Source organism: Thunnus maccoyii, chromosome 10, assembly GCF_910596095.1.
Source record: "Thunnus maccoyii chromosome 10, fThuMac1.1, whole genome shotgun sequence".
NCBI classification, from domain to species: domain Eukaryota; kingdom Metazoa; phylum Chordata; class Actinopteri; order Scombriformes; family Scombridae; genus Thunnus; species Thunnus maccoyii.
In genome coordinates, this window is record NC_056542.1 from 1,963,563 (window position 1) to 2,097,681 (window position 134,119).

Sequence of the window (134,119 nt, forward strand, 5' to 3'; positions counted from 1 at the left end):
AAAAACCGTAACAACGATTGTCGTGTGGTTTACTGTTGCCATGACGATGAAGGTTGCGTAACTGAGAGGAAGTAGAAACCACATTTTAAGTGATCATTTTAACCCCAAACCCTGATCCTTCCCTAAACCTAACCAAGTGGTTTTTGTGCCTCAACCTAACCAGACCTTAACCACAGCGTTGCCACGTCATAAAACGTCATACATTTTTTTTTAAAAACTGTGATGTGCAACAGTTATGGATGGCGGCGTAATGACGCTCCTGTGGGTCGTTCTGGATTCGACCTATGTGGTCGTTTAATTACGAGGATGTGTTGCTCTCTCTCACCTGGTTTTGAGGTCTCTTTTCCACTCCCGACAGCCACATGTGATTGAAATCCTCAGTTCATGACTTCAACCATCCAGAAACCAGTTCGACGTGCATTCCTGTCCTCGGTCGTTGATCCAGATGTTCTGCTGGTTTCTGTGGTCTGACTGAACTTTCTCTGTGCGTGAACTTTGTACATTTGACGCTGTAAATTAAGTGAAAGTTTGTCTCTGGTCTTAACGACATTCATATGCGCTTTGTTATATAAATTGTGCTTTCTGTATCTGCTGTGTGTCGGGGCCAAAAGTGACTGGTCGCGGGTCTTTTTTCTCTGGTTGCTGATTGGCTGTAAGAGTGTGTCGGTCATTTTACTGCTGAGAGGTTTGGAAAGTGTCTCACAAAGCAGCTCTTACCTACAGAATTTAGACTTTTGTTACCCACATCGAGTCTAAAGTAGTTAATGAATCCATTCTTTGATTGACAGAAAATAAATTGGTATCTGTTTTTTTTATTGATTGTTTGTAAATTTTCAAGCAAAAATGCCAAAAAATATTCTGGTTCCAGCTTCTCACTTTTGAAGATTTGCTACTTTTCTTTGTTTTATGTCATTGAAATACTGAATTTTTTTTTGTTTTGGAGTGCTGGTCGGACAAAACAAGACATTTTAAGACATTAGGAAAGTGAAATAAACAGTATTAAATATTTTCTGGCATTTTATAGACCAAGTGAATAACATTAATCAAGATCATAATTGGCAGATTGATCGATAATGAAAATAATCATTAGCAACCCTATTCTTAAAGCAGCTATAAAAATGTCAGTGTGTAATGTGTTGGTTGTGGCTCGTAGTGATGAACCTACAGAGAATCATCAGAGACTCTGCAGCTCCTCTCGGTTTTACGGAGCTTTATAGTGAGTTTCAGCTCGTTGTTTATCTGTCCGGCTGCAACTTTACTGTCTTGGTTCACTCTCAGCGTCTCATAGCGTCGTTTTTTTGCCGCAGCAGGCAGCTGTTTTCAGAGAAAAAGCTCCCAAAAAAAGCTGCTGTACACTACCTGCTCAGCACCAAACGGCAAACAGACACAGTTAGCTGTAGACTAGCTGGTGAACATAGTGGAGCATTTAGCAGCTAAAGAGCCAGATATTTCCCTCAGGAGTTGGTAGAGAGCAGAAACAGAAGCTAAAAGAGAGTGAATATTGGACTTACATTCACCAGCTGGACAGAAACAAGACTCCACATGAATGATAATGTTGCTCCATAACTGCTGGATTTGCTTTGTTGTTTTCCTTGAACAACCAAAAACTTCAAAGGTTCACCGGTAACACATAAGAGACAATAAACATTTTTAAGAAACAATGTTCCCTTTTTTATAATAATAATAATGTAATCATTTTAGCTTCTCTGTTCTAACACGTGACATTGCAGAGCTTTGTGAAATACTGTTTGTTAAGCAGAGAAGTTCCTCTCTCCACCACAGCGGCTGTTTTTACTCTCAGCAGTAGTTTGTCAGTTTGACGTCTGAAAAATAAAAATCACACGTTTTTTAACGATGCTGCTGCTGCTCAGTGTGACGCTGTAAAGACCGAACACCAGTCACACTACTGACTCACTATCTCTTTATTTCCTGTTTTATTTATGATGTGCGTGTATGTGAGTGTGTGTGGGTGAGAATAAAATGTATATTAAAAATTTTATAAACCTTTTAAAGAAGTTCACTTTGTTTTTATTCATCTTTTTTACTGTGCATGGATACATACTTACAGAGGCAGCTTGAGTGGCTGAGTGTTTATTCACACGTGAAACATTAAAAATAACATTTTCCAACACAAAACAGACATTAAATAATTCCTTATCAGTATCCCTTCATATCTTATTAATTACAGTTAAAAACATAAATATTGAAAATCTTACAAATTTCCTCCTTGCTGTAATATTTATATCTTCACAATTAACTTATCAATGCAATTTATCCCTGATCAGTGGAAAAGTGAACAAAAAATCATTTAAAAAGCTCAATCTCAACCTTAAAATAATTTTTTTGAGCTTTGAACCATATCTAACCACATTTAATTTTACAAACATTTCAATGTTTTTTTTTTTTTTTTAAATATTTTCTAAAAGTACAAAAGTGCTCAGTAGCTTTAAACATCAACAGACAGCGGAGAGAAAATAAAATGATTCGTCATCAGATCAAAACCAGCAGAGGACCAGAATTAAATCAAACTCTTTTACGACTTCATCAAAACATCTAAAATCTTGACGTACACTCTAACGTTTGAATTTGGACAAAAAGGGTTTCACTGTTTCTCTCAACAACTGTACTCAAATCCTTTCCTTACAATAAAAATATCAATACATCAGTGTAAAAATACTCTGTAACAAGTACAAGTTCTGCAATTAACTTAAGTAAAAATATAAAAGTATCATCGGTAAAATGCACTGCATGTATTACGAGTAAAAAATAATCGTTTTGCAGAAAAATAGCCCTTGTTAGCATCATACTGTTACTGGATTAGCAGGTTTTCATCGTTAAAGTTGTTTGAGGTGAAGCTCATTTTACTTTATATACTGTTTGGTAGTTAATCTTTAAGAAATCCATCTTATTTTATAAACTTATCATTTGCAGTTTTTTATGTTAAATCTTCATCTACAAAGTAACTACAGCTGTCGATGAATCTGGTGCAATAAAAAGTGCAATAGTTTTGTCTGGATTGTAGCAGAGTAGAAGTATAAAGTAGCAGAAAACGGATCTGAAAACCATACTTCAGTACAGTACCGCAGTTAATGTACTTAGTTTCATTCCAAAACCGGAAACCAGCAGAAACAGGGCTTTTAAAATGGAGTATGTTCACCTACATGATGTACTTCTTTCAGAATTTATAGATTTTTTCCTGTATGCTTCTAAACTGGGAGTGAAGTGAGGTGCACATGCAATGGAACTGGATTTTGAGCACTTTAGTTGGACTTGGTGGACGTTGGTTCGCATCAGAGGATGTCCCAGCCTCGGCACTCCGTTTTGCGGGCCAATTCTGGGTTTTTGCAGCTGTTGTTTCGCTCCTTAGCTTTGTGACGAGTCCTCCACGACACCTTATCAACGAACTGTAGATCCTGCGCTGCTCTGACCGCGCTGATTACTTCATTCTCAGTTTCCTCGTCGTCGTACATGATGAACAGCTGCTGCAGGTTGGTGGTCAGGTCGTCCAGAGGCAGCCGCTGCCGTGGAGACGTTGGTTTCTTCTGGGTCTGTGAGGTTACTGGCACCGCTACCTGAGCCTTAAACTGGTGGATGACGGACAGCATGGTTTGGTACAGCTTTGCACTGGAGCGATCATTCTTCAGAAAGTTCCTCAGTTTTCTTCCTGACCTCATGGTGTGGACCAGCTGGTGGACCAGCGTCCCCTCATACAACCTGGAGAACATCAGAAAGATAAGATGGAGATTTAGCATCATCGGCCAGGTTGGAATCAGGGACATCACCAGGATATGTCAAGGAGACTCTCATGTGAGTCCATGTTTTATTTTCTTATTATGAAGCAGAAATTTACTTGAGCACAACGAAAATAGTTGGAAACAGAGGCACTGTGCCTATTCAAATAATTTATTTGAGAATGGTTGTCTTTACAAATTGTTAAATTCTATTTTCATGAATTTTCAGCCACCATGCCACCAATTCAGGCTTGATCAGAGAGAATTTTTACCAATTTTGCAGCTCTGCAAAGCTTTTTCGCTCTGTCATCTTTCTGCACTAATGCTTTGGCTGCCTTCAGTGTTCACATTTATTCTGTACAGCAAGTTACAAACTACAAGACTCACCGTGCCATGCATGGTTCAGGTAACGGCCAGCCCAGCAGCTGGTTCAGGTGGATGCTGTCTTTCAGGCAGGACTGCCATTGGTTGAAGGCATGAGCCACATTGACATGCGGCTTGAGGTTAGAGTGATAATTCTGCACAGCTGCAACACACACACAGATTACACACACTTCAGTCACATTCATGTTCAGAACAGAAAATAAGTAATGTCCAAAATGTTTGGGAAATGTGAATGAAGAGACAGACACTCTGGAAGAGCTAGAGAGTGGACATTTCGGTTGAGAAAATTTTGTTTTGTTTTTTATTTTTAATTGTTGCTTTAGCCAAAAATATGTAATGTCAGGAAAATTGTGAAGGTCCAGACTGTATTTTATTCTGATTTTGCTCACATGCTGTTGGTTTTGTAGGTAAAGTGTTTTTTTTTCTGGATGTCCATTCTATGAGTAGTTGGCATGCCTGAAAACTGCAAATTTGGGTGACTCTGCTGGTAATTTGATAAACCAGATGTCAGAGATCTGACATCCAAACTGACAGACACTTGTTCAGATCATAAACTCAAGCATAACGTGTTTGTGTTTTTAATACCTGTCCTTTTTTTCAGTGCATCTCCGATGCTCAGCACCAGCGCCTTCAGCAGTCCCAGGTCTGGAGTGGGTTGAGCTCTCTGAAACCAGTAGCAGGTGACGGCCACTGGGAGGTGCAGGTGAGCCGGCAGGCAGCTCAGAGAGGCCTGAGACACCCCCAAAGCCCCCAGTAACACCTGCAGACGCTGAGAGGGCTCCGCCTGGTGTCGCCATAAAGGAGGAGTAAAGGTAAATATGGAATATAGTCATGAAACAGTAACTTTATTATTTTCACTCAGGGACATTTAAAGGTGAAAACATAAACATTAACCGAGGGAAAACAGTAGGGCTGCAACTAACAATTATTGATGAATTTGTTGATGATTTTTCTCGATAAATCAATTAATTGTTTGGGCCATAAGATATAAAAAAAAATGGAGAAACATGTCAATCACTGTTTCCCAAAGCCCAAGTTGACATCCTCAAATGTCTTGTTTTGTCCACAACCCAAAGTTATTCAGTTTACTGTCATAGTCGGCTCTGAAAAAGGCATGATACACAATGTTATGTCTATGTCATGATAGTATCAAGTATTAACATTTGAGACTAAACAGATTTTTTAACATTTTTAAATCAAAATCTTTGGCTAAAGAGAGAATCTACCAATATTCAATTATACTAAGTATGTAAAATTAATAAATATAATTGTTGAGCTGTATTTCATGGATTTAATTAGTTGATAAATTTCAGGGAAGACATTTTGACTTGTCAAATACAAAATTGTGTGACATATTTATGGCGTATGGGGACATTCGATGTAATGGAGCCATCATTAATGTTATTATTTACACCAGTGCTTTCCCTGCTTTCTCAAGTCAAAATGTCTGCTGTGAAAAGGGTCTATTGGTTGCTCAAAGGTCATGTGTTGGTAAGAAACTTTGATTGTTTTAGCTATTAGCTACATTTTGCCTTATTTTTTACGTTTGGCTGTAATATTTAAATCAGACTGCATTAGCTAGTTTGCTAACATTACGTTTGGTTGTAATTGGTTGTTTGGTTGACTGCTTTAGTGTTTGACTGTATGATCTATCTGTATTAGCTACATTTTGTAGTATTAGCTAACATTCAGTTTAACTGTATTATCAAACTTTTGCTGTATTACATTTGGCTGCATTAGACAGGTTTGCCTGTATTAGCTATCGTTAAGTTTGGCTGTAATAGCTACATTTTGCAGTATTAGCTAACATTAAGTTTGGCTGTATTTGTTAAGTTTGGCTGTAATTATCTAAGTTTGGCTTTTTTTAGCTACATTTTCTATGTCAGGTACATTTGGCTGTAATAGTTAAATTTGACTGTGCTTGTTGAGTTTGACTGCATTAGCAAAGTTTGGGAGTATTAGCTAATGTTCAGTTGGGCTGTATTTCTTAAATTCGTCTGTATTATCTAAGTTTTACTGTATGACATTTTGCTGCGTTATACAGCTTTGGCTGTAATAAGCTATTTTTGACTGCATTAGTGTTTGACTATATGAGCTACTGTAAGTTTTAGAGGATATGGTTATGTTTGTATATTGTTTTTACCAAATATACAGTATGTTATTTAATTTGTGGGTGTATGCATGTCGAAAAACAAAGAAACAGCTCGCACACTGCAGGGCTCCAAAGTCCACTTAGAATTTATTGCACCAAGTGCAATAAATTGCAATAAATTCTAAGTGGACATTGTAGCCCTGCAATTTGCAAGCTGTTTCTTTGTTTTTTGACTTTTGCTCACTTTCTGCCCAGCACCTGCCCACTTCAGTTTGGATGTGCATCCATACTCCTATCCTGGGTGTATTTATGTGTCAGTTAAGTTTCCTAGTACTTTTTTTTTAAAATTTAATTTATTTGTACCATTTGGTAATAAGAAGTCATGCAAGCAGTTAGTTGACACATTTTGATCTAGTCAACGCAAGTCCAGCACAGTCCAGAATACATTCCTGTCAGTGGTGGCGTGAAGTTAAATGTAATGGTTGTGTTAAGTTGATCCTGCTCATGTAGTTTAATTTATCCGAAAGAAAACTGTATTGATCTTGTGAGCCTAACATAAAGTGTTGCGTTTTACAACACATCATCTGTAATAAATATAATGATAAACTTGTGGCTGTTTGGATAAAACCCTAAAATCTTCACCTTATCCAGTGAGTCGAGTTTCAACTGCTTAGCGACCCCTTTGAAGGTTGGATGGACCGGGTTGAATTTCAGCTGCAAGCCGTCCCTGTCTCGCTCCTCCACATGAAGCTGTGTACCTCTGCCCAGCAGCAGCCCGTACATCACCTGGCGGATTGGCCTGGAGGTCAGGCAAGCACTGGGCATGTTGCCATGGTCCACAGGAAAGCTGAGGCTCATCCTCTTCAACAGCAGCACGTCCAGGATGTCCGTTGTTAGTCGGGACTGTGTGAGAGGCAGCCAGGTCCAATCTGGGACAAGACCAGCCACCTCCAGGAGGACAAGACAGAGAAAACTGAGTACATTTACTCTAGTACGGTACTTAATATAGAGGATAGTACTACATACAATTGAAAATGGAAAATAAACATTTTAGTACTTGGGATAATCAATTACTCAGCTGTCATTGTAAATGTCTTCAATTTAGAGCCAATGGAACTAATGATTTCAGTAACACCTGCTTCCAACTGAGCAACTAGCCATTAACTTTGTTATTTGTATTAATATCTAACTTGTCTCTTACAGTAACATTGCAAATGTTTGATTGTGAAGGTAAGTTACTTACATAATTCCCTTATAAAGTTAGCTAAGCATACTGTGTCCTTGTTCACTTACAGCCCTGGTTATAAACAAGTTCCAAATCATAATATTTTTTTAGATAGCGTTACTAACTTTTTTCGGATGTGGATTAGTAGACATGAAATGATCAGAAGATTTTGATGAACTACAATGATGATAAAAGTATTGTCCCCTTAAATCAGTCAAATTAATTTTAGTTTAGAAATTCAGTTATTTAATCAATTTCTAATTTGATTATAAATGTTGGCTTTTCTCAATTAAGGCAAGAATCACTGAGAAAAGGCAAAAAATGAATATAGATATCAAAGTTAATGGCTAGCAGGTGTGTGAACTTCTCGACCAGTCATTGGTGACCAATCTAGCTAGGTTGCTAACTTCCCAACTGACAGTTAGCAAGCAAACTAGCTCAAAGAATAGAAAGAAGCTCTGGGAGTTGTGACTAAGTATTGTCTGGCTGGCTATTGCGTTGGTTTGCCAGCTACAGTAGTTTATTAACTAACCCTGGCAATAGTGCCGGCTTCATTACAGAACCACAGATTTCACACATAGTGGATGATTTTTGCTGTGCCACTTTCTGGTATGACCAGGCCTTAATAAAGGAAAATGTGTCCAAAAACACTTTAAAAGTAAAGGATTTTATTACCTCTTCCTCTTCTGGGAATGGAGGTGCCACCCCATCCATGAAGAACCTCATCAGGGTGCTGGGAGGCAGCATGTACTCTTCCATCCCCAGAGCCAAGCCCTGCTGCACCTTCAGTTTTTTCTTCGTGGTCAACCCTTCCATCAGCTGCAGTGCTGCCTCCAAGGCCTCCTGAGGCTGCTGGAAGATCTTCAGCCAGTGAAGCAATCCCTCCAGGCGGCTTGCCGTCGCGCTGCCTGCCGGGGCATATTGAGCCCAGGAGATGGATGAATCCATCCTCTCCAGCTTCACGTAGTCATTCCCGGCCAGGGCGGCAAAAGTGGGCAGGAGCTGGCGCTGGATGTTGAACAAGGTGCAGAAGCTGGAGATGTTGTAGCCCTTACAGGGGATGTAGCTCTGCAAGCCTCTCTGCTTCACCCCTTCCCACTGGAAATGAGAGATGGGCAGCAGCCCCGCCGGGAGGTCAAAGATGTAGAAGTCGCTGTCTCTGGAAAGCACCGGGCACCGCCACTCTCTGGCCAGTGAGGCTATCTCCTGGTCAGCCTCTGCAAAGCACCGGGCCACTGGGACTTCTAGCCGGGCCAGCGTCTGTATGAACACCAGCTTGGCCAGCTGTGGCAAGATGCCCTCCTTCCCACCGTCCACCGCTGCTCGATGGGCTTTCTGGATTCGATCTTCAGCTCTTTTCGTCACAGTTTCAAGCTTTTTGTCGGTTTGGTCTGAGCCTCCGTCCATCACCACATATGGTGCCACCTCACAGGCTCTGAGGGCTGCGATGAACTTCTCAATCAGCTCTTCAAAGCCAGCATACTCCCCGCCATGATTCTGGTCCAGACCTGACCAGTCAACCAAAGGACACACAGAACAATTTGAACACCACATTCAAATAGAGACGTCAATTCTAGTCATTTCAAGTTTGACAAGGAATTCAACAGTAAGTTACACAGTGCAGGGGGCAGCAAAGAACAGCCTGCCTGTTCTGAATGTGACTGGTGCCTTATTACTGGACTTCTGTGGTAATCATGGACCATCCATAACAAACACCATGTTTGAGCAAAAGGTAGTTTGTAAGGGTGGAACCTGGAACACCTGAGATCAAAGATTCATGATCAGCTTCATAGTCTTAAAATCAGATCTGTGGCTTTATGTCTTGGACAGTCGTTTTTGTACAGTGGTGAAAGAAATACTCAGATCCTTTACTTCAGTAATGTAAAATGTAAAAAGACTCCATTACAAGTAAAAGTCCTGCATGAAAAATCCTACTACAATTAAAGTGCTTTATAGACAGTTAGTTAATTAGGTCCAATGGTTCCCAACCTAGGGGTTGGGCCCCTCCAAAGGGTCAGCAGATAAATCTGAGGGGTTGTGAGATGATTAATGGGAGAGGAAAGAAGGAAAAACAAAGTTCTGATACACAAATCTGTTTTCAGCGTTTGGACTTTTTCTCTAATCTTTGATTTTTGCTGAAATATTGAACATTTGAACATTTATTGAAATGAAAGCATGTGAGAAGTTTAGAGGGAAAAATCACTATTTGGTGGAGCTGTTAACAACTCAGACATGTGAAATGTGACCCCGACTACATACTGCTTTTTGTAAGACATCAAAAGACAAAAAGGTTAGAAACCACTGAAACCACAAACCACAGCTTGTTATATTATCCATTGTGTCAAATCTTCATCTGAAAAGTAACTAAAGCTGTCAAATAAATGTAGTGGAGTAGAAAAGACAATATTTCCCTCTGAAATGTAGTGGAGTGGAAGTATAGAGTAGCACCAAATGGAAATACTCAAGTAAAGTACAAGTACCTCAAAATTGTACTTGAATAAATGTACTTAGTCACTTTCCACCACTGATTTTTAGCAATCTGGCAACATGGCTCCAGGGAAGTTAATGTCCTTCAGTCCACCACTTTGGTCCAACAACACTAGGATGGGTTGCCATGAAATTGAAATTTCCTACAGAAAATCTTTGTTCCCAGACAATAAATCCTATGATTTAAGTGATCCCTGGACTTATGCTATAGCACCACCATTTGGTTCACCTTTGTAGTTTTGTGTCAAATGTCAACAACTATTGGATGGATTACCATGAAATTTGATTCACACATTCATGATGACTCAAGATGAATTTGAATATCTTTGGTCTTTTAAATATTTTGTGTTTACTGCTAATTAGCAAACATTAGCATGCTAAGAAACTGAATTAATATAGTGACAATGGTTAACATTGTACCTGCTAAACATCACCCTCTTAGCATTATGATTGTGAGCCTGTTAGCACCTGACCTCAAACCAACGTTGTGTTTATGGCCTCACAGAGGTGCCAGCAGGGCTTAGTCTTTGGAATCCAGGGTGGGGCAAAAACTATTTTGGTCCTCAGCAGCCACAGAACCAGCTCCCAGTTTATGATAACAATAAGTACTGATTATTTAGCAGCTTTTTCTTCAGAAATAGGGAGTGGTGGCTGAACAGTCACCATTTTATTATGCTTGTCAGAAAATATATTTCTAATGGGTTTCTAATAGCGGTTTTGTGCTAAATTAAAGAGAGGGTCCAAAGAAAATATCAATCAGAATAAATGTAATTATAATAACTATAATCAATTTATATTAATAATGGGGATGGTCCTGGGTTTTTTTTTTTTTAAATAAAATTGTAGGCCTATATAAGATTTCAGCCACCCTCTTTTCCCAAATCATTTTCATACTGTTCTCAAAATATGATGGATGTTTATTGATTAAACTACCAGCAGTTTATAGACAACAAGGTCCAGCTCAACTAGCTACAACATTAAAAAGCTGCTTTTATTTTGATGCATCGGTGTTAATAACCAGTGGTGGAATGAAACAAAGTACATTTACTAAGTACAGTTCTGAGGATCAATATTTTATACATAAAGTGATCAGTTTATAAAATATGTATTATTATATATTAGACTTCCCAACAATAAAAAATTGACAAATTAGCTTTGCCTTAAAAAAAACACTGAAATGCATACATCAGTGATTCAGTGATAATAGTCCCATAAGATAAATATAACAATAAACACATAGAACACCATAACACTAAATGGGGCCACTTTGCATAATGAGTACTTTTACCTTTGATACACTAAGTAAATATTGCTGCCAATGCTTCTGTACTTTTACAAGATTTTAAATGCAGGACTTTTACTTGTAATGGAGTATTTTTGTCATTATAGTTTTGCTACTTGTAAAATGTTTTATGGGAACGCTTTGGCCACTTTTTACATTTTGACACCTGTGTACTTAAAAAAAAAGTAATAATGGAATTTAACTTGTAATGGAGTATGTTTGTCATTGTGGTACTGATCTCAGTACTTCCTCCACAGCTGTTAATAACCCAGTAGTATATAATGTGAGCCATTCTGCTGTTTTATGGGATCATTTTGGCCACTTTTGATACTTTTAAGTTCATTTTGACACCTAAGCTATGAATGCAGGACTTTTACTCAGGGTTTGAATTACAGGGAAGCTAAGAGGAACAGGGCTCTCCTGAAAAGGACATAAGCTCCCCTGAAAGCCTACTATAAGAAATTTAGTGTGAGCTCAAAAATATCGTCCGTTTTTGTGGCACAGGTTGTAGATTTTAATTTTCTGTACATTAAGGTTCCTGAATTAATAATAATAGTAAAAAATATGCCAATGTTGTGTTTATTAGCTCATTACATTCCAATTTTCCAAACATTTGTCTCCACAATAATAAACACAATGCTGTGTCTATTCATGTTGTGGTCATCCATGTGTGGCAGCACACCCAAATCACTACATTTACATCTCCATGTTCAAGTACAGTGACGTTGCCTCCAGGGTGTTTTACTGTGCAGCAGGTTTTGTGTAAGACCAACAGTTGATGCTGTTGGCATGTTGCGATGTTGTCATGTTATGTAACCTAGGAGTGCTTTTCATTTGACTAATTTATTCCTCGCATCCTGTCTCCTCCAGCTCTGACTGAATAGTGCTATATAAATAAACTTGCCTCGCCCTTTGATCGAATGTGTTTACTTACTGGTCAGATGATCTGACGGGACAGTAAACAGTCAGGCTGTTGTTGTAATACAACACATCAGGAAAAACTACTAGTGTAACAGGAATGACAGCACCAACAGCAGCTTTTCATATTGATTCATGAAATAAATTACTGAATCATAAATCAATCACAAAAACACTTGTAACTTTATTTTTTTCTTCATAAGCCCAGAGGCTTCTTTTCTGTTTCAAGTACATCAGCTCCGTAAAATAAAATAAGACGCTGCACAGTCATGTCTCTCCTATAAAATCATCCTGAGCCTGAAAAGGACGTCAGACTGTCACAAACTAAATAAGCAATTTTTTGTATATAAACATATTCTGCAGGCTACAGCTGTTTTCATTGCTCCTTAATGTAGGTTTTGTTCCTTCAGTAATTAATATATTTAAATGGTCTGTTTATGTCTTATTCTGTGACAGCCAGACGCTGCTGTAGATTTATAATAAAATAAAACATAGAAGCAGTTATCAGGTGTTTTCCTTCCAGCTATCACCATGTTGAAATTGCTAAGTAAGTTTATGGTGTTAATTAATTGTACATGAATTTTAAGTTTAAACATTAGAGTTTAAACTTCATAATTTCTACATATTGATAGCTGCCTTCTCTATATTTGACAGCTGAGACGATGTGCATCATGAGTAGTTGCTGTGGCCTCAAAATGATGCTTGACTGAATGAGGAAGTCCATTTGATGAAATAAATTCCTCCTTACTTGCTGGGAGCAGCTGAGACCCGAGGAAGAGCAAATGAATAGCACCCTATAGTCTATAAATCAATACCGTTAACAACACGTTGTTTGTGCGTCAATGCGTTGTTAACGTGTTAAAAATCACGTATTTTTGACCTGCTTGGCTTTCCATACAAGTCTGGTATATGTTTTCTGTCTTTTTGTGGTACCTGCTTGGCTAGTTTTTTTCTGTTTGAAGTGACATGCTATTGACAGTAATAACTATATCCATGCGCGTGCATGTGACCTATTTAGTAGCGCGCCGGAAAATAGGGCTCTTCCCCACAAAGCCTCTGTTTAATTGGGACGCCGCAGGTACTTGTGTTAGAGAGTATTTTAGCCTGTAGTGGTTAATTGATACTTTTACATAAGTAAACAAAGACCTTAATGCTTCCTCTATCACTATCAGGCTCGACGCCATCCAGATGAAAACGGTTATGAAACCTGGAGCGTGATCCAAAACATCTTCACCCATCTTGTATTTATGTCTGTTCTTAACTTTTTGTATTTCTTTAAAGTGATTGCTATTATTTTTAATCTGCATTTTAATGATTTTATGCTGTTTTTTTTCTTTTTAATGTTTTATGCATTGTATAAAGTGACTTATGAAATATGCTTTGCCTTAAATTTTGTTAAATTAGAATTTAAAATTTAGAATATGAATACAAACTGTCAGATGAGAGTAATGTTAAAAGTAAATTTCCCTCTGACGTATAGTAGCTGTAATATTTGAGTGCAGTTCTGCAGCCAAAGTACTTGTTTCTGTGGTCCTACCTGAGTCGAAGTACAAGAAGTGGACCAGGTTGGAGCCGTCGATCACCAGCCGGCTCTTCATGAACCGGACGTCCCGGTAGATCTGCGGGTGGCTCTCTATGAAAGTGACCAAGCCTCGAACACCCATCTTGGGTCTGAGTCTGCTGACGAGCCCTCATCACCGCCGCTCTTATACCTGATGCCTCCACACTCCGTTTCTGTTTCCGTAAGTTTCACTTTCCTGACATCAGTGTGACGGTCAGTGTGTGGCAACATGCCTTCAGTAGACTGCTGCAAGATTTTATTTCTTCATAGCCCAGAAGACGAGAAGTGTGATGACTAACAATAAAGGCCTATAATATATATGCAAACATTTTGTGCAGAGAGGAGAGGGACATTTTCTGAGATGATAAACCATTTTACAACTTTAAGGGTCAGTAACAGTTTACCTTATTTTATTATGAATATCACTCTTTAATGTCTTAAATCAAACTGAGAAATGTGGCTCAATATGTTCTTTAACCCATTAACAGCCATCCGATTTCAGTGATGCAAAGTAACTAAGTACATTTATTCAAGTACTGTATTTAAGTACAAGAGGTACTTGTACTTTACTTGAGTATTTCCATGTGATGCTACTTTATACTTCCACTCCACTACATTACAGAGGGAAATATTGTACTTTCTACTCCACTACATTTATTTGACAGCTTTAGTTACTTTTCAGATGAAGATTTGACACAATGGATAATATAACAAGCTTTTAAAATACAACACATCGTTAAAGATGAAACCAGTGGTTTCCAACCTTTTTGGCTTTTGACGTCTTACAAAAAGCAGTGTGTAGTCGGGGTCACATACAAAACACACAACATATAAAAAAAATTTAAAAATCACTATTTTACATACTCATACATATTTTTATGTGTAAAATTTTATAAATGGATAAGTTTTGCATAAAATCTCAATCTGAAAGTAACTATAGCTGTCAAATAAATATAGTGGAGTAAAAGTACCTTATAGTTGTACAATAATTAAGCAAATGTACTTAGTTACTTTCCATCTCTTCCTTCATGTACTATTACCTACAACTGCAGTGACTATCACTACTACTACAATGTTTTCAGGCTATACAAGCTGATATTACTATTACTATATAACTATACTATATCAAATTTAGATCGTGAAATGCACATGTAAATTACACTTTGTGATACTACTACATTAATAACTAATACTTATGTGTTTGAAAATGTATTTATTAGTTTATAACAATACAGTTAATTTCTAAACTAGTTTATACTTGTCTTATACTGTAATTGTAGGTTCAAAGTTCATACTAATCTCACCAAAACATCCATGTAATTTGGAAATTTGAACATCTGTACACTTCCATGCAGCGGTGAAATGTAACTGAATACATGTAATCAAGTACTGTAAGAAAAAAAAAGGGATAAATAAGGTGGAGAGCATGTGACCAAACAGCTATAGCAAACTGTATTATACTTAATTTTTTCTGTTAAATTAATAGTATAGGCGGTCATATCAATAACTATATTCATTACTGTCCACTTATCTGTATTTACATATTTAAAAGATTTACATACTGTATATAATATTTGTATATTGTAACTCTCTACTGTCCATCACTGTACATATTGGAAGATATAGCATAATTTATGCTGTAGTGCTTACTTTCCTGCACTCATCTGCAAATAATACTCTATTTTTGCACTTCTAGTTAGATATTAACTGCATTTCATTGATTTTGTACTCTGCACAATAACAGTAAAGTTGCATCTAATCTATATTTTTAATAAGCACACAAACAGAACAACATATAAACAGTCAGCTGACTGAAGCAGCAGTTGAGGACAAGATAAGGACCAGTTCAGACTGGATATAGTGGAGCTGAGCTGGTTGGACTTTGGAAAAGGAAAGTGAAACCAAACACGAGTCCTTAGAGGAAAAATGAAACTGCAGCTCTGAAAAACGTCTTATCACTGAAACATGACAAATGATAACTGTTCATAAGATGAAGACATGTTTCTGATGCAGAGAATTTCCCTGAATGTTACTGAGAATGTCTGTTTATCTAAGGTACAAAACTAAGGTATTCAATTACTTCATAAAGATCCAATATTGGGAATCAATCATTACCTTTCATAAGCACCGTGTAGCCTAGTGTACACACTGTGACACAGTTTCTGTTCCTGGATATAACATGTAGTTACCTGTAAACTAGAGTTTCAAGGATCTTTGCAAGATATTGGATGATAAGTGCTCATGTTATCAGTGGATCCACCTTTGTACAGTGGGATTACCTGAGCTGCCTTCCGTACCACTGGTGTCTTACCAGTACTGAGTGTTAGATTAAATATATGGGCAATGCAAGTAGTGATAGAAGGAGCACTAAGGCTCAGGAGATGAGGACTTAGATTGTCCTCAACAGCTCACTGTCAGGTGTTTAAACTTGCAAGCCCTTTGAATACAGAGGACAGAGCAGGGAGAGCTCCCTCTGCTGGTTCAGGAGAGGAATATCAATATTCAACCTTTAAAATAAATGTTCTGCAGAAATAAAATGATTGAAAGCTTCTACAATATCAAGTCTGTTAGTGATTGGGCCAGTTTAACATTTTATCTGCAAAGGTAGTGAGTACTGATTCTGCCATGATGAAGCTGCCATGATATTTAGAAAGTGTCGACAGGCAATATTGGAATTACATTTTCCCGCTGTAATATGTTGAACCAACACTTTATAATAGAATGTCAACAACAGGGAAATGTGAATAGACCTTGAGAATGTCTGTTAAACCTGTACGCATCATTAAAGAAATTAGTGTTAACAAATCCAATTAACAGAAATACTCAGGATTCAAATAAAAAGGAAAAAAAGACAGTGTTGACCAATAGTACTCAGATTCAGCAGGTCTTATCTTGACAACAAAATAATTTCTTGGTCAGTCATGTTCAAACCTTATGTGGGACTCTGTAGCTCTGTAGATCTGTTAATACAATGGCGCCTCATTGACAGAGCCACATCATAGCTCAAACCTGAAGCTATTATTTTTCATTCAACCCCTTAAACTCATGGCTGGATCTTTTGCTATGACATCAGAGCTCACCTGAGAGACTGTAGCTCACCTGTCTGTGTGTCTCTGTGCTACTCAGGCTGCTGCTGACAGGATTTAATTATGTCCCACACAACAACAACTCTGCTGTTGGTCTTAATTTGCGTTTGTGAGGCATTTTCACCGTCAGTAGGCTTATTAAGTTGTTCAATAAAATGTTTAAGCAAAGATCGCAAATTAGCTAACACCTTACGTCTGAAATTAATTAAATGTAGGCCGAATAACAGTGGTGGGAGAACTATGCAGATCCTTTACTTAAGTAAAAGTATCAATACAACCATATAAAAATACTCCATTACAAGTAAAAGTCCTGCATGAAAAATGCTACTACAGTAAAAGAACATAAGTATTATGAGCTTGATGTAGTTAAAGTATTGCAGTAAAAGTACATAAGTATTATGAGCTTGATGTAGTTAAAGTATTGCAGTAAAAGTAGTGGTTTGGTCCCTCTGACTGATATATTATTATATATGACATCATTAGATTATTAATAGTGAAGCATCAGTGTTTGAGCAGCATGTTACTGTTGTAGCTGCTGGAGGTGGAGCTAGTTTCAACTACTTTATATACAGTTCACTAGTTTAGTCCAGTGGTTCCCAACCTAGGGGTCGAGCCCCTCTGAAGGGTCACCAGATAAATTTGAGGGGTCGTGAGATGATTAATGGGAGAGGAAAGAAGAAAAAACAAAGTTCTGATACACAAATCTGTTTTCAGTTTTTGGACTTTTTCTCTAATCTTTGATTTTTGCTGAAATATTGGATCATTTGAACATTTATTGAAATGAAAGCATGTGAGAAGTTTAGAGGGAAAAATCACTATTTGGTGGAGCTGTTAACAACTCGTAGACATGTGAAATGTGACCCCGACTACACACTGCTTTTTGTAAGACAAAGGTTGGAATTTGACATGTGAATGACAAACTAGACGTTTTGGTCCAATTCGCATTCCATAGCATTGCCTTGTACATCATCATATACGCCAGCCATTCTCAACCACCTGTGGGCCTCAGATGGGCCTCAGAGCGCCATCCAGTGGGCTGCGGAGGCAGTGGTACTGTTGAATGGTTGAAATTTTTATTTTTTTGGTAATTTACAAAGCTAGTTATTGTTACATCTAAATGTGCTCAAGAATTCACATAAATAAAAAAAACCTCAAATGAAAATGCATAATTTCAATGACCAGTTATGTTTGAATATCCAATCATGTCACATCATTAGGATGTGGGTGGAAACAATTACAGTACATGGACAGTACAGTACACAGAGTATATGGATAGACCGTTTATAGTCAATGTATGAAACTGTGGCCAATTTTTGTGACAGGGATAGTCAGTGGTAGTGTTTATAATGTGAATTCCTGGGTATTAAATATTCATTATTTCCCAGAAGCAAGCCCCAGTGTTTCACTGAGGGTAAGCAAAATATTTACTTTGGTCGTTACAGCTGACAGTGGCATAACACATATTTGGGAAGGTGGTCATCAGAAATTTTTTAACAATCAGAACTGGACCTTAAGTTACAAAAGGTTGAGAACCCCTGTTCCAATAAACACACTATCTTTATACCAGTTTGGTAGCTTTATTGAAATTTCATATTTGGTCTTATTTAAAATGAATAGCATTACAAATTCCCCTAAAGTCTGAAGCTTCAATTTCTAAAACCTCCGGATGAGATCATGCTCTTTAATTCATGCATCCTCATACAGCATGTCATTTATACATAAACAGTGTTATGCTAATGAGACAAATTAAGCAAAAATGACAAATTAAGCAAAAAATAAAAAACAAAATTACTAATTTTTCAATTCACCCCCATCCCAAAGCAAATGTTTCAATTTAATTAAGTTTCATGTGAGGCTGCAGTGCAGAGCACCTCAGTGTGGAGTAGTACATTAATTTCTCCACTGGAGGGCAGTATAGATGATTTTGCTTCATGCATATCAACACCACGCAAGTATTTGGACAGTTGGGTAGATACTGATATGTCTTTCTGTATACACACAGAGTGGAGTAACCAGTCTCTATTATGTTTTTATTCTGTTGTAATTCTTTGAAATGTGTATCAGTCCTTTTATCCCTGTACCAGTGACTCAGTATGTGTTTATTTTGCAGATGGTCACCATTACAAATTCCTGTAGCTTTGCTGTGCATGACTTTTTGCTCAAACTCTCCAGACATGGTTACAGTATGGATGGAGATGTGTCCGGTGGAGTGGCTGGTACCCTGCAAACTGCGACCGTCCTGGATATGCAGCAGCGAGTTGCAGTGAGGTTGCAGGATATGGAGGAAAACAACAGATAACAGGTTGGTTGAGCTTTTAAAGTAGTAACCAGTGTTGGGCAAGTTACTGAGAATTAGTAATCAGTTACAGTTACTAGTTACATCTTTAAGAAAGGAATTGAATTACTTTACCAATCACAGCATATAAAAAGTAACAGGTGTTATTTACAATATATAATGTTATAACTCCAGAGACAAAGCTTATGTTTGACCACGAGTTGGCTACAATGACATGGAGTTTACAATGCGTTTACAACAAGTTCAGAAAATAAGACTTTTAGACCTTTAAGACCAGGAAAGATTTTATACGTATTTCTAGATAATTTTAGGCAAGACATTTAGACATGTTTTAGGCTTCTTATTGGAGGGGGGATGGGGTGGGGGCGGGATTTTGCCCACACAGACATGAAGAAATGTAATCAGCACCTCATTAGCATTGACATGAGACAAGAGCATGAAGAATAGTGAGAATGTTTCATTAAAATTTTTGACTTTGTTCCTAGGTGTCAAAAAACAGAAAGACGATTTTTCCAACTTCTGTATTTCAACAGCACATTTCCTGACCTTGGCAATCAATGCCAAAAATAATTTCTTGTCCATGCAAATATTCCTTTTCTCTATCTCCACGATAGCTACAACCAACGGGTCTGGTTACAACAAGCGGAACAGAAAAGACAATATCCCGCTGTCGGAACATAACAGTGTAACACACAGCGGAAGTAAACAACACGGGAGCTAGTCGCGTTAACTGGTTGGTGTCTTGTGCTTGGAAGAAGTCTCTCAGTAGGACACGGAGATATCTTACTCGTAATTAAGCAACGATGTCTTCAGTTCAGTGTTTACGAGAGTTAATGAACGAGCGACTAACTGCTGCTGCTGAAGAAATATTCCGAGTTTTTCAAGAAACTATCTCAGAGTACGAGAAAGAGATCAACCGTCAGCGCATATTGCTGGATATCGTTTGGAAACCTGAAATAAAATTACACAGAACAGGTCTGTAAAATCTTCATTATTTTAACATAAAACAGAATAGTCAGCTTTATATAGCACCACAGTGGTTAAAATATATACTTGTAATTATTTGTTCGGGTGTCTACGACGCTGAAGTTAGCATCTGATTCGGAGTTAAGGGTTTAAACCCACTTTTAGATTTGAGAAACCTTTATTTTACTTATGAAGGTAGGAGAAAGGGCTATTTCTTCGTCCAGACCACATTAGACCAGGTCCAGATCTAAAACCTCCACACTTACAGTTGTCAAATCTGGCCTCCAAATCAGTGTTTCAATGAGTCTCTGGAGTCTCCTTGATAATTTATGTATAGTGGATTTTGATCTGGACTTGGTGTTATGCGGTCTGGATGAAGAAATATCAGTAAAATCGCCCTTTTTCTGTTTTCCAATATAGAATAAAAGTTTCACATATCTTAAAGTGGGATTAAACAGTGGTAAGGCTTTTGTAACGATGATTTTGAACTTTCCCCTCAACTTTTCCCTTAAATCTGAATCAGAAGCTAACTTCAGTGTCATCAGATGTCTGCATTTTTGGTGCCACTTTCTGATAAGGCACCCTTTATTAACAGCTAATAAGCATTAATTAATAACTTAATTGATGGTTAATCAATCATTTACTAATGCTTTATGAATCATTTACAAGCCATTGATAAGAAAAATCCCCCTTTCTTTACCATCATAGCATTGGCTTTATCGAATTCTTTAGAAAGATACCTCCAATGTGCTGTTCAATCACTTACTGATGACTTAGAAAATATGAAACACTCACCGTTCATTAATAACTGCTTAGAGTTGATGACTTATCAGAAAGTCAGTTAACCCTTTATTAATGATTCATAATCATCAGCAGTCCTGCTGTTGTAAGTGATTATGAATCAAAAAGGGTAATTGTGTTAATGTGTTATGGTTGTTGATGTTAGTGGTTTTAATGATTTATAAAGCATTAGTAAATGATGTATTAACCATTAATTAAGTCATTAATTAATGCTTATAAAGCCTGAATAAAGAATTCCTTTTCAGAAAGTGGTACAACATTTTCTCTTCAGCCTTTCCCCTTTGTCCCTCCAGAGCTCCAACAGCAACATGTCTGTAAGGAGGAGGAGGTTCTCGCTGACCAGCAGCTCTGTGACCAGGAGAGGAACTCCAGTCTGGACCAAGAGGACCCAGAGCCTCCACAGATTAAAGAGGAACAGAAGGAACTCTGTACCAGTCTGGACCAAGAGGACCCAGAGCCTCCACAGATTAAAGAGGAACAGGAGGAACTCTGCACCAGTCTGGAGGGAGAACAGCTGGTGCTGAAGCAGGAGACAGAAACCTTTATGTTGACTCCTACTTGTGATGAAAGTGAAGATCAGACTCTGGACTTGAGTCCTGATGAAGCTCAGAGAGAAGCAGAGAAAGAGCATGTTGTCAGCATGTCAGTTAAAAGTTCTGTGGAACCAGAACCAAACAGTGACGATCAGCTGCTCTCTCACAACTCTGATGTAGCTGAGAGCCAAGATCACAAAGGAGGCAAACATGGAGACTCAGGATCAACTAGAAAAGCAGAGCCAAAACTAAAGAAGAGACATTACAGAAGCAAAAATCACACTAACAATGAAGACAACTCTACCACAATAAAGATTCACAGTAATACTGATACAGGGGAAAAGTCCTTCAAGTGCGACATTTGTGGGAAATCTTTTATGTGCAAGTCCATCTTGCACAGACATCTAAGAGTCCACACAGGTGAGAAGCCGTATCCATGTAATACCTGTGAGAAAAGATTCTCTCAGCTAGGTGCATTAAAAGTGCATCTGAGAGTTCACACAGGTGAGAGGCCCTACCCATGTAACACTTGTGAGAAAAGGTTCTCTGAGCTGGGCAAATTAAAAGTACATATGAGAATCCACACAGGTGAGAAGCCGTACTCATGTAACACTTGTGGGAAGAGATTCTCTCAGCTTGGTGCGTTAAACCTGCATATGAGAACACACACAGGTGAGAAGCCGTACCCCTGCAACACCTGTGGGAGAAGATTTAGTGACATGACAACAGTGAAAAGGCATATAAGAACACACACAGGGGAAAAGCCGTACACATGTAACACTTGTGAGAAAAGATTCTCTGAGCTGTGCGCATTGAAACGACATATGAGAGTCCACACAGGGGAGATGTCATACAGTTGTACAACTTGTGGGAGAGAGTTCAGGCGTAGACATCACTTGAAGTTCCACATGAGAAGTCACGCAGTGGGAAAAGATTCTGTCAGATTTCAGACTTGAAAAGGCACATAAGAATTCATTCAGATTAGAAGCTGCATAATTACAAAACATGCAGAAGAGCTTTGTGGTGACTTTACAATCTACATGAGAAGAACCTGCTGCAACACAGAAAAGATTCTGTCATGCGTCTGAATTGGAAAAGCATATAAGAGTCCACACAAGCAGGTAGCCTTGTATTTGTGACACGTTCCAGAGGATTCAGTTGTGATTATGGATAAAACACACAAGAACACATAATGGCAGCACATGTCAACAAAAACAATCCATAAACAGGACAAACAATTGAGCTGAACTCCTGCAAGCAAGTGTTCGCCAACATCTTGAAGAATCATGAAGAAGAGGTCAGAATATCTTCATGTAAATTTTATATGGTCAACAACATTATCAAGTTCTGTTAAACTGAACTCTGAACTTTTCTATTCTTCACATAACTGTAACTATTCAAACTGTTAGCAACAGCATTTCTTTGAAATAATTTTAATCTCCCAAATCTTTGAAAAATCTTTGTTACTCAACAAGTGCACAGTAGTGGCTGTCAAAGTGATGGTGCCAAATGTTACGGCTTCAAAAGACAAGGGTCTGCATTTATGAAGTTTATTAGAATCATTTATGGAATTGGAGTTTCAAGTTCAATAAGGACTTAAAATTCACATACTTTCTACAAGTACTTGATATTTACAAGTGAAGACTCCTATTTTTGCAAAAAGTTAAAATGTATATGCAAGAGTAACTGACATGACATGTAATAATGTTTTTAATAGTCATAATAATGTTCATACAGTACCTCAGTTATGTGAGTGGATTGTCAGATCTCTGATGTTGAAAGAGAGAAACCCTCTAGAGGTGTTGACTCACTTAAACCTACAGTGTGGAACTTTTACATATAAATGAACGTCCGTTACATTGAAGCCAAACAAGTTCACACAATGCTAATTAAGCCTATAATCGCCAGATAGATCTCTCTGTATTTCACAGCATACAGAGTTTTTAAAGCTCATGTTAGGCACGACATTCCCGCACTGACCGTTTGGCTGTTCATCATGCGGCTCTTCTAGACTTTCCAAATGTTATCGAACAGAATGGATCAAATTCTGATTGTGAAGCCAGTCATTTTGCGGGGGTTCGCTCAAAACAATTTATCCATATCCATTTTTGCACATGAGAGCTTCTGCATGCCTGTATAAGGTCATATTCAGACCAAATCAGGTGTTGCCGTGCACCGCTGCAGGGCTGAGCGGAGATGTGCATGTGTCTTTAAGTTTTCATACTTAAAACTAAAGTCTTTTTGTCTGTTTAATATTTAGGGACCGAGCCCAAAAGGCAGAGGACTACTGTAAAACAGTAGTCCGAGCCTAAGGGCGAGGACCCTATTGTTTTTCGTGTGTTTGTTTGATTGTTTGTTTGTTTCTTTCTTTCTTTCTTTCTTTCTTTATTATTACACCACTTAAATCCTAAATTTGACCCCCTAAACATGCTCAAAAACTCACCAAATTTGGCACGCACATCAGGTCTGGTGAAATATTTGTTAAAATCTAAAAATTAACCCCTAAAGTGCCAAAATGTGCTCTCTAGCGCCACCTATGTGACTAAAATGGCTGCCACAGCCTGTAGAAATGTCGTAGAGAGATCAAACTAAAATTCAATTATTCATCTCATCAAGACCTACAAATCATACGCTGACACCCCTGACCTAAATCCAACAGGAAGTCCACAGTTAGCCTTTCAAAATAAGACTTTGCCCCAATTTTGGCCCCTGAACAAACGTTATCTCCTCCGAGGGCGTTAATGTTATCAGCTTCAAACTTTAATAGATGACTTCTGACACTATGCTGAAAAATTGTTTAAAACTTTGTAATAACTCGAACGGTTTGGATTTTATAAGCCCTCAGAATTGCAGTGCCACATCACCCTTACAATGTAAAGCAATGGGGAGGCATGATCTTTGTGTCAAACAGAGGCTTCTGATGTCTAACAAATCTGTTAGGTCTGACCACTTTCAAACCTGTATCAATGGATTCGCCATGAAATTTCCTACTGAAATATGATTTTTAATGTAAGATTTGTCCAAAGTAATGGGATTTATGAGGAGATTTCACAAGAAGAGTACTCTAACGTTCTCCTCTCCAACTGAGAGGGAGAGAGGGGTGTGTGCCGCACACAGTGGAGGCTGGTCCATAGAGGCAGAGGAGGTTGATCCTCTATTTTTTGAGAGGCAAGAGGGAGATCAAAATATAAAAAAGAATATTTGGTTGAAATTAACCAAATCTCAGTATTATTTACAACATATTTTTTCTCTCTTCTTTGGAAGAGAAACGTAAAATGATGCTCCAAGGGAGGATGGCCTCCCTAACCAATCAACAACCGGAATGCAATATTGACATCGAGTTGATCCAATTATAGTTTCCAGAATTCATCTTCAATTCTCTCCACTGTAAGGCAGAGTAGCAGCAGTAGATAGCTCCTTCCGTTAGCCAATGCAACAGCTGGCTGTTGTGTGAATTTATCTCCTTAACAAGAATGCAGCATATATATATATATATATATATATATATATATATATATATATATATATATAATGTGTTGTGACTAGTTTGCTTGTTGAAGTTACAGTGAGCTGTCTGGACTCACTAATTCATGTGGAATTGATCCTGTTTTTAATTGAGTGGTTGTTCAGTCACCTGTTGATGTTGTATGATTAGTGAATGAGTGTGCAGAAGGTCTGTCTGCTTGCTTCTGACAGTTTCTTTAGTTCGTTTTTCAGCTGAGTCGTATATTGAGTAATAAGCTTAAAGTAACTAGAATAACAAGTGTTAACTGGTGTGGATTAATTGCAAAATTTAATGTCTCATTTAAGACAAAGTAAACAAACTGCTGTAAGTACAAGTCATGGGCAGACAGCCCGTCGCTAACAGGGATTTTGAAGGGTAACGATCAAACCAGCATCTAACGGGTCTGAAGTGACATCTGTGTATGTTTACACACTGCTTGATGTGCTGCAGCTGAGCAGCTAATTAGTATCTAGCTGCTAACTGACATTAGCAGTGAATGTTTGTTTGGCGGCTCGTTCAACAAGCTGCAGGACAAGACGTGTTCATGTTTCTAAGTTATCATCAAGTTTTGATGATGTGGACAGAGGGTTTCATTCACTACCGTGTTTAAAGGAGGAAGGTATCAGGCCTCATATTGCAATAATTGAGCATTGAATATTTCATATATTTTATTTTATTGAAATATTGGACATCTTAAATGTTGTTTGTCTTGAATGTTTTCATTTCAGACCATGGGCAAAAGTTCATTGCTGTTTCGTGCTGTAAGTGTGTTACAGAATAAATAGAAAACAAAGTTTTATTTGTCTCCCCCTTTTTTTGCTGATCACAGGAAAACACAAGCAAGTCCACTTTAATTACATACACATTTATTATTTATTATTATACCACAGCCACAAGTAAATGCATGATGCAGAGTTATCTATTGTGTAGTTGGTATGAGAGACCTGATAAACAGATGAGATGACTGTTACTTGAGAAGCAGTGAGTCAAATCAACAGTACAACAGATTAGTTCTGAATTGGCAATTGAATTTACAAATCATGAAAGCACCAGGGTTTAAGCAAGCTGATGAAGATTTTGTATGAAATCTTGATTGCTCCCTGGGGTAGCTTCTTGTGGAGAATGGAGTCCGATGTGCTGGGGTGAGGAGCTGGAGTCTGGATCCTGTAATAATGAGTGAGTCGGCCAGCCCAGAGTTGAAAAGTTCCCATTTGAAGAGAGCTCCTAGTTCATGCTCTCCTAGTCTTGATCCTCAACTCATGACTCTAGACTTTTGAGGTTTCACCTCCTATTGCTCTGAATCACATTTATTTTCACACTTGCAAAATGCAAGCTTTCCACAGACATGGCAGAAAGCAAGAAGACAAAGACAAAAGCAAGCAGTAGCCCAAAAAAGAGTCTCAGATAAGACACTGTTTTAAAGTTTCAGTCTACCTGCCCAGAAAGTGCATCCTGGCCAATCCCAGGGGTTGCAGAGTTCTGGGGGAGCAGAGTCAGTTCCCTCCTGTCCACCATCAGGCGGGTAAAATTCCAGAATGTGGTTATACTTTTAATCAAAGTATTTACAATTTAATAATTTTCATGTTGACTAATTTTGCATTTTTGATAGTAGTTTTAGTGTTCTGAAAGTGAAACAAGCAGAACAGTACTAAACATGATAGTGTTATCATAGATGATGGGATTATGTTAGTGGTACATTTCTTGGCTTCAAGGCATAAAATGGAATAAATGGAATAAAAATCTAACTAAAGTACATAACAACACATATTGTGATATGCACACATATATTAACATACAATATTAATTGTCCTTGGATAAATTCTAAAACTACATTTGTAAATCCATGGGTTTTACAGTCCTCTGCTCTCCTTAATCTGACGGCAGGGGTCCATGCCATTTGAGTGTGTGTGTGTATGTGTGACTTGGGCATGGCATATTGTGCAGCATGTCTTCTGCCTTATGCTGGTTTGCCCAGTGATCAGTTCTTGGGTTGGTCATTCAAGTCCTGAAAATCAAAATCCACAGTGGGATTAAAGTTGGTGCTAGTTTGTCTCTGTGTGTGACTGGTGTTTAGAGGTGAGTTATGATAGCCAAGGGTGGGGGTCGTTTACGTAAATGGTACTATCAATTCACACTGGGGTGTGAATTGGTCTTCCCATCTTGCTGGCTCTTGTAGTTTGAAGGATGAAAGGCCCTGTTTACAACTGGCATTAACATGCGTCTCGGGTGATCCGATCACAAGTGGACAGCTTTAAGTAGGTCTGTTTGCACCTGGCATTAACATGTGTCTCCACATGTGTCCTGAGTGACCACTTGTGATCGGATCTCACTTCCTCGCTCTATATGCAAATAAACACATACATCATTACCATTTGCAAAGACCAAATTCGTTCATAATTAACCAGTGGGAGGACCGGGGGTTTGTGTACCCTCCGTCCAAAGCTGTGTTCAACTTATTTGATAACAGGATAAACAAATATACACAAATATACAATACATTGTGCCCCCTCACAAAAATCAGATGCTCTTGCACGGCATCAGAATATAGACACATATACAGAGTAATATGCAGCGACATAGAACAGGTCAACATGTAAAGCTGCTATCTTTTACTCTGGTTGGCATGTTACCTTAAATCAAGGAGTCTCCACTGCAGAAGAAGATTGAAGCTTCTCTATAACTATGTGAATTAACAAAAAAACACAGCTGTGAAATAAAAGTACAATAAAAAGTAATACAATTCTTTGTGCAATAGATATTAAAAAACTGGATAAATTCACAAAAAATTTATAAATTCAAGTACAAGTACCTCAAACCTTTACTGATTTTTTGACTTTCAGATTTTGATTATGTCATAAATTATCAGCAAGTGGTCAAATATCAACCCGACACAGCAGACATTTCTTATTTCTAGTTTAAAGACATAAAGCATCTGTGCAGTTATTGCTGCTTATTTATAAGCCACAAATGACACTGAGTCAACTCGTTCCCTGCCAATGTTGGTGTGGGAGGAAGTGAAGGTGTGGATATACTGGCCAAATCACAATCAGTCAGTATTCAGGTTCCATTATATAAAACTGAGGTTAAAACAGTCATCAAAAGTCAAATGCAAAAAGTGTGGCAAGAATACTGGAATATCACTGACACAGGAAGACACCTCTATAATATTCAAAAACATGTTGGTACTGGAGGGAAGCTGGGCAGGAATCAAAGGAAAGAAGCAGGTATTTCCCATCTAAGGACGGGGCACACAAGACTTCATCAAACACTTCATAAAATAGGTAAACACTCAACTGGATCATGCAGGCATTGCAGTCATTCAGAATCTGTGCAACATGTGCTATTTTTGTGTAGTGCATATGAGTAGGAAAGGAGGAAACTAAAAGAAGGGAAGCAAAACATCACTTAAGAGAATCCTCTCGGAGAAATATCAAGGCAAATATACAGTCACTTAATTAAACATCTTAAGGAAACAGGTTTAATAGAGAAAATTTGTCTGCTAATCTACTGTAACACACTCCAGTCCAGGTCGTGATAATCCATCTTTAAACTGGTTGCAAATCGCCAATAAACCCAGAAAAAGTTGAAGAAGAAGGAAAACGAAGACAACCAGCGGAACGAAAAAAAAACACGATTTCGCTGTTGGAAGCTTAACAGTGTAACACCCAGCGGAAGTAAACAACACAGGAGCTAGCCGCGTTAGCTGGTTGGTGTCCTGTGCACGGAAGAAGTCTCTCAACAGGACACGGAGACATCTTACTTATAATTAAACAACAATGTCTGCAGTTGAGTGTTTGCGAGAGTTAATGAACGAGCGACTAACTGCTGCTGCTGAAGAAATATTCCGAGTTTTTCAAGAAACTATCTCAGAATACGAGAAAGAGATCAACCGTCAGCGCATACTGCTGGATATCGTTTGGAAACCTGAAATAAAGTTACACAGAACAGGTCTGTAAAACCTTCATTATTTTAACATCAAATAGAATAAGCAGATTTATATAATCCCTCTTTACTGCGTTTTGCTGTCAGTTATGGTCGCGCTGAGTTTCTCTGCTCTCCTCTGTGTGCCCCTCCACACACACACGGAGCTCCGCGGAGCAGAGGAGAGACGGTGAAGTAGTCGATTTGACGAGAAAACTCGCTACGTTACGGTTACTCAGTTGTTTGCCAACTTTTGAGCCACTTTTGTCGAGACGGTCACTGTGCCTCTTCGTCTTTCAGGCTCCAGACACTGTGGGCTAGTTCTATGAGACCGTGTCTCGCTTTAATCAGGAGGGGAGCGTTCGTTTTACAGATTTTTCGCAACATCTGTTGTTGTGAATGTACATCGACATTTAAAAGTCTAGACCCCGAATATAAGACAACCTCTCTTCATTTCAGACTTATTTCCAGGTAAAAATAAATAAATAAACGTCTTATATTCGGTGCAATACGGTATTTGTTCGGGTTACTACGGAGCTGAAGGTAGCTTCTGATTCGGAGTTAAGGGGAAAGTTAAGGGAAACATAAATAACGATATTTAGCGGCTGCTTCTCCGTTTTTGCACCACATACACTTGTGAAAAAGTGTGAGACATCATAGCAAAAGCCTCAATGCTACTTAAACCCACTTTCATATTACTGAAACCTTTATTTTGCTCATGAAAACAGAAAAAAGCGATGTCACATTTCTCCTATATGGCCACTAGGCCTGTAGGAATGTTGTAGAGAGATCGAACCAAAACTCAATTATTTGTCTCATCAAGACCTACAAATCATACACTGACACCCCTGACCTAAATCCAACAGGAAGTTTGCAATATGCCCATCAAAGTACGACTTCGCGCCAATTTTGGACCCCCAAGAAACACTATCTCCTCCGAGGGCGTTAATGGTATTGGCTTCAAACTTTAATACATGACTTATGACACTGTGCTGAACAAAAGTTATTAAAAACTTTGTAATAACTCGAACGATTTAGATAATATAGGCCCTGAAAGTTGTAGTGCCACATCACACCTTAGAATGTAAACTAATGGGAAGGCAATCTCTGAGCATGGACTTTGTGTCAAACTGATGCTTCTGACGTCTTAACTATAGGCCTGACCACTTTGAAACCTGTATCAATGGATTCGGGATGAAATTTCCTACAAACAGATGTGAATTTCAATACAAGATTTGGCCAAAGTCATGGGATTTATGAGGATATTTCACAAGAAGAGTACTCCAAATCCTGCTCTCCAACTGAGAGGTAGAAGAGGGAAGAAGGGGGGGGGGGGGGGTAAGCATCTACATGCTTGTGACAGAAGCCCTTGGACTGTGCCACACCCCAAACAGTAAAGGATAGAAAACACATGAAAATTCAAGATTTGTAGGTCAAAGTCTCGTGAGTCAGTTCAAATGAAGTTTTTATCTAAAACTATGTGGAAGCAGTAAATGTTCAAAAAAGTGTGGGTTTGCTCACACTCTCCATTCAAATATATGAGTATTTTTCTGTGTCCTGCTGCAGTTACTTATTGTCTCCACACACCTGACAGTACACATTTCAATCAAACTTTGACCAGGTCATGTGGGTTAAGTCTTTACTTTTCTAAAAATAGACTTGGATGAAAATCAGGAAGTTAATTTCTTTTACACACAAACTCATCAAAAGTTTTCAATTTATTTATTGATATTAAAGTGAATGGGCCCAAAACTTTCATAATTTTGATGATACAGGGGTGAGCAAGACAGACATGTCTCACCCTGCAGAAAATTGTCATCCTTACACCGTTGAGATTTGATGTTTCACCATGACAGAGGAAATTGCTATAACTTCATTGTACATGCTCCAGTCTGCACCAAACTTTACATGTTTGTAAAGTCAGACCTGTCAGCCCAGGTCTGGAGACATCTACATGCCTGTGACAGAAGCCCTTGGACTGCACCATGCCCTGACGTGCGCAAGGGTGCGAAGGCCTGTTCAACGCTGCTTGCAGCTTTAATTATTTTGCCACTTCAGTCGTAAATTTGAACCCCTAAACATGCTCAAAAACTCACCAAATTTGGCACGCACATCAGGTCTGGTGAAAAATTTGATAAAATGTAAAAATTAATCCTAAATTGCTAAAATGTGCTCTCTAGTGCCACCTATGTAATTAAAATGGCCCCCACAGCCTGTAGGGATGTCGTAGAGAGATCGAACCAAAACAGAATTATTTGTCTAATCAAGACCTACAAATCATATGCTAACACCCCTGACCTAAATCCAACAGGAAGTCCGCAATTAGCCTATCAATATCAGACTTTGCCACAATTTTGGCCCCTGAACAAACGCTATCTCCCCCGAGGGCGGAGATTTCAAACTTTTATACATGACTTATGACACTGTGTTGAAAAAAAGTTGTTAAAAACTTTGTCATAACTCGAATGGTTTGGATTTTATAAGCCCCGAAAGTTGCAGTGCCACATCACCCTAACAATGTAAAGCAATGGGGAGGCATGAACTTTGTGTCAAACAGAGGCTTCTGATGTCTAAACTATAAGTCTGACCACTTTGACACCTGTATCAATGGATTCACAATGAAATTTCCTACAAAGAAATATGATTTTTAATGTAAGATTTGGCCAAAGTAATGGGATTTATGAGGAGATTTCACAAGAAGAGTACTCTGAAATAATCCTTTTCAGCTGAGAGGGAGAGAGAGAGGAGGGAGGAAGGGGGAGAGGGGTGTGTGCCACACACAGTGGAGGCTGGTCCATAGAGGCATTTTTTGAGAGGCAAGAGGGAGATCAAAATATAAAAAAGAATATTTGGTTGAAATTAACCATTACCAAATCTCAGTATTATTTACAACATATTTTTTTCTCTCTTCTTTGGAAGAGGAACGTAAAATGATGTTCCAAGGGAGGATGGCCTCCCTAACCAATCAACAACCGGAATACAATATTGACATCGAGTTGATCCAAAGTTTCCAGAATTCATCTTCAATTCTCTCCACTGTAAGGCAGAGTAGCAGCAGTAGGTAGCTCCTTGCGTTAGCCAATGCAACAGCTGGCTTGTTGTTGCAGCCTGAAGGACTCATTATACATCCATGAAAGGACTGTTAAGGACTGTTGTTAAGCTAATGTGAGAAATGATCTGGACTGTGCAGCGCAGCAGCAGCAGGACACCGCCAGGGAGTGGCTGGAAAGAGAAGCAACCAGAGAAACAACCAGGAGAGTTAGCTTGTTTGTCATTGTTGCAAATGATATCAGACTGGTTAAGCAGCAGCCATAAAGTTCTGTTAACTAACAAACAAGATGACCAACAGTCACAAATGGATGTTATGACATGAATACTTCATCTCCATGATAGAAAGAAGAAGACATCAGATAACGTGAGTCAGATACAGCTTCTCTCTCTTTCTGTCTCTTTGGTCACTAATTTCATCTCTGATGGTTAAATGTCTCTTTGTGTGGCTGTTGTGTGAATTTATCTCCTTAACAATAATGCAGCAGAGATATATATATTGTGTTGTGACTAGTTTGCTTGTTGAAGTTACAGTGAGCTGTCTGGACTCACTAATTCATGTGGAATTGATCTCGTTTTTAATTGAGTGGTTGTTCAGTCACCTGTTGATGTTGTATGATTAGTGAATGAGTGTGCAGGAGGTCTGGCTGCTTGCTTCTGACAGTTTCTTTAGTTCGTTTTTAAGCTTAGTCGTATATTGAGTAATAAGCTTAAAGTAACCAGAATAACAAGTGTTAACTAGTGGTGTAACTGATAGTAGTTGATCCGTGATCGGTACGGATTGCCCCCCACGGTTCAGCGGGCATATGAACTGCGGATTAATTGCAAAATTTAATGTCTCATTTAAGACAAAGTAAACAAACTGCTGTAAGTACAAGTCATGGGCAGACAGCGTGTCACTAACAGGGATTTAGAAGGGTAACGAACAAATGGGTCCGAAGTGACATCTGTGTATGTTTACACACTGCTTGATGTGCTGCAGCTGAGCAGCTAAATAGTATCTAGCTGCTAACTGACATTAGCAGTGAATGTTTGTTTGGTGGCTCGTTCAACAAGCTGCAGGACAAGACATGTGTTCATGTTTCTAAGTTATCATCAAGTTTTGATGATGTGGACAGAGGCTGTTTCATTCACTACCGTGTTTAAAAGAGGAAGGTATCATGCCACATATTGCAATAATTGAGCATTGAATATTTCATATATTTTATTTTATTTAAACTTAAGACATCTTAAATGTTGTTTGTCTTGAATGTTTTGATTTCAGACCATGGGCAAAAGTTCATTGCTGTTTCGTGCTGTAAGTGTGTTAAAGAAGAAATAGAAAACAAAGTTTTATTTGTCTCCCCCTTTTTTTTGCTGATCCTAAAAATGATCAGATCCACGACTCAAATCCATGGTACGATCCAAACTGTGAGTTTTGTGATCCGTTGCACCCCTAGTGTTAACACGTCAGCTTTGTAGACTATATTTTGTATGTCTTTCACATAGATAAGAGTGTGTAAGTCATGTATTTGATACATACATTAATACTTTCTGATGTGAACCTACACTTTTAGATCTGTGAATGTTTTTAGTGTTCAGTCTTTCTAGTATTCAGCACTGATCTGTTCCTGTATCACATTATAAGCTCTGTGGTACTTTATATATTTCTGTATACTAAGAAAATACAGGAAACACGTGTAAATCATGTGATATCTTGTCTGTTTTTGATGAGAACATAAATCTGTTGTCACAATAGAACAATACTATAAATTTGAATTTCACTTTGTTGGTAAAATCACACATCTGAACCAGTCCATGGCTAAAATGAGCTCTTCTTTGTTTAGAAACAATATGTATATGCTTAATGTCTTTAAAGAAGCAGCTTTTACACCACTCAGGGGATTTTGTTTTTAAAAGCAAATTGTTTTATTCGTATATAAAATTGCCCCCCACCCCTCTGATTTCATCAGGTGGGGGAGAATGATATAGTTTTGTGCGGTTTGTTGGTTTTCCTCCTGTCCTCCCCAATTTTTTGAGTCACCAGCCGCCACTGGTGTGGGGGTTGAATGCAGCTCATTTTTGTAGCAAAGTGCTGTAGAAAAATACCATCAAAACTAGAATTTGTTGCTCTGTACTGCAATTTTTCCTTTATTAGGGCCCGAGCACCTAGCGGTTCACTCACACTCTCCATTCAAATATATGAGTATTTTTCTGTGTCCAGTTGCAGTTACTTATTGTCTCTACACACCTGACAGTACACATGTCAATCAAGCTTTGACCAGGTCATGTGGGTTATAGGTCTTTACTTTTCTAAAAATAGTTAGTAGTCTCGTTAGTCTGGTGGCCCACCAGCCCTGTACAATTATAGGGGAAATACTTGATTCATAATCATCAGCAGTCCTGCTGTTTTAAATCATTATGAATCATTAGGAAAGGGTAATTGCGTTAATGTGTTATTGTTGTTAATGCTAATGGTTTATAAATGATTTATAAAACATAAGCAAATATTTAATAACCATTAATAAAGTCATTAATTAATGCTTATAAAGCCTTTATAAAGGATGCCTTATCAGAACATGGTACAAGATTTTCTCTTCACTCTTTCCCTTTTGTCCTTCCAGAGCTCCCACAGCAACATGTCTGTAAGGAGGAGGAGGTTCTCGCTGACCAGCAGCTCTGTGACCTGGAGAAAAACTCCAGTCTGGACCAAGAGGACCCAGAGCCTCCACAGATTAAAGAGGAACAGAAGGAACTCTGCACCAGTCTGGACCAAGAGGACCCAGAGCCTCCACAGATTAAAGAGGAACAGAAGGAACTCTGCACCAGTCTGGACCAAGAGGACCCAGAGCCTCCACAGATTAAAGAGGAACAGAAGGAACTCTGTACCAGTCTGGAGGGAGAATGGCTGGTGATGAAGCAGGAGACAGAAACCTTTATGTTGACTCCTACTTGTGATGAAAGTGAAGATCAGACTCTGGACTTGAGTCCTGATGAAGCTCAGAGTGAAGCAGAGGAAGAGCATGTTGTCAGCATGTCAGTTCAAAGTTCTGTGGTACCAGAACCAAACAATGATGACCAGCTGTTCTCTCACAACTCTCATGTAGCTGAGAGCCAAGATCACAAAAGAGGCAAACATGGAGACTCAGGATCAACTAGAAAAGCAGAGCCAAAACTAAAGAAGAGACGTCACAGAAGAAAAAATCACACTAACAATGAAGACAACTCTACCAAATTAAAGATTCACAATAATACTGATACAGGGGAAAAGTCCTTAAAATGCGGCACTTGTGGGAAATCTTTTATGTGCAAGTCCATCTTGCACAGACATCTGAGAGTCCATACAGGTGATAGGCCATATCCATGTAATACCTGTGAGAAAAGATTCTCTCAGCCAGGTGCATTAAAAGCGCATCTGAGAATCCACACAGGTGAGAAGCCGTACCCATGTAACACTTGTGAGAAAAGATTCTCTCAGCTGAGCCAATTAAAAGCACATATGACAGTCCACACAGGTGAGAAGCCGTACTCATGTAACACTTGTGGGAAAAGATTCTCTCGTCTGGGCCAATTAAAGGTACATATGACAATCCACACAGGTGAGAAGCCGTACTCATGTAACACTTGTGGGAAAAGATTCTCTCAGCTGGGTGCGTTAAACCTGCATATGAGAACACACACAGGTGAGAAGCCGTACTCATGTAACACTTGTGGGAAAAGATTCTCTCAGCTTGGTGCATTAAACCTGCATATGAGAACACACACAGGTGAGAAGCCGTACTCATGTAACACTTGTGAGAAAAGATTCTCTCAGCTTGGTGCATTAAATGTGCATTTGAGAGTCCACACAGGTGAGAAGCCATATCCATGTAACACCTGTGAGAAAAGATTCACTCAGCTGAGCAAATTAAAAAGACATATGACAATCCACACAGGTTAAAGGCCATTCCCATGTAACACTTGTGGAAAAATATCTTGTCAGATGTCAGACTTGAAAAGGCACATAAGAATTCATTCAGATGCGAAGCTGCATAATTGCAAAACATGAGGGAGAGATTTGTGGTGACAATCTACATGAGAAGAACCTGCTGACACACAGAAAAGATTCTGTCATGTGTCTGAATTGGAAAAGCCTACGAGTCCACACAAGCAAGTAGCCTTGTATTTATGAAACGTTCCAGAGGATTCAGTTGTGACTATGGATAAAACACACAAGAACACATAATGGCAGCACATGTTGACAAAAACAAAACATAAACAATTGAGCTGAAATTCTTGTAGGCAAGTGTTCACCAATATCTTTGTAAATGAATGTAAAATATTCTCCATGAAGAAGAGGTCAGAATATCTTCATGTAAGTTGTCAACAACACTATCAAGTTTTGTTAAACTGAACTCTTGTTTTTTCTGTAACTACTCAAACTGTTAGCAACAGAATGTCTTTGAAAGAAGTATAATCTCCCAAATCCTTAAAAAGTCTTTGTTTCACAAGTGAGTGCACAGTAGTGGTTGTCAAAGTGATGGTGCCAAATGTTATGGCTTCAAAAAACAGGGGGCTGAATTTTATGAAGTTTTTTAGAATAATTTGTAGAATTGGAGTTTCAAGTTCAACAAGGACTTAAAATTCTTGTACTTTCTACTAGTACTTGATATTTACAAGTGAAGACTCCTGTTTTTGCAAGAAGTTCAAATGTATATGAGAGTGACTGACATGACTGTTTTATTTTACCGTATAATAACGCTGTGATGTAAATAGTTGACTTTTTAAATGAATTTTATTTTTTTGTATTTTCATACAGAACCTCAGTTATTTGAGTGTATTGTGAGATCTCTGATGTTGAAACAGAGAAACTCTAGAGGTGTTGGTACACTTAAGTTTCATCCTTCAAACTAAAGTCTTTTTGTCTACAGTGTTTAATCATTTTTTATGTATTTTGTGATCAGTTTAACTTGAGAGAAAGTTGAAATAATTTGTTTGCTGCTTTAGAGATGACACACAGATTGCAGATGATTTACTTCATGGTGTTGTCAACATATTTTAAGAACAATAAAATATTTTTTCATGATGGCTTTTCAGACTGATGTTCTTAATTTGATTAATTGTATGATTAGGGTAACTAAAAGTGTCATAAACATTAAGTGTGAGTAGTGCATACAATAAGCCCCTAAACAAACGTGGACAATATAAAGCTTTGTTTCTGATCTCATGCATTTATTTTAATATTACTTTGCTTTATGAGGTGATAACATAAGAATACCAGATTCACAACAAATCCTAAAGCTATGAGTGAATTTATGTGAATGTTTTTAGGCCATTGGCTCCTTCTTAAGGAACAACACATCATTGTTGTGTGAGTGTCCCTTTACTTATAGTGATGAACTGCACAGGTCTACAGGTCAACATGTAAAGCTGCTATCTTTTACTCTGGTTGGCATGCTGCCTTAAATCAAGGAGTCTCCACTGCAGAAGTTACCTCAAACCTTTACTGATTTTTTTGACTTTCAGATTTTGATTAGGGCATAAATTATCAGCAAGTGGTCAAATATCAACCCGACACAGCAGACATTTCTTATTTTTAATTTAAAGACATAAAGAATCTGTGCAGTTATTGCTGCTTATTTATAAGCCACAAATGACATTGAGTCAACTCGTTCCCTGCCAATGTTGGTGTGGGAGGAAGTGAAGGTGTGGATATACTGGCCAAATCACAATCAGTCAGTATTCAGGTTCCATTATATAAAACTGAGGTAAAAACAGTCATCAAAAGTCAAATGCAAAAAGTGTGGCAAGAATACTGGAATATCAATGACACAGGAAGACACCTCTATAATATTCAAAAACATGTTGGTACTGGAGGGAAGCTGGGCAGGAACCAAAGGGAAGAAGCGGGTATTTCCCATCTAAGGACAGGGCACACAAGACTTCATCAAACACTTCATAAAATAGGTAAACACCCAACTGGATCATGCAGGCATTGCAGTCATTCAGAATCTGTGCAACATGTGCTATTTTTGTGTAGTGCATATGAGTAGGAAAGGAGGAAACTAAAAGAAGGGAAGCAAAACATCACTTAAGAGAATCCTCTCGGAGAAACATCAAGGCAAATATACAGTCACTTAATTAAACATCTTAAGAAAACAGATTTAATAGAGAAAATTTGTCTGCTAATCTACTGTAACACACTCCAGTCCAGTAGGTGGTGATAATCCATCCTTAAACTGGTTGTAAACCGCCAATAAACCCGGAAAAGGAGGAAGAAGAAGAAGGAAAACGAAGACAACCAGCGGAGCGAAAACCCAGCGGAAGTAAACAACACATGAGTTAGTCACGTCGGCAGGTTGATGCCGGTGCTTGGAAGAAGTCTCTCAACAGGACACGGAGACATTTTACTTATAATTAAACAACAATGTCTTCAGTTCAGTGTTTACGAGAGTTAATGAACGAGCGACTAACTGCTGCTGCTGAAGAAATATTCCGAGTTTTTCAGGAAACTATCTCAGAGTACGAGAAAGAGATCAACCGTCAGCGCATACTGCTGGATATCGTTTGGAAACCTGAAATAAAGTTACACAGAACAGGTCTGTAAAACCTTCATTATTGTAACATCAAATTGAATAAGCAGATTTATACAAACCCTCTTTACTGCGTTTTGCTGTCAGTCATGGTCGCGCTGAGTTTCTCTGCTCTCCTCTGTGTGCCCCTCCACACACACACGGAGCTCCGCGGAGCAGAGGAGAGACGGTGAAGTAGCCGAGTTGACGAGAAAACTCGCTACGTTACGTTTACTCAGTTGTTTGCCTACTTTTGAGCCACTTTGTTCGAGACGATCACTGTGCCTCTCCGTCTTTCAGGCCCCAGGCTGTGGGCTAGTTGTGTGAGACCGTGGCTCGCTTCAATCAGGAGGGGAGCGCTCGTTTTACAAATTTTTAGCAACATCTGTTGTTGTGAAAAAAACATCGACATTTAAAAGTCTAGATCCCGAATATAAGACAACCTCTCTTCATTTCAGACGTATTTCCAGGTAAAAACAAACAAATGAGAAAATGTCTTATATTCGGTGCAGTACGGTATTTGTTCGGGTTACCGTATTTCATATATTTTATTTTATTTTATTTAAACATTGGACATCTTAAATGTTATTTGTCTTGAATGTTTTCATTTCAGACCATGGGCAAAAGTTCATTGCTGTTTCGTGCTGTAAGTGTGTTACAGAAGAAATAGAAAACAAAGTTTTATTTGTCTCCCCCTTTTTTTTTGCTGATCCTAAAAATGATCCGATCCGTGAAATCCGTGGTACACTCCGAGTTTTGTGATCCGTTGCACCCCTAGTGTTAACATGTCAGCTTTGTAAACTATATTTTGTATGTCGTGCACATAGATAAGAGTGTGTAAGTCATGTATTTGATACATGCATCAATAATTCCTGATGTGGACCTACACTTTTAGATCTGTGAATGTTTTTAGTGTTCAGTCTTTCTAGTATTCAGCACTGATCTGTTCCTGTATCACATTATAAGCTCTGTGGTACTTTATATATTTCTATATACTAAGAAAATACAGGAAACACGTGTAAATCATGTGACATCTTGTCTGTTTTTGATGAGAACATAAATCTATTGTCACAATTAAACAATACTATAAATTTGAATTTCACTTTGTTGGTAAAATCACACATCTGAACCAGTCCGTGGCTAAGATGAGCTCTTCTTTGTTTAGAGACAATATGTATATGCTAAATGTCTTTAAAGAAGCAGCCTTTACACCACTCAGGGGCTTTTGTTTTTAAAAGCAAATTGTTTTATTGGTATATAAAATTGCCCCCCACCCCTCCGATTTCATCAGGTGGGGGACAATGATATAGTTTGATGCGGTTTGTTGGTTTTCCTCCTGTCCTCCCCAATTTTTTGAGTCACCAGCTGCCACTGGTGTGGGGGTTGAATGCAGCTCATTTTTGTAGGATACAGCAGAAAGGCCTATATACATACAGTACATTATATACAAACTTTGTATGAAGTTTGGTGTTATTATCATTTATTTTACAATAATTATAGGTCTTATATGTATAATTCAGTAGTGGGGATGACCTATGAGAGGAAGGGAAAAATGGATTGAGGGTGACAGTTTAGTGATAAAGTGCTGTAGAAAAATACCATCAAAACTAAAATTTGTAGCTCTGTACTGCAGTTTTTCCTTTATTAGGGCCCGAGCACCTAGCGGTTCGCTCACACTCTCCATTCAAATATATGAGTATTTTTCTGTGTTCAGCTGCAGTTACTTATTGTCTCCACACACCTGACAGTACACATGTCAATCAAACTTTGACCAGGTCATGTGGGTTAAAAGTCTTTACTTTTCTAAAAATAGACTTGATGAAAAATAGGACATTTTTCACACAAACTCGTCAAGAGTTTTCAATTTACTAATTGAAATTCAAGTGAATGGGCCAACCTGCATGATTTTGATGACACAGGTGTGAGTAAGGCAGACATGTCTCACTCTGCAGAAAATTCTCATCCTCACACCGTTGAGATTTGATGTTTCGACATGACAGAGGAAGTTGCTATAACTTTATTGTAAATGCTCCAGTTGCACCAAACTTTACATGTTTGATAAGAATCCGGGCCTGAACACGTCTACATGACAATATTTCATCAGTGATGCAAACTGGCTGAATAGCGCCCTCTACGAAAGTTCAGCGAAGCAGCCCCAGCAGCAGGCAAAATAGTGGACGAAGGAAGTGATGTTTATCTCCTTCTTGCACTGTCTGAAAACAGCCCGGGTCTGAAAACATCTACATGCCCGTGACAGAAGCCCTTCGATTGCACCGCAGCCCAACGTGCGCGGAGGCGCGAGGGCCCATTCATCGCTGCTTGCAGCTTTAATTACTTGCGTAGTACACACTCAGCATGTAAGATAGACAAATGCTGTGTGGATATAGAAATATCAGTAAAATCGCCCTTTTTCTGTTTTGGAAAATAGGATAAAGGTTTCACAAATCTTAAAGTGGTTCAAACAACTGAAATGGTTTCTGCCTATTACAACCGAAACCCCCTACCAGTGTAGTTATAGCACTGGCAGATGGCTGTTCTCAACCTCTGACCAAGGTTTTAAACAGGTCTCCCACAATCTACACCCAGAACAGAACTGCCTCAGCCTACTTAGGGAAACCAATTTCCGACCTGGCTTCTATAATCTCAGGGATGCATTTTTGGTGCCACTTTCTGATAAGGCATCATTTATTAACAGCTTATAAGCATTAATTAATGGCTTAGTTGATGATTAACAAATAATTTACTAATGCATTATAAATCATTTATAAGCAATTGATAAGCATGATTTTGAGTTGCCAGGTTGTGAAAAATCCCCCCTTTCTTTACCACCATAACATTTGCTTTATCTAAATCTTTAGGAAGATACCTCCAATGTGCTGTTCAACCACTTACTGATGACTTGGAAAATATGAAGCACTCACCCTTTGTCAATAACTGTTAAGACCTGATGACTCATCAGAAAGTCATTTAACCTTTTATTAATGATTCCAGTGTTTCCCCTAGAATCTTTTTCAGGCCTGGTGGTATGCACCAAAAAAACCCTAAAGGTATGAGGCATGTGGGATGGCATATTTGCGCGGTCGGGTCAGGTGGCACGCCAGGTATCTGCAATTTATATTTGCATTCAAATTTTTGTTTGCTTGGTATATTCAAGACTTAAAACAAAGTGGTCACAAGGAGAGGACGACTTAATAAACTGCATTTATTGCATAAAAAATAAGCTGCCCCTCTCCCTTCTTCCCCATATGTATTCTGCTTGATTCCAGAGTTTTGGAGAAAAACATTGATATATTTGTTTGACCGTCACCGACGTTAGAGCTTTTAGTCTTTTTAGGCGGTGCCATGCTCACGTTAGCTAACCTGGATCCCATACGCTCTCGCTCTGCAGTCATTTAAAGGGAATCTGATAGTGGTACTTGCATCACTTCAAGAGTTTCACAGGTAACAACACAGAGGTTGACTCATGTTTCGGAACAGTGTCACACAGAGGCTCTCAAACGCTATTGATTATGGATTTCCGAATGAATGGATATTTAGCGTCATTTTTGGCATTCAAAAAAATATGTCTTTGTCCTGGTGGGGGTTCTCGTTAGTCTGGTGGCCCACCAGCCCTGTACAATTATAGGGGAAACACTGGATTCATAATCATCAGCAGTCCTGCTGTTTTAAATCATTATGAATCATTAATAAAGCGTAATTGTGATAATACCTTATTGTTGTTAATGCTAATGGTTTATAAATGATTTATAAAACATTAGCAAATATTTAATAACCATTAATGAAGTCATTAATCAATGCTTATAAAGCCTTTATAAAGGATGCCTTATCAGAACATGGTACAAGATTTTCTCTTCACTCTTTCCCTTTTGTCCTTCCAGAGCTCCCACAGCAACATGTCTGTAAGGAGGAGGAGGTTCTCACTGACCAGCAGCTCTGTGACCTGGAGAAAAACTCCAGTCTGGACCAAGAGGACCCAGAGCCTCCACAGATTAAAGAGGAACAGAAGGAACTCTGTACCAGTCTGGAGGGAGAATGGCTGATGCTGAAGCAGGAGACAGAAACCTTTATGTTGACTCCTACTTGTGATGAAAGTGAAGATCAGACTCTGGACTTGAGTGCTGATGAAACTCAGAGTGAAGCAGAGGAAGAGCATGTTGTCAGCATGTCAGTTCAAAGTTCTGTGGTACCAGAACCAAACAATGACGACCAGCTGTTCTCTCACAACTCTCATGTAGCTGAGAGCCAAGATCACAAAAGAGGCAAACATGGAGACTCAGGATCAACTAGAAAAGCAGAGCCAAAACTAAAGAAGAGACCTTACAGAAGAAAAAATCACACTAACAATGAAGACAACTCTACCAAATTAAAGATTCACAGTAATACTGATACAGGGAAAAAGTCCTTAAAATGCGGCACTTGTGGGAAATCTTTTAAGTGGAACTCCACGTTACACAGACATCTGAGAGTCCACACAGGTGACAGGCCATATCCATGTAATACCTGTGAGAAAAGATTCTCTCAGCCAGGTACATTAAAAGCGCATCTGAGAATCCACACAGGTGAGAAGCCGTACTTATGTAACACTTGTGAGAAAAGATTCTCTCAGGTGGGCCAATTAAAAGCACATATGACAGTCCACACAGGTGAGAAGCCGTACTCATGTAACACTTGTGGGAAAAGATTCTCTCAGCTGGGTTCATTAAACCTGCATATGAGAACACACACAGGTGAGAAGCCGTACTCATGTAACACTTGTGAGAAAAGATTCTCTCAGGTGGGCCAATTAAAAGCACATATGACAGTCCACACAGGTGAGAAGCCGTACCCATGTAACACTTGTGGGAAAAGATTCTCTCAGCTTGGTGCATTAAACCTGCATATGAGAACACACACAGGTGAGAAGCCATACTCATGTAACACCTGTGAGAAAAGATTCACTCAACTGAGCAAATTAAAAAGACATATGACAATCCACACAGGTTAAAGGCCATTCCCATGTAACACTTGTGGAAAAAGATTTTGTTAGATGTCAGACTTGAAAAGGCACATAAGAATTCATTCAGATGCGAAGCTGCATAATTGCAAAACATGAGGGAGAGATTTGTGGTGACAATCTACATGAGAAGAACCTGCTGACACACAGAAAAGATTCTGTCATGTGTCTGAATTGGAAAAGCGTACGAGTCCACACAAGCAAGTAGCCTTGTATTTATGAAACGTTCCAGAGGATTCAGTTGTGATTATGGATAAAACACACAAGAACACATAATGGCAGCACATGTTGACAAAAACAATCCATAAACAGGACAAACAATTGAGCTGAAACCGCTGTAGGCAAGTGTTCACCAATATCTTTGTAAATGAATGTAAAATATTTTCCATGAAGAAGAGGTCAGAATATCTTCATGTAAGTTGTCAACAACACTATCAAGTTTTGTTAAACTGAACTCTTGTTTTTTCTTCTTCACATTACTGTAACTACTCAAACTGTTAGCAACAGAATGTCTTTGAAAGAAGTATAATCTCCCAAATCCTTAAAAAGTCTTTGTTTCACAAGTGAGTGCACAGTAGTGGTTGTCAAAGTGATGGTGCCAAATGTTATGGCTTCAAAAAACAGGGGGCTGAATTTTATGAAGTTTTTTAGAATAATTTGTAGAATTGGAGTTTCAAGTTCAACAAGGACTTAAAATTCTTGTACTTTCTACTAGTACTTGATATTTACAAGTGAAGACTCCTGTTTTTGCAAGAAGTTCAAATGTATATGAGAGTGACTGACATGACTGTTTTATTTTACCGTATAATAACGCTGTGATGTAAATAGTTGACTTTTTAAATGAATTTTATTTTTTTGTATTTTCATACAGAACCTCAGTTATTTGAGTGTATTGTGAGATCTCTGATGTTGAAACAGAGAAACCCTAGAGATGTTGACTCACAAAGTCTTTTTGTCTACAGTGTTTAATCATTTTTTATGTATTTTGTGATCAGTTTAACTTGAGATGAAGTTAAAATAACAATTTGTTTGCTGCTTTAGAGATTACACACAGATTGCAGATGATTTACTTCATGGTATTGGTATTGTCAACACATTTTAAGAACAAAATATTTTTTCATGATGGCTTTTCAGACTGATGTTCTTAATTTGATTAATTGTATGATTAGCGTAACTAAGAGTGTCATAAACATTAAGTGTGAGTAGTGCATACAATAAGTCCCTAAACAAACGTGGACAATATAAAGCTTTGTTTCTGATCTCATGCATTTATTTTAATATTACTTTGCTTTATGAGGTGATAACATAAGAATACCAGATTCACAACAAATCCTAAAGCTATGAATGAATTTGTGTGAATGTTTTTAGGCCATTGGCTCCTTCTTAAGGAACAACACATCATTGTTGTGTGAGTGTCCCTCTAGTTATAGTGATGAACTGCACAGGTCTACAGGTCAACATGTAAAGCTGCTATCTTTTACTCTGGTTGGCATGCTGCCTTAAATCAAGGAGTCTCCACTGCAGAAGATTGAAGCTTCTCCCTAACTGTGAATTAACCAAAACACACAGCTGTGAAATAAAAGTACAATAAAAAGTAATAAAATTCTTCATGCAAAGGATATCAAGAACTGGATAAATTCACAAAAAATGTATAAATTCAAGTACAAGTTACCTCAAACCTTTAATGACATTTTGACTGTCAGATTTTGATTAGGGCATAAATTATCAGCAAGTGGTCAAATATCAACCCGACACAGCAGACATTTCTTAGTTTTAGTTTAAAGACATAAAGCATCTGTGCAGTTATTGCTGTTTATTTACAAGCCACAAATGACATTTCCTGCCAATGTTGGTGTGGGAGGAAGTGAAGGTGTGGATATACTGGCCAAATCACAATCAGTCAGTATTCAGGTTCCATTATATAAAACTGAGGTAAAAACAGTCATCAAAAGTCAAATGCAAAAAGTGTGGCAAGAATACTGGAATATCAATGACACAGGAAGACACCTCTATAATATTCAAAAACATGTTGGTACTGGAGGGAAGCTGGGCAGGAACCAAAGGGAAGAAGCAGGTATTTCCCATCTAAGGACAGGGCACACAAGACTTCATCAAACACTTCATAAAATAAGCAAACACCCAACTGGATCATGCAGGTATTGCAGTCATTCAGAATCTGTGCAACATGTGCAACTTTAGTGTAGTGTCTATGAGGAGGAAAGGAGGAAACTAAATATCATTTAAGAGAATCTCCTCGGAGAAATATCAAGGCCAATATACAGTCACTTAATTAAACATCTTAAGGAAACAGGTTTAATGGAGATAATTTAATTTTGTTTGCTGATCTACTGTAACACGCTCAGTCCAGTAGGTGGCGATAATCCATCTTTAAGCTGGTTGCAAACCGCCAATAAACCCGGAAAACGAAGAAGAAGAAGGAAACCGAAGACAAGCAGCAGAACGAAAAAAAACACGATTTCGCTGTTGGAAGCTTAACAGTGTAACACCCAGCGGAAGTAAACAACACGGGAGCTAGCCGCGTTAGCTGGTTGGTGTCCTGTGCTCGGAAGAAGTCTCTCAACAGGACACGGAGACATCTTACTTATAATTAAACAACAATGTCTTCAGTTGAGTGTTTACGAGAGTTAATGAACGAGCGACTAACTGCTGCTGCTGAAGAAATATTCCGAGTTTTTCAGGAAACTATCTCAGAGTACGAGAAAGAGATCGACCGTCAGCGCATATTGCTGGACATCGTTTGGAAACCCGAAATAAAATTACACAGAACAGGTCTGTAAAACTTTCATTATTTTAACATCAAATAGAATAAGCAGATTTATACAAACCCTCTTTACTGCGTTTTGCTGTCAGTTATGGTCGCGCTGAGTTTCTCTGCTCTTTGTGTGCCCCTCCACACACACACGGAGCTCCGCGAGGCAGAGGAGAGACGGTGAAGTAGTCGAGTTGACGAGAAAACTCGCTACGTTACGGTTACTCAGTTGTTTGCCTACTTTTGAGCCACTTTGTTCGAGACGATTACTGTGCCTCTCCGTCTTTCAGGCCCCAGGCTGTGGGCTAGTTGTGTGAGACCGTGGCTCGCTTTAATCAGAAGGGGAGCGCTCGTTTTACAGATTTTTAACAACATCTGTTGTTGTGAACGTACATCGACATTTAAAAGTCTAGACCCCGAATATAAGACAACCTCTCTTCATTTCAGACGTATTTCCAGGTAAAGACAAACAAATGAGAAAACGTCTTATATTCGGTGCAGTACGGTATTTGTTCGGGTTACTACGGAGCTGAAGTTAGCTTCTGATTCGGAGGTAAAGGGAAAGTTGAGGGAAACCTAAATAATGATGTTTAGCGGCTGCTTCTCCGTTTTTGCACCACTTACACTTGAAAAATTGTGAGACATCATAGCAAAAGCCTCAATGCTATTTAAACCCATTTTCAGATTACTGAAACCTTTATTTTGCTCATGAAAATAGGGAAAGAAAAGGGCGATGTCACATTTCTCTATCCAGACGACTTTAGACCAGATCTAGATCAAGGTTCAAGAAACACTGGATTCAGTCCTGCTGTTTTAAATGATTATGATTCAATAATAAAGGGTAATTGCATTAATGTGTTATTGTTGTTAATGTTAATGGTTTATAAATTATTTATAAAGCATTAGCAAATATTGAGTAACCATTAATGAAGTCATTAATTAATGCTTATAAAGCCTTTATAAAGGATAACTTATCAGAACATGGTACAAGATTTTCTCTTCAGCCTTTCCCCTTTGTCCTTCCAGAGCTCCCACAGCAACATGTCTGTAAGGAGGAGGAGGTTCTCGCTGACCAGCAGCTCTGTAACCAGGAGAGGAACTCCAGTCTGGACCAAGATGACCCAGAGCCTCCACAGATTAAAGAGGAACAGAAGGAACTCTGCAGCAGTCTGGAGGGAGAACAGCTGGTGCTGAAGCAGGAGACGGAAACCTTTATGTTGACTCCTACTTGTGATGAAAGTGAAGATCAGACTCTGGACTTGAGTCCTGATGAAACTCAGAGTGAAGCAGAGGAAGAGCATGTTGTCAGCATGTCAGTTCAAAGTTCAGTGGAACCAGAACCAAACAGTGACGACCAGCTGTTCTCTCACAACTCTCATGTAGCTGAGAGCCAAGATCACAAAAGAGGCAAATCTGGAGACTCAGGATTAACTAGAAAAGCAGAGCCAAAACTAAAGAAGAGACATCACAGAAGAAGAAATCATGCTAACAATGAAAACAATTCTACCAAATTAAAGATTCACAGTAATACTGATACAGGGAAAAAGTCCTTAAAGTGTGACACTTGCGGGAAATCTTTTAAGTGGAACACCAATTTGCAAACACATCTGAGAACACACACAGGTGAGAAGCCATACGCCTGCAACACCTGTGGAAGAAGATTTAATGACATGACAACAGTGAAAAGGCATAAAAGAACCCACACAGGAGAGAAACCATACCCATGTAACAATTGTGATAAAAGATTCTCTCGGCTGGGCACATTAAATGTGCATATGAGAAGCCACACAGGTGAGAAACCATACCCATGTAACACTTGTGTGAAAAAATTCTCTGAGCTGGGCGCATTAAAAGTGCATATGAGAATCCACACAGGTGAGAAACCATACCCATGTAACACCTGTGAGAAGAAATTCTCTCAACCGGGCACATTAAAACAGCATATGAAAATCCACACAGGTGAGAAGTCCTACAATTGCAAAACTTGTGGGAAAGAGTTCAGACTTAGACATCACTTGAAGATCCACATGAGAAGTCACGCAGGTGGAGAAGATTGAGTCAGATGTCAGATTTGAAAAGACACGTCAGAATTAATTCAGGCAAGAAGCTGCATAATTACAAAATATAAGGGAGAGCTTTGTGGTGACTTACCGCCACACATCAACATTTTTTTCAGGGAACATATTTCCAGAACAGGTATTCACATGCAATTAAAGACCAGACATTGGTATTAACTCAATAAGGCAACACAGCTAAAGAAATCATAAGATTCCAATCAGTAAAAAAAAGTAAATGTGTTAAATTGGATTGACACAGGAAAAAATTATTCAACATGCTAACTGCAATACTTGGTGGAGAAGCCTTTGTTTGCAATGACGGCTTCAAGACGCTTCCTGTTCGAGGAAACTAATCTCTCACAATGTTCAGAGGGGGATTTTGGCCCATTCTTCTAAGTAGACAGTCTTCAAATATTGAAGATTCTGAGAGGGGCTGCTGGTCAATCTTTATCTTCAGTTCCTTCCATAAATGTTCTATTGGGTTCAAGTTGGGTGATTGACTGGGCCATTCCAACACCTTTATTTTATTTCTCTGGAACCAGATGAGAGTCTCCTTTGCAGTATGTTTTGGATCGTTGTCCTGTTGGAAGGTCCATCTGCGTCTCATCCTCATTGTCCTGGTGGACAGCAACAGATTCTTCTCAAGAATAACCCGATACATAGCTCCATTCTTCTTCCCTTCAATAATTTAGATTCTGCCAGTACCATGAGAAGAGAAACAGCCCTGTACCATAATGCTTCCACCTCTGAACTTCACTGTAGGTATATTTAGGGTCATATGCTGAGCCATTTCTCCTCCAAACATGGCACCTAGTGTTATTGCTAAATATTTCCATTTGTGTCTCGTCTGACCACACCACATTCTTCCAGTAATCTACAGGCTTCTCCAAATGTTGTGTCGCAAACTTCAAACAAGCTTCAACATGTCTTTTCTTCAGTAATGGAGTCTTACGGGGTAGTTGTGTATGGAAACTGTGGCGGTGGAGTGCATTGTCTGTTGTTTTCTTCTTTCTCCATTGTGACAATTGTACCTGCTTCTTCCAGATCCTTCTGTAGCTCTTTTTGGAGTGGTCCTTGGATCTTGTGCTACTCTTCTGACTAATTTTCTTACTGCCCAGTCAGCAGTCGTTGATGGTTGAGTGTTGATTCTTCCACTTGCGGTTGATGATGGTGCTTACCGGATCATTTAGGAATTGAGGAATCAGTCGGTAACCTGCGCCATTCCTATTGTAATGGCAATTTTTCTTTTTTCCAGTTGCCATCAATACACAGGTAGGCTAGAAGTGATCTTGCGCAGACCCAAACAACAGATTTTCCAGTCAGTAGTTGTTGTTTATTGAGGCAGTTATACAAAGCAATGCACATACCAGTTTGTTTCCTGTTCTGCCAGCTCGAATGTGTTGCTCTGTTTCTGGTCTGGTGAGAACTGTTTGTGCTTCCCCTACCTGTACCTCCTGTTTCCTGCCACCTTTGCCCCCCTATATATACAACCCTGTGCATCTAATGACCGCCACCCAGTGTCAAAAATAATACTGCAAGATATATCTAGCCAAAATGACATGCCAACAATCAACATAAATCGCTCCTACACTCTTGTTTCGAAGGTTTTGGGAGAGCTCTTTGCCTCTACCCATCAAGAGATGGTTCTTGCCTGACAGCTTGGTAGAAAATTATGTATATATTGTATTGATATATTGTAGAACTAACACAGCTGATTCTAATTAGCACAGGTAAGAGAACTAATTAGTGGATCCACTTGGTTCAGTGCTTTTTCTTACTGTATGTTCAATACTTTTTTCCTGTGTCATTACAATTTAATGCATTTTTTATTGATTGGAATGTTATGATTTCGTTAGCTGTACTGCATTATTGAGTTAATACCAATGTCTGGTATTAATATCATATGAATAGCTGCACTGGAAATATGTTTTAATGGAAAAAAGAGTTGACGTGTTGAATACTTATTTCCCCCTCTGTATGCCTGAATTGGAAAAGCATAGAAGAGTCCACACACTAGTAGCCTTGTATTTGTGAAACTTTCCAGAGGATTCGGTCGTGATTATGGATAAAACACACAAGAACACATAATGGCAGCACATGTCAACAAAAACAATCCATAAACAGGACAAACAATTGAGCTGAAACCGCTGTAAGCAAGTGTTCACCAATATCTTTGTAAATGAATGTAAAATATTCTCCATGAAGACGAGGTCAGAATATCTTCATGTAAGTTGTACATTGTCGACGACGAATGTATTTTCTTTTTTTCTGTTTTCATACAGAACCTCAGCTATGTGAGTGTATTGTGAGATCTCTGATGTTGAAACAGAGAAACTCTAGAGGTGTTGGCTCACTGAAGTTTTCATACTTCAGACTGAAGCCTTTTTGTCTGCAGTGTTTAATCATTTTTATGTATTTTGTGATCAGTTTAACTTGAGAGAAAGTTGAAATAATTTGTTTGCTGCTTTAGAGATGACACACTGATTGCAGATGATTTACTTCATGGTGTTGTCAACATATTTTATGAACAATAAAATATTTTTTCATGATGGCTTTTCAGACTGATGTTCTTAATTTGATTAATTGTATGATTAGGGTAACTAAAAGTGTCATAAACATTAAGTGTGAGTAGTGCATACAATAAGCCCCTAAACAAACATGGACAATATAAAGCTTTGTTTCTGATCTCCTGATAACATAAGAATACCAGATTCACAACAAATCCTAAAGCTATAAGTGAATTTATGTGACTGTTTTTTAGGCAAATGGCTCCTTCTTAAGGAACAACACATCATTGTTGTGTGAGTGTTCCTCTAGTTATAGTGATGACCTGCGTAGGTCTACAGGTCAACATGTAAAGCTGCTATCTTTTACTCTGGTTGGCATGCTGCCTTAAATAATAATAATAAAAATAATCTTTATTTATATAGCACCTTTCATAACATAAAATGCAGCTCAAAGTGCTTTACAGAAAGAGGTAAAAACAAGCTAGCAGGAAAAAAAGATAAGGATAAGGAGAAAGATAAATACAATAAACAATAAAAAACTACAGTGATAAAAAGAGGTAAGAGGATAAAAGGAGGTAAAATCATGAGATGAAAAGATAAAACAGGTAGTAAATAAGCTGATAACAGTAAAAGGCAAATAAAGGTTGAGTTAAGTAAAAGCAAGACCATAAAAATAAGTTTTGAGCTGCTTCTTGAAAATATCAAAATATCAACAGAGGATGCTTGTCTAATATGTGTTGGGAGTTTGTTCCAGATCTTTGGTGCATAGCTGCAAAAAGCTGCCTCATCATAAATTTTTGCATTTTGTTTGTGGCACATTTAACAAGCCAGCGTTAAGCGACCTAAGCGAACGGTTTGGAACATATTCTGACAAGCAATCTGAGAGGTATGAAGGTGCTAGAGACCATTTTGGGCTTTAAAAACAAGTAAAAGAATTTTAAAATCTATTCTCAACGTTACATGTAGCCAGTGCAATGATGCTAATACTGGTGTAATATGTTCCCTTTTCCTAGTTTGCTTGCTGCTGAATTTTGAATGAGTGTTGCAGCAGATCAATGGTTTTATTTGGTAAACCAGTATAAAGTGCATTACAATAATCTAAGCATGAAAAAACAAAGGCATGAGTGAGTTTCTTGGCATCTTCCAAAGTAAGGTATGGTCTGACTCTTGCAATGTTTCTTAAATGATAAAAAGCTGTCTTTGTAACGTTGTGGACATGACTTTTAAAATTCAATTCAGAATCAAAGATAACACTCAAGTTTTTTACTTCTGGTTTAATCTGTAGAGCCAAATTTCCATGCCTGCATGAAAGTTCTTCTCTTTGTGCATCTGTGCCAATTATAAGAACTTCTGTTTTGTCTTTATTCAATGTAAGGAGGTTACCACTCATCCACTGTATGATGCTCGAGAAGTAATCTGTCAGAGGAATTAGGGCATCTTTGTCATCTGGCGCTACAGATAAATATAACTGGGTGTCATCTGCGTAACAATGAAAATTTACACCATGGTTGCGAACAATTTCTCAGATCGGGAGCATATACAGGGAGAACAGTAGCGGACCAAGGATTGAACCCTGAGGAACACCAAAGAGAAAGTCACACTTGTCGGAGACATGTTCACCAAATCAAGGAGTTTCCACTGCAGAAGATTGAAGCTTCTCCATAACTGTGAATTAACCAAAAAATACAGCTGTGAAATAAAAGTACAATAAAAAGTATCAATATCAAGAACTGGATAAATTCACAAAAAAATTATAAAGTCAAGTAAAAGTACCTCAAACCTTTAATGATTTTTTGACTTTCAGATTTTGATTAGGGTATAATCTACTAGTTAACAAAGTCGGGCAGTATAGTTGTCCTTCTACTGCAGTAATTACGGTAGCGTGAAGACGCTTGTTCGGCTGTGACTATGCTGAAGTACTATAGTAGCAGTGTAGCTGAATTTAAAAAGCGAATGTCTTGACCACAGTCAAAACACCACATTTATGAAATGCTCTCGTGGGGTAGTACCATAGACTGTATAAAAATATGGACGTGGTTACCGTGACGTCACCTGTTGGTTTCTGAAGAGCGGTTTTGAAGCTCAAAGTGGGCCACTCCGGCTGTCGCCATCTTGGCAGTGCGTGATGCCGCCTAACTCCCAGCCAATCAAAAATGGGCAAAAAGGCAGGCCGAATGGCTGAAACAAGCCACCTAGCGGCTGTCGGAGCTGTCACTCAAAGCAGCTTAATAAAGTTTAAATGGGTGAGTACAGCCCCCGTACAGCTATAGAAACCAAAACCGTTTTGTGTACCAGGTTTTTAACATGTTTATTTCTGCTGTAAAGTTGGGCATTTTAACATTAGAGTCTATGGGGAATGACTCGCTTTTGGTGCCAGCCTCAAGTGGCCATTCAAGGAACTACAGTTTGTGGCACTTACGCCTTGGCTTCATTTTACAGCCCCAGAGGTTGCCACTTGGGTAGTACTCATGGATGTATAAAGAGAACTGGATACAGGAAGAGCGCCAGGCTTTGAAGCCAATTTGACATAGCGGCCAAACCGTGTAATTATAACGTCACGTGATGCACACTGGCCCAAAAAGACCCCATAGACTTACATTGTGAAAGACACGTCTGTAAATCAGCGGATAAATTTTTCTGAGCGTCACAACCGCCGCGAAATGACTTGTCACACTATCAGAATTAAATCCGTTTGGTCCGATCACATTTCAAAAGCCTAGAAGAGCCGCATGATTGAATTGTTTTATCCCCATTCAAATTAGCCGGAGGGCTAAACCGGAAGTAGCCGACTCGGCCAGCGAAAGTCACTAGTGCGCATGCTCTATGGGCCGCTCAATGCGGAAGATCCGGGTACTTTCATACCGGGAAGTCGACTTTTTTTTGGCTTCATGCGCCACTGAGTAACTTTCATAAGAATGAACGGGGCCCCGCCTCCGACGCTGTATCCAGTTCTCTTTATACATCCATGGTAGTACGCCGTGTGGAGGAGCCGGGACGCGACGCAGACGAGCCCGGCTGGATGCCGGTGTAACACCCAGCGGAAGTACAGAACTCAGGGGCTAGTCACGTTGGTTGGCTGATGCCGGTGCTTGGAAGAAGTCTGTCAGCACGACACGGAGATATCTTACTCGTAATAAAGCAACAATGTCTTCAGTTCAGTGTGTGAGAGAGTTAATCAACGAGCGACTAACTGCTGCTGCTGAAGAAATATTCCGAGTTTTTCAAGAAACTATCTCACAGTACGAGAAAGAGATCAACCGTCAGCGCAGACTGCTGGATTTCGTTTGGAAACCTGAAATAAGGTTACATAGAGTAGGTCTGTAAAACTTAAATTATTTTAACATAAAATAGTATAAGTAGTTTTATGTGCCGCCGCAGTGGTTAAAATATATACTTGTAATTATTTGTAGTTGTTAGCTTCTGATTCTGAGATCAGGGAAACATTAATAATGATATTTAGCGGCTGATTCTCTGTTTTTGCACCACTTACACTTGTGAAAAATTGTTAGACATCATAGCAAAAGCCTTAACACTGTTTAAACCCACTTTAAGATTTGAGAAACCTTTATTTTGCTTATGAAAACAGGGGAAAAGGGCGATTTCACATTTCTCCATCCAGACCACAATAGAACAGGACTAGATCAAAGATTAAGTTCAAGCACCTTATTATTACTTCCGTAGTACACACTCGGCATGGGAGCAGAATATTGTTCTCCACAGTGCAACATGTACGACAGACAAGACACCACTAAAAGTCACTAAAACATCACTAAAAAAACAGACATGCAATCACTAAAAGTAAATATACACTGGTCAAGCATAGTCATGTTAGTACTGCTGAATATGTTTGAGTGCAATTATAGTCCTTTCCTGCATACAGTACTGTACGTTTTTGTAGTGATTCCAATAAATAGGTCTTATTTACAATATGGGATTGGTGCTGTGCGCCAAGTAGGATATATAATAAATGTAATAATTTAAGAAGTATACATGATGATTACAGGACACAGAATACAGAATATTGTCTATAAATAGTGCAAAATCAGTGCCAAAGAAAGAAAGTGGCTGGTGTAATTCAACATATGTTTGTGTGCGTGTTGGGCTTTCTTCACAAAAACCACAAAACTTAGACTTCTCAAATCTGGACTTTCAAGTCACTGTGTTTTAATGAGTCTCCTTGTTATTCTATGTATAATGGTTTTTGATCTGGACCTGGTGTAATGTTGTCTCATTTACTAATGCTTTATAAATAATTTATAAGCATTGATAAGCATGATTTTTGAGTTGCCAGGTTGTGAAAAATCCCCCCTTTTCTTTACCACCTTAACATTTGCTTCATCTAAATCTTTAGGAAGATGTCTCCAATGTGCTGTTCAACCATTTACTGATGACTTAGAAAATATGAAACACTCATCATTTATTAATAACTGTTAAGATCTGATGACTTATCAGAAAGTCATTTAACCCTTTATTAATAATTCATAATCATCAGAAGTCCTGCAGTTTTAAATAATTATGAATCATTAATAAAGGATAATTGTGTTCATGGGTTATTTGTGTTACTGTAAATGGTTTATGAATGATTAATAAAGCATTAGTAAATATTTATTAACCATTAATTAAGTAATTATTAATGCTTATAAAGCCTTTATAAAGGATGCCTTATCAGAAAGTGGTACAAGATTTTCTCTTCACTCTTTCCTTTTTGTCCTTCCAGAGCTCCCACAGCAACATGTCTGTAATGAGGAGGAAGTTCTCGCCGACCAGCAGCTCTGTGACCTGGAGAGGAACACCAGTCTGGACCAAGAGGACCCAGAGCCTCCACAGATTAAAGAGGAACAGAAGGAACTCTGTACCAGTCTGGAGGGAGAACAGCTGGTGCTGAAGCAGGAGATGGAAACCTTTATGTTGACTCCTACTTGTGATGAAAGTGAAGATCAGACTCTGGACTTGAGTCCTGATGAAACTCAGAGTGAAGCAGAGAAAGAGCATGTTGTCAACATGTCAGTTAAAAGTTCTGTGGAACCAGAACCAAACAATGACGACCAGCTGTTCTCTCACAACTCTGATGTAGCTGAGAGCCAAGATCACAAAAGAGGCAAACATGGAGACTCAGGATCAACTAGAAAAGCAGAGCCAAAACTAAAGAAGAGACGTTACAGAAGAAAAAATCACACTAACAATGAAGACAACTCTACCAAATTAAAGATTCGCAGGAAAACAGTGAAAAAGTCCTTCAAATGTGGCACTTGTGGGAAAGTTTTTACATGCAAGTCCAAATTGCTAACACATATGAGAGTCCACACAGGTGAGAAGCCGTATGCATGTAACACCTGTGAGAGAAGATTCACTCAGCTGGGTACATTAAAAGCGCATCTGAGAGTCCACACAGGTGAAAGGCCGTGCCCATGTAACACTTGTGGGAAAAGATTTTGTCAGATGTCAGACTTGAGAAGGCATGTAAAAATTCATTCAGCTGCAAAGCTGCACAATTGCAAAACATGAGGGAGACATTTGTGGTGACAATCTACATGAGAAGAACCTGCTGACACAAAAGATTCTGTCATGTGTCTGAATTGGAAAAGCGTACGAGTCCACACAAACAAGTAGCCTTGTATTTATGAAACGTTCCAGAGGATTCAGTTGTGATTATGGATAAAACACACAAGAACACATAATGGCAGCACATGTTGACAAAAACAATCCATAAACAAGACAAACAATTGAGCTGAAATTCTTGTAGGCAAGTGTTCACCAATATCTTTGTAAATGAATGTAAAATATTCTCCATGAAGAAGAGGTCAGAATATCTTCATGTAAGTTGTCAACAACACTATCAAGTTTTGTGCAAGAAGTCAAAATTTATATGCAAGAGTGACTGGCATGACTGTTTTATTTTACTGTATAATAACGCTGTGATGTAAATAGTTGACTTTTTAAATGAATTTTATTTTTTTGTATTTTCATACAGAACCTCAGTTATTTGAGTGTATTGTGAGATCTCCGATGTTGAAACAGAGAAACTCTAGAGGTGTTGGCTCACTTAAGTTTTCATCCTTCAAACTAAAGTCTTTTTGTCTGCAGTGTTTAATCATTTTTTATGTATTTTGTGATCAGTTTAACTTGAGATGAAGTTAAAAAAAACAATTTGTTTGCTGCTTTAGAGATGACACACAGATTGCAGATGATTTACTTCATGGTGTTGTCAACACATTTTATGAACAATAAAATATTTTTTCATGATGGCTTTTCAGACTGATGTTCTTAAGAACAATATAAAGCTTTGTTTCTGATCTCATGCATTTATTTTAATATTACTTTGCTTTATGAGGTGATAACATAAGAATACCAGATTCACAACAAATCCTAAAGCTATGAGTGAATTTATGTGAATGTTTTTAGGCCATTGGCTCCTTCTTAAAGAACAACACATCATTGTTGTGTGAGTGTCCCTCTAGTTATAGTGATGAACTGCACAGGTCTACAGGTCAACATGTAAAGCTGCTATCTTTTACTCTGGTTGGCATGCTGCCTTAAATCAAGGAGTCTCCACTGCAGAAGATTGAAGCTTCTCCATAACTGTGAATTAACCAAAACACACAGCTGTGAAATAAAAGTACAATAAAAAGTAATTGAATTCAGTCAAAACGCCACATTTCTGATATGCTCTCGGTGGGGTAGTACGCCGTGTGGAGGACGGAACAAAACTGCGTGGGAGCCGGGACGCGACGCAGACGAGTCCGGTGGGATGCCGGTGTAACACAAAGCGGAAGTACAGAACACAGGAGCTAGTCACGTTGGCTGGTTGATGCCGGTGCTTGGAAGAAGTCTCTCAGCAGGACACGGAGATATCTTACTTGTAATTGAGCAACAATGTCCTCAGTTGAGTGTTTGCGAGAGTTAATCAACGAGCGACTAACTGCTGCTGCTGAAGAAATATTCCGAGTTTTTCAAGAAACCATCTCAGAATACGAGAAAGAGATCAACCGTCAGCGCATACTGCTGGATTTCGTTTGGAAACCTGAAATAAGGTTACACAGAGTAGGTCTGTAAAACTTAAATTATTTTAACATAAAATAGTATAAGTAGCTTTATGTACCACCGCAGTGGTTAAAATATATACTTGTATTTATTTGTATTTGCAGGGCTGCCACCTCTCACGGAGTGATGAACAGTCAGAGTCTTTTTGTTATAGAGTGATGGTTAAACTACGCGAATTATTTTTTTACAGTTATTCACAGGGCTGTAACGGAGACTTAACGCACATAAACGCCGTTTAACCACCTCTCACATTCTGAAATAGCGTCGATGCAGACATCTTTTACAGCTGTCAAAGGCTCAACCATTTGCTGTTCAACCATTTACTGATGACTTTGAAAATATGAAACACTCATCATTTATTAATAACTGTTAAAATCTGATGACTTATCAGAAAGTCATTTAACCCTTTATTAATGATTCATAATCATCAGCAGTCCCGCAGTTGTAAATGATTATGAATCATTAATAAAGGTTAATTGTGTTAATATGTTATGTGTGTTAATGTTAATGATTTATAAATTATTTATAAATCATTGGTAAAATACTTATTAACCATTAATGAAGTCATTAATTAATGCTTATAAAGCCTTTATAAAGGATGCCTTATCAGAACATGGTACAAGATCTTCTCTTCACTCTTTCCCTTTTGTCCTTCCAGAGCTCCCACAGCAACATGTCTGTAATGAGGAGGAGGTTCTCGCTGACCAGCAGCTCTGTAACCTGGAGAAAAACTCCAGTCTGGACCAAGAGGACCCAGAGCCTCCACAGATTAAAGAGGAACAGGAGGAACTCTGCACCAGTCTGGACCAAGAGGACCCAGAGCCTCCACAGATTAAAGAGGAACAGAAGGAACTCTGCACCAGTCTGGACCAAGAGGACCCAGAGCCTCCACAGATTAAAGAGGAACAGAAGGAACTCTGCACCAGTCTGAACCAAGAGGACCCAGAGCCTCCACAGATTAAAGAGGAACAGGAGGAACTCTGCAGCAGTCTGGAGGGAGAACAGCTGGTGCTGAAGCAGGAGACAGAAACCTTTATGTTGACTCCTACTTGTGAGGAAAGTGAAGATCAGACTCTGGACTTGAGTCCTGATGAAACTCAGAGAGAAGCAGAGAAAGAGCATGTTGTCAGCATGTCAGTTAAAAGTTCTGTGCAACCGGAACCAAACAGTGACAACCAGCTGCTCTCTCACAACTCTGATGTAGCTGAGAGCCAAGATCACAAAGGAGGCAAACATGGAGACTCAGGATCAACTAGGAAAGCAGAGCCAAAACTAAAGAAGAGACCTTACAGACGAAAAAATCACACTAACAATGAAGACAACTCTACCAAATTAAAGATTCAGAGTAATACTGATACAGGGAAAAAGTCCTTCAAATGCGGCATTTGTGGGAAATCTTTTAAGATCAAGTCCAAATTACAAATACATATGAGAGTCCACACAGGTGAGAAGCCGTACTCATGTAACAATTGTGAGAAAAGGTTCGCTCGGTCGCACGGATTAAGACTGCATATGAGAGTCCACACAGGTGAGAAGCCGTACTCCTGCGACACCTGTGGGAAAAGATTTGGTGACATGACAACAGTGAAAAGGCATATGAGAGTCCACACAGGCGAGAAGCCGTACACATGTAAAACTTGTGAGAAAGGTTTCACTGAGATGAGCAAATTAAAACTGCATATGAGAATCCACACAGGTGAGAAGCCGCACTCATGTAACACCTGTGGGAAAAGATTTCGTAACATGGCAACAATGAAAAGGCATATGAGAGTCCACACAGGTGCGAGGTTATACAATTGCACAACTTGTGGGAAAGAGTACAGACGTAGACATAACTTCAAGGACCACATGAGAAAGCACGCAGTGGAAGAAGGTTCTGGGTAATTCCAGGTCAAATCAACAGATTTTAGAAAATTTTACCAACTGACCATTTTTAATTTGCTTCATACTTTGTGTAAATTATGTCATTGTACCCCCCAACAACTAGTGTGCAAAATTTTTGACTTTTGTGTGTTCTTTCGTTTCTGAAATGTGGAGGCTTTAAAAAGGAGTCGCTAGATGCTAGAAATTTTCAGGGATAGTTCTGCACTATTAGATGTCTTTTAATTTGTAAAACAGTTGGCCAACAGTTACATATTTGACAAGTTATGGCTTGCTGAACATTGTTTTTTTTTTATTCTTTTGAAATACCAAGAGATACCAATGAATTCATTTTTAAAGTGCTTTGTAGTGTGTTCCAGATTGATAGTGCAAAGAAGCCAGAAGTAGAAATCCTGCCTCTCAGAGAGAGAGGACCATCCAAACTTTTTGTACAGGATGCAATGATGAATGTTATAAGCATCACCAGTAATGAACATGTAATGAGCATCAAGGGGCTTTAAATTTGCCGTCAAAGCATGCCTGTACAAGATGTCACCATAGTCTAAAACTGATAAAGTTGCCTCTACAAGGGTATGTCAACAATGCAACAGGAAGCAGGATTTATTCTTATTAAAGAAAAAGCCAATCTTAGTTTACTCACCAAATTTGATGTGATTTTTTGATGGTTATCTTCTCATCAATCTGAATGCCAAGGTATCTGTATATCAAGACTCTTTCAATATTGGTGCCAGTTTTAGTTGTGATGATGAGGTTATCCAAATTAATATTTTTGGCTCTAGTGAAAAACATAAACATGATGTTTGTCTGCATTTAAGACTAATTTATGGATACTGAGTGCAACCTCTAAATCAACAAAACAGTGCTGAAGAGATACTACAGCAGACTGTACAGTATCCGCAGTGCAATACATAATAGTATCATCAGCATAAAAATGAATATTATATCCAGTTATTGCAGAAACAATATCATTTATATAAAGTGTAAACAGAACAGGACCAAGGATTGAGCCTTGTGGGACACCTTTTGCAATCTGAACAAATTCAGATTTAACAGATCTCGTTGCTACACACTGCTGTCTGTCCGTTAGATAACTCTGGAACTAATTACACCGGGGATTGCTGTCAAACTGTATTTCGTTGTATATTAATTCAATGACAATAAAGAATCTATCTATCTATATAATCATATGCAATTTCATCAAAACCAATACTATGAATCTTTTTTTAAGAACAAAGCATGATCAACTGTATCAAATGCTTTAGAGGGGTCAATAAAAAGAGCTGTGCAGTGTTTCTTATTATCCAAAGTTGAAATGATGTCATCTAAAACAAGAGTGGCAGCATTAACAGTGTGGTGCTTTTCTCTAAAACCAGATTGGTGAGTACTTAAAATAGAATATGCCGAAAGGAATGATTTAAGTTGGTCATTTACTAGAGATTCTAGTATTTTTGCTAGCCATGGCAATTTAGAGACAGGCCTATAATTGTTAAGCATAGTCGTTTTCACCGCCTTTATGTAACGGAGTCATATAAGCAGCCTTCCAAACCGTGCAAACTGTAACAGATAAAACAGAGAAGTTAAAAATATATGTTATGTAGCTTACTACCATTGAGGCCGTAAGCTTTAAGAAGTAGGGATCAAGCTTATCCTTGCCAACTGGATATTTCAAATCTAATGCTAGTAAGGCATTGGCCCTGTTATCGGAAGAGCTGTCCTGTATAAGTTTCTTCAAAGAATGTGTCAGCAGCTAAAAAAATGTTTATTAAAAGCAACACAAATCTCTTTATGATCTGATATTTAGGATCATCAGCTGAAGTGAAAGGAGGAAATGAGAGTGAAGACAGTTCAGAGAATTCACTGCCTTCCAACATTTTGACGGATTTAAATATGAATTTGGAATTAAAAGCAAATAATAATAATTAGCTTTAGCCTTCCTTATTGCAGCTGTGCATTTATTTCTAAGGCGCCTGAAAGTAAGCCAGTGACCAGACTCACCAGTACGCCTGGCAAGAGCCCAGGCTTTATTTCTCTCTTATAGCAAGGATGAGATATTCAGATAGGACTTGACCTATTCTACAATCTATGTTTTTTAAAGGGTGCATGCTTATCGACCACAGAGTTAAAAGACTTACAAAAGTGGTCAAGAGCTAAGTCAACATCAGGGATTTTAACAGTATCATGAATGTCACTTTCATAAAGATCATACAGGAAGGCTTGCTCAGCAAAATATATAAAATTCCTACTAATCACCATGCGAGGGCACTAAAACCAAGCTCAAATACTGCCAAAGAAGTAATTTTGTCATTTCTATTTGTTAAAATTAAATCAATTAAAGTCGACTCAGAGAAGTAGTTTAAGTTTGGCCTGGTAGGATCAGTAATTAGCTGTGAGAGATTTAAGTTTTCACAGACTTCTTTTAGATAAAATTTAAATTAAAATCACCAAAAATGATCATCTCCAAATTTTTTTAAGGAGCTAAAAGACCAGTAGCTCATCAATAGGTGAGGAGGAAGCAGAAGGAGGTCTGTACACTGCAACCGCAGTAATTGAATTATTATGTGCAATATTTACTTTCATAGCCAAAAAGTCAAAATAGATTTGTGACACGTCGCTGAGGATTCAGTTGTGATCATGGATAAAACACACAAGAACACATAATGGCAGCACATGTCAACAAAAAATAATCCATAAACAGGACAATCAATTGAGCTGAAACTCTTCTAGACAAGTGTTCACCAACATCTTTATAAACCAATGTAAAATATGCTCCATGTAGAAGAGGTCAGAATATGTTTGTCTAACAGTTTAAGTTCGTCTGTGATCAGTTTAAATTGAGATTAAGTTAAAATAAAAATGTTGTTTGCTGCTTTAGACGACACACAGATTGCAGATGATGTTCTTAATGGTGTTGTCAACACATTTTATGAACAATAAGATATTTTTTCATGATGGCTTTTCAGACTGATATTCTTAATTTGATTAATTGGATGATTAGGGTAACTAAAAGTGTCATAAACATTAAGTGTGAGTAGTGCATACAATAAGTCCCTAAACAAACGTATAAGCAAATAATATGAATGTGTTTTAAGGCCGTTAGCTTCTTTGTGATGCAACTGCACAGGTCTATAGGTCAACATGTAAAACTGCTATCTTACTCGGCATTGTTGGAAGACAACCTCTTGTTCTTTGTGTTAAACTTAACTTCGATTCCTAAGAGGAAGAGACAGACTTGTCTGGATTCCAAAGGCCTGCAGAACTGACCTTTGTAACCCTCTAAGTCGGGGTTGATCAATGATGCTCAACATACTCATGATGTCTGACCGAACATCCAAAAATTATGGCCTGAACTAAGTAACTACTAAGCATAAGTAACTAACTAAGCATAAAACTGACCCTAAGGCAACTTGGACCAGAGAAAGACTAAAAGGACCCCCACCTTAAATGGGACACAGACCCTTTATAATCCCAAGGTCATAAAACTCAAGAGAAACATTCCTTTGCAACACCGCAAAATGAACTCATTACATTCCAAGCTTTAACCCATAAGAACCCATTTCTCCTTAAAGGAGAATTATGGGGAATGTAAAACAGACCAAATGGACCACAAGGAACACATTTCTGAATTTTATTTTGAAATTCTACCTTCAGTGTCAAAGATCTGTAATGTAACATATATGTCATAACCATAGTTCCCTAACTTGTTTTATATCAATTCGTTCAAGAAATGTGGTCAGAACAGGTTAAATGTAATACAGAACGTCTTATTAAAGCATCAGAATTGTTAAATGGGTTGAAACCTTCCTTTAGTAACAATTAGCTAGTTCTGTCACATTTGCTGACCAAGCATGCTGCCATTTTGGAAGTGATGTCATGGGTACACAGATTCACACATTGTCACATGACTGCACCAGGATATTCATTAGATGTCACTTAGGGACTTCATGAGTTAAAGTCAAGGATAAAAGCTGTATAAGGAATTTTCCAGAACATTGAAAGGGTTGGTGACACCTGTGTCACCATGGGTTCTTATGGGTTAATAACTGTTATATTAACTGTTTAATCAGATTATGGACCCTGTCATACTGTTTACCTTAAAAATTCATAAAGAATGATGTAACTTTGATGACTTTACTATGGTATATTGGTGAGATATTGAAAAAAGGTTGATCTCATTACATTTTATCACGTTATAATTTTGATAAGGTTAGAAATATAGGTTTGAATAATGAAAGGAAGGATGTGTGATGATGTATCGTTCAAAGGAAGAGCTGGTGAAGTTCTTATTTTGAAGACGTTTATTAGACGAAGGCCATCGGGTCCATTCCATGTACAAAGATGGTCTGGGCACCGTACCACTGTCGGTGCATAACTTATATAGGGTTACGCATCTGTATCTTATCACATGAATAACATAGGTTCCCCATGGGCATTAATTCAGTTGGGAGCCATCCATCAAGTGGTTGACAGCTACCTCACAACATATCATGTATCACAACATACCATCTGGAACAGCTCCAATCTTGACCATGGACCCATTGTTTGTATCTAAAAGGCCCCCCAGAAGGGCTATACCATATTACATAAGGTGACATGCAGACTATGAAATATTTCTGTCACATGTCCAACCCCCAAAATCAGTAAAGTACATAGAGTCAGATAAAAGTCATACTAACAAATAATCTCACTTGAATTTTATATCATGACATAAGAGTTAATGAGTGTTTACATGGTTGATGCAATATTGTGTTTAACCTCACAAAATTGCTGCTATAACTCTTTTATTCACTCTATTACAGCAGGACCGTTATGAAAAGAATGTGTTTACAACTTTAATGTGAAATACTAGGCCACAGTGATGTGAGGTGTGATTTTTGTGTGTAAACATTCCAAAGTAGGCTTCCCAAAAAATGTATTTATTTCAGAAGATGCAAGCTGCATCCAACACCAACTACACCTGAAGTCCCCCGAGAACAAAGAAATTGAATATTCATCAGTAATTTGGTGCGAAAATGTTTAAAACACCCAAAACACCGCCTGCTTTGACCAAAATTATATAAAGGAAAGTTTAACGGAACTCGGTTGAGCTGTCCTCCTCTTTATGAGTAAGAAACTGCCCCTCTACAACGTCTCTTTCCTTCTAAGTAAGTGCGTATTTTAGACCTTTTTGAAACCTGTACTCAGTGTCATCAGGAAAGCTTCCGGAAACAAGCATCAGGAAACCAAAAAATCACAAAGACTCAAGCCTGAATCCTAACTGGCGTGTTGCGTTACAAAAAGCTAGTGAAAGCCCGACTGGACCTCTGCATGTCTGTGACCCAAAGCCAGACTATCACTCTGGGCTGAGACAACTTGTCACAGCCGATTACACCGATTACACCTGACCTAGGACTGACCCACCTGCTCTCTGTCCAAGGGACAGTGAAGATCCTCCAAGCTCACAGCCAACGACCTGATCTGGGCCGTGTTACTGCTGAGACCCACTGGCTGTCTGACTATGGCTTATCTCCAACAAAACAGTAGGCATGCAATGACTTTGTGACCAGAGGTTGATACTAACGATTTAAGATTTAAAGATAATTTCTCCAGAAAGTATGTTAGCTCTCCCTTAGCTCCTGTTGCTATGCGTTAGCCTCGAGTCACACACTATGAGCCAGTCTTGCTGAATATTTTTCTTTATTTTTATTTTCGTTATAATTTAAAGGCCTTATCATTCTTTTGTGTATTATTCTATGTGTATCATGTACTCTTCAGGCATGTAGCTGTATAATAAATGTCTGTCTTAATCAAGAAGTTGTTGTTTGCATTCTTCTGAATAGTAGTGGGACAGGTTACTGTTTGGGACAAGAACTTACGGTTATGAGACCGATTCATTGGTAAAATTACTCCCAACACTAACAGGGCTAAATCTATGGGAGGTGGTGCACACAATGACAAGGTAATTAAATAATAAAGTACTAATACTCCTACAGCATGCTGCCTTGAATCAAGGAGTCTCCACTGCAGAAGAAGATTGAAGCTTCTATGTAACTGTGCGAATTAACGAAAGAACACAGCTGTGAAACAAATGTGCAATAAAAAGTAATAAAATTCTTTTTGCAACAGATATCAAAAACTGGATAAATTCACAAAAAATTGAGAAATTCAAGTACACATACCTCAAACCTTTACATGATGAGTTTTAAACTTTTAGGTTTTGATGAGGGTACAAAATATCAGTGAGACGACAAATATCAACCCAACAGTTCTTATTTTTAGTTTAAAGACATAAAGCATCTGTGCAGTTATTGCTGCTTATTTATAAGCCACAAATGACACTGAGTCAACTCGTTCCCTGCCAATGTTGGTGTGGGAGGAAGTGAAGGTGTGGATATACTGGCCAAACAACGTCTAAATCACAGTCAGTCAGTATTCAGGCTCCATTATATAAAACTGAGGTCAAAACAATCATCAGAAGTCAAATGCAAAAAGTGTGGCAAGAATACTGGAATATCAATGACACAGGAAGACACCTCTATAATATTCAAAAACATGTTGGTACTGGAGAGAACCTGGGAAGGAACCAAAGGAAAGAAGCAGGTATTTCCCATCTAAGGACAGGGCACACAAGACTTAATCAAATACTTCATAAAATAGGTAAGCACCCAACAGGATCACGCATGCATTGCAATCAAACAGAATCTGTGCAATGTGCTACTGGAGTGTAGTGCCTATGAGGAGGAATGGAGGAAACTAGAAGAAGGAATGGAAAACATCACTTAAGAGAATATCCTTGGAGAAACATCAGGGCAAATATACAGTCACTTAATTAAACATCTTAAGGAAACAGGTTTAATAGAGAGAATTTAACTTTGTCTGCTAATCTACTGTAACACACTCAGTCCAGCAGGTGGAGATAATCCATCTTTAAGCTGGTTGCCAACCACCAATAAATCAAAAGAAGAAGACAACTTGCTACAACAAGTGGAACGAAATAGACCACACAACCCCGCTGTCGGAAGCTTAACAGTGTAACACTCAGCGGAACTAAACAACACAGGAGCTAGTCGCGTTAGCTGGTTGGTGTCCTGCGGTTGGAAGAAGTCTCTCAGTAGGACACGGAGATATCTTACTTGTAATTAAGCAACAATGTCTAAAGTTCAGTGTTTGAGAGATTCAATCAACGAGCGACTAACTGCTGCTGCTGAAGAAATATTCCGAGTTTTTCAAGAAACTATCTCAGAGTACGAGAAAGAGATCGATCGTCAACGCAGAATGCTCGATATCGTTTGGAAACCTGAAATAAAGTTACACAGAATAGGTCTGTAAAACCTTAATTATCTTAAAATAAAACACAATAATCAGCTTTATATAGCACCGCAGTGGTTAAAATATATACTTGTAATTATTTGTTCGCGACGCTGAAGTTAGCTTCTGATTCGAAGTTAAGGGAAACATTAATAATGATATTTAGCGGCTGCTTCTCCGTTTTTGCACCATTTACACTTGTGAAAAATCATATTAAACATCGTAGCAAAAGCTTTAACAGTGTTTAAACCCACTTTCAAATTAGTGAAACCTTTGTTTTGCCTATGAAAATAAAAAGGGCGATTTCACATTTCTCCATCCAGACCACAGTAGACCAGGTCTGGATCAAAGAGTTCAAGCATTTATTATTACTTCCGTAGTACACATTCTGCATACATGGGAGCAGAATAGGGGACTCCAAGTAGGGAATGTAGTAAATATATTAAATTAAATAATTTAAGAAGTATACAGGATGATTGCAGGACACAGAATACAGAATATTGTTTATAAATAGTGCAAAATCAGTCTCAAAGAAAGAAAGTGGCTGGTGTAATTCAACATATGTGTGTGTGCGTGTTGGGCTTTCTTCACAAAAACCACAAAACTTAGAATGTCAAATCTGGGCTTTCAAGTCACTGTGTTTTAATGAGTCTCTGGAGTCTCCCTGTTAATCTATGTATAGTGGTTCTTGATCTGGATCTGGTGTAATACTGTCTGGATGAAGAAATATCAGTGAAATTGCTCTTTTTCTGTTTTCACAAATAGAACAAAGGTCTTACATATCTTAAAGTGGTTTTAAACAGTGTTAAGGCTTTTGTTACAATGTCTTACATTTTTTCACAAGTGTTAAGTGGCGAAAAATCTGAGAATCAGCCACTAATCATCATCATACAGTGCATGTTTCCCTTAACTTTCCCCTCAACTTTTCCCTTAAACCTGAATCAGAAGCTGTGAATCAGAAGCTAACTTCAGCGTCATCGGATGTCTGACACGCTTTATAAACATAAAATATTTTCTAACATTAATTAAGTCATTAATTAATGCTTTTAAAGCCCTTATAAAGGATGCCTTATCAGAACATGGCACGAGATTTTCTCTTCAGCCTTTCCCCTTTGTCCTTCCAGAACTCCAACAGCAACATGTCTGTAAGGAGGAGGAGGTTCTCACTGACCAGCAGCTCTGTAACCAGGAGAGTAACACCAGTCTGGACCAAGAGGACCCAGAGCCTCCACAGATTAAAGAGGAACAGAAGGAACTCTGTACCAGTCTGGACCAAGAGGACCCAGAGCCTCTACAGATTAAAGAGGAACAGAAGGAACTCTGCACCAGTCTGGACCAAGAGGACCCAGAGCCTCTACAGATTAAAGAGGAACAGGAGGAACTCTGCACCAGTCTGGAGGGAGAACAGCTGGTGCTGAAGCAGGAGACAGAAACCTTTATGTTGACTCCTACTTGTGAGGAAAGTGAAGACTGGACTCTGAACTTGAGTCCTGATGAAACTCATAGTGAAGCAGAGAAAGAGCATGTTGTCAGCATGTCAGTTAAAAGTTCTGTGGAACCAGAACCAAACAGTGACGACCAGCTGCTCTCTCACAACTCTCATGTAGCTGAGAGCCAAGATCACAAAGGAGGCAAACATGGAGACTCAGGATCAACTAGAAAAGCAGAGCCAAAACTAAAGAAGAGACATCACAAAAGCAAAAATCACACTAACAATGAAGACAACTCTACCACATTAAAGATTCACAGTAATACTTATACAGGGGAAAAGTCCTTAAAGTGTGACACTTGTGGGAAATCTTTTAAGTGGAACTCCAATTTGCACAGACATCTGAGAGTCCACACAGGTGAGAAGCCGTACGCATGTAACACCTGTGAGAAAAGATTCTCTCAGCCAGGTGCATTAAAAGTGCATCTGAGAATCCACACAGGTGAGAAGCCATACCCATGTAACACTTGTGAGAAAAGATTCTCTGAAATCGGAAAATTGAAAGTGCATATGAGAATCCACACAGGTGAGAAACCGTACCCCTGCAACACCTGTGAGAAAAGATTCTCCCAGCCAGGTGCATTAAACCTGCATATGAGAACACACACCGGAGAGAAGCCGTACCCATGTAACACCTGTGAGAAAAGTTTCCCTCATCTGGGTGCATTAAACCTGCATATGAGAATCCACACAGGTGAGAAGCCGTACCCTTGCAACACCTGTGGGAGAAGATTTAGTTACATGACAACAGTGAAAAGGCATATAAGAACACACACAGGTGAGAAGCCGTACACATGTAACACCTGTGAGAAAAGATTCTCTGTGCTGGGCGCATTAAAAGCGCACATGAGAATCCACACAGGTGAGAAGCCGTACAGTTGCAAAACTTGTGGGAGAGAGTTCAGACTTAGACATAACTTGAACATCCACATGAAAACGCACGCAACAGGAAAAGATTCTGTCAGGTGCCAGACTTTAAAAGGCACATAAGAATTCATTCAGATGAGAAGCTGTATTTGCATTTTCATATTTGAACTTGTATTTGTATTCAGCAGATCACAAATACCTGAGGAAAAAATAAAGACTACCCTATGGTATTGAATATGATAAATGTTTTTTTCAACACTTGTGAATATTTGAATATTAACTCCTTCTGGTCATGCATCAGTCCTATGTGGGGTAATGTCGACTTTAAACCAGGGAAAGGTGATCCAGGATTTCGGATATGGACTGAAAAAAGGTTAAGGAAAGTGCAAAATATGTACAGAGAAGATGGACAACTTATGTCCTTTGCAGAAATATCAGTCAAATATGACATTCCCAAATATCTTCAACTTAAGAGCCTTATATCCTCATCTCAAAACCATTCATTAGATATTCCTGTCATTTCCTCATTACAGGTAGCAATCATAAGACATTGCTATGATAAAAATTTTAATTTAATCTCTGTATGACTTGTTTGCGTCTGGGTCTGATGAGTCCTCAGAACCTAAACTGAGACTATGGAAGGAAGATATAGATGATGAAATATCTTTAGAAGACTGAGTGAGATGTGTAAGAAGGCTCAGAGGCAGACAGTCATCAGTAGCCTGAAACTTATACAGTATAAATGGCTGTTGCGTACATACATAACTCCTATTAAATTGCATAAGTGTAATGATAATATTCCTGATATTTGTATTAAGTGTAATGAAGCAAGAGGGACATTATGCCACTGTATATTGGAATGTGTGAAAGTGAAATCCTTTTGCCAAGATGTTATTAATATGATCGATCAATTTTTATCGCAGCCATTTGTTACGATGGACGAGCCCCCAAAATTATGTTACGACCCTCTACAAACAGCTCGCCCACAGAAGGCCCAACATAATTAAAAGTCAGGATTTCCCACAAAGATTGAACAAATTTATTAACAAAAACAACAACCAAGTAACAAAAGCTGGTGAGCCGGCCAAAATTAACAAAAAGAAGAGGAGACACCCAGACCAGCCCACAAAGGGCCGTAGGATCTGGGCTCTCCTCTCTAACCTAAATCCACAAAACTGAAATAGAGCCGCGAAAAAAAAGGCTGCCAGACTCACCAACCCAAACCAAGAAACTAACAAAGGCAACTACAACATAACAGAACAAACACAAAAAACAAGCTGCTGCTGATCAGGCTGGGAAGATGAGAGAGAGAGAGTCCAAGCCCTTTGTTCCCTCTTCATAGGCCCTCCCCTCAATTATCCACTCAGGGCCACCTAGGAGAGAGAGCACAAACAAAAGGGTCAGTAACAAGACTATACATATCCCATCCAGCAGGGGGGGAGTATGTAACACCATTACCACTGGATCCTAAGCTTTTCATTCTGGGTATACATCCCACCAACCCACACTTACAAAGCAAAGAGTTTAGATTTGTAGACATATAATTGCTCTTAATTGGAAAAATGTTAAGGGGCCAAGAGTCGGAATGTGGATCAAAGAAATGGTGTCAAACATGTCAATGGAAAAGAAGAACGTACATTGTTAGACATAACAAAATGTTTCTGATGATATCTGGAGTCCTTTTATGTACTTCTTAAGACATGATGTCAATGCTGGTAACCCGCTTCATCAGGAACAAGCTCTGAGGGAGTATTATGATCTTGTATGTTGATCTGAGAAACACCCTTTATTTATTTGATTATTATCATTATTGTTTCATTTTATTGTATTTTTATTTATTTTTTTATGTCTGTCAGTTGATAGGGATGGAGTGGTGGGAGGGAAAACGGTGAAAAATGTTTGCTGTGTATTATATAACTGCTATTCAATGTACAATTTGTGATTTGCATACTAAAAAACCAATAAATATATTGTTTTAAAAAAAACACACAAGAACATATAATGGCAGCACATTTCAAGAAAAACAATCTATAAACAGAACTAACAATTGAACTGAAACTCCTTTAGGCAAATGTTCACCAAAATCGTTGGTCGGGACCTCGCACTCTGGCCCGTCGGGATCAGATCATTTTGCTTTTTAAAAATGAAGGATATTTATTACAAGTGTGGTGTGCTTTTATTTTGAAAGATTGATTGACAGGATGAGAATTTTCTGCAGGGTGAGACATGTCTGTCTTGCTCACACCTGTGTCATCAAAATGATGCAAGTTTTGGGCCCATTCACTTGAATTTCAATTAGTAAAGTGAAAACTTGATGAGTTTGTGTGTAAAACAAATTATTTTCCTAATTTTCATCAAGTCTATTTTTAGAAAAGGAAAGACTTTTGACCCACATGACCTGGTCAAAGTTTTATTTGAATGGAGAGTGTGAGTGAACCCACACCTTTTTGAACATTTACTGCTTCCACATAGTTTTAGATACAAACTTCATTTGAACTTTAAATGAGTCACAAGACTTTGACCTACAAATCTTGAATTTACATGTTTTTTCTATCTTTTATTGTTTTTGTCTCTTGGATTTAGGTCAGGGGTGTCAGCATGTGATTTGCAGGTCTTGATGGGACAAATAATTGAGTTTTGGTTTGATCTCTCTACGACATTCCTACGGGCTGTTGTGGCCATTTTGTTACGTACGTGGCGCTAGAGAGCACGTTTTGGAACTTTAGGGGTTAATTTTTACATTTTATCAAATTTGTTACCAGATCTGATGTGCGTGCCAAATTTGGTGAGTTTTTGAGCATGTTTAGGGGGTCAAATTTAGGGTTTAAGCGGTGTAATAATAAAGAAAGAAACAAACAAACAAACATACAAAAAACAATAGGGTCCTCTGTCTTTTTGGCCTGGTCCCTAATTAATATAAAATATTCTCCATGAAGATGAGGTCAGAATATCTTCATGTAAGTTGTACACTGTCAACAACGCTATCAAGTTTTGTTAAACTGAATTCTTGTTGCTTTTTTATGCGTGTTAATGTAACTACTAATTTTGCTGTTGGCAACAGCATTTCATTGACAAAGTTATGGTGTGATGTTGATGGTCAAACATGGTGCCGGTTGTTATAGTTTCAAAAACCAAGAATCTTAATGTCTGAAGAAGTGTTAGTACTGCATACGATAAATACCCAAACAAACTTAGACCACAAAATGTTTGTTTTTTTTATCTCATCTCATGTATTTATTTTGATATTACTGTGATTCATGAGATGATAATATAAGTATACCAGATTCATTGATAGATAGATGATAGATTTATTAATCCCAAAGGGAAATAAAAATGTTACAGCAGCCACTTGACATAAATCAAAATACAAAAACAATGCAGTACGTAAAAGAAGCATGTACAATTAAATGCCAAATTATACACAATTTATTATACTAATTCAAATATAAAAATAAATAGAACAACTAAAAATAGAATAGAGACTAGAGATATAACCATAACTGCAATTTACCATTTCCTGAGTATACACTGCTCAGAGACGTTAACATGCTATAGTACACTGTACATTTGTGCATGTCAGGTGGATATTGATGAGGTAGTAAAGTGCACCATGTTAGAATTGAGTGTAGATTGATACTTGAATAATTTACTGATTGTGTATACATATGATAACAGTATATACAGACAGTACTTTAAAGATTATCAAAATATGTATCTGAAATATAACGTGATGGATAATGTAATAAAATATGAGCAGTCTGTCCTCTCCTGTCAAAGAGGAGAGTCATTGTACAGACTGATGGCAGCTGGCAGGAATGACTTCCTGTAGCGTTCATTGTCACAGCGGAGCTGAAGAAGTCTCTGACTAAAAGTGCTCCACTGTTTGACCAGCAGGTCATGGAGAGGATACCAGATGTTCTCTATGATGTTTAACAGTTTTTGTAGCATCCTCCTCTCCACAACCAGCTCCAGTGTCTCCAGAGGAGTCCCAGTACAGAGCCAGCCAACCTGATCAGTTTGTTAGTGTCCTTGGCTCCGATGCTGCTGCCCCAGCAGATAGCAGCAAAGAGTACTGTACTTGCCACAACACACCGGTAGAAGATTTGCAATTATCTTACTGCATATATTAGAGGACCTAAGCGTCTTCAAGAAGTGGAGCCTGTTATATGCCTTCCTGTAGAAAGCCTCTGTGTTGCATTTCCAGTCCAGTCTGTTTTCGAGGAGGATTCCAAGGTATTTATTATTTAGTCCAAGTGCTAAAATAAATAATAAATTGAAAAGGTCAACAAATAAAACCAATATGTTATTGCAGTCTGTCAAGAGTATGTTTCTTAAAAAAAAATTCTAACCAACATGTTAGTTCAAAAATCACAAATTAATTTTCTTTAAAAAATTGTTCTTTTCAGCTGAGAAATCAACACATTGGTACTCAGAAGAAATGTCTGTCCTGAACCAAAGCAGGCCAGAGTTCAAAATTATGAGATTGTAAATCAAATTTAAAAGAGCAGAAAGTAATTAACAATTTTAACTTTGTAACTCAAAACTAAATTTTGATCTCCAAATTTTGACTTAATGAACTCTTCTTTCAAAAAAAAAAAATAGTTGTGCTTGTGTGCACTTCATATCATACACAGTGATGTGTACGATATTTATCTCCTGTAATGAAATGCAAGCAGTTTTAAGGTTGAGGGAGCAGCATGAGAGTAAAGGATATCTTCATAGTCCAACAGCGTTTAGTATAAATGGTAAAGGACCCAGCACAGACCCTTATAGTACTCCCTTCTTTATACCTAAGGAGGTTGTTTTGAGACCATTAGCAGAGATTGCCTGTGTTCTATCAGACAAATATGCATACAATAACTGATCACTGGGCAAATCAACATATGGCAAGACATGCTGCACAATATTCCATGCTCCAGTGACACACATACACCCTCAAATGGCATGGACCCCTGCTGTTTGCCGTTTGCAAGAATAGAGGACTGTAAAACCCATGGACTTACAAATGTAGTTTTAGTTGTTGCCTAAGAACAATTTATGTTGCATGTTAGTATGTGTATGTATTACAATTTGTGTTGTTATGTACTTTACTTAGACTTTTATTCCACTGCCTTAAAGCCAAGAAATGTACCACCAACGTAATTCCATCATCCATGATAACACTATCATGTTTAGTACCATTCTGCTTGTTTCGCTTTCAGAACACTAAAGCTACTATCAAAAATACAAAATTATGAATCATGCATGCAAAGAATAACCACATTCAGGAATTGTATTTGCCAGAGGACAGGAGGGGACTGACTCTGCTCCCCCAGAACTCTGCAACCCCCATGGATTAGCCAGGATGCACCTTCTGGGTGGGCAGACTGAAACGGTAAAACTCTTGCTTTTGTCTTTGTCTTCTTGCTTTCTGCCATGCCGTTGGAAAGCTTGCATTTTGCTAGTCTGAAGATGTGACTCAGAACAATAGGAGGTGAAACCTCAGAATCTAGAGTCATGAGTTGAGGATCAAGCCTAGGTATCAAGTCTAAGTATTCGCACAAAACCTTCATCAACTTGCTTAAATCCTCGTGCTTTCATGATTTGTAATTTCAATTGGCAATTCAAAACTAAGTTGTTGTACTGTTGATTTGACTCACTGCTTCTCAGGTAGCAGTCATCTCATCTGTTTATCAGGTCTCTCATACCAACTACACAATAGATAACTCTGCATCATTCACTAGCCATAGCCTTGTGTACCAGTGTACACCTTTCCCTCTTGTGTCTGTAAAATGTTGTAGTGTTTAGTACTTGTAGCTCCAGCATTAGTAATATATGTGTATGTAACTGTAGTGAACTTGTTTGTGTATTCTTGTGCTTGTGTGGCCAACAAGGAGGACTATTTTCCTATTATCATACCTACTCTGATATGAGTTATGTCACTGGGTGAATAATTTCATGTTGGAGTTGTGCATTATAATAACTCATTATTTCCCCATAAAATCATAAAGCTATTTGAGTGCACAAATTCCTACACAAGCAAAACACCCAAACCAAGACAATGTAGTTTGTTGAGTAAAATGCAATGGTCAGCAGTATCAAAAGCCTTAGAAAGATCAACATCAGTGCAGCGCAGTGCTGTTTTAATGTCCATGAATGTATGATATAATTTAATACAACTGTAGTGGTAGCAACTGTACTATGTCATGGTCTGAAACCTGACTACTGCGGCTGGAGAATTCATTTATAGCCTAGATAAACACATAGTTACCTGTAAACTAGAGTTACAAGGATCTTCGCAAGATTTACAAAGATTTGCGAAGATAAGGGCGGCTGTGGCTCAGTAGGTAGAGCAAGTCATCCACTAATCAGAAGATTGGTGGTTCGATTCCCGGCTCCTCCTGTCCACATGTCGAAGTGTCCTTGGGCAAGATACTTAACCCTGGCTATGCCATCACATACTGATAGGCAGGTTGGGACCTTGCATGGTATCCCCTGTACCCATTCAGCATATGAATGGGTGAATGTGAGTCGTAGTGTAAAAAGCGCTTTGAGTGGTCAAAAGGCTAGAGAGGCACTATACAAGTACAGTCAATTTACCATTTACCATATTGGATGAGAAGTGTTCATGTTATCAGTGGATCCACCTTTGTGCAGTGGGACGACCTGAGCTGCCTTCCGTACCACTGATGTCTTACCAGTAATGAGTGTTAGATTAAATATATGGGTAATGCAAGTGGTGATACAAGGAGCACTAAGGCTCAGGAGATGAGGACTGAGATTGTCTTCAGCAGCTCACTGTCTGATGTTCAAACTTACAAGTGCATTTTGAACGCCTTAAGACATTCAAAATGGACGTGTCAACAGGGTATTTTCTGTCATCTTAACACATACAAATTTCACAGAGCACCTGAAATGAAATGAAAGCCATTGCTGTACCGAAAGGATGCAATTTTTATTGATATGAAACAGTTTGAAATGCACAGAGGTAAGTTACTGTTCATATTACTGAAACTAGAGAGATAAAACAGCACAAAAATACAAAGGATAGCTGTGGTTAATTCAGAGAGATCTGCAATCGCAAAAAACAAAAACCCACCAACAAACATTTGAATTTATAAATTCTACTATAAAATAAATTATTATTTTATAGTGGCTCTTTTGAACTGGTTTAGCCTATATTTGCTTCTCAAGTTGTAGCACCCATTGCAGCATAATTTTTTGTCCACCTGCTGACCTTGTAGCCATGTTTGGAACCATAGGTTTGTGGATTCCTGTTTTGAACCCTTGTGTTTGGCATTTTGACCATTGCCATCTTGGTTTTTTGGAGCCAGAGGTGATGAGAAGTGACCATATTTGGATGACAGCGTGGACACCTTAAAGCATACGCTGCTTTATCATCTATTTTAATTTAAATGGGACCATAATTTACAAAATGAACATCATGCTGTATTGAAGAAGACTTGAAAGTAGTGATTCAGACCATAAACTCATTAGGAAACAGTTTACTGAGGTAATAAATCAAATGAGAAGTAGGGTCATTTTCTCATAGACTTCCATACAATCTGACTTCTTTCTACAACCAGTGGAGTCGCCTCCTGCTGGCCATTAGAAAGAATGCAGGTTTAAGGCACTTATGCATTGGCTTCACTTTTCAGACCGGGAGCTACCGGAAGGTGGAAACAATTGGAGAGTTTTAAAAAAAAACCCTGCATTGCAGAATCACTCCAAAGTCTTTAGGGCGGCCCTTCATATTGGGGCGGTGACAGTTCACTGTGGAGGAGAATGAGGGGGGAGGAGCATCATTTCCGGTTAGTTGTGTCCTTGACAGATGTAAGGGAGGCAGGTTTGTTTGTTCAGCGCTGTTCAAGCAGTTACTGTGCATTTAGAAATCCCCAGACTTCAGTAGGCGGAGATCTCTGATTGTCTGGTATCATGAAACTAGCTGGATCGTAACAGCTTCACAAGTCCAAACTATTTACAGTGTTCACCCAAAGGGATCCTATTCTTGACATTTTCCATTGTATAACCCAGACCCAACTGTCTGAGTTGGTGCAAATCCTTCCCTCAGTGTAATATCTAAATCTTCAGATATGTCCACAACATTCAAGTATCTCCTGGCAGTGTCCAGCACCATCTTGATTCTTTCTAACTTCTCCTGTATTTCAACAGCAGAATTTATGACAATCAATGCTAAAAACCCGTTTCTTGTTCATGCAAATATTCTCATCAGCCCCATTCCTTTTCTGCTCCTGTCCTTTTTACGATGCCGCCATCTCCACGATAGCTACAACCAACGGCTCTGATCACAGCAAGCGGAACCGAAAAACCGAGATCCCGCTGTCGGAACTTAAGAGTGTAACACCCAGCGGAAGTAAATGACAAAGGACCTAGTCGTGTTATCTGCTTGGTGTCTGTGCTTGGAAGAAGTCTCTCAGCAGGACACGGAGACATAACTCGTAACTAAACAACAATGTTTTCAGTTCAGTTTTTGAGAGAGTCGATCAACGAGCGACTAACTGCTGCTGCTGAAGAAATATTCCGAGTTTTTCAAGAAACTATCTCAGAATACGAGAAAGAGATCAACCGTCAGCGCATATTGCTGGATATCTTTTGGAAACCTGAAATAAAGTTACACAGAATAGGTCTGTAAAACCTTCATTCGTTTAACATAAAACAGGATAATCAGCTTTATGTTAAATTAAAATATATGCTTGTAATTATTTGTTCGAGTGTCTACGACGCTGAAGTAAGCTTCTGCTTCGAAGTTTCGGGGAAAGTTCAGGGAAACATGAATAATCATATGAAGCGGGTGATTCTCCGTTTTTGCACCATTTACACGCGTGAAATTACGCGTCATATTAGACATCGTAGTATAAAGGCTTAACACTGTTTAAACCCACTTTCAGATTTGTGAAACTTTTATTTTGCGTATTAAAATTAACACAGGCCAGCGCAGACTGCTGGATATCGTTTGGAAACCTGAAATAAAGTTACACAGTATATGTCTGTAAAACCTTAATTATTTTAACATAAAACTGAATAATCAGCGTTATATAGCACCGCAGTGGTTAAAATATATACTTGTAATTATTTTTTCGGGTGTCTACGACGCTGAAGTTAGCTTCTGCTTAGAAGTTAAGGGAAACATAAATAATGATATTTAGCGGCTGCTTCTCCGTTTTTGCACCATTTACACTTTTGAAAAATCATATTAAACATCGTAGCAAAAGCTTTAACATTGTTTAAACCCACTTTCAAATTAGTGAAACCTTTGTTTTGCCCATGAAAATAAAAAGGGCGATTTCACATTTCTCCATCCAGACCACAGTAGACCAGGTCTAGATCAAAGATTAAGTTCAAGCACCTTATTATTACTTCCGTATATAATCACTAAAAGCAGATAGGCCTATACTCTGGTCAGCCATAGTCATGTCTTGTGTTGGTTCTGCTGAATGTGTTTGAGTGCAATTATAGTCTTTTCCTGCAAACAGTACTGTACGTTTTTGTGGTATTTCCAATAAATAGGTCTTATTTAAAATATGGGATTGGCACTGTGTGCCAAGTAGGGTATATAATAAATGTAATAATTTAAGAAGTATACATGATGATTACAGGACACAGAATACAGAATATTGTCTATAAATAGTGCAAAATCAGTGCCAAAGAAAGAAAGTGGCTGGTGTAATTCAACATATGTGTGTGTGCGTGTTGGGCTTTCTTCACAAAAACCACAAAATTTAGACTTGTCAAATCTGGACTTTCAAATCACTGTGTTTTAATGAGTCTCTGGAGTTTCCTTGTTAATCTATGTATAGTGGTTTTTAATCTGGACCTGGTGTAATGCTGTCTGAATGAAAAAATATCAGTGAAATCGCTTTCTGTTTTTCTTTTCACTAATTAAATAAAGGTTTAACATATCATAAATTGGTTTTAAACAGCGTTAAGACATTTGTAATGATGTCTAACACTTTTTCACATGTGTTAAGTGGTGCAAAATCAGAGAATCAGTTGCTAATTATCATCATACAGGATATGTTTCCCTTAACTTTTCCCCTAAACCTGATTCAGAAACTGTAAATCAGAAGCTAACTTCAGCGTCGTCAGATGTCTGCATTTTTGGTGCCACTTTCTGATAAGACACTATTTATAAACAGTTTATAAGCATTAATTAATGGCTTAATTGATGGTTAATAAATAATTTACTAATGCCTTGTACATCAGCAAAAAAATAAAAAAAAATGGACACAAATATAACTTTACCTTTTGTTGTTCTGTAATACACTTAATGCAAGGAACTTTTGCCCATGGTCTTAAATGAAAACAACATTCAAGATGTCCAATGTTTAAAGAAAATCTTATAATATGTAAAATATTCAAATCTTAATGGTTCAATTAAAGCGCAATATGAGGCATGATGGTTCACATACATGCCGAACCATGATGGGTGATCTGTATGGATCACGTATCAACTACGTTCAGTTACACCACTACGTAGAATATTTGAAGCATCACCCTTTATCAATACACCTGATAACTTATCAGAAAGTAATTTAACCCTTTATTAATGATTCATAATCATCAGAAGTCCTGCAGTTGTAAATGATTATGAATCATTAATAAAGGGTAATTTTGTTCCTGTATTATGGTTGTTAATGTTAATTGTTTATAAATAATTCATGAAGCATTAGTAAAATACTTATTAACCATTAATTAAGTCATTAATTAATGCTCACAAAGCCTTTATAAAGGATGCCTTATCAGAACATGGTACAAGATTTTCTCTTGAGCCTTTCCCCTTTGTCCTTCCAGAGCTCCCACAGCAACATGTCTGTAAGGAGGAGGAGGTTCTTGCTGACCAGCAGCTCTGTAACCAGGAGAGGAACTCCATTCTGGACCAAGAGGACCCAGAGCCTCCACAGATTAAAGAGGAACAGGAGGAACTCTGCACCAGTCTGGAGGGAGAACAGCTGGTGCTGAAGCAGGAGACCGAAACCTTTATGTTGACTCCTACTTGTGATGAAAGTGAAGATCAGACTCTGGACTTGAGTCCTGATGAAACTCAGAGAGAAGCAGAGAAAGAGCATGTTGTCAGCATGTCAGTTAAAAGTTCTGTGCAACCGGAACCAAACAGTGACGACCAGCTGCTCCCTCACAACTCTGATGTAGCTGAGAGCCAAGATCACAAAGGAGGCAAACATGGAGACTCAGGATCAACTAGAAAAGCAGAGCCAAAACTAAAGAAGAGACCTCACAGAAAAAAAAATCAAACTAACAATGAAGACAACTCTACCACAATAAAGATTCACAGAAATACTGATACAGGGGAACAGTCCTTCGAGTGCGACACTTGTGGGAAAAGATTCTCTGTGATCGAAAAATTGAGATGGCATTTAAGAGTCCACACAAGTGAGAAGCCGTACCCATGCGACACCTGTGGGAAAAGATTCCGTGCGCCATCCTCATTAAATGCGCATATGAGAGTCCACACAGGTGAGAAACCATACCCATGTACCACTTGTGGGAGAAGATTTAGTGACATGACAACAGTGAAAAGACATATAAGAACACATACAGGAGAGAAGCCGTTTGCATGTAACATTTGTGAGAAAAGATTCAATGATTCGAGCGCATTAAAAGTGCATATGAGAGTCCACACAGGTGAGAGGCCGTACCCATGTAACATCTGTGAGAAAAGATTCACTGTGGCGGAGCATTTAAAATTGCATATGAGAGTCCACACAGGTGAGAATCCGTACAAGTGCACAACTTGCGGGAAAGAGCTGAGACGTAAACATAACTACAAGAACCACATGAGAAAGCACGCAATGCAAGAAGATTCTAGGCGTCATGCCAAGGAGTCTCCACTGAAGGAGAAGAGTGAAGCTTCTACGAAACTATGCTAATTTAAAAAAAAAAAAAAAAACAAACAAACAAAAAAAAGCTGTGAAATGCCATCTGCCATGCCGGTGGAAAGCTTGCATTTTGCTAGTCTGAAGATGTGACTCAGAACAATAGGAGGTGAAACCTCAGAATCTAGAGTCATGAGTTGAGGATCAAGCCGAGGTATCAAGTTTTAAGTATTCGTGTAAAACCTTCATCAACTTGTTTAAACCCTCGTGCTTTCATGATTTGCAATTTCAATTGGCAATTCAAAACTAAGTTGTTGTACTGTTGATTTGATTCACTGCTTCTCAAGTAACAGTCATCTCATCTGTTTATAAGGTCTCTCATACCAACTACACAATAGATAACTCTGCATCATTCACTAGCCATAGCCGTGTGTACCAGTGTCTGTAAAATGTTGTAGTGTTTAGTACTTGTAGCTTTAGTATTAGTAAGAAATGTGTATGTAATCAAATTGTGTTTTCTTGTGCTTGCATATCAGTCACTTAACCTTCAAAGACCTATACTCGTAATTAAGACTACTAACAATCATAATTCTAATTGTAACTCTTGTGTGGCCAACAAGGAGGACTATTTCCCTATTATTATATCTGCTGTACTATGAGTTATGTCACTGGACAAATAATTTCATGTTGGAGTTGTGCACTATAAAAACTCATAATTCCATTCATTTATAGCCTAGATAAACACAAAGTTACCTGTAAACTAGAGTTACAAGGATCTTCGCAAGATATTGGATGATAAGTGTTCATGTTATCAGTGCGTCCACCTTTGTGCAGTGGGACGACCTGAGCTGTCTTCCGTACCACTGGTGTCTTACCAGTACTTAGTGTTAGATTAAATATATGGGCAATGCATGTAGTGATACAAGGAGCACTAAGGCTCAGGAGATGAGGACTGAGATTGTCTTCAGCAGCTCACTGTCTGATGTTCATACTTACAAGTGCATTGAATACAGAGGACAGAGCAGGGAAGGCTCCCTCTGCTGGTTCAGAAGAGGAATACACTGTGGAGATTGGGATTGATGGAGAGCAGAGCTGACCAGGCTTTAGCTCTACAGCGTATAGCTTGTGATAATTTGTTTGAGAAAACCAAGAATTTTCCCAGTTTCTTATTTTAATAGATTTGAATGGAGCATGCCATCTGGGTAAATGTGTGAGAAAAATGATGAAGAGCTAAAACAGGACTTATATCGTTATTTTTTCCTCTGATTTTAAACATATGTTTACATTTGATTTTATTGAAATGAATCTGAAAATTTATATTTAAAATTGACTTATTAAGACAATTACAAAGTCAGGCTACTACCACCTGAAGAATATATCAAGAATCAAAGGACTTTATGTCTCAGCAGGATTTGGAAAAACTTGTCCTTCAGTAGACTTGACTACTGTAACGCTGTCTTTACAGGTCTCCCTAAAAAAATCTAAAAAGATCTTTACACTGGCTTCCTGTCTGTCAAAGAATTGACTTGAAGATATTGCTGTTGGTTTATAAAACACTAAATGGTTTCTGGTCTGCTGCTACATTATGAACCATCCAGACCTCTCAGGTGGTCTGGGATCAGGTCTGCTTTCTGTCTCCAGAGTAAAAAACCAAACATGGTGAAGCAGCTTTCAGTTTTTATGCTCCACATATCTGGAACGAACTCCCAGAAAACTGCAGATCTGCTGCGACTCTCAGCAGTTTAAGACTTTTCTGTTTGCTGCCTTTTATTAAACCACATTAAGGTTTAATATTTTACACTGCACTGTTACTTTTATTCTCTTGTTTTATGTCTTATTCCCTTTTTAGCTTCTTTTTTATTTCCAAATGTAACACTTTTTTATTGTTTTTATATTCTGTTTTAATGCCTTTTATGCTCTATGTAAAGCACTTTGAATCGCCTTGTTGTTGAAATGTGATATACAAATAAACTTGCCTTGCCTTATAATGGCGTTCAACAATAAATCTCAGGTCAGTCATGTTCAAACCTAATGTGGGATTCTGTAGCTCTGTAGATTTGTTAATACAACAAATTAACAAATCTACATGACAGAGTCACCACATCATAGTTCAAAACTAAAGCTGTTTCATTCAACTCCTTGAACTCATGGCTAGATCTTTCACGATGACATCAGAGCTCACCTGAGAGACTGTAGCTCACCTGTCTGTGTGTCTCTGTGTTACTCAGGCTGCCGCTGACAGGATTTTTATGTCCCACACAATAACAACTCTGCTGTTGGTCTATATTCGCATTTGTGAGGCATTTTCACCTTCAGTAGACTTATTAAGTTCAATAAAACGTTTAAGCAACGATCGCAAATTTGTTAACATCTTACGCCTGAAATGAATTAAATGTAGGCTGAATAACAGTGGTGGAAGAAGTATACAGATCCTTTACTTAAGTAAAAGTACCAATACAACCATGTAAAAATACTCCATCACAAGTAAAAGTCCTGCAGTCCCTATTTGGGACAGTCCATTTGTACAGGGTGGATCAATTTGTGCAGTTAATTTTGAACTCTGGTGGCTGAGGAGAGCAAAGAATGGCCTCCAAAAACTTTCTGAACCACTGTGGTTGTACATATGCAGAATGTATGTATACGGCCGGTTATAATCAGGTAGGCTATCAATTAGCAATGTGGACAAGCCAAGTTACTTATTTGGTATAAATTAAGCCCGATTCAATCAATATTGTTTCTCAACTTCAATTCATAAACGGTAGGTTAAGTGGGGAATTGTTTTCTCTCTTGCAATTGTAGAAGGGTTAGTCTCGGCCTCACCTCATTTTTACCTGCTATTTTATCACCTATTTTACTTTAAATGGGACCATAATTTACAAAATGAACATCATGCTGTATTGATGAAGACTTGAAACTAGCGAGTGAGACCATAAACTCATTGGGAAAGAGTTTGCTGAGGTAAGAAATCAAATGAGAAGTAGGGTCATTTTCTCATAGACTTCCATACAATCTCATTTCCTTTTGCAACCAGTGGAGTCGCCCCCTGATGGCCATTAGAAAGAATGCAGGTTTAAGGCACTTCCGCATTGGCTACCTGCTTGGGTGGAAACAATTGGAGAATTTAAAAAAACCCTGCATTGGGGGGGGGGTCCTGTTAGCTTCGTGATGTCCTGCGCGTGGAAGAAGTCTCTCAGCAGGACACGGAGACATCTTACTTGTAATTAAACAACAATGTCTTCAATTCAGTTTTTGAGAGAGTCAATCAACGAGCGACTAACTGCTGCTGCTGAAGAAATATTCCGAGTTTTTCAAGAAACTATCTCAGAGTACGAGAAAGAGATCAACCGTCAGCGCATACTGCTGGATATCGTTTGGAAACCTGAGATAAAGTTAAACAGAATAGGTCTGTAAAACCTTCATTCGTTTAACATAAAACAGAATAATCAGCTTTATGTACCGCCGCAGTGGTAAAATATACACTTGTAATTATTTGTTCGGATGTCTACTGAAGTTAGCTTCTGATTCGAAGTAAAGGGAAAAGTTAAGGGAAACATAAATAATCACATTAAGCGGGTGATTCTCCATTTTCCTTCCCTGTCCTTATTAGTGTTCATGTCCCGCTCAACACACAGCAAAGTGAGGTTGTATAGTTTGGCCTCATCCACACACGAACGCATATAGCTCTCAATGAGCCTTACTAGGCTGAAACTTTGGCTGGCAAGTTTCATTCACCACAAACATAACAAGACCCGAATATCTCATATTTTGGATAAAGTTGTCAGTCAAGTTAGTCACAAACTTTGAATCGCTGCTTCTGCAGTCTTCACTTCCTGCAGAGTTAACGAGCAGAAATACGGACAGCGCCACTCTGCCATTGTAACCTACATTGTGGTGGGAGGGGGGGTTACACCCATAGAGATAAGAACTACCATAGAGAATGAATAGAGGAGGCTGAGAGAGTTAAGTTCCCCTGTTGCTGCATGGATGTATAAAGAGAACTGGATACAGGAAGAGCGCCAGGCTTTGAAGCCAGTATGACATAGCGGCCAAACCGTGTAATTACAACGTCACGTGGTGCATACTGGCCCAAAAAGACTTTTTCCAATAGACTTACATTGTGAAAGAGATGTCTGTAAATCAGCGGATACATTTTTCTGAGCGTCACAACCGCCGCGAAATGGCGTGTCTCACTATCAGAATTAAATCCGTTTGGTCCGATCACATTTCAAAAGCCTAGAAGAGCCGCATGATTGAATTGTTTTATCCCCATTCAAGTTAGCCGGAGGGCTAAACCGGAAGTAGCCGACTCTTTTTATATATTAGGTAAAAACATCTAATTTGCCTGAATTGAGTGATAGGGTACATACAATGAAAAAACCAACGGTGGGCCTGTCCATAACTAATTTATATATTTTTTCAATTTGTGTTAAAATGTATAATGTGATAATTATCATGACATTTTTATCAACCTTAATTTTGGGGGCCCCCGCCTGGTACTTGAGGCCCCGCGCGCTCTGTGTACTCTGCGTATGCGGAGCGGCGGCACTGCACGTCTTGTCCTGCAGTTCAGCTTGTTGAACGAGTTACCAAACTTTAATCGGGGAGAAGTGCTCCGCCAGTGCAACGTCAGTTAGCAGCTAAATAGCTAATTAGCCGCTCAGCTGCAGCACGTTAAACGGCGTGTAAACATACCTGAAAATGTCACTTCAGACCCGTTAGATGCTGGTTTGGTCGTTGCTCTTCAAAATCCCTGTTAGTGAGACGCTGTCTGTCCATGTCTTGTAGCTACAGCAGTTTGTTTACTTTGTCTTAAATGAGACATTAAATTTGACGGTTAATCTGCGGTTCACATACATGCCGAACCGTGATGGGTGATCTGTATGGATCACGTATCAACTACGTTCAGTTACACCACTACGTAGAATATTTGAAGCATCACCCTTTATCAATACACCTGATAACTTATCAGAAAGTAATTTAACCCTTTATTAATGATTCATAATCATCAGAAGTCCTGCAGTTGTAAATGATTATGAATGATTAATAAAGGGTAATTTTGTTAATGTGTTAGTTTTGTTAGTTAATGGTTTATGAATGATTAATAAAGCATTAATAAATTATTTATTAACCATTAATGAATCATTAATTAATGCTTATAAACCCTTTATAAAGGATGCCTTATCAGAACATGGTACAAGATTTTCTCTTCAGCCTTTCCCCTTTGTCCTTCCAGAGCTCCCACAGCAACATGTCTGTAAGGAGGAGGAGGTTCTCGCTGACCAGCAGCTCTGTAACCAGGAGAGGAACTCCAGTCTGGACCAAGAGGACCCAGAGCCTCCACAGATTAAAGAGGAACAGGAGGAACTCTGTACCAGTCTGGAGGGAGAACAGCTGGTGCTGAAGCAGGAGACAGAAACCTTTATGTTGACTCCTACTTGTGATGAAAGTGAAGATCAGACTCTGGACTTGAGTCCTGATGAAACTCAGAGTGAAGCAGAGGAAGAGCATGTTGTCAGCATGTCAGTTCAAAGTTCTGTGGAACCAGAACCAAACAGTGACGACCAGCTGCTCCCTCACGACTCTCATGTAGCTGAGAGCCAAGATCACAAAGGAGGCAAACATGGAGACTCAGGATCAACTAGAAAAGCAGAGCCAAAACTAAAGAAGAGACGTCACAGAAGAAAAAATCACACTAACAATGAAGACAACTCTACCACATTAAAGATTCACAGTAATACTGATACAGGGAAAAAGTCCTTAAAGTGTGACACTTGTGGGAAATCTTTTAAGTGGAACTCCAACTTGAACAGACATCTGAGAGTCCACACAGGTGAGAAGCCGTACGCATGTAACACTTGTGGGAGAAGATTTAGTGACATGACAGCAATGAAAAGACATATAAGAACACACACAGGAGAGAAGCCGTTCGCATGTAACACTTGTGAGAAAAGATGCTCTGAGCTGGCCGCATTAAATGCGCATATGAGAGTCCACACAGGTGAGAAACCATACCCATGTACCACTTGTGGGAGAAGATTTCGTGACATGACAGCAGTGAAAAGACATATAAGAACACACACAGGAGAGAAGCCGTTCGCATGTAACACTTGTGAGAAAAGATTCAATGATTCGGGCGCATTAAAAGTGCATATGAGAGTCCACACAGGTGAGAGGCCGTACAAGTGCACAACTTGTGGGAAAGAGTACAGACGTAGACATAACTTGAAGTACCACATGAGAAAGCACGCAATGGGAGAAGATTCTGGGTAATTCCAGATCAAATCAACAGGTTTTAGAAAAAATTCCCGACTGACCATCATTGATTTGCTTCATACATACTGTGTAAATTATGTCATTGCACCCAACAACTAGTGTGCAAAATTTTCGGCTGGTATCTTTTTCTGTTTCTGAAATGTGGAGGCTTTAAAAAGGAGCCATGGCCTGCAAAATTAATCATTACGTTTGAACTATTCATGCTAGATGCTTGAAATTTTCAGGGATTGTTCTGCACTATTATATGTCTTTAACTTGTAAAATAGTTGGCCAACAGTTGCATATTTGACAAATTATGGCTTGCTGGAAATTGTATAAAAAAATTCTTTTGTGCTTTGGAGCACTATATCTTCACACTGAACCACATCAGAGTAAATTTTGAGATATGATACTCATGTTATAGTACTTTTTTGGCAAGTCAGTGCATGTCTGAATGAAATGTAAATTTCTGATTCATGAGGCAGTAAAAACTGGAAAAAGTGATTTCACACCGATATTTCAAGTGCATATTGCCCATGTATGACAAGGTCTACCATAAAAATAATCATACCACTGGAAGGAGCGTGTTTTAATTAGTAAATAGACAAAATATGAAGTTGGTATTTGAAAAGGCACATAAGAATTCATTCAGATGAGAAGCTGCATAATTGTAAAACATGCGAGAGAGATTTGTGGTGAACCTGCTGCAACACAGAAAAGATTCTGTTGTGTTTGAACTGGAAAAGCATATAAGAAATGTTGCAGAGGATTCAGTTGTGATCATGGATCAAATACACGAGAACACATAATGGCAGCACATGTCAACAAAAACAATCCATAAACAGGACAAACATTTGAGCTGAAACTCTTGTAGGTAAGTGTTCACCAATATCTTCCCAGTCCCAGTTACTAAATTCTTAGGCGTTATTGTAGATGAAAGACTAACTTGGACAAAACATATTGAACATGTTTGCTAAAGGTCAATGAAAATGATTCATCCTTCTTCTTATTTAACTTTGTATTATAGTCTAATCTATCCATATATGAATTATTGTATTATTGTTTGGGCTGCTACATATCCTTCACAATTTATTTTAATCTAAAAAAGAGTTTTAAGAATGATTTCAAACTCCACCAACCAAGAGCCATCTGCACCTTTTATTTAGGAAATTTGAATTTTTGTCAATTTATTCTGTAAATACTCTTCTAACCTGTGTGTTTCTGTTCAAATTCATATATCACAGGCAAAACCTTCCAGATACATTTCATAATTTTTTCCTTTTATCGTCAGACATTCACTCTTATGCAATGAGGCGATCAAAGGACTTTCATTTACCTTGCTGTCGCACTTCCAATCATCAATTTTTTTATCAAATTTAGAGGTCCTCATCTCTGGAATTCACTAAGTACAACTTTGAAGTCGTCATCTTCTTTAATAATGTTATAAACATGTTTTAAAAAAATATCTTTTATCTAAATAGAATTTTGTGCGACTGGGTCTGTATTACACCTCTTGCACATTTAAAGTGTTCAAATTTCTGTTTTGATTATTTCTTCTTTTCTTTCTTTTTCTCTTGTTTTTTTGCAATACATGTTTTTTTTGTTTGATGTTATATTGTTTTATGACTCAGTATGTTTTTATGATGTGTTGAAATGAAGGGGAGGACTTTGGATAAGCTATAACCTTTGTGCAAATAAATAATTTTACTGTTGGCAACAGCATTTCATTGACAAAGTTACGGTTTGGTGTCGATGGTCAAAGATGGTGCTGATTGTTATAGTTTCCAAAAACAAGAATCTTTACATACAAAGTATTTCAGAATAATCCACATACTGTACTTCAAGTAGTACTTGATATTATTTACAAATGAAGCCTAAGTTTACATGTGAGAGTGAATGACAAAACTGTTTTATTTTACTCTATAATAAGTCCCAGTAAATTTTAATTTGTCTTGGCTAAAATAATAACAGACAACTGATTGGCATTTATTTATTTACTTTCAGCACTTCGCTAAATTTGAACTGTTGGATTCTGTTGGATAGTTTCTATAAATGTTAATGATTGACCTGTTAAAAGATTTTTTTTTTTGGATTATGAGATCTCTGATGAAACAGAGGAAACCTCGACTGCTGTTGGCTCACTTAAGTTTTCATATTGCCGACTAGAGTCTTCTTGTCTGCAGTTTTTATTTTCAATGTATTTTTTTCCTTGTTTGACTTGAGATAAAAATGTTTGTTGTTTGCTGTTTTAGAGATGACACACAGAGACTGTAGATGATGTACTACATGGTGTAGTCAATGCATTTTTATCAACAATACAATATTTTTTCATGATGGCTTTTCAGACTGATATTCTTAATTTAATTGATTGGATGATCAGGAAAACTGAAAGTGAGGCAGGTATTTCAATTTACTGAGTATACACTGCTCAATGATGTTAATATGCTATAGTACACTGTACATTAGTTCAAGGCAGGTTGATATTGATGAGGTAGTAAGCTGCACAATGTTAGAATTGAGTGTAGATTGATACTTGAATAATTTACTCAATGTATATACATATGATAACAGTATATACAGACAGTACTTTACAGATGATCAAAATATGAATCTAAAGTGACAGTAACATTAAGTGTTAGTACTTCATACAATAAATGCTGAAACAAACAGACAAAATGTTTGTTTTTTTAATCTCATCTCGTGTGTTTATTTTGATATCACTGTGCTTCATGAGGTGATAATACAAGTCTACCAGACTCATTGATAGATAGATAGATGACTTTATTAATCCCAAAGGGAAATTAAAGTGTTACAGCAGCCACTTGACATAAATCAAATGAAATGAAATCATATAAAATTAAATAGAATAATTAAAAATAAAATGCAGACTATAGATATAACCATAACTATAATTGACCATTTACTGAGTGTATATACATATGATAATAGTATATATGTTCAGTTTGTTAGTGTCTCTGGCTCTGATACTGCTGCCCCAGCAGATAGCAGTGAAGAATATTGCCGGTAACAGATTTGCAACATCTTACTGAACACATTAGAGGACATAAGCTTCTTCAAAAAGTAGAGTCTGCTCTGTCCCTTCCTGTAGAAAGCCTCTGTGTTGCATTTCCAGTCCAATCTGTTGTTGAGGAGGACTCCAAGGTATTGGTATCCCTCCACCTCTTCTCCAAGAATGGAAATGGTGTTTATCCTAGCCGTGGTCCTCCTAAAATCCACAACCATCTGCTTGGTTGTGACCACAAGAAATCATAAAGTTATAAGCAAATTATGTTCATTTTTTAGGCCATGTCTTAAAAAATAACACATTAATGTTGTGTGAGTGTCCCTCTAGTTATAGTGATGAACTGTGCAGGTTTACAGGTCAAGATGTAAATCTTTTACTCTGGTTGGAATGCTGCCTTAAACCAAGGAGTTTCAACTGTAGGAGAAGATTGAAGCTTCAACGTAACTATGCTAATTAGCAAAAAAAAAAAAAAAAGACTGCTGTGAAATAATTGTACAATAAAAAGTAATTGAATTCTTTGTGCAATGGATATCTAAAACTGCACAAAATGGATAAATTCTAGTGCAAGTACCTCTAACCTTTCATGTAGTGAATTTTCAATTTTGAGGTTTAGATCAGGGCATAAAATATCATTGAGAGAGCAAATATCAACCCGACACAGCAGACGGTTCTTATTTCTAGTTTAAAGACATAAAGCCTCTGTGCAGTTACTGCTTCTTAGTTATAAGCCACAAACGACACTGAGACAAAAAGCGGAACAGAAAAAACACATGATCTTAACATACCATATGAAGAAAAATTATTTATTTACACCATGTCAGAGTGGATTTAGAAGAGGGCATAAATAAGGGGTAGCAGCTGTTTTCTTTGATATAGAGAAGGCATATTACATAATGTGGAAGGAAAGTCTTTTAAGAAAATTAGGTAATATGGGTGTAGATGGCAAAATGTATAACTGGATAAAGGATTTTTTATTTGGCAGGTCTATTCGGATTCGGGTTGGGAATTCTTTTTCGGAGAAATATTTAGTTGACAATGGTACTCCTCAAGGCAGCATTATTAGTCCTCTGTTATTTTCAATCATAATAAATAATATATATAAGCAAGTCAGTCCAGATATTGGAAAATCAATTTTTGCAGACAATGGGGCAATTTGGAAAAGGGGAAGAAATGTAAAGTATGTTAAAAAAAAAAAAAAAAAAGTTCAGGAAGCTATCAATGAAATTAAAAACTGGTCTCAAATGTGAGGATTCAAATTATCTGTAGAAAAATCTCAAAGTGTTTTTTTACAAGAAAGAAAGTAAATGATGATGTTTGCCTGAAACTTTATAATCAGTTATTAGGAAAAAAAGAAAGTGTTCAAGTTTTTAGGTTTATGGTTTGATGCATTGCTCACATGGAAGACTCATATAGACAAAATCTAAGATAAAAGTAACAAAGTCTTAAATATTATGAGATGCTTAACAGATACTGTTTGGGGAGCTGATACACTAGCTATGAAAAATATCTATATAGCATTGATTAGATCAGTTCTAGAGTATGTGTGCATTATATTTGGATCGGCAACTCAAACCTCCTTCAAAAAATTAGACAGAATTTGGGCTCAAGCACTGCGGTTGTGTTGTGAGGCAGTCGAATCAACACTGTTGTCAGCCCTCCACGTGGAAGTTGGGGACTTGCCATAGCAGTGGCTAATTATTGGGTAAATCTACAAAGTCATAAAGAATTACACCCCACTAAAAAGGTTGTGGATAGTTTTTGGGAAAGTAGCAAAATCAAAAAGGAGAGTTTCAGTACAATCATATCAGATATAAGTAAGGAATTGGAAGGCAATGATTGGGCTACTAGTCAAACTGTTTTAATGCCAGCTATTCCACCATGGCTACTGCCTCAACCATCTATTGATTTCTCAATTTTGGATCATGTTCATTCAAGTAAAAAAAGCATTTAATCTGCAGGCTTATGTGAACACTGTATTACATGAGAGGTATGGGCAATATGTACAAATATTTACAGATGGGTCAAAAAAATCCAGATACTGGGAAAACAAGTAGTGCATTTAAATCCCAGAGTTAAAGGTCAAGGTGAACAACAGAACTACCGACCATATATCTGTTTACACAGTTGAAATGATGGCAATCTTGTTGACCCTGCAGTGGATAGAGGAAATCAAACCTTTTGTGTATACTGCTTTGCTCAGACTCAAGTGCAGCCCTGATTAGTCTCAAGCATACCTCTTGAAGATGCAGACAGAATATCCTTTATGACATTATGCAATCTTTATATATAATTTGTAAATTATTAAATTAAATAGAAACCATGTAGAAGTTGCAATAGCAGTAGGCGAGATAGAGGCAAAGGCTTTCATATGGCACAGGATTAAGACACAGTGGCAAAAGCTATGGGACAGGGATACTCAAGGAAGGCATTTATATTGTATTCAACAAGAGGTTGGAGGGGGAAGGCCGCAGGGGGAAAACAGGAGACATGAGTGCCTGATCAGTAGAATAAGACTGGGACACACAAAACTAAATTCATCTCTACACCTCATCTGGAAGCATCTAACTGGAACTTGTGATGGCTGTAATCATATGGAAACTGTGGGTCACGTCTTGTTTCATTGTCTCAAATATACAAGACAGCTGCTAAAAAATAAACTGGAACATAAAGGGACTGAACACATGGACTTGAAAACACTCTATACAAATGATTTCTTATCTTCAAAGCACCGGTTTAATGACAAGGATTCAAGAACTATGTAATTCAACACTTGGTGGCGATAGTGCTCCGAATGGCGGCAATTCGCCATTAAAGAGGAAGAAGAAGAAGTAAACAACCCAGGAGCTAGTCGCGTTAGCCAGTTGGTGTCTTACGGTTGTAAGAGGTCTCTCAGCAGGACACGGAGACATCTTACTCGTAATTGAGCAACAATGTCCTCACTTCAGTTTTTGAGAGAGTTCATCAACGAGCGACTAACTGCTGCTGCTGAAGAAATCTTCCAAATTTTTCAAATAATTATCTCAGAGTACCAGAAAGAGATCGATCGTCAACGCATACTGCTGGATATCGTCTGGAAACCTGAAATAAAGTTACACAGAATAGGTCTGTAGAACCCTAATTATTTTATAATAAAACAGAATAATCAGCTTTATATAGCACCGCAGTGGTTAAAATATATACTTGTAATTATTTGCTGGGCTACTGAAGTTAGCTTCTGATTCGGGTTTGAGCGGGAAAGTTAAAAGAAATAAGTATTTAGCGGTTGATTCTCTGTTTCTGTTAGACATCGTAGCAAAAGCCTTAACACTGTTTAAACCCACTTTAAGATTTGAGAAACCTTTATTTTGCTTATGAAGGAAGGTAGAAGAAAGGGCTATTTCACTTCTTCATCCAGACCACATTAGACCAGGTCCCGATCTAAAACCTCTGTACTTAACTTACACTTGTCAAATGTGGACTTTCAACTCACCGTGTTTTAATGAATCTCCCTTTTCTGTTTTCACAAATAGAATAAAAGTTTCACATTAAACATTTTGACAAGTGTTAAGTGGTGCAAAAACATGGAATCAGCTGCTAATTATCATCGTACGGTTTATGTTTCCCTCAACTTTTCCCTTTAACTTGAATCAGAAGCTGACTTCAGCGTCGTTGGATGGCTGCATTTTTGGTGCCACTTTCTGATAAGACACCATTTATTATTAAATCCCCCTTTTCTTTACCACCATAACATTTGTTTTATCTAATTCTTTAGAAAGATGCCTCCAATCACTTACTGATGACTAAAAAAATATGTAACACTCACCTTTTATTAATAACTGCTAAGATCTGATGACTCATCAGAAAGTCATTTAACCCTTTATTAATGATTCATAATCATCGGCAGTCCTACTGTTGTGATTATGAATCATTAATAAAGGGTAATTGTGTTAATGTGTTAGTTTTGTTAATGTTAGGCTAATTATTTATGAATGATTAATAAAGCATTAGTAAAATACTTATTAACCATTAATTAAGTCATTAATTAATGCTTAAAAAGCCTTTATAAAGGATGCCTTATCAGAACATGGTACAAGATTTTCTCTTGAGCCTTTCCCCTTTGTCCTTCCAGAGCTCCCACAGCAACAAGTCTGTAAGGAGGAGGAGATTCTCGCTGACCAGCAGCTCTGTGACCTGGAGAGGAACTCCAGTCTGGACCAAGAGGACCCAGAGCCTTCACAGATTAAAGAGGAACAGATGAAACTCTGCACCAGTCTGGAGGGAGAACAGCCGGTGCTGAGGCAGGAGACAGAAACCTTTATGTTGACTCCTACTTGTGATGAAAGTGAAGATCAGACTCTGTGCATGTTGCATGTTGTCAGCATGTCAGTTAACAGTTCTGTGGAACCAGAACCAAACAGTGACGACCAGCTGCTCTCTCACAACTCTCATGTAGCTGAGAGCCAAGATCACAAAGGAGGCAAACATGGAGACTCAGGATCAACTAGAAAAGCAGAGCCAAAACTAAAGAAGAGACGTTACAGAAGCAAAAATCACACTAACAATGAAGACAACTCTACCAAATTAAAGATTCACAGTAATACAGGGAAAAAGTCTTTAAAATGCTGGACTTGTGGGAAAGCTTTTAAGTGGGACTCCAATTTGCAGACACATCTGAGAGTCCACACAGGGGAGAAACCGTATCCATGTAACACTTGTGAGAAGAAATTCTCTGTGCTCGGCGCATTAAAAGTGCACAAATGGATCCACACAGGTGAGAAGCCGTACCATTGCAAAACTTGTGGGAGAGAGTTCAGACGTAGCCATCACTTAAAGTTCCACATGAGAACACACAGAGGTGGAAACGATTCTGTCAGATGTCAGACTTGAAAAGGCACTTAAGAAGTCATTCAGATGAGAAGCTGCATAATTGCAAAGCATGCGGGAGAGATTTATGGTGACTTTACAATCTACATGAGAAGAACCTTCTGACACACAGATTCTGTCATGTGTCTGAATTGGAAAAGCATATAAGAGTTCACACAAGCAAGTAGACTTGTGTTTATGAAACGTTCCAGAGGATTCAGTTGTGATTATGGATAAAACACACAAGAACACATAATGGCAGCACATGTTGACAAAAACAATCCATAAACAGGACAAACAATTTATCTGAAATTCTTGTAGGCCAGTGTTCACCAATATCTTTGTAAATGAATGTAAAATATTCTCCATGAAGAAGAGGTCAGAATATCTTCATGGAACTTGTCAACAACACTATCAAGTTTTGTTAAACTGAACTCTTGTTTTTTTTTTCTTTCTTCACATTACTGTAAGTACTAATTTTACTGTTGGCAACAGCATTTCATTGACAAAGTTGCGGTTTGATGTCAATGGTCAAACATGGTGCCGATTGTTATAGTTTCAAAAAACAAGAATCTTTATGTATGAAGTATTTCAGAATAATCCACGTACTTCAAGTAGTACTTGATATTTATAAATGAAGTCTAAGTTTACATTTGAGAGTGACTGACATCACTGTTTTATTTTACTCTATAATAAGTTCCAGTAAATTTGAATTGTCTTGGCTAAAATAATAACAGACAACCAGCAGAGCATGGTTGTGAATTAATTTACTGATTGGCATTTCTTCATTTACTTTCAGCACTTCTCTAAACTTGAACTGTTGGATTCTGTTAGATAGTTTCTACAAATGTTAATGATTGACCTGTTAAAAGAATTTTATTTTTTTATACATTTTATACATTTTTCATACATTACATTGGTAATGTGAGTGAATTATGTGCTCTCTGATGTTGAATATTTCCAGGTTTAACTTGAGATAAAATGTTTGTTTGCTTCTTTAAAGATGACACACAAATTGTAGATGATGTACTACATGGTGTAGTTAATGCATCTTATTAATAATAACATATTTGTTCACGTTGGCTTTTCAGGCTGATGTTCTTAATTTAATTGATTGGACGATTAGGAAAACTGAAAGTGAGGCAGGTATTTCAATTTACTGAGTATACACTGCTTGATGATGTTAATATGCTATAGTACACTGTACATTAGTGCAAGGCAGGTTGATATTGATGAGGTAGTAAGCTGCACGATGTTAGAATTGAATGTAGATTGATACTTGAATAATTTACTCAATGTATATACATATGATAACAGTATATACAGACAGTACTTTACAGATGATCAAAATATGAATCTAAAACATAATAGATGAGATGGAAAATGTCATAAAATTTCAGGGACCCCATTTATAACCGTTGTGTGAACTCAAAACGGGGCTTCAAAGAGGCGTTTGTCACTTCCCACCAAAAGTTGTGATTTATAAAACCAAACTTGACAGGAGAATACGCGCACCTTTACGTAAATCCTTCCCCATGTGTGTGAACATTTTGGAGATGGGAAATTGGTGATGCAGATGGTGAATTGAAGCCAGATTGTTTAAAGATTCCTCTCACATTTAATTTCACTTGGTATAAAACATTAATTATAGATCCACTTTATCATAAACATTCAAGCCAACAGTGTTATTTGTTTTTATGCTAGTGAGCCATAACTAAAAGATTTAATCCAACTCAAACCTCAAATCAAAGTCCACTCATTGCATGTGCGCTGTTTCACCAAGCGCAGAGGAGAGGCTTCGTTGTGGAGCAGCATAGTGCTGCTGAAATGAATGATGTCAGGATGTGGCAGGTGGCAGAATTCAGGAAAGTCTTGTTTGCCTTTCCCCAATATCAAGCACGAATATAGTGATTCCTTTTCACCGTGACCATGTTAACTGATGAAATTATCATCATCAGTTGCAGAAATCCAAGATGACATCAAATAACTAAAAAATTGCAGAACAGCACTAATTGATTTCTACTCTCTCCTAATCAATCAATCAATCAATCAATCTTTATTTATATAGCGCCATATCACAACAGAAGTCATCTCAAGGCACTTTTCACATAGAGCAGGTCAAGACCGTACTCTTTAATTTACAGAGACCCAACAATTCCCCCATGAGCAAGCACTTGGCGACAGCGGTAAGGAAAAACTCCCCTTTAACGGGTAGAAACCTCAAGCAGACCCCGGCTCTTGGTGGGCGGCCATCTGCTTTGACCGGTTGGGTTGAGAGAGAGAAAGAGAGAGGGAAAGGGGGAGGGGGGACAGAAGAAAACAATGACAACAACAAACAACAACAAGCACAAGCAGCAACAGCCAGGGAAGGATGCCATCAGGACTGTGAAGGACCGCGAAGGTTCGGCCCGGGAGTCAGGTTTTTCTGTGAGATGAGAAAGCACAAAAAACTCCGGGGAAGAAGCAAAGTTAGTGACATGCATTGATGTTACATGAATGCATACAGATGGAGAGGAGGAGGAGGAGAGAGGAGCTCAGTGCATCATGGGAAGTCCCCCAGTAGTCTAGGCCTATAGCAGCATAACTAAGGGCTGATCCAAGGCGAGCCTGGTCGGCCCTAACTATAAGCTTTATCAAAAAGGAAAGTTTTAAGCCTACTCTTAAACATAGAGAGGGTGTCTGCACCCCGGACTGAATCCGGTAGATGGTTCCATAGAAGAGGAGCCTGATAGCTGAAGGCTCTGCCTCCCATTCTACTTTTAAAGACTGTAGGGACCACCAGTAAGCCTGCATACTGGGAGTGCAGTGTTCTAGTGGGATAATACGGTATTATGAGCTCTTCAAGATATGATGGTGCCTGACCATTAAGGGCTTTGTAAGTTAGGAGAAGGATTTTAAATTCTATTCTAGATTTTACAGGAAGCCAATGTAGTGAAGCTAAAATGGGAGAAATGTGGTCTCTTTTTCTAGTTTTAGTCAATACACGTGCAGCTGCATTCTGGACCAGCTGGAGAGTCTTTAGAGACTTGTTAGGGCAGCCTGATAATAAGGAATTGCAATAATCCAGCCTAGAAGTAACAAATGCGTGAACTAGTTTTTCTGCATCGTTTAGGGACAGGATGTGCCTGATTTTTGTGATATTACGTAAGTGAAAAAAGGCAGTCCTTGAAATTTGATTTATGTGGGAGTTAAAGGACATATCCTGATCAAAGATAACTCCCAGATTCCTTACGGTGGTGCTGGAGGCCAGGGTAATGCCATCCAGAGCAGCTTTATCATTAGATAATGTGTTTCTAAGGTGTTTAGAGCCAAACACAATAACTTCAGTTTTATCTGAATTTAGTAGTAGAAAATTGCAGGTCATCCAGGTCTTTATGTTGTTAAGGCATGACTGGAGTTTGTTTAATTGATTGGGTTCATCTGGCTTCATTGATAAATATAATTGGGTATCGTCTGCGTAACAATGAAAATTTATGGAGTGTTTCCTAATAATATTACCTAAAGGAAGCATATATAAGGTGAATAGAATTGGTCCAAGTACAGAACCTTGTGGAACTCCGTGTCTAACTTTTGCCTTCACGGAGGATTCATCATTCACATGTACAAACTGAAATCGGTCTGATAAATAGGACTTAAACCAGGTTAATGCAGTTCCTTTAATGCCAATTAAATGTTCCAGTCTCTGCAAAAGGATTTGATGGTCAATTGTGTCAAATGCAGCACTAAGATCTAATATTGTGCATATAGGCAATCACCAAGTACAATTTTAGTGTTCATATAGTTTTTGTGTCTAAAATCGTTGCAGTGAACACATGACTGCTGTCAGGCACAGAAAGCGCCACACAAACTTAGCAGTCACCTCACTGGCACATCTTCACCACCTGCACTCATATATGAACTGTATAAATTAAAGAAACACCTGTATGCTGGATTTTGGTGTATATCAATGAATACAGTGTTTATTGTATTTTAAATATTGAGTGTGTGGTGTAAAAACCACTTCAAACAGGTTAACTGGGAACTGGCCTCCTGCAGGGTGTCTGGTAAGAACTTAACCAGAGATGTCTGACTTTACTATCCACAAGAATGTTTATTGAAGTTGTGTATGGTTGTTTTGAGTAACACACATTACTTCAAGAAGTCTTAAAACAGAAATGAAACAAAAGTTAGTTCACAGCTGTTGCGGTCCTTCCTCTTCAGCTGCCCGAGCGTAAGTGACGAGCGAGGTAGCCTGTTGCTGACTTGACACTGATTGGTCAGACATTTAGAGACAGAGAGATGAAAGGTCTGGCAAAAGGAACACATATACATCAGTATTCATGAAGGCTTTTGCACTGACCATTTATGGTTGAATGTGGGCATGTAGAGGGCGGGATATGAGGCTGATCCACATGCCCACCTAGAGAGCTTAACACTGGGATCCCACTGGACGCATCTGCGTTGCATTCTGGCTCCAATGCGGATTTTTACCATCCTCCATGCAGCATCCTACCCCATCGGAAATGTTTCAGAAGCAGAGCATTTTGACTGCAGTCGAGCCATCCGCCTTTTAAATTCAGTTGCATTGCTACTACAGTAATTACAGCAGCCTAGTCAAAACTGAACGTGTGCCTTTAGGCTACCGTAATAGTAATGCGCAACTAAACTGCCTGATTTTGTTGACTTGCTCAGATTTTGTTGGGATCCCATGTCAAAGAGATTTCCAGAGATGGCCTCACTTGAGAGATGTTCACTTACCTGAGATAAACTCAGAAATTGAGCTGCTGATAGGAACAAATGTGCCAAGTGCACTGGAACCAGTAGAAGTAATCCTTAGTGTGGATGATGGACCCTGTGCCATTAAGGCTATTCTGGGCTGGACTGTTAATGGACCACTTGGGGGAGACATTGGTGATGGAATGGACATTGCCACAGTTAACAGAATCTCAGTTTTGAACCTGGATGGGCACTGGAACCAGTATAAGTAATCCTTAGTGTGGATGATGGACCCTATCTCATTAAGACTATTCCGGGCTGGACTGTTAATGGACCACTGGGGGGAGACAGTGGTGATGGAATGGACATTGCGACAGTTAACAGAATCTCAGTTTTGAACCTGGATGAGCTATAGCAGCAGCAGTTTCAAACTTATTTTCCCAAATGCAGTCACAATGAACAACTTTGTTTGTCAAGAGAAGACCAAAAGTTTATGGAGCTGGTCATAGATTCAGCAAAGCATGTAAATGGTCACTATCAGGTTGCATTGCCTCTGAGAAAGAGTTGGGTGAACATGCCAAACAATAGGAAGGTTGTAGAGCAGCGTGCACTAAACCTAAAGAGGAGGTTCAAGCAAGATTAATCATCTCAACAGTAGTACACAGACTTTATGAATGATATGGTCACCAAGGTATACGCAGAGCAAGTACCTACAGAAGAACTGGCACGCAGTGATGGGAGACTGTGGTATATCCTGCACCATGGCGTTTACCACCCTCAGAAAGGGAAAATTCGTCTGGTATTTGACAGTGGAGCAACTTTTCAGTCAATGTCTCAATGCTCATCTCTTCCAGTCCTGGTCAGATTCAGGAAGGAACCGGTGGTGAACATGGCAGACATAGAGTCCATGTTCCACCAGGTACGGGTACCAGCAGTAGATTCAGGCCTGCTAAGGTTCCTCTGGTGGCCCGACGGTGATCTCCCCCAAGAGGTGGTGGACTTCAGAAAGTTGGTACATCTCTTTGATGCAACTTCATCACCAAGTTGTACTAACTTTGCACTGAGAAAATATGCAGAGGACAATGAAAAACAATTCTGTTGAAAGACTATTGAGAAACTTCTGCACTGCTTCTATGTGGTTGAATGTCTGGTATCAATAGCCAGTGAGGAAGAGGCAGTGGTGATCTGTCATGATCTGGCTGCAATCTCAGAGGACCAAAGAGCAAGGGGCATAAAGAATTTGGATCTGGACCATGACTTACTTCCTTTGGAGAGAGTGCTAGGGGTGCAATGGTGCATTCAATCTGATGCCTTTACGTGTAAGATTGTGGTGCAGGACAGAACTTTGACAAGAAGGGGGATTCTCACCATCATCAGTTCAATTTAAGTTCCCCTAGGAATCCTTAGTTCCATTGTCCTCTCTGCTAAGATCATCTTGCAAAAGCTGTGCAGAAAGCAGTTTGGTAGGGATGACCCCATATCTCCATCAGTGGTACAGGTATGGACAAACTGGTTGAAGGAGCTCCATCAGTTAGAGCACCTTCAGTTTGCCAGGTTTCTAAATCTTAATCTACAGGTCCCCTCTGGCCTTCATGGTATCTCACGCAAGATGGAGGATAGGAGATAAGGTGGTAGCCTTGGATGGGTAACAAAAGCTATCCTCATTATTTTGAATTAGAGTTCACTCTGACCTGGAGTTGCCCTCGTTTTCTCCCCTCCCAGGTGATGTGATCTAAGCTACTCTGTAAATAATACTGTTTCATGTGTTAAGTTTTTGGTGATTGTATCCATATATACGCTGTACCAAAGGCTTCTCTGATATCAGTTACCTGTTTGTAATGAACCTCATATATTCAAGTAAGAATCATCTGGAGCCTGTGTAGTTTCTTCATCTTTATTTACCATCAAAGTGTTGTTAGACAGCTATTGGACAAAGTACAAGTTTTCTCCATCAAATGTCTTGACGTATAAGAGATATGGTGGACACAACTAAAAATTCAAGTGAACTCAAGCCTGGTGCCTCCTTGCTAGAGAGTCTTGAGTTAGATTCCTTTTTTCTTTGTTTTTAGCCTGCTCACTGCCTGGTGACAATTTTCAGTTTAGTTCAGTCTCTTCCACCTTTGGCAGTAGTGTTTCTTATTTTCTCTCTGCTTTTATGCAACCAAGTTCATATCTGATAAATTGATTAAAAACCAGATCTGCTCCTCCATCCTTTTATTCTGATCTTTGGTCCACATCTCCATCGTTACAATAATAAAGACACAAGACAAGCACACACAAGGCAGCAGCAGGAGTAGAATTAAAGAAGTCTTTACTAAGACAAACATCAAAATCCAATAGGCAGTCCAGATCAAAACCAGCTTACCCTAAAGCTGGCCAAGAGTACAAAATCAGGGACTTTAAAAAACAACAATAAAACAGTGCAGGCAAGTATGAGACACAGGTACAGACTAACAGATAATCACACGTAAACCACTGGGACAAACTGGCAAACACTGACTGATAACATACAGGTATATAAAATATCAAACTAGTTTTTTTTATTTATTTCTAATAATAACAACAATAATAATGATAATAAAAATAATTTACAGTAAAACAACTTGAAAATCATCACAGAGGTAATTGGGGACATGTACAAGAATATGATGGAGTTTGCAGAAAATGATTGGGTTAATTTTTTTAATGGATTTTTAAAAATCTGCCTATATAGTAATGTAGAGTATGCATATTGTGTTTGCAGTAACAGAACCTTAATTCATAATTGATCAGCACTGCCTAGCTTGACAGTTTGATCTGAGTTCTGTGAGATGTCAGATCACTGGCCAATGTTTTTCCCCCCAACTTTATTGAGTAAATGATGTGCACATTTGTTTTGGTGCTGGTGCTAGTGCAACATCTAGTGGGGCTGAATGTCCTATATTGCATTTTTTAAATCTGCCTATGTAGAAATGAAAGAAAAAGTCAGTAATGACAGATGTATGTATTTCAACAAAGGAAAATAAGGAAAAAAAATGGAAACTTTTCCGTTTTAAACAACCTTCATGGCCATTTGAATATAGATTTCAGGGTTTACGAGGTGCACATGAATGCACCATGAAGTCCCTGTGGGCTCCCAGACTACAAAGCAATGTAGACGTACAATAGATTTTTAAGTGTTAAAACGATTTTTAGCACGACTGCGCCTCTCCGATATGGCGTGACAGCGGTCTTTTTTGACCTCTCCAACCATAGACTGTTTTTTTTGTTTGTTTGTTTGTTTCTTTTTTATTCAGTCATCATAAAAATTATACAAAAAATAGGAGGAATACAATTAGTAAAAAACAAGAAGAAAAGGGGTACATTTAAATTAAAATTAAAAAGAGTATTTTAAGGTCTTGTAGATACTCATAGTCCAGATGGTTTTTTGATTCATTAGTCCATTTAGTGTTTCAAAATACAGTTTCTTTCATGATTAAATTGGTGAATATTGGGTTTCCCGTCAGACCATTTGCATTTATGGATACAAAAATTTCCATATAAAATGAGAAGATTCAAAATAAAAACATAACTTCTGTCCATATCCTTTTTCTCATAATAAAGAATAATGTCTCTTCTGCAGATTAATCTTAGTCCCACATGACACATCAGATACATGTTCAACATCAATCCAGAAGAATTTAACATAATTGCATTCATAAAATAAATGTGCAGTTATTTCTGTGCCAGTGTTACAGAATACACAGGATTCAGAAAGATAATTTCTATACTTTTTCAGAAAGTGCTTTGTTGGATAAATTAAATGTTTAATGTTAGAATACACTTCACTAACTTTATTGTTGACCAAATATTTGTTATAGTAAGTCCAAATCATTTCTTAATTAATGTTCTCAAAATGATTATTCCAGTAGTGTTTGCTACAAGAGGTTGCAGGGCCATATGTCTAGGCAATCTGTTATTACATTTGCTTTATATTGATGTCATTTAACAGAACATCTGTCTTAAACATTGACTGTTCATTAGATACACTGCTGCAACAGTCTTAAAAAACATGCTGGTATTGCATCAAATACTATGTTATAAGATTGTGCAGGTATTGGGATACCAAATGTCTTCAAGAATTTGGTTTATGTAAGTAAGTGACCTTTATCATTCAGCAATTGTGGTATCAACAAAATATTGTTTTTGACTCATTTGTCATAAACAACCGTAGACTGTATAAAAATTGGTTTGTGGACTCCTGTTTTGAAGCCTCAAATTGGCATTTTGTTTTGTTGATTGCCATCTTGTTTGTTGGAGCCAGAAGTGATGAGAAGTGATAATATTTGGAGGAGTGCGGAGCTGAGGAGGAGTACCTCAGGGTCCAACTACAGCACCTCACGCACCGCCGTGATAGCGACGTGTCAATCACAAGGCAGCCACACCTTAAAGCACACGTTGCCTTATCATCTATTTTACTCTAAATTTGACCATAATTTACCAAATGAACATCACGCTGTATTGAAGAAGACTTGAACTAGCGAGTGAGACCATAAACTCATTAGGAAAGTGTTTACTGAGGTAATAGACTTCTCTCTGGAGCCAGTGGAGTCGCCCTCTGCTGGCCATTAGAGAGAATGCAGGTTTAACGCACTTCCACTGTGGCTTCACTTTCAGACCTCACCCGGAACTAACTGCGTTTAACACAACGACCTGCATCAAAGTCAAAGCGGCGGCTGTCTTGACCGGATTTTCTCAAACGACGGCTCACTTGACCGCAGTCTTGTTCACGGTAGAGCCTAACTTACTTGATTTTTGAGACTCTCCAGAAATTGTATTATGTGGGTAGGCAACAAAACCTGCAGGGTTAAGTCCCGCGGAAGTACTTGAATGCATTTGTACAAGTCTAGTCCTCTAATGCTCTCCATCCATTAAATGCATCAGTGAACCTGCACTGAATAAAAGACGGTAAAGTGCTGTAACGATTGTATGTGTGCAGTGTCACGTGGTTAACGCGTCCTCCCCTTAAGAACTGGTTGAAACCGACAGAGAGCTGTTGGGGGTTCAGTTGCAGATCTGCAGGGAGGGATACAACACACACACACACGCACAGCTCCAGACACCACCCCCGGTATGTCCACTATCTGTGTGCTGAGGACTCGCTGCTTCCTCCGGCAGGTGCTCCCCGGCCTGCCCGCCGCCATGCAGAGGAACTACAGCCTGGATGTTTCCGCTCCCCTGCTCCGGACGCAGGGCTACGTGGACGGCCGCTGGGTCTCCGCAGCCTCGGTGTTCCCTGTCCTGGACCCGGCCACCGGGCAGGAGATAGCCCGGGTGTCCGACTGTGGCCCGGCTGAAGCCAAGCAGGCTGTGGACGCTGCCTACAAGGCGTTTCACTCCTGGAAGCAGTACTCCGCTAAGGTAAGCTATGTTTCCAGCCTGGACGTTTGTCACTCACCCGTTAACCGTATTCCATTCGAAAAACGGTCAAATTAAGGTCATTGTTGCATATTAGCTCATAAAAGCACCAAAATCAATGTAACACAGGATATTTTTTCAACCGGTAGGAGCCAGACTTCAATTCGGCTAACTCATAATTCACCAGACAACAAATAATTCAGAAAAAATTCAAAGTGTCACTTCAGTTTCTTATTGCGTGCTCCTGGCCGCCGTTTTGCAGCGAAAGATACTTAAACATGGTCGAGTTCAAGGTGTGCAGGTGTGTTAGTTAGACACATATATGCCGATGCGAAGAAAGTCTCTCAACGATTCAGAAAATGCATTTGTTGCGTTTACGAAACACGTATTTGAGTCAATAAATAGTATCACATTAAACTGCAAGATATTTGAATGGAGTTCTGCGTGAAGGTATCACCTGATTACTTAACGGCGGGTGTATTTCCACAGCTAATTAATTTGATTGGGTATTGATTGTGTAAATTATCCATGAGCCAACTGAGGCCAGTCTCGTCAGTAAAATAACTGAGGGGTATTTGGGTAATGATTGAATATTGTGACAACACTGCAGGACGTGCACTGAAATAAACTGTCAGAGCAGAGTAAACCTGATGTTTCTGTGTGTGGGAGACAGTAAAGAATAATTATGAACATTTGCATGTACTGTACAGTCTTATAACTTTGATATGAAGTCTGTACGGTTGCATAAATATGTGAAGTTGACCTGTGAGTTGCTGGTGAGTGATTAGAGTCTTTCCTGTCCAACTGTTATCACTCAGTTATTAAACCTCAGGAGAGTGTCAGGTTAATTTTTCCTTCAGAGCACAAAGACAAAGTCCAACTATTGTTTGATTTCTTAAAAGAACAATCAGAGATTCAAATATATAAAAGCCAAGACTGAAAGCTGCTGTTGATTGACAGCTATTTTAAGACAAGGCAAGTTTATTTGTATATCACATTTCAACAACAAGGCAATTCAAAGTGCTTTACATAGAGCATAAAAGGCATCAAAACAGAATATAAAAGCAACACAAGTAAAAAGACATATGAAAACAATTTAAAAGTGTTAAATTTGGAAATAAAAAGAAGCTAAAAGGGAATAAGACAAGTCAATAAAACAAGAGAATAAAAGTTACAGTGCAGTGTAAAATTTTAACCCTCAAGTTTGGTTTAATAAAAGGCTGAAGCAAACAGAAAAGTCTTCAGCTGTGATTTAAAAGAACTGAGAGTTGCAGCTGTTGCCTGGCGTTAGTTAAGACTAACACGAGACAACAAGGCTGCAACTAATGAGTATTTTCATTATCAGTTCATCGTTTAGTGCATAAAATGTCAGAAAACAACAGTAATAGCAGCTCTAAACTTGATATATGACCTATTTTATTCAGATGTTTTAGAGTAAAGCATAAGAACTTTTTTCACATTTTAATTCTGTTGCAAAAATTGAAGCAATCGTAAAATTTAGTAAATTAGTAATCGTTTTTGATACATTTTCAGTCAATCAGTTAATTGATAAATTGACTAATTATTTCAGCACTACCAGACAGACGGTTATACATTTTAAAAAATATATTTTTAATGTTTTCTGGTGCTGTAAAAGGTTTGTTGACATCAGTATGGTTTTTTAGAAACAGGTTGAATTTTTCAAATGTGAAAGATAGGAATTGTAAAACGCGCATGTTTTTCTATCTAAAACATGAATCATTTGATGAAATCATTTGAAAACACCTCAAATGTAAATGAATATGTCAACAAAAGGCTAATTTTGCCTTTAAATGAACCCATAGTTAACTGCGACCAGCCCAATGTGACCTTAAAGAACCTCACCCGTGTAAGTGGAGTCTCCTGTCAGCTTTTTTTTATTTTCGATTCTGTGAAATATTAATTTCATTTGTTTCTGCAAGCTAGAACCAGATTTGCTGAACCTCAGTATCTCTCACCTCCATTTAGATTTCACATTAAGTGGTTAAACATACTGTAATCCATCACCAACATCACCAAGTTGTTCAAAATATTAACTTAACTGATAAATGCAGGAAAAACCATCTTCAGTGATGGAAAACAGTAACCAGAGATGTTGTGTGCTTCATATGATCTGATTGTGCAGGAGAGGAGCATCCTGCTGAGGAAATGGTTCGACCTGCTGACGCTGCACAAAGAAGACTTGGCTAAACTGATCACATTCGAATGTGTGAGTATAATGTAGAGAAAGGGACAGTTCACCCAAACTACAAAAAACAACTCCTCATTTATCTCGTTTTAGTATCGAGCTGTGTGAATAACAAAAAACACTGACAGCTGGAACTACTTTCTACTGAAGAAATAGTCCCAGTACGAACTGTTGGCAGTGAGATCTGTGGATTATTTACAGTAAACAGAACAGCTGGTAAACGTTTAACATCAGTGTTAATGTATCAGTGGCTGTGGTGTAATTATTTGATGTTCTGTAATGGAAAACAAGTTCAACTGTGTGTGTGTGTGTGTGTGTTGCAGGGTAAGCCCATGCGGGAGTCTCTCGGGGAGATCGCGTACTCCGCCTCCTTCCTGGAGTGGTTTTCGGAGGAGGCTCGGCGAGTGTACGGCGACATCGTACCGTCACCCGCCAAAGACCGAAAGATCCTCCTCCTCAAACAGCCGGTGGGCGTCGCCTCCATCATCACGCCGGTGAGCAGCCAATAAGACGGGAGTTTCAGGTGGTCTTGTTTCTAGCCGCGCTAGCAGCCAGACTGTATGGATGGAAATATCAGTCTGTCCACCACTTTGGTCCAGACTGAAATATCTCAAAAACTATCAGATGGATTGTCATGAAATTTTGTTCAGACTTTCATGTTCCTCAGAGGATGAATCCTAATGACTTTGGTCAGTTTTCCTCTAGCACCACCAGTAGGTTCACATTTGTGGCTTTGGGTGAAATATCTCAACTATTTGCTTGAAATAAAGAGCTAACATAATAATCCCCACTGTAGGTCAGACAGCAGGCTGTTAAATGTGCTGTTAAACTAAAACTAGGTGCTAAAAGAGCCCAAAAAGCTCCGTAGAGATTGTGAGAATTCTGTTTTCATTGATAAGTTTTCCCTTTTTTAAAAAAATCAATAACTAATATTAATTAGTGGAGCTTTAAACTCTTTAATTTTGAATGTATTTGTTTGGTAAATGTTGTGTTGTGTAACAGTGGAACTTCCCCAGCGCCATGATCACCAGGAAGGTGGGAGCTGCTCTGGCTGCCGGCTGCACAGTGGTGATCAAACCGGCGGAGGACACGCCGCTGTCAGCGCTCGCTCTGGCTGAGGTCAGCGTACTGAAATGTTGGATCAATTTAACCCCTTTACATGACTTGGTTTTCAATTTTCTTCTGCCAGTGACAGAATTTCACCAAATGTCTCCACATCGTCTCTTTCTTTGCAGCTGGCGGAGCAGGCGGGGATCCCGGCGGGGGTGTTTAATGTGGTTCCTTGCTCCAGGGAGAAGACTCCGTCGGTCGGGGAGGTTCTCTGCACCGACCCCCTGGTGGCCAAAATCTCCTTCACTGGCTCCACTGCCACCGGCAAAGTAAGAGCCTCAGAGTTCAGCTGGACCACTGGTTTTGTAATGGCTAACTAATCCTCTGAAGTCACAACTTATTCTCTGTTGTGCCTTAAATCGTTCTTTCTCCACTCAGGTGCTGCTGAGACTCGCCGCTGACACTGTGAAGAAGGCCTCCATGGAGCTGGGTGGCCACGCCCCCTTCGTTGTGTTCGACAGCGCTGATGTCGACCTGGCCGTGAGCGGAGCCATGGCCTCCAAGTTCAGGAACTCTGGACAAGTAAGATGAGAGTCTGAATGAAGCTCACACTGCTCTCTCTGTTAATGACCAACCAGATCATCATGTCATTGTTACTGAGCTGGCATGACTATAAAAACAGTGAATAAAACTAAGGAAATAACTACTGAGATAACTTATTAGCTACTAACAAGCACAGAACAGGCCCCTGCTCAGAGTCAGCTAGCCTGTGCAACTAGCAAATACTTCACAAATGCAAAAACATTCCTGTCATCTTCTTCTTCTTCTTCTTCTTCTTCCTGCAGACGTGTGTGTGCTCGAACCGGTTTCTGGTGCAGAGCGGCATCTACGAGCGCTTCATGGAGAAGCTGGGTAAAGCGATGGACGCCGAGCTGCGCCTGGGTCACGGCTCAGAGCCCGACACCACCCAGGGCCCGCTCATCAACACCAGAGCCGCTGACAAGGTAAACATCATGATCATATCATAGAACCGGGGTTACATAGCGGTCACTAAAACTGGTGTCAATTTTGAGGCTGAAATAATGAGTCGGTTCTTCAATTGGTGTTCTCATCAGCCTGGATGTTGCAGAAAGCTCCTGTCTGGTTTGGGATCTTTTTTTTTAAAAGCTGAATGTTTCTGTCCCCCCAGGTGGCCCATCAGATATCAGATGCAGTGTCTCAGGGGGCGAAGGTACTGAGAGGCGGGAAGCGTCTGGAGGGGTCCTTCATGGAGCCCACCCTGCTGGCCGACGTCACCACAGACATGCTGTGCACGAAGGAGGAAACCTTCGGCCCGCTGCTGCCTGTCATCAGGTGAGAACGCTCACAGGAAGCAGCTACACTTCATAGATCAGTTCATGTGACGTCTACAGAGCTGGTGATCAGTTCACATCTGAATTTATTTTGAATTTTTATTCTATCGACCTACAGTCTGCCATGTCTATAATTTGTTTGCCAGTTTATCATTTCATATTTATATTCTCTCTCAAGACTTTATTAAGAACACCTGTGTAGTCTAATGCAATCCAACACAATAGCTCTGCCATAAATTCTACTTTTATGAGCTTAAAAATGTTCAGAAAGGTGATGATGCTACTTTATGTTCAGTTCAGTTTGATAATGAATTCAAAAATTAGAATCAATAAAAAAAACAAAACAGTTATGTAGCATCATACATCTTAGGACTGCAACTGATAATTATTTTCTCGATTCATCAATTAATTGTTTTCTCTATAAAATTATCATTTCTTAGAGCCCAAGGTGATGTCTTCAAATATCTGTTTTCTCTGATCATCAGTCCAAAATCCAGAGATTCAGTTTACTTTCATATATGACACACAAAAGCTTAAAATCCTCACATTTGAGAAGCTGCAACCAGCAAGTGTTTGACATTTTTCCTTAAAAAATGACTAAAATCATTAATCGATCAACAAAATAGTTCCTGATTAATTTTCTGTCAGTCGAATAATCGATTAATCCTCTTATCATTGCAGCTACAATTTGTATAAAGAAAATCTTTTTCTTTAAACTTCCTGAAAATTGTCTAAAAGCATACATTATAATGAAATGTTTTTCCAAATTAAACTTAAGAAAAAAATAGTTTTGCATGTAAACAACAAGAAAGCTCCATCAGGTGGTGGTATTCAGCTACTGAAGGTGTCTGTTGACCAACCAGAAACTGTTTCTGATTTACAGGTTTAACACGGAGGCAGAAGCTCTGGCCATCGCTAACGCGTCTAATGTCGGGCTGGCAGGTGAGTTCATCTCTCTGGTAGCGCTTGGTATCGCCACTGATTTCCCAATTTGATTCAGTATCATTCCGGTTCAGGATATTTCAGTTACAATACCAATTTTGCTTCGATATGTAAATTGTACAAGGAAGCCTCTAGCCTGGTGCATTATTGAAAATATGAATTTTTACATTAAAAATTGACCCCAAAGCCGTTACATTAATGTAGTTTTAATTTAACATGACCAACACACTACAGCATATGTCCATTTTGCACATCTTACATATGGCTTTGCTTTTGTCCAGCTCGTCATAGTTTTTAAATCCAAAATGCAACCCGACATCTGCCTTTAGGCTTGGCGGTGCCTTCAGTGGAGCAGCGTCCGCCATGTACTTTGACTCAGAGCAGGAATTCAGAAAAAGGCATAATTGAATAAAAAAGATTTTAATCTTTTTTCTTAAACCCAGCCCTACTCTGTGGGTACCTGAAGTCATTGGAAACTCTTGAAACTGTAGATTGTGTGATTAAATGTAAAATTAGGGCTGGGTGATATACAGTGGCTATAAAAATTTTACGTACCGCAGTTAAATTGGAAGGTGTTTGTGATGTAAAAAATGAAGATAAATTATGGCAGAACTTTTAACATGAGTTTGATTGTGATTGGTTGATTCTGAACACAGCCACAGACCCCAGTTATGAAAGGTTGTGCATACACCAGGTTATTGTAAGTTTTTATTAATTTTTTTTTTTTCCCTAAAAAGTTTTAGCTTGTTTTCACTTCAATTTCACAAGCTGGAAAAAGTTCTGCTATGATTTATGTAGATTTCATTCTTTTACATCAGATGAACCTGCCATTTTAACTTGGTGTGTAGACTTTTTATATCCATGCACTGTAGCAATCAATTCAGAGAATCAATAAAGAAAATCACAAATTATGACATCAAAGCTACTTACAACAACAAAGCATTCTTACTGAGAAATGTGAAGGATACACCACGTTTACCCTACAAACATGGACAAAAAGCCTCCATTTGGACAGGGATAGCCCTTCTTGGCCTGTTGGGACCATAGACTATACAAAAATATGGGGTCTATGGAGAATGACTCGCTTTGGAGCCTCAAGTGGCCATTCAAGGAACTGCAGTTTTTGGCACTTCCACATTGGCTTCATTTTTCAGCCCCGGAGGTTACCGCTTGGTTGGGACATATTCAACCTTGAAATGTGGACTTTCGGCCTCTGTTGCTCTGCTCTCAGGATAGTCTTGAATTCTTTTTATCTCTCTGGTAGTTTAAAACCCTGACATGCTCTGCTCTGTTCCTCTGTTCTCAGGCTACTTTTACTCGCAGGATGTGAGTCAGATCTGGCGGGTGGCGGAGGCGTTGGAGGTGGGGATAGTTGGAGTCAATGAGGGCCTCCTGTCCACACCGGAGGCCACCTTCGGCGGGGTCAAACAGTCCGGTTTGGGCCGCGAGGGCTCCAAGTATGGCATCGACGAGTACCTGGAAGTCAAGTACATGTGCTTTGGAGGCCTCAAACCCTGAAACAGAGGGGTTCAGCGGTACAACACACAAATAAAGCAATCATGAAAGGTGGCTGTAACTGTAGAGCTCAGGTTTGAACTGATTGATTTTAAATCATTTAAAACATTAACCAACACAAAATAACCTTTAAATTAGAGTCTGGGTGGCCAAGGTTTAGTGTTCAAACTTTTATGGACTGCCCTTAAAAATACCCCAAATCTATAGTAGAGTTGTTTTTTTTAATGCTGCTAATTAATTTAGCAGCATTAAATTTTTTGTGACGTTTTTTTTATTGTTTCATCTGACATCCATATGATTGTCAGTTTCGTTTAGTTTATGTAAAGAAGTAAAAACCGCTTTGATCCTGAGCTTCTGGATGATTTCTCTTTAGAAGAGGCCGTGTTTTGATTGGACAGGTCAGAAAGTGAAACAGGGTCCTCTTAATTTGGATAAAACAAGCTGCATGGGACTGCAGTGTTTTGTTTTGTTTTTTTTGCCTAGATCACCATTACCTACTGATGGCCTCAGTGGTCGCTCTGCTCTGGGGTTAGCTGGGCTTGTTATTCCAGAGCTGCTCATGGTTGTTTGCATGTCCGTGTCGTCACATTCTGTAGGCTCAGACTGCTCTTGTCTAACTGTTGTTCAAGCTTTACTTGAGATTAGATGTTCTAGAAATCACCAAATGTCCGTAAGTGCTCATTGTACAACAGAAAGATAGCTAGCTGAGTCACTGCACAAGAGAGGGGGAACTCGCATCTAACGTTGCACATCACAACGTGTCATGTCACATGACTGCTAAAAAATGAATTTATTACAAAATTAACATAATAGAACACGTAGAAAATGTAGATTTACCATCAAAATCTTTAGTAAGTTTTGAAACAGTGGGTCCTTTTATTTCACAGAAGTAGATAGAAAAAGATTTTGCCATTTTACTTACGGAGCTAACGATTAGCTAGCTAGCCATTTTGCTAAAATGACAGATGTTGCTGGCGGATAGTAGCTAGCTAATCGTCAGCTCCATAAGTTTGTGGAAAATGCCGTCTCTGGCTGCCTTCTTGATCACTGTCTCCCAAAGTTTTGTCCCAACCAACAGTCCAACAACCCAAAGATATTCAGTTTACTGCCATAGAGGACTAAAGAAACCTGAAAATATTCACATTTAAGAAGCAGGAACCAGAGAATTTGGGGTCCTTGATTTCACAGAAGTAGATACAAAGAGATTTTTGTCATTTCACTTATGGAGCTACTGATTAGCTAGCTAGCTATTTTGCTATAATGACAAAATTTGCCGGCAGATAGTAACTAGCTAATCACTAGCTCCATGTGTTGGTGGGAAATTCTGTCTCTGGCTAACTTGCATATAAATTAGCCCTGGCAAAAGGGGTCTTCAATATGCATTTACTGACTACATAAATGATATCATGCTGTGGAGGCTAAAGCTAACAGGTCCCAGGTTAAAAGTCATCCCCACTAGTTGATCCATTTAGAAGACATGCAAATAAACAGCGACTTTTTCTTTCCTACATTACACCATTGAAATGTTAACAAGAACTAATAAGTTAGTTGGACAAAAAAACACAGTGGTTAGATTTATGCTTTATTGTGTTTCAAACAATTTGTTCCACTTTTACTTGAGGAAAAGATTTAAGGATGACGGCTACATGATGAGTTTGGCAAAACATCTCAGGCAAACTTCCCCAAATCCAATAAAGAGCAAGACAGAGCAACTAACATTAGCTTAAACCAGGACTGGCTTCCACACAGTGGATGTTCCAGTCCTGAATGGGGCTTTTTTGACGTAAAATAATTTTAGTGGCTTACATTAGAGCAAACAAACACTCTTTAATTCATTAGTTACAGTTGTGCTCTTATATTTTTGGTCCAAACAGAATATCTTTCTTATAGAGCCTGCTGCTAGTAATGGTCACTATTCTGAGGAAGGGTTTAGCAAACTGTCTGAGTTGTGAAGTGTGAGGAGTGTTTTTTCTCATTCTGTATTCTTATTGCTAAATTTTCTTTAACGATCTAAATGTTACTGAAACTCAGGACTCTCCTGGATACTGTAACAATCCTATATGTTTATATTCTGACCACTAGCTTACATTATTTCAACTTCGTTTCTGAGAAACCTATTGTCAATCATTTTGGAGGACGGCTAAGAATACTAGAATAGCCATGAGCCGCAGCCGCTGTTGCTATGGAGAAGTCGTGCACACGAATCGGAGTGTAATGAGTTCAAAACATTTGGTTGCTGGAGTTGTAAACAAAACATTTTGCTATAGTTACTGAATTCACTCAAAAGTGACCCAGAAATTAAAAGTTAACCGATTCACGCCGTAGATTGTAAAAACATTTTTCTCAACATGATAATCTTTAGCTTCTTCCCGCCATTAGCAGAGCATGTGGCTCTGTGATTGGCTGTTTCTTGCTGAAATGCACCTTAAGAGTCGTAGTTAACTTCTACCCCAAGATGTTTATGTATAAAGTCTTGTAGCTTCAACTTTTTGCTAAAGAACCAGATATTTTTTAACGCAGTTGTTCATTTAACCAAGAGAGTTTAATGCTGATCCGAGCCATAGAGGAATTCAAACTGTGAGTCACGTAACATTGTTTATAGGAAAAATTAAGGGATTTTTACTTCCAGAACCAGGGGCACCCGACTCTATAATGAACAATGTCCAGCCAATCAGAATGCAGTATTTCTCTGAGTTGACCATGATTTCTTTCATCTTTTTATGAGGCTCATCTCTTACTGAAACATCTAATTGGACTTTTATTCTTTTTCCACTCATGGTAGGAGTCTTGAAAGTAAACTTGCTTCAGTAGCACAAAAGATTTTTGATTTAAAATCGAAAAAATAAGCTGCCAAGCTGCAAACCTGGTGTGGTAGAGAAGGGAAACTGCAGATTTACTGTGATAAAGCGAATTAAAATGCACAAAAGCTTTTTCTAGATCTTTTGTAAAGTTGTGTTTTTGTATTGAACATCCTGTAGTGGGACTATTAATGTAAAAAAAAATATACAGCTAAAATACATTTGCTGACATAATTGAACATACTGTAGGGACACATGTTCAAATTGGGTCTAAAGATAACAAAGCATTACATGTTGGTCATTTTAAATTCTATAAAGCATATGCCATTCATAAAACTGTGTACGAACCATTAGCTTTACACACAGTTCAATAACATCTGTAAGTGATCAATATTAGTAATGTTTTAATAAATACACAAATAAAATAGAAATAAATTAAATTTCAAAAATATAAATGTTGAATACATGGTCTTAGTTTGGTTTGGACATGTATGCATGCACCTAATATTCTGGAAGAAATAAATGTCAAGTGTATTTTCTGTATAGAGATAAAGTAATAAAGACCATTTCAAAGATGTCATTAATTATTGTAATATAGTAGTTCAATAAAAACCTTAATGTGTAGATTGATGTGAATTTCTAATCCTGGGCAGGTTTGTGTTGAAAAACTAATACCTGATACCTGAAAACAGAAAAAACCTTGGTTGCCATGTCGTCTCCTAAGTGCCATGTGATTGATTATTCTTACAGTGTTGAACAATAGTCCTGTGTTTTTGGGGTAATTTAGGTTTATTAAGTAATCTAGTTTTCAGCAGCTGAGTAGCACAAATTACAGTCATGATGACTGAGCTAAGCCCCGTTCTTTGTAAGTAAGGTTTGATTTGAAACGAGCCAGGAGTTTAAAATCTATCTGGAACGGGCCCAGATGTCCTCCTACAGAAGCCTAATAAAGTAATATTTTTCTACAGTTGAGCCCCAAATTTGCTAATTAGAGCAAAGTGTTCAACATAAATATCTATTTAAGAGATGATTATACAACAGTAAATAATATCCATGAATATTATGACATAATACGCCATCCCCTGTTGTTCAGTACTGACAGTTTATGATCTTTGGGTTTGTACAGCAGATTGTGCTTTTAATACAAAGTGTAATTGATGTTAATTGTAATATACTCTGTTGTAGTCATAGTTGATGTAAAAATATCTTACTTTTGTATTACTGACTATGGATATTAATGGAAAATAAAGAGGAAATTATAATAAGTCATGTGACTGAGTTTTTTCCAGTACCAGGGTATGATACTGACAATTGCCAATATTTCTAATACTGATACCAAAAGTTTTTAGATATTTAAAACACTAATTTAGGGCTGATTAGCTTTGAGTTCCCTTTTAAGTTGACCTCTTGCTCTTGTCAACAAAACCCTGCTGACTCCTGGATGGAGTGGTGACTAACAAGGTAGAACATGTGAATCACATAACTTTGAAGTTGTTGAAGGTGGATTTTTCTGTTTTGCAAATGCTAGGCTAGCAGTTTCCCCCTGCTTCCAGCGTTTATGCTAATCATGGCGTAACACGTCCAAGACCTTTCTCTGTACTGGATGCAAAGAAGATGAAGCTGATAATCATCTTCTCATGTGACTTCAATGTCAGTCTTTCAGTTTAATCCTTCCTTAAGTCCACATTTCAAGACCGAATACGTGAACACAGGTTGCAGAGGTCGTTGTATTCCAAAGCGTCCTCCAAATATCGTGTTCTTTTACCCGAATTTGGATTCTCCAACCCCTGCATCCTGTGTAAGGAGTCACATGTTCGTCCTCCTGGCCTTAAGTCCTCACGTTCTTCGAAGGATTTTTTTCCTGAAATGGGACACTACTTGATTTTACTGACCTCACAACACAGGATTTCTGGGTAATGAAGTCCTTCGATCTTTAAGAAGTTAAATGTCTTGCTGCCTGAAAGCAAAGCCTCAACACCCCAGAAGAGTCCTGTCTATGTCACCAGGACGTCTCGTCATCCGAAGGCGTTTCCATTGCGGGCGGCCTGGGCGCTGAGCCGGTTCCTGCTGCGGACGGGTCGGTCCCGGCTGAAGATGGTGTCCTGATCGCTGTCCAGCTCCGACTCCGACATCATCAGGCTGGAGTTGTGCTCCGTGCTGCGGTGTTTGATACCTGCAGAGAGGAAAGGTTTGATTCTGAACATCCTTTATACCTTTTATATATGCTGTCATAGTTTCCTGCACTTCATTTTAGTGTTTTGAAGCCTTCTCATGTGTAACTTTAGGTATTTTTATTTCGATAACTCATTCTACATCTGCAATCCTGCCTCCTCTTCTAGAGTAAAGCTTCAGTTTCAAAACTTTTTTTTTTAACATAAATCTTTCTGATTTTTGGGTGCTGTACTGATATTCTAAGCTAAACAAGTATCCAGGAAGGTATTTAATGATATTGTCCTATGGTTCCTTTATGTTTTATACTAAGTAGAAGGCAACTTTGGAAGATACCGTCTCAATTTAGCCTCATATTAGCTTCAGTTAAACTTTGGAAGGTTGTGTATTTTGTCCCCCATCTCTTAGGCTGCTGATATACTTGCTTTTAATAACGCGTTTACACGTACATCATGGCTACTTTGCATGTCCTGCATTTCTTTGGAGTGTTGGTTGTGCAAGTCCTCAGAAATTTACACTATGCATCCAAGAAAAGAGGAGGAGGCAGTTATCAGAAAGTAAGGTCGTCAGCAGCAGATTCAGACCACTGTGGTGTTGCCCCTGCTCTATTTTCTGCCGTGATATCAACGACGATATAGTAACACTTCCAGTGTCAACCAGGGATGATTAGGCTCTAATGTTCCCCCTGGTGGAGATACTTTTCAATCCTGCACATAAACACAAGACACTGGAATTTCAGCCGTTGTCAAATGGAGAGTAGGAAATTGTTACAGTGATAAAGACTATATGGGTACATCAGTATTGCATTAAAGGACAGGTTCACAATTTTTCAAGTCTGTCTTAAAACAACAGTCAGGAGCCCAAATGAACAGTGAAACCTGTTTTTCTTGCTGTAATCAGTCCTCTTGTTCATACTGACCATTAGAAGATCCCTTCATAATGACCTTACAATGGAAGTGATGGGGGACAAAATCCACAGTCCTCCTTCTGTGCAAAAATGTATTTAAAAGTTTATCTGAAGCTAATATGAAGCTTCAGCATCCAAATGAGTCAAATCAAGTAGATATCTTTCAACGTTAGTCTTTTTAGTGCCAAAGTTCCTCTTTTTGTTACTATACTTCCACCGCAGCTCAACAGGGAAACACTGTCAGAGGAAACTTGATGCTAAAAAGACTGTAAATGTGTCAGATATCCACTTGATATGACTAACTCAGACTGCTGAAGCCTCATATAAGCTTCACAGAGACTTTTAAATGACTGTGTGGACACACTGTGGATTTTGGTCTCCATCATCTCACATTGAAAGCACATTTGAAGGATCTTTTAATATCCAGTATGAACAGGAGGAATGATTACAGCGAGGAAAACCTCTTTCACTGTTCATATGGACACCTGACTGCTGGTGAACCAGTCCATCACATAAACAGATAAAGCCAGCAACGTTACATATTCCATGTCTGAAAAGGGCTTAAGAGAAGTGACTCACTGAATTTGGGTCTGAGCTCCACCCTCTCCTGTTCGTCCATGTTGTCCAGGATGGTGTATTTGGTTTTCTTCCTCACTTTGGTCTGTCGCCTCCTAAACACAGTCAGCAAACACAGTGTGTTCAGATACACAGCAGTTACACTTTAGTGTCACAGGATGACGGGTTTGTAGTAGTTTTATATAAAACAGTGTTTCACCTCTTGCAGCAGCAGATGAAGGTCCAGCTGACTGACAGGATGAAGACCATGAGCATGAAGCTGGTCAGGATGACGTACAGGACTCTCCACTCTGACAGGATAAAATCAGCATTAAACCTGCTGTAGATGACTCAGTTATTTAGGACTGCAACTAATGAAAGATCCTTTGGGGCTTTAGACATCAGAAAACAATGTCCATCGCAATTTCATAGAGCCCAAGATGACGTCTTTAAATGTCTTATTTTATCCAATTAACAGTCCAAAACCAAAAGATGTTCAGATTACAAATTAGTTAAGACGAGGAAAAGCAGACTAAGCAAACAAATATTCAGTATTTTTGCTTGAAAAAAGACTTAAAATTGATTATCCAAATAGTCACTGATATTTTCTTTAGGTCAATTAATTGTCGCAGCTTTAAAATTATTTATATGCAAGTCAAAAACAATATGAGCTTCTCTTGGATTTCAAACAACGAACATTTAATCATTTTACAAAGTTTAATTATCTTTAATGGAAAACACCATGACAGTTTATTAGTTTTATTTCTAGTAAGGAAAGATGTGAAGCGGCAATAATTACCACAGTTACTCTCCCCGTCGCCAAGATAACGACGAATCAGGTTCTCCGTCCAGAAGGGGTCGCAGGTACACTCCTTTGTGATTGGATCACACTGGCCACGCCCCGAACAGCGGAGCAAACACACTGAAGGACGAGCGACAAAAAAAGATGGTAGAAAGACGTTGAAAATTGTGAACCTGTTCTTTAAACATCATCAAACTCATGATGAACTGTTTGAACTCACAGACGGTGTCAACCCTCAGCACTCTGAACAGCAGGTAGTCGCTCTTCTCTCTGAGCAGCTGGTTCCTCAGCAGACCCACCAGTTTGGAGCCAGAGAGCGGCCCCGAGGGGCCCCGCACCGAGAACCGCAGCACCGTGCTACACAGAGAACATAACAAACTATTTAACTGCAAATTAACAACAACACTAAACCAACTTAAAACTTGTTTCCATTTTTCTTATAATTTGTAAAATGTCCTAAAAATGAACCACTAAATACCTGCAAGTTACTCAGAAACTTAGTATGAAATGAAGGGACCTGTAAAATAAAGTCAGTCAGGTGGTAAAATCAGCTGGTCAGTCAGTGAACCAGTCAGTGAACCAGTCAGAACTGGTACCTGAGGTGGGAGTGTCCCTGCAGCGCTCGGACCTGGATGTCGCTGTCGAGGACATGCAGCAGAGCGGCGAGCTGTCGGATCACCGTGTCCCTCTGAGCCACGCTGACCTGAGACACCGACACCAGCATCTCCAGCTCCACCTCCTCCCCCCCGCCGGGCTCTACGGAGACACGGCAGGGACACACTTCAGTAATCTCACAACGTTTATAAGGTTTAACTATAACATATTATAATAAAAACAGAATATACTTATAAATAAATTAATTTGTTGTAGTAACATCCACCTACTGTTACTTTGCATTAAACACAAGTATTTTGGTATAAAAACATCATTTTTGATCAACAAAGTATTCTGTATTACACATAAATGTCTGCTGTTAAACTGATTGACTTAAAAGATTCAGTGAGTTATGATGCTGTAAGAGCAAATAGACGTCTTCACACAATAAGGCCGACTAGATCGGACCAATGACCAGCAGCTCCCAATGTATCATCTACTGTACATGCATCTATCTACAGTATTCACTAGTCAGTAAAACCCAAGAAGCTGTGTGTATATTTTGCTTTATGTCCACGTGTCTCTTTCCTGAACTTTGTTTCTTGTGGCTCTCAAGCTCACACACAACAAATTCCTTTTACGCGTAAACATATGAGGCCAATAAAGCTGATTCTGTAAGGATGAAGTGGAAAGGCTTTGATTTCCATGTGAGAGATTGTCGCTTTTTTCACTTTCCCTTTATTTCTAAGCAAGCTACTTTATATTTAGCCTCTGGTTTCTGTGATGGGTCGGGTGGGATGTTCTGGTTTTGAAATAGACTGTATTATTTTTCTGTTGCACAGCACCGATGTTACATCTATAACAAATTATAATAATAAATCTGACATTTATCCAGGTTATAATAATCAGTTTGCAAGTAGGTGTTGATTTATTTTATGGTCGTTTTGGAGGCTGCAGTTTGTAGTGCTGTTGAACCGTATCAGGTTATACTGAGAGGTGTTTCTAATATTTTGTCCCACTTAGACAGTATGAATATGGTAGACTAAATATTAGATTTTATTTAATCTCTAAAAACAGATTAAATAAAAACTGTAAGGTGTAAAGGTGTACCTAATAGGGATGTGCAGAGGGCCCAGTATTTGTATTTGTATCTGTATTTGTTGAGGCAGCAAAATTATTTGTATTTGTATTCAAATAAAGGTGGAAAGAGGCTTAAAAATCCTGTTTTTGTTTTTATCAGGCTTTTAATTTTAGAAAATTAAAGTGTTACAATAACTGTTCATGAAGCATGTGTCAGAAGGCTCAGCTTTATCTCTGGGGAACACCCCCAACTCCGGGACTGATGTCCAAATAAGGAAATGTGCGTCATGTAGCAGGTGGATGTGACTCCCCTCATTGAGACCTGCTGATAGACGTCACAGCGGAGCAGAGGAGAGTCACTGAGATAGTGATGTAACCGACCTGTGCGCTGGTATTTGTCTTGTTTTTTTGTTTTTTTCCCCTAAAACAAATAATTTTAAAAATATTTGTATGAAACAAATATTCGTAAAAACCCCACTATTTGTGCTTTGCTGAATAATGTATTTGTATTCGGGCACACCCCTAGTACCTAACATACTGACATTTTAATATTTATATATTTAGGTATGTTTTTAAGTTTTTTTTTTTCCTTCTTTCTTTTATATAATTCTTTCTTATATATAATTCTTGAAATACAAAACTTGCACAGTGTAAGCAATCGAACTTCTGCACTCCTGGTTATATAAAGGAAGTGTAAGTAAAGAAAGTGATAGCGGTCTGGGTAACAGGAGGGGAGACAGCTGCTGGTGTTGTGTCAGTAAAACTGATCTGAGCATCACAAAGCTGCAGACAAACTCAAAACCTGCCGTAAACAACAACTGCGCCTGATTCAGACCAGGTGAAGCTGAAAGAGTCCTTCAGCTTTCAGTCTGTGTCTCCGTCCTACCTGGTCGGACCTCTACGGTGGCCGTGGCGGTGCTGGAGCGTCCCTGAGCGTCGGTCACCCTCAGCTGGAATAGGTAGGTGCCTTCGACCAGGTTGGACAGGTAGAGAGAAGCCTGAGTGTCCGAGTCGTACAGCACATCCTGCAGACACACATTTTATCAGACCATCAATTTAGAAATGACTTAAACATCTTAAAAAGGATTTAATTGGGAACATATCTGCAGAATCATACAGCGTATTTCTCAACAGAAAAACTTTCTAGTAAAATCTAAAAGTCAAAAAAATAAAGGATTTAATTTAGTCAAACTTATTTTGAAGAAATCTAATTAAAAACTTCTTCCTTAAATTTAAAATGTGATTAAATACAATGAAGGGTTAGGGTTAGGGTTAGGGTTAGGGCAACTATGACCTTTTTTTGGTCATAGTTGCCATGTCATGATGAAACTATTTTCTGTTGATAAGTGTGTCATATAAAATAAACTAATAAACTTCCCTTGCCTAATATAATCTAATACTAATCTACTCTATTCTAATCTGATATAAATGAATTGAATCTACTCAGTTTAGTCAAATATAAATGTAAATCTACCCACACTCCAGCCTGATCTAATCCTAATCTAATCTGTCTAATGTGATCTAATCTATCATATATAATCTATCAGCAGTCAGCGGTGTGGACTGACCCCAGCAGCAGGACTCTGGTTGTCTCGCACCCACAGGTAGTGAACCTCCGTCTGGTCTCCGTCGGTCATGGAGCCTCGGAGGACCAGAGAGTTGTTGGGCAGAGTGAGAGTGTGGCTGCCGCTGGCGTGAGCGACGGGAGGAAGACTTCTGGCTGCAGGAGGAAAGAAAAAAAAAACAAAGATTATTCTATTATTGATGAATTAAAAATAGTTTAAAAGATGTCTAAAAATGTTTTGTTTTGTGGAGAACTCATGAAATCTAAACCGTCTCACCCTCCTGGATCCGGACAGTCAGTGAGGCGCTGTCTGTCGCCCCCTCCTGGTCACTGACAGTCAATCTGAAGGTGTAGCGACCCACCCGAAGGCCTGTCGCCGTGGCAACCGCCTGGTCCCCGCCCTCCAGTTTTAATCCCGGAGGACCGCTGGAAAAACATGACAGAGTTATTAATCTATTCATCTAATATATATATATATATATAGTAGTTATAGCTATATTTATATTTATATATTTTTTCGTTATTTTCTTAATTTTGTAGCAGCCCTCATTATTGTTGTTTATTGTAATTCTGTTTGTCTTGATTTTTTTTGTTTACTTTAAACTCATGTAGAGCTGAGTATATGCAGGTAAAAGTATGGTTCTTATAATATGTGGATGTGTACAAATCGAATCATATATAATTTTTTTAACACAAATTGTACTTTTTTAAATGTGCAAACAAATAAATAAATAACTGAATTAATCTATTTTTCCAGTTATAAAGCTATAACTTTATCAATTAAAACATTTACATGACTAGTCAAATGGTTCAGATACATACTACTATTACTACTAATAATAACAATAATAAACTTTATTTATACTCAATTCAAATTCAAACAACTTCATTTCTGTTAGGAGCTTCTTTGTGAACCAGTAAACACAAACAAACAAGCAAATCAGTCATAAAAGCAGCATAAATAAATCCAGTTTAGGAAAAGTATTTAAACATCTCTCATAATTAAAAGAAAAGGTGAAATCTAAAAGTTCATAGAGCACCTTTCATACACGAAATGCAGCTCGAAGTGGCAAACAAATTAAAAAAGAAAATAATAAAAAAAAACATTTAAATACATTTAAGAAGATGACAGAAGTAAAATAATAATAATAATAATAATAATAATAATAATAATAATAATAATAATAATAATAATAATAATAATAAATGTACCTACCTGATGGCGTCCCAGTGGTAGCTGATGACGGCGCGGTCGTCAGTGCTGCCGCTGCCATCCAGTAACAAGCTGCTCACTGGGAGAAACAACTTCCTGTCAGGACCCACAACAGCCACCGGACCACGGTTTGACCCACCGACCTCTGATACTGAACAAAGGGAGAGTAAAAGAGATAATTATTGTATGTTTACATGTTCTGTTACTTTGCTGTTATTTATAAGTTTGTTGTAAAAATAATGTCTTGTATCATCTATGAGATGAGTATATTCAGTGTATTTATTATTTACCAGACTCGGCGGCGGTCGTAGCGGAGGGCGTAGCTGTGGTTGTTGTTGGGGAGTTGGTGTTGGGAGGAGGGGTGGTGGCGGGGTCAGAGGTCACAGTCCAGGTCAGAGGTTGGGTAGCAGGTGGAGCTCTGACTGCTGACTGGAACAACTTTACTGCATCTGTAAAGCATCAACACTGTCAGTCTGTGACTCATATTGATAGTTTACATGTGTATAAATAGATAGTGTTGTATCAAATTGTTGCAGAAAAAGGTACCAGAGCAAAAAACTCTCCTTTTAAAATAAAAAGGGAGTCAGAGGTCCAAGCAGCAAAGTGTTCTTTACTGCCGGCAAAAAAGGGGAGCAATCAGCACTTTTACAACGAACCAAATCGCTCCAAAGGTTTTTTCTTTGGGGCATTGTTTTTATGCCCTTGGGTCGGCTTAGGTCACACCTTATCATCCACCCTCCCTAATTTTTGACCAATTATTATGTTACTTTTATCTCCGTCACTCGTTGTTGGTCAAAACTCTTCAAAACAGGTTTTGAGGTGTTTGAGGATATGTACTGGCATATTCAATTCTACCTGATTATATCCAATTTTTATATATAAGTATTGGGAATCATTTTACACCATTATTGCCAAGTTGTCTTCTGGCCTCTTATTTTTTTGGTAAGTTATTCTAGTCATTTTACACCCTTATTTCCTGATCTCCTCCAGAGAGTATGTTTAAAAGGTGAAGACTTTAGCAGACCCAAGCAAAGTGACATGTAATACAAACACACTCAAATTTCTCCAGTGTATGATTATGATTCTTCTACCGTGCCTCTATACGTACATTGTGATTAAATATGGTTCATGAGATTATAACTACACCAATACAAATTGTATCACACTAGCCCTTATTGCTTATAAACGTATAAAATCAATCTGCATAGCTTAATATTGTCTTTAAGCACACCAATGACTTTTAATGAAAATACACCACAATAGATATGTATGTAAATGTATTGATAGATACATATATTACAGATAGATATATTGACAGAATTGTTATAATGTGTCACACTGCCAACCTGTCCCAGAGGCCAACTGTGGTATTACAACTAAAAAATCTCCTGCAGCCCAAATAGCGTTTTCTCCATCGACCGCCATTATGTAAGAGACACCTTTACAAATGTTAACGAGACAATTATTACTTTTTGTATTATAGAATTTTTAAACAGTGAGCCCAGAGAAGCTGCTTTTTTTAAAGTGTGTGACAGCCAATAACATAACTGGCTCTGCCCTGTTTGTCTTAATTGACAGATTAAGACTTTGTTAATAAAAGCAGCATTAGGAAACAATAATAATGGTCATTAGGACAATGCTGTTGTAAAATGAAGGCAGACTGAGATTTTTTTTTTAAACTGCTGGGATGAAATAAAAAATAAGCAGCAATAAACTTTTTCATTGTAAATAGAAGCAGGATGAAATATCATTTAATAATACTGAGCTGAGTTGTCAAAATATTTTGGATTATTTCACAATTTCAAGGTTATGCTACATATTTTGTCTGTCCACCACTGTGGTACAGACTGAAATATCTCAACTAATATCTGATGGATTTTTATGAAACTTTGTTCAGATGTTCATTTTTCCCCAGAGGCTCTAGCGCCACCATGAGGTTGACTTTTTAGTTCTTTACAGAAACATCTCAACAATACAGAGCCGGCCCGCGGTCAGCGGACTCATAATCGATGCCCTCAAATTACAAAACACATATGTGCAACAGATGTATGTTACATAATTATAAAACACATATATGTAAGCATATTTAGGTCAAATATATGCCAAATATTACAAAATTACACATATTACATTTTATACTTTTTAACATATGTGATACTTATATTGTTAACCATATATGTTTTGAATATGGACACATATGGCAGAGAAATGTATATTTTTATCTACAAATATAAGAACTGTTATAAAACAGTAAATATAGTTGGTGTGATTGTGTGTTTGTGTTCAGTACCAGTCGTGGGTTCAGAGGGAAGTGAAGCGTCAGGTTTAACTGTGGGCAGCGTCCGGTCTACGGGGTTTCCCAAGGACACAATCAGGGGTTGATCTGCAGGTGAAGGAAGAGAGAATCATCAGACTGAAGGTCAAATATCTAATAGAGGAATTTCAGCTCAAGACTGTGAAGAAAAATATATAGAAACATTATTTTCTTTGGTCAGTGTTCGGTTTATGGTTAAATTTAGAATCTATACGTATAGAATTATGTGATTACAACAGCTTTCTTCTCTACAACAGTCACTATTATGATCAATGGCAGAACTTTTCAGATTCAGTTTGACATCGTCCGGTCACCTGTCTGTGTGGGCGTGTTGCTGGTCCAGTGGGGCGTGGCAGCGGTGGAGGGTGAAGTCCTTATATGGTTGTCTTGTGTGGAAGAAGTTGTTGGTTTCCGTAGCGACGGTGATGATGTAGAATCAGTGCTGCTCTGTGATTCGGTCTGTAAGAAGCAAACAAACATGAGAACTGAGAATCTTTCTGTTGTTTCTCTCTTCTCTCTCTTCATGTTGATGTTTCTGTCGTTCTGAATGTGAATAAAACCTCCAACAAATATACATAATACAATAATAGATTTATCTTCAATATAAAAAAATCATTAGCTGCAGCATGTGTCACTCACTTGCTGAGTATCACATGATGTTTTGAAGCTGTAGTTTTTTAGTATTTGCAGCGTAAAATGGTGAAAATCTTCTTTAATCATCACTCACCGTTTTCTCTGCAGCAGCTGCATCAGTTGGTCTCCTGGTTCTGTCCTCGTCTCCCCGGCTGAGATTCCCCTCAGAGGAGGCTCTATTCTGGGCCACGCTGCTCTCCGTCGGCCCCCTCTCTGAGCCTCCCTCTGCCTCTGATTGGTTGAACTTGTCTCCTCCCTTCAGGGACGGCTGATCGGTCATCATCTCGGCCTCTGCTCCTCCTCTTCTACCGCCGCCGCCGCCGCCGCGCTCCTCCAGGTTTTCCTCTGAGTACTCCACATCCAGCATACCGGGGTCTGAGAAGTCCTGCTGGGGCCCGTCAAAGAGGGCGATGTCCTTGAGGGCCTCCAGGTCCCCGGGGGCCTCGGAGGACCGGGAGAGGGGCCCCCAGCGGCCGCCGTACGGCTCGCCTCGCACCAGAGACTGCAGCACCAGCGTCTGTGGCGACGTCCGTCGCAGGAAGGCGAGGACGGAGTCGGCGCCAGGTCTCTCTCGGGGCTGGCAGTTCTCCCTCTGCTGGCAGGTCAGTATGTAGCAGCGGCCCTCGAACAGCCAGGCCAGGTCGTAACCCGGCAGGTCGCAGCATGCCGCCACGCACTGCGGCAGCGACGCCACGCCCGGGACCCGCAGGATACCGCTGCTCTCCACCGCCGGAGACACCACCGCCTCAGAAAAGGTCGCCCCCTGCCAGCACTGAGACGCCACTACAGCTAAAATTTGAAAAAGTAACTCAGATGATGTCATAGTGATGTCATCAGGGTTATGTCAGCTTGGCCTTGGTTTCCCAAGCAGGGAAATTTATATTTTATTTTAAGTGCAGTTTCATTTTTTAACATGTCAATTTTCTCCATAAAGTTTCCAGCTGCCTTCACATTTATCCAGTTTTAAATACATTAAAAATGTATTTATACAAAAAAACCAAACAGAAACGAATCAAAGGAGGCAGATACAATGAGTAACAAAGAGACCTTTACAGGAAATAAAAACAGCAGGGAGGTTCAAATGAAAGAAAAGTTGCATCATAGGAAATGTAGGATTTTTTTTGGGATATCAGGATATCTTGAAATAATATGAAATTTCTGAAATTCTCATCAATAAAAACTGCAGACAAACAGCCTCCAACTTGATGTCAAACTAACAAACTAACATGATGTTTGCAGATGTTTTTGTACCTTCCACAGTGTGAAGCAGCAGCAGAAACATTTTCTCCCACATGGTGAACGAGAGTCTGAGAGTCTGAAACACAAACACAAAGCTTCAGACACACTGACAGGAAACAGAAAACAGGAGTTTAACCTTGTTGTTTACTCACGAGGTCATAACCAAAGAAATGAAAAAAAAAAAAACCCCAAGTTTTCAAATGATGGAAAGTGTGTTTCCTAAACTGTGATATAACTAGGACAGAGCTCCCCGTGCACAGCCAGTATTTTCAGACAGGTGCTGGTTGGTCGCAGGAACATATAAGGTGAAAATCAAAATTAACCAGCGCACACTGTAACGACTTTACTGTGACTTTATTCAGAGCGAACAACGTGTTTCGCCTGTAGCTTCTTCAGGTTCGCTCAGTACAACTGCTCACAGGTGTGATAAATACATCTGAGTCACATGACTAATTATCACAGTCTTCATTTTCTCAAAGTGAACATTTTACAAAGGGCACGAGAATGAAAATATACATATTACAAAAAACATGATGTGATTAATGTTGCACAAAGTTACAAGAATTACACCATTGTGTCATGTGATATAACTAGCTGTGCTCAAAAATTAAAATATATTTGTGCAAAGAACTTTTAAAATAATGACAGAATATATCCATATAATAGATTTAATTTAACGTCATCAGGAAGCAGAACACAATGAGAAAAACTGACGGTGAAAAGCTACCAAAACATATAAAATAATACATGAAATAAATGATTGTTTAGGTCTAAAACTATATTTAATATCATGTAAGAAGATGAGAAGATACACAATAATAGAGGTGAAAATTTTGATTATTGATTACTTGTTTAAGTCCTTTATTAAGCAAAAAAATCTAAAACATTTTCTGGTTCCAGACACTCAAATGAAGCTGTTCTGCTTTTTATCTGTTTTATATGATTGTTAAATTAAATATCTTTGAGTTTTGGATTGTTAATTGCACAAAAAAACCCTGATGACATCTATTATATTCTATTCTACACTATTTTCTGACATTTCATTGACTAATAACTAATAGATTAATCAAAAAGGAGAAAAAACAAACCTATAAATTAATCCATCACGAAAAGAATTATTAGTAACAGTCCTAAAATATACCCGGACTTATTTATCTTAAATTTAAGATTGTTTTAAAGTTTATTTAAGTAAACAATGACTCATACAGCTTTAAGTCAGGCTGATTCAACTCGTCACACAGTTCATGATCGTCATAAATATCTATGTTAATGTATATTTCATGAACTAAAACGTTATTTAGGTAATGTACAGTTTCAGCACCACGTTGCCGGACAGCGCCACCAGGAGCCCCGCCCAGCAGGAAACGCGCTGCTCAGTGTCTGAAAATAAACGCACCTTCACCCTTCAGCCACCGCAAAAAATCTGATGTAGTTTAATATAACAATAACCCATATAAATATGTATATATATGACAGTTTTAACCAAAACACGTCACTGCCGTCATTACAGGTCGTCTATTCCTGCACAAATAATGCGCAGGTTGCGCTCAGAAAACAACACAACCAAACTCCGTTCAAAATTGAAAGATTTAAAGATATTTTTGATTAGGAGCAGAAATATACACTGGCTGATACAATCACGAAGAGCGTTTCTGTATCTGTATCTTCTACTTTAAAATTCGTCTTAAAATTACCTCACAAAATGGTGAGTCTTTCACTAAAACTTTCAATTTATTAAGCGGGTTTGTTCATGCTGCCGCTCGGCTTCATTAGCGGTGTGAACTGGTTCTGAACGGGGGTGACGGTTCAAATTACGTCCAGACTGGAATATAACATGTTTGTATATGTATATAAATATATCATCGCATCACAAAGTGGCTTCTAATACTTCACAGCCTCTTCTGGATAATTTATCTGACTTAAGCATCTACAATTGTCAGGAAACACAGAATTGCTAAATTTGTAAACGGAGTTCGGCGTCAGTGACGTCGGTTAACAGCGAAGGATGAGAGGAGGCAGAGCTGAGGTGTTTCTACATCCCTCCTCCTCCTCCCCTCTTCCTCCTCCCCCGTCGTCGGTGTCTGAACGTTTTTAAGACCTGTAAGGAAACATTGGTTACCCAGTTTGATGCGGTCCGCTGTCCCAGTTCTCCCAGCAGCCTCCTTACTGGTTCACAGTGAACCCAGTCAGCCGTGCGGGTTACATACTGGAGTCTCTCCGGGTTTGGGTGTTACGTTGCTTTAATTCGTTACACGATGATGCTGAACACGAGCCGAAAAAAAACCCCACCATCAGTGTCAAGTCAGCGAAACTGGAACACGTAATATCCGGTCACAACTTTCAAAATAACACGCAAAAAAACTGCCATAATTTTGGAGGATTATAAATAAATAAATGACTGCAGTTTGATCTGAGGTAAATTTGTACATCATGTATACTTATATGTTTATTTCGATCATGTAACAAATTTAAAAAAAAATAAGAATAACAAATAAAATGAACAGTAAACATATGCAGCAAATATTACGTCTGAAAGGGAGAAGGAAGAAGTTTATATGGTCTGACCCTTCTTCTTCATAACGCAATTAACTCAATATTCATAATATATTTAACTCACATCTACCCCAAAGCTGTTATGTAAAACCTAAATATCAGCATCAGTCAGATGTAACTTTACCTCAACGTTCATCCTACTGACCTACTTCCTCATCACTGCACCATCTCCTTGAACTGATTTGTATTGGGACTTTGCTTCAGTTCTGTATTCCACAAATTGAAATCACAAACTCTTTTGACCACAATGCATTTGAAAAAACACTTTAAATAATTTTTTTTAGATTAGATTCAACTTTATTGTCGTCGAACAAGTACTTAACGAGATGCAGTTGGCATCCAACCAGAAGGGCAATTTATTCATCAAGTGCTGATGTGCAGAATATAAATGACTATGAGCAGCTTACAAGATAAACAGGATGTAGATATGCAGATATACACTGGTGCAGTGATGCAGTACATTACATAAAGTGACTGCGAGGCGAGTAAATAGTTCAGTTACAGTTAAAGTTTGAATTTATATAGAGAATATATAATTATTAACTTGAGAATTAATAATAAGCCGTCATGTTTATAAGCTACTTTAAGCAGTTTTAAACATGCCTGTGACATGTATGTTGAAGTAAACTGATGTTCTGCTCTTTAAAGATATAAATTAAATTACATTATCAACTTTCCTGGTGACACATTTGAAGTTTAGCACTGTTATAATAAATATAATATCAATATGTTTTTTTTATTTTTTTTTTTTTAAAGGAGGGAATAAACATTATGAGGCCAGTGTCAAACACACCTAAAATTTGTGCAAAGTGCAGGTTGCAGAAATACAAAATTGCAATTTTTTTCCCCCCCCCAGAGTTTTAAGCTGAAATTTTAATATTTCTTATTTCAAATGTTTATTGTCTTGGGATTTACGAGACTTTGTTGCTTTAACTTTATAATTTTCCATTGGGAAATTAACAAAGTTCTCTATATCACAATATACTGTACATTTAGTGCTAACTACACTTTAAATACTACACTTTATTTTAAATGGAAGTTCGTCAGATTGCAGTAACTCTGTGTAACTTGACGACGCTGTGAACCGGAGCAGAAGCTGCTGCTTTACATAATTCTGTTTTTTGACAATCATCTATAAACTTAAAGCAATAAATAATATTTATCTCCCAAATGACAGAAACAACAAACCAGCACAGAATCAGACGTTCAGGTTCATCCCTGTCTTTTTATTTTTGTGTTTTCTTAAAAAAACAAACATTTACAACTGAAATCACAGCCATATATAAATTACAACAGCAAACACAATAATCTATTTTAAATACACGCGTCTCCTCTGTGCTGACTGTAATCAACCAATAAAACAACCTGCAACACAAAGTCAAGTCAAAAATCCCTTAAATTGAATTCTGAACTGCAGTCCGGTGCATTAAAATATACAGTGTGGTGTTTCTGTGTGTGTGTGACGCTCAGCGGTTTGATCTTCACTTCTGCTTCACTCACAGATTCTTCACAACTCAGCAAACACACACAAAAAATGTAACAGTCATATGTAAAATAAAACTTTCTTTTCCAACAGTAAACTTGCACTTTTTTTGAGTTTTAAGTCGATATATTTGAATGTGAAACGAGTGTGCAGATGCATTTTTTTTTTTTAAATTTTGCTGCAGGGCACTTGGCTGCAGCGGGGGATTGAACCTGCGACCTCTTCGATAAATGCTGCAGCTTTATTGCTGTTTCGGTTTTCAATCTCCAGCGGAAACTAAATAAAAACACTACGCGACACTTCCTCCTCTCGTTAAGCATCAATTAAACCATCGGCTTGATTTCACCAGAGAAGAAATGTAGAAATCAGCAAGTTAAAGTTGTTTTTTGTTTTTTTTTACATTTTGTTATATAAGACAGGAGGTAAGACGTCTGCAAAGTAAAAGCCGCTTTGTTATTGGTCGACAGCTTGAAAAGTGAAATAAAAAATTAAAAGCCAGTGTGTATGTAGGGACGCGCCGGTATCAAATTCTCATAGGTAAAAATATCACGATGAACGATATTATCACAACAATCATCAAAGTTAAATGTCTTCACACCATGATCGCCTTGGATGTTACTCATTAAACAGTCTCACAGGAATCACATCAAACAGTTTAAAGTGTAATAATGTGTGATGTGTGTGAAGAGTCAGAGCTCCACAGACTGCTTCTCTGCTTCTTCTGCCTCTACGGCCCCGTTTACACCTGCTATTAACATCCTGTCTCAGCTGATCCGATCACAAGCCGACAGCTGTAAATACAGGTGTAAACGCACCCAAGATGCGCTGAGGACGGATTGCGGAGGTGGTCTGGGCCGCATGTGGACACATTCATTCAGCGTGCGTCCTGGACCACCCTGAAGGACCGCCTACTCAACTGACGTCCTCTATTTTCCCGCCAGACTAGACACAGGACCCTCCGTCCAAAGCTGTTCAACTTGTCTGATAACAGGATTAACTAATTATTTTGCTTTTCATGTGAATTAAAAACGTAATCTACCTCGTGTTTTTTCCTGTTTTTCTCGTTCTAACAGGTTTCCTTCTTCAAATCGACAGTTAGAATAGAAATTAAACCATTAATTTATCGCTTGTTTGTCTAAAAACATATTTCAGAAGCTAAACGTAGCTGTATAGTTTCCTCTGTCCCGTCATATTGATAATGACAGTTTTTAGTTTTGCCGCGCTGCTAATCCTGAATATTTATCCTGTTTTCAAACAAGTTGAACACAGAAATGATGTCCGTGTTTATTTGCATGTAGAGCGGGGAAGTGAGATCGGATCACATGCGGTCACTCAGGACGCATGTGGAGACACATTTTTAATAGCAGGTGTAAACAGGACCAATGAGACCAGTAGAAGCTTCTGTCTTTGATCTAAATGAAATCAAACCGTTGATGAAAGCTGAAGCTGCTCCGCGTCCCGCTGAAAAAACGCCGATAATCACAGTAACGACAGTGATGGAAACGGTCGGCGGTGTTGATAAAATCAGAAAGTTTCACATCTCCAAAGTGTGACCGAGCTCGACATGTCGGCAGGTCGGAAGGTTGCAGGTTTAAATCCCTGCTGCTGCGATCTCTGGTTGATACCTGCTGCTGCTGCTGCTGCAGTGCCCTGGAGCAAGACGGTTAGTAGAGCTGCTGCTGCTGCTGCTGCTGATTAGCTGCACAGGTCAGCTGACATGCTGGACGTCTCCCGGTCAGACAAACAAACAAACGACTCAAGACAGACAGAAAGATGAAGATGCATCAGATCGTCAGGACGCGTCGCTCTGCACTCGCCTGGTTTGGGACACGATAAATATTACTCATCAGAAAGTTACTGCGTCTGTATTAATT

The 134,119-nt window shown here is 38.5% G+C and overlaps 11 protein-coding genes across 16 annotated transcripts; 9 read left to right on the forward strand and 2 right to left on the reverse strand.

Moving 5' to 3' along the window:
- Nucleotides 1-2,529: 2,529 nt before the first annotated feature.
- On the reverse strand, nt 2,530-13,849 carry aste1a (asteroid homolog 1a). Of its 2 annotated transcripts, XM_042424616.1 has the most exons (7): nt 13,657-13,849; nt 8,108-8,940; nt 6,850-7,155; nt 4,701-4,899; nt 4,119-4,257; nt 3,589-3,714; nt 2,530-3,507 (listed from the first exon to the last, which is right to left on the reverse strand). In XM_042424616.1, the coding sequence occupies exons 1-7, from the start codon at nt 13,781-13,783 to the stop codon at nt 3,291-3,293; spliced, it is 1,947 nt and encodes a 648-aa protein (XP_042280550.1). In that variant the 5' UTR covers nt 13,784-13,849; the 3' UTR covers nt 2,530-3,290. The 2 variants fall into 2 exon arrangements, with proteins under 2 accessions (XP_042280550.1, XP_042280549.1); XM_042424615.1 differs by having other exon boundaries at nt 2,530-3,714.
- A 4,869-nt stretch (nt 13,850-18,718) lies between these two features.
- Nucleotides 18,719-22,610, forward strand: LOC121905995 (zinc finger protein 34-like). Its single transcript, XM_042424634.1, has 3 exons — nt 18,719-19,068; nt 19,677-20,037; nt 21,123-22,610. The coding sequence occupies exons 2-3, from the start codon at nt 19,866-19,868 to the stop codon at nt 22,316-22,318; spliced, it is 1,368 nt and encodes a 455-aa protein (XP_042280568.1). The 5' UTR covers nt 18,719-19,068; nt 19,677-19,865; the 3' UTR covers nt 22,319-22,610.
- A 5,902-nt stretch (nt 22,611-28,512) lies between these two features.
- Nucleotides 28,513-36,880, forward strand: LOC121905987 (zinc finger protein OZF-like). Of its 3 annotated transcripts, none has more exons than XM_042424620.1 (3): nt 28,513-28,815; nt 34,440-35,582; nt 35,667-36,880. In XM_042424620.1, the coding sequence occupies exons 1-3, from the start codon at nt 28,644-28,646 to the stop codon at nt 35,753-35,755; spliced, it is 1,404 nt and encodes a 467-aa protein (XP_042280554.1). In that variant the 5' UTR covers nt 28,513-28,643; the 3' UTR covers nt 35,756-36,880. The 3 variants fall into 3 exon arrangements, with proteins under 3 accessions (XP_042280554.1, XP_042280552.1, XP_042280551.1); XM_042424618.1 differs by having other exon boundaries at nt 28,514-28,815; nt 34,440-35,757; nt 35,815-36,880; XM_042424617.1 differs by having other exon boundaries at nt 28,514-28,815; nt 34,440-36,880.
- Nucleotides 36,881-38,099: 1,219 nt separating this feature from the next.
- LOC121905374 (zinc finger protein 271-like) lies at nt 38,100-71,260 on the forward strand. The gene is made up of 5 exons (XM_042423583.1): nt 38,100-38,393; nt 42,245-42,330; nt 58,542-59,607; nt 66,751-66,912; nt 68,024-71,260. Exons 1-5 carry the CDS (start codon nt 38,222-38,224, stop codon nt 69,376-69,378), a joined length of 2,841 nt encoding a protein of 946 aa, XP_042279517.1. The 5' UTR covers nt 38,100-38,221; the 3' UTR covers nt 69,379-71,260.
- LOC121905988 (zinc finger protein 664-like) lies at nt 45,071-50,735 on the forward strand. 2 transcript variants are annotated; one of them, XM_042424621.1, is made up of 2 exons: nt 45,071-45,433; nt 47,156-50,735. In XM_042424621.1, the coding sequence occupies exons 1-2, from the start codon at nt 45,190-45,192 to the stop codon at nt 48,184-48,186; spliced, it is 1,275 nt and encodes a 424-aa protein (XP_042280555.1). In that variant the 5' UTR covers nt 45,071-45,189; the 3' UTR covers nt 48,187-50,735. The 2 variants fall into 2 exon arrangements, with proteins under 2 accessions (XP_042280555.1, XP_042280556.1); XM_042424622.1 differs by lacking the exon at nt 45,071-45,433 and adding an exon at nt 45,747-46,149.
- LOC121905991 (zinc finger protein 239-like) lies at nt 52,852-56,936 on the forward strand. 2 transcript variants are annotated; one of them, XM_042424626.1, is made up of 2 exons: nt 52,852-52,936; nt 55,411-56,936. In XM_042424626.1, exons 1-2 carry the CDS (start codon nt 52,933-52,935, stop codon nt 56,196-56,198), a joined length of 792 nt encoding a protein of 263 aa, XP_042280560.1. In that variant the 5' UTR covers nt 52,852-52,932; the 3' UTR covers nt 56,199-56,936. The 2 variants fall into 2 exon arrangements, with proteins under 2 accessions (XP_042280560.1, XP_042280559.1); XM_042424625.1 differs by lacking the exon at nt 52,852-52,936 and adding an exon at nt 53,603-54,009.
- Nucleotides 71,261-76,212: 4,952 nt separating the features above from the next.
- LOC121905375 (zinc finger protein 391-like) lies at nt 76,213-81,595 on the forward strand. Its single transcript, XM_042423584.1, has 3 exons — nt 76,213-76,222; nt 77,468-77,608; nt 80,047-81,595. The coding sequence occupies exons 1-3, from the start codon at nt 76,213-76,215 to the stop codon at nt 81,138-81,140; spliced, it is 1,245 nt and encodes a 414-aa protein (XP_042279518.1). The 3' UTR covers nt 81,141-81,595.
- A 2,623-nt stretch (nt 81,596-84,218) lies between these two features.
- LOC121905989 (zinc finger and SCAN domain-containing protein 2-like) lies at nt 84,219-89,685 on the forward strand. Its single transcript, XM_042424623.1, has 2 exons — nt 84,219-84,489; nt 86,320-89,685. The coding sequence occupies exons 1-2, from the start codon at nt 84,318-84,320 to the stop codon at nt 87,354-87,356; spliced, it is 1,209 nt and encodes a 402-aa protein (XP_042280557.1). The 5' UTR covers nt 84,219-84,317; the 3' UTR covers nt 87,357-89,685.
- A 3,489-nt stretch (nt 89,686-93,174) lies between these two features.
- On the forward strand, nt 93,175-96,282 carry LOC121905992 (zinc finger protein 239-like). Its single transcript, XM_042424627.1, has 2 exons — nt 93,175-93,465; nt 94,472-96,282. Exons 1-2 carry the CDS (start codon nt 93,294-93,296, stop codon nt 95,227-95,229), a joined length of 930 nt encoding a protein of 309 aa, XP_042280561.1. The 5' UTR covers nt 93,175-93,293; the 3' UTR covers nt 95,230-96,282.
- Nucleotides 96,283-104,677: 8,395 nt separating this feature from the next.
- aldh5a1 (aldehyde dehydrogenase 5 family, member A1 (succinate-semialdehyde dehydrogenase)) lies at nt 104,678-116,405 on the forward strand. The gene is made up of 10 exons (XM_042423913.1): nt 104,678-105,279; nt 107,420-107,503; nt 107,806-107,976; nt 108,485-108,601; nt 108,718-108,861; nt 108,971-109,114; nt 109,378-109,536; nt 109,722-109,885; nt 110,768-110,826; nt 112,133-116,405. Exons 1-10 carry the CDS (start codon nt 104,992-104,994, stop codon nt 112,342-112,344), a joined length of 1,542 nt encoding a protein of 513 aa, XP_042279847.1. The 5' UTR covers nt 104,678-104,991; the 3' UTR covers nt 112,345-116,405.
- A 90-nt stretch (nt 116,406-116,495) lies between these two features.
- Nucleotides 116,496-130,486, reverse strand: kiaa0319 (KIAA0319 ortholog). The gene is made up of 16 exons (XM_042423912.1): nt 130,329-130,486; nt 128,222-128,285; nt 127,065-127,759; nt 126,652-126,796; nt 126,314-126,406; nt 124,314-124,472; nt 124,027-124,174; nt 123,088-123,236; nt 122,815-122,966; nt 122,133-122,271; nt 120,169-120,328; nt 119,793-119,929; nt 119,570-119,692; nt 118,991-119,081; nt 118,795-118,886; nt 116,496-117,312 (listed from the first exon to the last, which is right to left on the reverse strand). Exons 2-16 carry the CDS (start codon nt 128,262-128,264, stop codon nt 117,155-117,157), a joined length of 2,484 nt encoding a protein of 827 aa, XP_042279846.1. The 5' UTR covers nt 128,265-128,285; nt 130,329-130,486; the 3' UTR covers nt 116,496-117,154.
- Between the last annotated feature and the right edge of the window lie 3,633 nt (nt 130,487-134,119).

What these genes read in the sequence shown, in the direction of transcription:
- aste1a (XM_042424615.1), bottom strand. Translation starts at nt 13,783, where the DNA reads ATGGGTGTTCGAGGCTTGGTCACTTTCATAGAGAGCCACCCGCAGATC. An exon ending in CTTCTTGTACTTCGACTCAG is followed by an intron (nt 8,941 to 13,656) that starts GTAGGACCACAG and finishes TTGACTGGTCAG; the next exon opens with GTCTGGACCAGAATCATGGC. An exon ending in CATTCCCAGAAGAGGAAGAG is followed by an intron (nt 7,156 to 8,107) that starts GTAATAAAATCC and finishes GTCCTCCTGGAG; the next exon opens with GTGGCTGGTCTTGTCCCAGA.
- LOC121905995 (XM_042424634.1), top strand. Translation starts at nt 19,866, where the DNA reads ATGTCTTCAGTTCAGTGTTTACGAGAGTTAATGAACGAGCGACTAACT. An exon ending in AATAAAATTACACAGAACAG is followed by an intron (nt 20,038 to 21,122) that starts GTCTGTAAAATC and finishes TTGTCCCTCCAG; the next exon opens with AGCTCCAACAGCAACATGTC.
- LOC121905987 (XM_042424617.1), top strand. Translation starts at nt 28,644, where the DNA reads ATGTCTGCAGTTGAGTGTTTGCGAGAGTTAATGAACGAGCGACTAACT. An exon ending in AATAAAGTTACACAGAACAG is followed by an intron (nt 28,816 to 34,439) that starts GTCTGTAAAACC and finishes TTGTCCTTCCAG; the next exon opens with AGCTCCCACAGCAACATGTC.
- LOC121905374 (XM_042423583.1), top strand. Translation starts at nt 38,222, where the DNA reads ATGTCTTCAGTTCAGTGTTTACGAGAGTTAATGAACGAGCGACTAACT. An exon ending in AGAAAAACTCCAGTCTGGAC is followed by an intron (nt 42,331 to 58,541) that starts CAAGAGGACCCA and finishes ACCAGTCTGGAC; the next exon opens with CAAGAGGACCCAGAGCCTCC. An exon ending in AATAAAGTTACACAGAATAG is followed by an intron (nt 66,913 to 68,023) that starts GTCTGTAAAACC and finishes TTGTCCTTCCAG; the next exon opens with AACTCCAACAGCAACATGTC.
- LOC121905988 (XM_042424621.1), top strand. Translation starts at nt 45,190, where the DNA reads ATGACATTTCCTGCCAATGTTGGTGTGGGAGGAAGTGAAGGTGTGGAT. An exon ending in GAACCAAAGGGAAGAAGCAG is followed by an intron (nt 45,434 to 47,155) that starts GTATTTCCCATC and finishes TTGTCCTTCCAG; the next exon opens with AGCTCCCACAGCAACATGTC.
- LOC121905991 (XM_042424625.1), top strand. Translation starts at nt 53,838, where the DNA reads ATGTCTTCAGTTCAGTGTGTGAGAGAGTTAATCAACGAGCGACTAACT. An exon ending in AATAAGGTTACATAGAGTAG is followed by an intron (nt 54,010 to 55,410) that starts GTCTGTAAAACT and finishes TTGTCCTTCCAG; the next exon opens with AGCTCCCACAGCAACATGTC.
- LOC121905375 (XM_042423584.1), top strand. An exon ending in GAGTGTAACACCCAGCGGAA is followed by an intron (nt 77,609 to 80,046) that starts GTAAATGACAAA and finishes TTGTCCTTCCAG; the next exon opens with AGCTCCCACAGCAACATGTC.
- LOC121905989 (XM_042424623.1), top strand. Translation starts at nt 84,318, where the DNA reads ATGTCTTCAATTCAGTTTTTGAGAGAGTCAATCAACGAGCGACTAACT. An exon ending in GATAAAGTTAAACAGAATAG is followed by an intron (nt 84,490 to 86,319) that starts GTCTGTAAAACC and finishes TTGTCCTTCCAG; the next exon opens with AGCTCCCACAGCAACATGTC.
- LOC121905992 (XM_042424627.1), top strand. Translation starts at nt 93,294, where the DNA reads ATGTCCTCACTTCAGTTTTTGAGAGAGTTCATCAACGAGCGACTAACT. An exon ending in AATAAAGTTACACAGAATAG is followed by an intron (nt 93,466 to 94,471) that starts GTCTGTAGAACC and finishes TTGTCCTTCCAG; the next exon opens with AGCTCCCACAGCAACAAGTC.
- aldh5a1 (XM_042423913.1), top strand. Translation starts at nt 104,992, where the DNA reads ATGTCCACTATCTGTGTGCTGAGGACTCGCTGCTTCCTCCGGCAGGTG. An exon ending in CAGCGCTCGCTCTGGCTGAG is followed by an intron (nt 108,602 to 108,717) that starts GTCAGCGTACTG and finishes CTTTCTTTGCAG; the next exon opens with CTGGCGGAGCAGGCGGGGAT. An exon ending in AGTTCAGGAACTCTGGACAA is followed by an intron (nt 109,115 to 109,377) that starts GTAAGATGAGAG and finishes TTCTTCCTGCAG; the next exon opens with ACGTGTGTGTGCTCGAACCG.
- kiaa0319 (XM_042423912.1), bottom strand. Translation starts at nt 128,264, where the DNA reads ATGTGGGAGAAAATGTTTCTGCTGCTGCTTCACACTGTGGAAG. An exon ending in TCCCTCTGAACCCACGACTG is followed by an intron (nt 124,473 to 126,313) that starts GTACTGAACACA and finishes GATGCTTTACAG; the next exon opens with ATGCAGTAAAGTTGTTCCAG. An exon ending in GACTGTCCGGATCCAGGAGG is followed by an intron (nt 122,967 to 123,087) that starts GTGAGACGGTTT and finishes TTCCTCCTGCAG; the next exon opens with CCAGAAGTCTTCCTCCCGTC.